Source organism: Akebia trifoliata, chromosome 16 (assembly GCF_017979445.1).
Source record: "Akebia trifoliata isolate Shusen 1 chromosome 16, ASM1797944v1, whole genome shotgun sequence".
Taxonomy (NCBI): Eukaryota; Viridiplantae; Streptophyta; class Magnoliopsida; order Ranunculales; family Lardizabalaceae; genus Akebia; species Akebia trifoliata.
This window is the reverse complement of record NC_141390.1, coordinates 28,502,764-28,624,659: the sequence shown is the minus strand read 5'-3', so window position 1 is coordinate 28,624,659 and position 121,896 is coordinate 28,502,764. Positions and strand designations below refer to the sequence as shown.

Below are 121,896 nucleotides of genomic sequence, written 5' to 3'. Positions count from 1 at the left end.
AATTTGAAAGTTGAATTACCATTCAATTTAAAATCCTTCGATTTAGTTAAATTTTTTTCCTTTATTTACAAATTTGATCTAGATCATAAATAATGGAGTCTTGATTTGATTTTTTTTTTTTTTTAAAGTTATGCCATCTCAACCATATGAGAAGTATTACAGAGGATATGCATCCAAACCCCCAAAAGATTTGGTAAGTTGGTCAAGAGCTTAAGACTAGGCTTCAAAAAAAAGTCCCGAGTTCAAACTTCAAATCCTCTTTTAAGAGTCATCCTCAAGGATTTATCCCAAAACTACTCAGAATGGGGGAAGGGGATTACACTTGCCCGAGATTAATTAGGGGGTGTCAAGACTAGTTGAGAAGTCTAAGCTCAAAGACCAAACAAATTCCTAATAAAAAATAAAAATAAAAAAATTGAGTTTGATGTGAAGGCCTTGCATTTATGAGAATATTTAAAATACACTAACAAAATAGTTTTAAAGTGATTGATTTTGAGAAGAAAAATAAAAGATTTTTTTTTGCTAAAGATTGGATATTATGGCATTATATTCCTGTAACGTAAGTTACTAATGTGGCATAGATGTATGGCTTTGCATCAAACTTGCCTGTTCGAATTTGTTTTGTATTTCTGGCATTGATGTGTCAGGTGGGCCATATATCTTCTGCCTTACAAATCTAATAATGATTGTCGTTGCATTAATATCTATCCTAGTGCATGCTTCAATGCTTGAATATTCTAAATGGTCCATTTTTTTTTTCAACTCACTAACGTGCCATCTATGCAACTATTTGAACCATTCAAATTTGTAGAATTTGAAGTGCCTTTTCAAGTCTCACCGATACAAGTGGATCATTTTAAAGTGAATGTAAATTTATATTGAATAATTGAGTGAGGTTGTTGTGGCAATGTCTTGTATTCTATTGTGTTACGTAGAGTTGCAGGGGTGCAAGAGTAGTGTCTCTGTGCGAAGTTCCAAATTTTTTTTTGGAACACAAAAAAGATAATCATGTAATATTTTCTTAAGGATTTTATATTTTGGGGAGATTTGCATATTTTGATAAAATCCAATTTATAAATAAAGATCTTTAGGACCGTAAGATTTAACTAAAAATAATGATTGTTCTTGATCTGATTTGTAGACGTAGACACACGATATAAAATCTTGTGTTTTGTGTGATTATATTATTTTTGTTGTTTCGTATTTTGACAGAGATGACTCCAATTTTTATTGATATCGAGTTAATGACGTTTAATCACAATTGTGTCGACGTGTGTGAATTCCATCCCTACGAAGTGATGGCAAATAATGAATTGGAATGAAATTTAATAAGTACCATATGAATATTGATACATAGAGGTTTTGAATCTAGATCTTGATAGTTGGACACACTAATCTCAACTTTCATGTATTATTTATAGATAGTCAATTCTAACCATTGGTAACTTCTAGAATATCGACTTGACATCAAATGATTTTTATAAAAGTTTCTCTAGGATTCTTAGATTGACTTCCACCGACAAATAATACCGACACTAACTTTTATAACTTTTAAAGCAAAAAAAAAAAAAAGTTGGGCAAATGTTTCTTTCGACAAAAATATCTTCACTTCCAATCTTTCCAAAAATCTCCCTTTATGGTTTTGGATAATTTTGAGTCCCTCCCTGTTTGGCAAAGATTAAAGAAAGACTAGTTATGATCAGTGACCGTGGTCTTCACTTATAGACTAATGAAAAATAACTTGAAAATCAACATCTTAGAGATGTTGAGGAATTGATGATGATAACAATAGTGATATTGTAAATGTTGATGACAATGATGATAATAAAGACAACGATGATGATGGTAATGATGACAAGAAGGGGAGGGCATTGATGCCATTTTATATATAAGGTACTTATTCCAGTAGTGATGATGATGAGGAGGAAGGGGAGGAGAGATGCATGATATCCTTGACTTTGGTAATCCATTAGAGATTAATATAAAATGACCGAAATGCACTTATCTCCAATTTCATGGAGAAAGTGATAAAAAAAAAATTTAACTAACACAACCATTTAAAAGAAATACTTTTCCCCAAAGAACATCCACCCTCAACTTCAGTAAGAAAGTATCACTTCTTGTTTTCTAGACATTAGAGACAAGAACATTTATATAATTTTTTTAAGTAGTCTCTCAAAGAGGGTTGAGATCATTAGAATCAAAACATGGGGGTTGCTCAAATATTTGCCAAAATCCGAAGGTTCACGCATAAATCTTGCTACCATTATTTTTTCAATTATTTACTATTTTATATATATATATATATATATATATATTCACCATATGGGTTTCTCAAATTTTAGGTAAATCTCTTATGTTCTACGATCTTTTTGAATTTCTAAAGCGAATCTTTTAAACTACTTTATAGTATTTTAGACCTACCCCTCCACATTTTCATAAATATTTGAGAAACCCATTTTTCCATTCCGATGATATTCACCTTCGTCTCGAGTTAACTTCCAATGCTATTTCAAATCACTTTAGGATTTATCTAACAAAACTTATCTAAATACCTTTATTTCAATATTAAAAGATACTTTTTACTCTAATTTTCTTACTTAAGATTCTCTTCTCCCCCACCTTCACTTTTTGCCTCCTCCCCAATTTTTTTGGGTGATCAGACATCCCTCTAAACTTGGGTGAATATTTGAACTACCCACACATTTGACCTTTTTCTTCTACTCTAGACTATTGAAAAATAAAATACTCTCATTTTCAACTTGTAACCCAAAAAATGTTTTCTTTTTTTTTTCTTCATAAAATCAGTGGTCTTAAAGTATTTCAAGTTCTATAAAAATTTAATATCTTTAATTATATTGCCCTTTGACTTGGCTCTTCTCTCAAAGACTAATGACAAATCACTTAAATGCCCTTTTCATCAACTTCTACCTAAATATTCTTCAGAAAAATCTCTTCAACCTTATCATCAACTGTGGCTGTCCCTCGGTAAGAAAATCTTGATTTCACCCTGTAGACACCCAAATTTGACCGAGCCCTCGACACAAAGTGCCCCAAAAATAGCAAAAATTGGAATGGACTCCGAGGCCCAAACCTATAAAAAATACAACGTATTTTGTCATCTTATTTTCAATAAATGGCCCAAGGCCTCTTACGTGGCCCACGGACCAAATCTCTTACCATCCTTCTAAACCCAACTCAACCCAAGTCTAAGCCCAGTCAACCCAAACCCAATTCTCTACCCAAGCCCAAATCATTCAACCTAAACCCAATTCTCTACCCAAGCCCAACATCACAACCAATCACTTAATATGACACATGTCATTACCCCCTTCCACCTCCCTCATCCAATCAACCAACCAACTCCATTACTTCCCTCAAAAAATTAATTCTACCCATAACCTATCCTATCCATTCTCTTAAATCAAACACTTATAACCTATCACCCTCCCCTAATCTACTCCCATCATTCCCTACAAAACATATCTCTACAATCTACACTTATACCCATCCTCTCAAATCAAACACCCATCATTTCATATCAATTCATCTCAACCTTTCATTTCCACCCACTTTGACACATGTCATCATCTCCCTCACCCTCCCAAAATATCATCAACCACCTCATTAAATCACTCATTCTCTTAAATCAAACATCATTTAAATCACAACTACTACCTTAAACTCACCTCACCAAACACTCAACCCAAATGGGTTGGGTTGGATCCAAACCATTTGGGTCAAAACTCACCCATTTAACCTTCTTACATAAATACCCCTCAAACCCCATCAATTTACACATACCCTTCTCTTAAACCCCACACCATTCTACCACTTCTCATTATTTCACCCAACTCTACCCCTCAAAATAACTCACAACCTCTATAAAAATCCCATCACTCTCAACTCTCAATCCCTAATGAAAAATCCCACATCCAACCCTCCAAAAGATAAAAAAGAAATCACTCTCTCAACCTTTCTCTCTTAACCCTCAACTCACCTTACATCTCATAACTCTCAACTCTCCAACTTCTCTCAAACAAATCAAGCAAGGAAAAAGAAGTCAAGGAAGGTCAAAGGAAGTCAAGGAAGGGTCAAGGTGGGTTGACAAAAGGAACACCCCCCTCAACTCCCCTCTTCTACTCTCCCTTTCTCTACACATTTACACACACACCACTATGGTCTAAATCACCGAAGGGCCCCTTTTTTATAAGGGTGCCCTTAATGATTTGAACCGATATCGAAAGCCCCTCACACTTGAGGGCACACATCGATTTTCATTCTTTTCATTTTCTTTTTATTAAAAAAAAAAAAATCAAATTCGAGGTTACCACATTACGTGGATGGAGTAGAGTGCCTAACACCTTCCCTACTCTATAAATGGACCCCCTTACCTTGAATCAAAGGTTGGACCATGCACCTTATCCTACGAGAGTCATCAAAAAGGATGTCAAAATGACATATTTTTCAGAAATACAATTTCGGGTGACCATTCACACCCATTTCCAAAAATGAATGGTGGCGACTCCAAAACACCCCAAAGTGGAGGGATGTTTTCAAAACATTGAAAATCCCCGTGTCCACACACCCCTAGTTGGGTGTAACGGTCAAGGCATCCCTCTAAAAAAAGGACAGATCTTAAGTTCAAGCCCCTCATTAGCCACCCACATAAGAATTTTGATGTGCTTACCTCATATTTTTGATAGAAAAATCAAATATTTTACCTATGAAGTTGAAGAATTTGGAATAGAAACTAAATACAAGATAATTAAATCATATAAATGAAAATGAGTCGTGCTAGAGTAACTAAACAGAACACTGCGCTTACGTGGAGGTGTGCACGGAACCATAGATACTTTTCCTCAAAATAACATTTTTTTAATTGAAATACATCAAGTATTGCATGTGAACTACATTACATATTGACGTGGCAAAATCTTAAACTATCTAGATTTTCCATATCACCATCAACCATATCTTAAAATAGTTGAGATATCCAGACAAAATTTTTTCAAGATAACCCATAAAACTTTTAGTATATGTTTGATTGCACATGAAAAATAAGATGGAAAATGACATTTTTTTTGTGCTTGATTGCATTATTTCATAAAAATTGATTTTTCACCCCAATAAAAAAGTTCACCACCACCACCACCACCATCACATTAATCTCATCGTCGTCACCATCGCTGTCATCACCTTCTCTGAAAATCTTCTCTCTCTCTCTTTCTCTCTTTTCGTCTTCTTCTTCTTCTCCTTCCCTCACCTTCACCGCCACCATCATCACATTATCCCCTCTTTTTCCTCACTTACTTCCGTCGTTATCACCACCACGTCCTCCCCTATCTTTCTTATCATTTCCCAAGTCTCTCCCTCTCCTCTCATCTTCTTTCTCCTCCTCCTTCTCTCCTTCTTTTTCTTCATCTTTCTCAGACATTTTTTTCAAGTAAAATCAAATAATGAAATTTAATTTTTCTATCCAACCTTATTTTTCATTATTATTTTCCTATGGATTTCAAATTCCATAGAAAATCACTTTCCATACGATCAAATGTGTCTTTATTTTTATTTTTCAGCCACATAAAATAGAGAGAAAATGGAAAACAACTTACCGGTAAATGGGTTAGAGGGACCCGCCAATCTCTCATTTTATCATTCCAGCTCATCCATCGGTGGATCTTAGTTCCATCTGTCATGCTGGCAATTTCCACACCACACTCCAAACCTGAGATTCGGTTCCTCCAAACCTCCCCCTGTTTCCCCCTATCTTCTCCTTGAGGATATTATTAATTTACCCCCTTTTTTTTTTCTTTTTTTCTTTTTAAATTTATTTCTTCCTTTATATATATTTCCATCGCTCCAACCCCAACAGAGACCAAGAAAGAAAAGAGAAGATAAGGCCCTCAAAATGTTTAGTTTTTGCAAGAAGACCCTTCAAACTTTTCAAACTTCCTCTCACTCCAAATCCGAATCTTCTCGTCCCTGCCGGAATGTTCCTTCTCCGACAGATGGATTAAGTTTGATTGTAGCCGCAGATTGTCGGAAACCAGCAAATGTTTTGGATTCCGCTGCTGTAAAACCACCACCTCCATTAACGAACTCTGTGAAGAAAGATCCAAGTGGATTGTTAGGTTGTTTGGAAGATTTCAGTGGTGTTGGACCTTTCGATGGACTTAGCTCTTGTACAGAGAGTCTAGGGTTTGAAAGTTGTGATCAGATGGAGGAGATGATCATGATGGATGAGATTTCAAGATCTAGATCGACTGATCGATCGAGTTTGCAGAGGAGATCGAGAGAGAGATCCAGAACGAAGAGAAGAGAAGATTTGAAGAAATTACCGCCGCCTCTATCTTCTTTGAATCGAAACGGACAATCGAGTTTCTTGCTCAAGCCTTTGAGGAAGGATGGGAGGTTACAGTTGGTCGAGGTGAGGATCGATCGTCCTGAGATTTTTCAAGTTTCCCGCCAAGATGGACGGCTCAGATTACAGTTAATCGAATCCGAATCCGAATCCGAATCTGAATCTGAACCCGAATTACAGGAGGAGGAAGAGAGAGTTGAAGTATGGAAGATTCCAGTAACAAGTGGGCGGTGCCAAGAGATGAGAAACCACTACAACCACCACAACTTGCCACTCTGGAACCACCAATGCGTGACTTGAGGTGACGTGTTCAACTTATTTTCTCTCATCTCTTCTAAATTTAGTAGACTTTCTGCTAAATTTAGTGGAATTCGGCTAAATCTGGCTATCTGGGGAGCAGTGCAGGCAAACTAGCAGCACCTTGTAAAGTGTGGAGAATTGAGATCGTGTACTACCGGATGTTAGTTTGCAAAACGACTTCTCAATCTGTTTTGACTGTGTGTATATATACGTATGGTCCACGATTAATAGCATCTTGATTGTTGATTTTTAGTGTTTTGAACTAATGTGTTTGATGAGTTATGGAAAGTTGGTTTTAAGTCATTGAGTTAAAATCACCAATCAGAGAATAGATGAGAAAATAAATAAAACTTTTTAATTACCGATATTGTCAAAAATTAATGTCGGACCTACTTTTTTAATGTGTCTATTTTTCCCCTTTTAGAGAATATTTATTAACTTCAAACGGATTCAATTGTGTTGTATAAAAGTGATGATGATGATGATGATATCATCCAACGGTCCAAATCAATTAGTATCAGCCGTCACTATAGTAAAATAGTTTCTCCAATTGTTCCCTTTTCACAGTTAGTCAAACATTGCTTCCCATTCTCTCCAGTCTAATTATGTTTGACTTTGGTCTGACTTTGGGTAAATTTAGAATTGATTTGGCCTTTAGAATTGACTAGGGTTCGCAAAGAAAACTTAGGACGTAATCGACGGTTTCAATAATGAGTAAATAAGAAATCTTCTTGTTCTTCTCTTTTTTCTCATTGTGATACGATGTACCATTACTTACTAGGGATTAGTTGAGACGACAAGATTGATTGGATTTACTCTTTAGGTCATGACTTCGAATCTCTATATACCCCTCTACGAAAAAGATGATTATTTAATTGTTATACATGTGCTAGATGAGGATAATACGTGCGATCTATCAAAGCAAAAAAAAAAAAAAAATGCTACATTATTGTTCCTCGTTGAAGTCATATGTCTAATTCATTAGTTGTTTATCGGAATTGTGATTTTTGAGGATGGATAGCTACTTAAAATTTTTATCTCAATAAGTATTGTAGTAATTTTACTTTTATTGATTGTTTGATTTTTTTATTCTTCGATATTATTAAATAATGTAGCTAAGAGAGGACCGATACTTTTCATTTATTTTTACACTTAGGTTAAAATATCATCTTGCCCAAAATCATTATTTGCCTTCATATATATATTTGCTAACCGAGTGTTCGGGCCAACTTGCACGCAGCACAACTAATCTCGGGGAGGACTACCACAGCAACCCATCGTCATGGTCCCCCAGTTAAATCATGAGAAAAATCCAAGAGGAGAATCGAACCCATGATGTGCGCCTAACCCACACTTCACGTGCCCGCCATGGTGCCTTCATATTTACTATCACATTTAACTCATGATACCTTAATTTTATGTAATTATGTATTTTCGAGACTGTTACATGTTTTTTTTTATTATCCTCATAATAGACTCGACTAGCAGGGGTGAAACAACTAACCAATTAGAGTACCATATCTCGCCCAAATCCCTTAAGTACATGCAATACTCCACAAACCGCATATATCAAGTAAGGAGGGAAAAATCTTCGTGGGTGACCAACTAGTGATTTGTACTCAAGACCTCTCCCTTTATAGGCAAATGCCTTAGCCATTGTTCCATCCCACATGTCTTCTTTTTTCTTTTTTCCTAGGTTCATGCACAATGTTCATTTTAAAAATATTTAATCTCTTAAAAAAGTCTCTCATTTTTACCTTTATATGGATATATGTATAAGATGTGATTTATAAATGTAGCTTTCTTTCCTGATTTATATTAATTTGTAAATATTTTTCTCAGTGTTTCCAGTTCTCAAATTGTTTTATAGATATATGCATTATGTTTAAGAAAATGGATTGACTAGTTGCACATCACTAATTGTTGGTTGTACACAGACCTACAAAAAATTACCTTAATTTTTTTTATAACCTCAATTTAAACTTACTAATTGCACTTCATCATGAAAAACCTTAGGGTATAGGACTTATCTACCTTCCTGTGGTTTCAATTTATTTGCTTTTGTAAATTGTAAACATGTTCTATTTCTTAGAAAAATTATTGAACCAACAATAATTTCTCTAGGCATGGTTGAAGGAAGAAAAAAAATGGAGTGCAACATTATTATTATTGGAGTGCAATAATCCAACTGAAGTGCAAAAGAAAATTTTAAGTGATGGAGTGGAATTGTTAGTGGATGATGTGTAACTAGTCAATCCAAATATATATATATATAAACCTTTTGAATGGGCCATAAAAAAGACTAGAACCTTCAAGGACTTTGAAAAAGTATGATTTCGTCGACAGCAGGGTTCGAACCTGCGCGGGCGAAGCCCAACAGATTTCAAGTCTGTCTCCTTAACCACTCGGACATATCGACTGTTTGTTGTTCAATTAAGTATAAAATTATAGTTTAACTATGTTATGACTCGGTTTTGTTGCGGATAAGAAACAGAGACCTCGTGTTGGATTATTGTATAAAATATGAAACCATCCCACCACTGATGAAAGTGCTAAGCTGGATTTAGGTCCACACACTAAGCTTACACCCAACACCATAAATGGCTACGTGGCAGATATTGGGACCAAGTATGGCTAACATATGTTGAATGTAGACCCAACCCTAATCATATTCTCAAAAGAGTTGTAATAATCTGACAACCCCCCACCCCTCTGACATACACCCCCATCACAGAACCGTAGATCATTTGCCTTGGGATACACAAGAAAAATATTTACAATTTTGGGTTTCTCAAGGCAAATGATCTATGGTTCTGTGACGTAGGTGTATGTCAGAGTGGGTGTTAGGAAATCATTAGTTGTCGGAAAAATTTCACTCATTTTTTTAGGGCATATTTCCATACCAAAATCTTTCTCTATTTTTTCCAAAATTTTACCAAATTTATCATAATTAACCAAATTGATCCCATTTGAATAAGAATCCGAACTTTGTTAGTATAACCTTGGTTATAAGTTTTTTTTTTTTCTAATTTTTTTTACTAACTTACAACTTTTAATACATTAGGGGCAAGACCTCAACTTTAACTTAGAATCTCTCAATTTGAAATTTTTTTTCAAGCTCATGAAAATGTTTTTCTTCTTTGAATTTGTGTAGATAAAAAATTTAAAAATTAAAGATGAGTCAAATTTCACTAGAAGCTAAACCTTTGACAATGGAGATTTTGGGCCTTATTGGGCTGGGTTTTGAAAGTCTGAGCATCTCACTCACCCTTGGACATTGGTAGTCATCTGGTTTCGAATCTCAACCGTCCAAATGTAGGGCCGACATTGTCTCACTGGTGATCACTATTTTTTAGCTCGCGTGTTCGAACTCCGAACACTGACGAGTGAAAATGAAGTTGGAAAACCCTAGAAACCAGGAGGTATGGTTCTTCTCTTGTTCTTTCTCTCTTGACCACCATTAAAGGATCACTTTTGTGTAATTTCTTCTTCTAGATTTGAATTTGATCTTGTTTTCATTACAAACTCTAGAAATCTGAGTTGGGTTCTCACTTTTTTCATATAAATTTGAGTTGGGTTTTCTTAAATCCTTGTTTCTCCAATTTTATTTTATTTTATTTTTTAGTCTCCTCATATCAAATTTGGTCTTTCCCCCATATTTCTGGTGGTTTTAGTAGGAACTTGAGTTAGATTTTAATCTGAGTAGAAAATTCTGCAATACTGAAACATGGGGTTATGTAATATTTTGTTCTAGACATGAACTCAAGCTTGGTTTCATCATAAAATTGGAAATCTTGAGATGGGTTTTCTTAAATTTCTTGTTTCTCCACTTTATTTATATTTTGATCTTTCAAGTTTTAGTTTCCCCATATCAAATTTGGTCTTATATTCTGGCGATTTTTGTTGCAACTAGAGTTGGGTTTTAATCTGAGTTTTATGTTCTTCTCTTCTTGTTTTAACAGAGACCTTGATTTGTTCATATTTGTTTCTTTGAGATGGATACCAAAATACACAGTTTTTTTTTTGATAAATATAAATTTTATTAATGAAGAGCTTTTTCCTTATTTCTTTGATGACTTATATATAGAACTTGGGAAATAGAATTTTAAGCATCATCGCTGCCACGCTATATATATATATATATATATATATATATATATATATATATATATATATATATATATATAATATATATATATATATGGGTCGGGTTCCGTAGACTCACATTACGACTCACATTGCGACACACCATTTTGTCTTATATGGGCAAACATGTTTGGAATGGGCTGATTTTTTGTGAGGATGATCTCTAAGGTGAGGAGATCATCCTTGCCAAAAATCAGCTCATTATGAAACTTCTAGCCCCATGTTTACAAGTTGAAAAATTTTAGACCTACCAATTTTTGTAAATCAATTTTGATGGGGTTAGAAGTTTTGGAATTGGATGATTTTTTGCCAGGATGATCCCCTCATCACAGAGATCATCCTCACAAAAAATCAGCCCATTCCAAACATTTTTGCCCATATAAGACAAACGGTGTGTCGCAATGTGAGTCGTAATAGGGGTCGTAATAACGCTATCCTATATATATATATCCTAAAAAATTTCTTGTATCACATCTGTCATGCCTTGTATCTTATTTCCCAACTAAACTTCAAAACCATATCAATTGAATTTGAGAATCCCAACCCTGTAAGTACTAGCAACATCTTTGCTATCCCACATCACGTTTCCGCACCTTAATTGTAGTTCATCTCAAAATAAACCTATTATTTCTTTCTCTCTAGAGGCTTATTCATCTTCATAGGCCTTCTATCACCTCAATGTCCAAACTTCTTGGGAGCACTTATTTATTTATTTATTTTGCTAAGTAGGGCACTTATTCATTATCCATCAATGATGTGCTTTTGCTTTACTTCTCTTGCATTTAATAAGAAATCTCCTTCAAACTTTCATTATCTTTGTTACTGATGCCAGTATTGGGGTAGGAATCTCTTATGAGGCCAAGAGTGGTAGAGAAGAGAGCTTCGACTCCATATGGTTAACTTCTGTTCAAATCCACTTTCTTGTAGATCCTTTCATGATTATCATCAAGTTTTATTTTCACTCAGAGAACTCAGGAATGAAAAATAATAATCAATTGTTTTGTGTTCTATATACGTGATACCACATCTTTTTTTTTTCTTCCTTCATGTTGAGGGTTGAGTTCGATCTTTGACAAGAAACCCGTTTTTTTTTTTTGGAGGTATTTATCAGTTTATCTATGTTCCCTTTCCATTTCCTTTAGCTGAATTTGAATTTTTAGTGATGAAACCAAGTACCCTTGCAATTTTTGCTTGGTTGTTTATTTTATCTTAAAACCAAAACCTCACCTCTGCTCTTGCGATTCTCTCCAACATAATCATGTTTTATATATGGATGTGTATTTTATTTCATTTGAGTCCGATTTTGTTGTTTTCCTAAAAGTGGCTCATTGTTGGAGGTGGAGACTGATCTAGGCTTCTCGGGTGAAAGGGCTCTTCTGGAGTCAAAGTGGCAACGGCCCCGAAGGGGCTCTTTTGATGTTATGTTTGGTATTGTGCTCTTAAGAGCAGGAGAGGGTTTGAGAGAGGAGAGAACTCTTGTATCTTGGCGATTTTTGCCTTTCATATAGTGGAATAGGTGTGCATCCATGGACATATCTCAATCTAAAGGGAATCATGTAAATCTGTATTATTTGCATTTTTTTTTTTCCAATTCGTTTCTTGGTTTGATTGCCCATGTTTTCTTAATACTCATATGTTTCATGCTTGACAATTCTACCATTCAAATATTTTATCAGAATTTTTTCTCTTGATTATCTGTTGTATGATATTCTTCTTGATTATCCAACTTCACGTTCTTAATGACAGAAATCCGGACCATACTCAGTTGGTTTGTTCACCGTACAATGTGCTAAATGCTTCAAATGGAGGATAATTCCAACACAAGAAGAGTACGAGAATATCAGACATAAGTTCATAGAAGATCCATGGGTTTGCACTAAGAAATTCAATGTTTCTTGTGAGGATCCTGCTGATATAGAATACGATAGCACTAGGACATGGCTTGTCGACAGGCCAAACATACCAAAAACCCCAGCTGGTTTCAAGAGAGGGTTAACAGTTAGAAAGTGTTTCTCTAAGTCGGATTCCTATTACGTTGTGCCTACAGGGAAGAAAGTGAGAGCTCCCGCCGATGTTGAAAAGTTTCTAGAAGAAAATCCCAAATACAGAGATGTTGTGGAAGTTTCTGACTTCAATTTTGCAACCCCAAAGATAATGGAGGACACAATTCCTAGAAATTTGAAGGCTGCAGGTAGCAGTAAGAAAATCAAGATGTTAGTGACGGATGATTGAGAATTTTTGGGGAAAATAATCTCATGTAATCAAGATTCGTCGGCGGAAGCCTATCAAATGTGTTTAATTAGATTAAGTGAGACAGTTTATGTGAAACTGGCATGGCTAACAAATATACTAGGAGTAATATATGTACTAGTAATGTTTTGTTGTATGTCTTCTTTATGTTGTGTTAATTGGATTTGCCATTTTCTCCTATTTTTGTTGTCTGTTATCGTAATCTTCATGTCGGACCATCATCTTTTGATTGCAAACAATTCTTTTACTTCAATTTGTTCCTAAAAATTCGTACTTTAGATACCCCAAACACCTCAAACCAGCGAGGGATCTGTTGTCACTAGGTGAAGCAATGTAGTTGAAACTTTGCCTAGAATAATGTCTTGTTTTGGACTTAATCAATTTGATTTTAATAAATGTATATAGAGTATGATATACTTCCTAATGTCTAAGTAAAATATATAATACAAAGAATTCATCATTAAAATATTTTCAAACACATTATCGGATCAGAACACGAGTCCTCATCCTCGTACGAAGCTTAGAACTTTATTTATATGATGACAAGCTTCTGAAATGGCAACCTGTGAATTGTGGATCTCGAGCTCAACCATTGTTCTGGTGGCGTTGATGTCCTCACAGATTTTATCTACTTACCTAAGATCAACTCTTTGATCAATTATTAGACACTTTGGAAGAATAAATGTATAATAGTATCGGGTTAGGTTCTGTTGACTTAAAATACGATACAAAATCTTGACCGTGTAAACACAAAATCCAATGGTTGATAATTATTCTTCAGATAAGTATTATTGAGATATGCATAAAATCTCAATTGTTGGATTTTGTGTTTACACAGTCAAGATCTTGTGTCATAACTTGAGTCATATTTCTTTGAGTCAACGGAACCCCACATGAAGAATTAATGTGGGGATCAAGCCGTAAATCAAATAACAAAAGCAATTAAGGATAAAAAAGAAGAACACAACAAGATTTACATGGCTCAGCACGGCCTACATCCATGGATGAGATGATAGTGAGTCACTGATTCTAGAAAGAACTTACAGATCAGATTTCTGCAAAAGTATCTGTAACGACAAGATATAAAAATCCCTTCAGAAGCCAAAGGACCATGCAAAATGTAGAAAATAAAAATCGTAAAATTAAACATCCATGTGTACCACATAGTATAGAAAGGAGATCGGCCAGAAGTGGAAACGTAATTATGTAAATATTATAAATGACTTGCAAACGCTAGAAACAGGAAGCTGGTCTAAGCAACTTCTTACTTTAGACTATTATGTATTTCTACGTTTGGTGGGAAGCAGAATCAAGTGTTCTCAATTTGTAATATCAATGTAAGAAGCGCTTTTCATTTTTTAACTCCACAAAGTGCTAAAAAGGCTCTCCAAACGCAAACTTAATAAAACCAAGAAAAGTAAGGTTATTTTAGTAATTTCACGCATACTCATGCTAAACCAGACACCCCTATCTCATCCTCTTCTCTCTTTTGGCCAAGTTTTTTTCTTCCAAAAATAAAAAAAATGTATCCGTTAATTCCAACGGTCTCCTGCAACTGCAACTCTTTGATTTCAAAATTTCCCGCCACGTTATCGAATTTCAGAAACAATTACTACTGTTCTAAACTAATTAGGAGAAAATTCAAAATCTTGGCGAGCTCAGAGGGTGGGTTCGATACATCGACGGTTGAGGAAGGCCAAGGAGAGGGAGAACCCAAACAAGAGATCAAGACTCCTCTTTCATCCACTACTCCTGTAATTGAAAAAGACATAAAAAAGGTGGAATTTTTTTTTTTACGTTCTCTTTTGGGATTATTTATTTATTTTAAGAACACAGTAGATATGTTTGTGTGCTTGTGGTGTTCGATTAAATTTCAAATACAGCACCAATAGAAAATTTTGATTGATTAATGGCTATTTTTAAAATGATGTTGGTATGGGTATGGCAGTAAAGATGATGAAATGTTTTTGATAGTAATTCTGGTACCTAAGAAGAGTTGAAATTGGAGATTGGGTTCATCTCGAGTCGACGGTGTTTTATTCGTAAATAAGTTAGAATCATATCATGATTAATGAATAACATCCACTTTCTTATTTCAAAATTTTATCTTTTATGGTTGCAATACTGAAAATAGTAAATTTTGAACTGTTTTCATGATTCAATCAAAATAATTAAGAAAGGGAAAAAAAGAAACTTCAATTTTTTTCAATTTTATGTAATGGGATTTGGGGAAAGAAGTATAGAGATATTATGTTCTCACAAATGGTGTCTTAGGTACCATGGTTTAATGATTTGTAACCCAACCTTTTTTTTCCTAGTTGAACATGGGTTCATATTATAATTGTCTTTATCCATTTAGTCAGACAAACTTATTATGAAGGGAGAATAACAACAAAACTTTCAATATGTCATGCCTAAGATTTTGATAAAGTTGTAATGAAGCCCTCAGAAATTGGGTATCTGAGGTGCCACTTGTGAAAAAACGAAATAGCAAAGATAACACAATTGCACACAACACAAGGATTTATGTGGTTCGGCAGTGTGCCTACGTCCATGGAATAGAACAAGGACAATCACTACTTTCTCATAAGTTTTACAACCCTAGAGATCTCTATTTATATAACCAAGAGTTGCCAAAACATGTAAAACTCCCCAAAACAGAAACCCACAAAAAATTAGAAAATCCGAACAGAATACAAGACATTTACACAACACCATGGATGAATTATGCCCAGTTAGTTTTGTAATTGAATATGAATCAAAACAAAAATGCCAAATTTACGTCCTCTACCATTGAAAATCCATTTTTGGTTTTGAGTCAAGCATTGAAAGTGCATCCTATAATCTTTATATGATTCTATTGATATTCCCTTCATCCACTTCAATCCCGTTTTCTTCGAATTTCCTTACATTTAAAAGGCCCCCCTCCCCCCCAAAAAAATAAAAAAAATTATATTGTTAGACATCTATATGGACAATGAAGAACATTGCTCAAGCGGTTGCAATTGATATTTTCCACTTTTGAAATTGGAATCGCCCATGACCATCCTAGCTGTTAATAAATGTGTTAAAAACCATTATTCCAATTAGTTTATGACTGTTGTAATGGTAAAAATACTAGAAAAAGTATCAACTGCTATAGTGATGAATAATGGTCGAGGTTCATCATCGATGCCCCCTTATTTCATTGGTTTAAAGCCTTGCATGATCCAAAGGAACCTATTTTAAAAATGATTGTATTTGTCAAAAATTAAAAATTACTTTGTATCCTACAAAAGGTTTTAAGTTTCCCCGGTGTCTTTAGTGACTTAAAACAAATTAAACTTGGATCTAAATTTATTACTCATATGCCAAGAGTATGGAAGCCTCCTTGCTTTACTTTATCCATAATATTTCTGATTCGTGAAATTTTCTTTTAGTGAGTTTTTTTTTTCTTTATTCTTTTGTCGTCATTGCAGATATGTGTGTATCTACATGCATATATACATCAGTCTAAGCTTCAAGTCTTCAACAGGTTGTCCAGAAGACTGCTGCAACCTTTGCCCCAAGGGCATCCACCGCCACGAAAAACCCTGCTGTACCTGGTTCAACCTTGTACACTGTTTTTGAAGTTCAAGGTTATGCTTCAATGTTGGTAGGAGGGGCCCTCTCCTTCAATCTTTTATTCCCATCAAATGAACCTGACATATGGAGACTAATGGGCATGTGGTCCATTTGGATGTTCAGTAAGTTAATTCTCCATTTATGCATCAGATAACCGTTGACTGTATATTTTCCTCCACTCTCGGGTGTGTCATACCCCAGTTAAAGCCCCATGACCCTCTTATATTCATAGTTCTTCCCCCTCTTCAACACATCGGTCTTTTGGAGAAGTTGGTTGGTTAACATGGTTTCAGAGTGCTAGGTTCATATAGGTTACAGGTTCAATTCTTTCTAGGTGAGGGGGAGTGTTAAGTGTATATTTTCCTCCACTCTTGGGTGTGTCAAACCCAAGTTAAGCCCTGTGACCCTCTTATATTCATAGTTCTCTGCCTCTCCAACAGATCAGTCTTTTGGAGTAGTTGGTTAGTTAACATGGTATCAGAGCACGAGGTTTGTATAAGTCATGGGTTTGATTCTTTCCACCTTTATGGGTGAGGGGGAGTGTTGAGCATACATTTTCCTCCATTCTTTGGTGTGCCATACCCCAGTTAAGCCTCATGACCCTCTTATATTCATAGTTCTCTCCCTCTCCAACAGATAGGTCTTTTGGAGTAGTTGGTTGGTTAACATGGTTTCCAAGCGCTAGGTTCGTATAGGTCACCCTTATGGGTGAGGGGGAGTGTTGAGTGTAGATTTTCCTCCACTCCAAGGTGTGTCATACCCCAGCCCCAGTTAAGCCCCGCAACCCTCTTATATTCATAGTTCTCCCCCACTCTAACAGATCGGTCTTTTGGAGTAGTTGGTTGGTTAGCACAAATTTCATTTTGTATATAGAGAATGCTAGCAAAATAAAGTTATGTTCTACACTCTATTATGATTTTGAGTTTATGTGGTTTTGCAGCAATTCCTTCCCTTCGGGCCCGAGACTGCTCAAAGAATGAGAAGGAAGCTCTCAACTATCTATTTCTTCTCATTCCACTACTCAATGTTTTAATCCCGTTCTTCTTGAAATCCTTCTCAGTTGTCTGGTCAGCAGATACCATTGCTTTCTTTGCGATGTATGCATGGAAGGTATGTACGCTCTATTTCTTCAGTACCGAATCCATTTGATTTTCTATTCCTTAACATAATTTGTATTGAAAAAAAAACTTTTCTTGTCTACAGCTTGGGTGGCTGCAAAAAACTGATTAATTTGGTCCAGTGTTTCGGATTCATTCCTCAAGATGAGTTTGATCTTGTATATTTTTTTTGTGTTTGGAGTAGCAAGCATTTATATATTTTTCTAGTTCTGTTGGGATGTATGATGTTGATATGGATATTAGCAATAATATTAAATCACATTGATGACATTTCACTTGGATCATTTTGTTGCAGTGATCTTGGGGAATAAGTTAGGCATTTGGTTTATGAAAAAAGGAAAATTTATTTTCTTGTATATTTAGAGAATGTGGCACACGATGTCATCAAGGTGATACGCGTGATGACATGATAGTGGTGCATGTGGTGTTCTAAGGCATAGGACTGGTATCGTGTCTTGCGTGCAATGTCATTTAGTAATCCACATGGTGCCACAAATAGGCTGCAACTTGGGAGGGCCAAACCTGATGGGTTCAACCTGACCTTGGGTCAAGTTTGGGCACAATTAGCTAGGGTTCAGGCAAAAAAAATTTAGACCGAAATAAACCAGGTTGGGTTCAGGCATAAATATTGGGTTGACCGATTTGCCCAAACCCAAACTTAATACAATTATAATTTATAAATATTTTTTTAATAACTTTGTTTCTTTAGTATTCATTATTCTCATTTCAAACTTTAGTTGATCATTATGACCTTTTTCTTAATTATTTGCTTTTAATTTCATGTATGTGAACTTGAAAATATATTTTTTTTGACAAATAATTGTATATTTTATATATCACCTATCCCCTCTCAAAGCTGTAATATCACGAATCTGAGTCACATCCACCATGCAAAAAGCACAAACAAATTGAAGCATATCTAGAACATGCCTACAAATTTGACCCACTACGCCACCCGTTCACAATAGAAAACCTTTTGACTTTGGTCATGCGTGCGATATTAAAATGATCTTTTGAAAGTTATTATTGTTTTTTTTTTTTTTAAAGAAAAAAAATCCCAAAAATAATAGTGTATGATGGTTTGGAAACCTACTTCGCTCTAAATGCATTTTCCATTGGAAAGTGCTTGCAATAGTTTTTAAATCTATTGCCCCTTTTTGTATCTTACCAATTCAAAATCATATAGAATAATGATAATCTGACACTCTTTTTTCAAACGCTCCTCATGCATTTCCTGACTTGGCAGTTATAGAATTATAAATCTTTTTCTTGTGTATCCCGAAAGAAAAGATCTACAATTCTGTGATGAGATGTACAAGGGACATCTGAAAAAAAGAGTGTCAGATTATCACAACTCATATATATATATAACTTCCAAAACTTTTATCTTACTCATTTTAAAAGTATGAACTATTTTCCTAAGAATATTAGATCACGGGGGTGGTATTTCACTAAAGTTCGTAATAAGGATAATTCAAATTGTCATTAAAAACCAGATATTATAATTAATAACGGAGAGATTTTTTGCTTACACAAAAATCAATCTAAATTTTTATAAAATCCCAAATTAACCAATTACATGAGCAAAAATTATTTCTTTGTAAACCCAAAAATTTTAAGAGTCGTGTTGGAGTAACCTCAAGCTGGAACCTCATATCGCACTTCTTGACGTGAAAGATCAATGGGTGAAAAAGCATTTATTTTTCCTACCCACTTTCACGTCAAGAAGTGCAATATGAGGTTTCATCCTGAGATCACTTCAGCATTATTCAAAGAGTAGTACTGGGGTGACAAGATTTATTGTGATTCTCACAATTCTAACGTGGAGATGCATACATAACCGTAGATGGTTTTTTACTCGTACTGTGAGAAAACACATCTATGGTTATGTGCACATCCCACGTCAGACTAGTGTCATTCCAGCATTTTCCTTATTCAAATTTTAAAGACGGGGAGGGTACATTTGTCATTTCAAATGTTCAAACCCAATGTTGAAATTGATTAGCTTCCATATGATCTACCCAATAAATGGTGAGAGTTAGAGAATTTTCTCCCTTACACACACACACAATTCCCAAATCACAACTAGAAAAATTTGACCTTTTTAGAGATTACTTAAGAGAGAGAAACCCAATCATCTCAAACAGAACCCCAAAGATCAAAGATCTCAAATAAGAACCCAAAACCAGAAGAGAGAAGAAGAAGAACAGCAACAACAATATGGTTCATCCACAACACAGATCTCTCCCCAAAAGAATCATACTTGTCAGACATGGCGAATCTCAAGGAAATCTCGACGGCTCTGCTTTCACCACAACCCCTGATCACAAGATCCCCTTAACCCCATTAGGCATCAACCAAGCTCTTCTCACAGGAGAACAGATTCTTCATGTTGTTTCTGACGATAATCAATCTCAGAATTGGAAGGTTTATTTCTATGTTTCTCCTTATCAAAGAACAAGATCGACTCTTCGTGAGATTGGGAGATCTTTCCCCAAAAAGAGAGTTATTGGAGTTCGAGAAGAATGTAGGGTTAGGGAACAAGATTTTGGCAATTTTCAGGTGGAGGAGAGGATGAAAGTCATTAAGGAGACTAGAGAGAGATTTGGGAGATTCTTTTTTCGATTCCCAGAAGGCGAATCTGCTGCTGATGTCTTCGATCGCGTTTCCAGTAAGATTCAATTTTTCGCACTTATTTCGAGCTTTTTTTCTCAAATTGTTTCAACGCTTCAAAGAAAATTTTCGATTCCCCTACATATAAATTTTGGATTTGAAAAAAAAAAAGAGTAATTCTCCGGATTTTGGTGAAGATTTGAGATACCCAGAATGTCAACTTGACCACATATATATTTTCATTTTTTCTTCAAATTGACCGAAATTTTTTCATATTTAACCTCTTGCTTAAAAGATCATAATTTTTTTTTTTCAAAAACCCATTGATACAGTTTGATTATTTGAAGCTACTTATGATTTTGAGTTTCATGGTTTTTGTTCTCTAGGATTTTCATTTTTGTTATTTATGATTTTTGGTTGATTATTTTTGTCAGATTTGGTTTATGCGATAAGGCAAAAAGTAGTTTGCTTGATTTTATTATATAATTAGGATTTGTTTCTTTTGTTTATGAGTTAATTTGTTGTCATATTAAGATTTCTATATATTAGGTTCTTTTCCATTTTTAATGTTGTAGGGCTCTAGGGTTTGAGTTTTGAGTTGAGTTTTATTTATTTTTTATTCAAGATGGCTTCTAACAAAGGTTGAACCTAATAATTTAAAAATAAATAAATAAATTAAGGATTTATGGCAAGAGTTTGAAAATGAAGATATATTTCCATCAAGAAATCAGTCATTTGAGTTTTATTTTTAAAAACCCTAAAATTTTCTATTATAGATTATCCAAGATCTCAGGGTTTCTGTTAAAAATAAATACATAACTAGAGACTATATTGAATCTACAGGTTTCCTAGAGTCCCTATGGAGGGACATAGACATGAACAGGCTTCAACAGGAAGCCTCGGATGAGATAAACCTGATCATCATCTCGCATGGATTAGCGATACGGGTCTTCCTAATGAAGTGGTTTAAGTGGACGGTTGACCAATTCGAGTACCTAAACAATCCCCAAAACTGTGAATTTCGAGTTATGCAACTGGGACCAGGTGGAGAATACAGTCTAGCAATCCATCATAATGAGGAAGAGCTTGAACAATGGGGACTATCTCCAGATATGATAGCTGACCAAAAATGGAGAGCCAATGCCAACAAAGGAGACTGGAATGAAAAGTGCCCATGGTACCTCGATACTTTCTTTGATCGATTTGCAGACTCGGATGATATTGTTGAAGGAGATGACATTACTAACCATCACAATTCTTGATTCCATTTGTATAAAACTATATTAATGCCTAACCATTTGGCTGCTTTGTTTTATTTGTTTCTTCTTTCCTCTTAAAAAAATATGGTATTTCAGTATCAGGTGCCCATGGTTCAAAGTATTTTTCTTCTTTGGAACATTTCTAATTTAATTAGATCTGTAAATATCGAATATTTCAAATTGTCTAAGATTATTTGGTTGAGATTGTTTCTAATTAAAATATTGTCTCGAGATGTGATTTTAAACTTTGGCTGTTACTGGCAGTTATCGTGTGCACGTTAAGACTAAAATCATGCTTTAATATCATTATTATTATTATTTTTTCTCTAATGATGAAACATCAAGTTTAATAATCAACAATAGACAATATCAGATTGAAAAGTTTATTTCGATATGAAGAGATCACAACAAACAATTCAATAGAGATTAAAGTCTCAATTCCTGTTCTTTTAAACCACACCATTTATATGAAAACAATTCATAATGATGCAAGCATAGCACACAGCACAACACAACACGACAAAATAAGAGGCAGACACACAAAAAGCTATTTCTTTTGACATAGCAATCCAAATTGTACACACATGTTGTTGGGCCCAAAGAAGCAGGAGAAACTAAACAAGTAGTGCTCCAGAATTATTTTATATCAACTAATGATGTCTTTCTCCATAGTGCCAGACAAACATAACATGCTCAAGTCTCAAGAGAAATCATTATGGCCACCACGATATTTAAAACACCACTAAACCAATATCCTTTATTATGATTCAAATCACAAAGTACCCTAACGGGTCTTTATCTAAGAAATCACTACGAAGAACTAGACATAACTTTTCTTGTTCGTGCACCGAAACAACTCCAACAATAAGCTTTCACTAAGAAGAAGAGGACGCAGGAACAAACTTGATCGAAACACTATTGACACAGTGGCGTTCATCAGTTGGTGTAGGGAATCCCTCACCTTTAAATACATGGCCCAGATGCCCACCACAAGCAGCACACGTAATTTCAATTCTCCTTCCATCTGGGTCAGGCTGAAAATGCGGAGTGTCAATCTTGTTAAATAATCTAGATGAACATAAACATAAAATAAATAAAAAAGGATAGTAGAGAGGAGAAAATCAAAAGTACGAAAGAAGATAAGACGCTCACAGTGCGGTTTATGGCTCCAGGAAAACCCTCAAAGAAAGCTGGCCATCCACATCCAGAATTAAATTTGGTACTAGATTTATAGAGTGGTGTCCCACAACCTGCACAGTTATAGATCCCATCACCATAGAACTTGTCATATTCTCCAGTGCCTGGACGCCTGAACATTGTCACCATAGTTAAAACGTGTGAAAAAACCAATGTAACTCAAATCATAAATGATATTAATTAAATTATAAAATGTCAATATATTACAGTAAATGTAGGCAGGCAGCTATAATCACAATATACCAGTATTAACTTAAATAAAACACGAGCATAATACTTAAGAAGAAATATACAATCCTAGGTGATCAGTTTATAGTTTAGGTTTCCATCCATTTTCTAAATTCCACTTCAACGGCTCATCACATATTATTATTTAGTTAACATTATGCTGTAGCCTTTTTTTCCCCCTTAAAAGTATATCAAATAAAAGTTATTACAGGCATATGTTCTTTAGAAAAAACACCGCATTGAATGCTCCCCATATAGATAGGGAAGCAGGGACATAAGTAAAAACATAAGTAAAAACATATGTAAAAACAATCATTTTTCAAAATATGGGTTAGAAGTTTTGGATTGATCTCTATGATGAGAAGATCATCGTCACAAAAAATCAGCTCAATCTGAACCTTCTAACCCCATCAAAAGTGATTTAGCGTTGCTTTTTTACCAACAATTTGTAAACCAATTATGATGGATTTAGAAGTTTCAGATTGGGCTGATTTTTTGCGAGGATGATCTTCTCATCATAAAGACCATCCTCACAAAAAACCAGCTCAATCCGGACCTTCTAACCCATATTTTGAAAATTGATTGTTTACACACACACACACACACACATATATATATATGGGTGGTGTTCTCTTGACATAATCCTAGACAACATTCTAGCCAAAGCATTTGTCTTTATATGGGCTAAAAATTTCAGAATGGGCTGATGTTTTGTGAGGATGATCTCTATGATGAGAAAATCATCCTCACAAAAAATCAGCAAATTCTGAAATTTCTAACCCTAGTTTATAAGATGAAGAATCGTGAACCGTTAATTTTTACCGTTAGTTTGTAACCACTTTTCATGGGGTCAGAAGTTGGCTGATTTTTTGTGAGGATGATCTACTGACTATAGAGATCATCCTCACAAAAAATCATTCCATTCCGAAACTTTTTAACCATTTAAGACAATTTTGTCTAGAATGTTGGCTAGGATTTTGTCAAAAGATCGCTACCCTATATATATACATATATATACACACACACAAACGGTTCTTACTGAACAAATTAATCTGATCAGCACACACAGGAATGTAGCATTTCAGTGAAGAAGAAGGATAGAGAAGTTTTTCAGAATTGTTTTTGCATAAAGAATAAAAAATGCTTCCAACTTCCCATTATAAGAAGAAAGACCATTTTTCTTGTAAATTCCTTCAAAAAAACCTGTAAGCCCTCAATTGTACTAAGCCAGAGCATATTCAAGAAAGAGAGTGGGAAACAATTGTTCGAACAAATCTAATATTAGAAGTGAATTTGAAGTGTATGCAACTAAGATGCTCAAATATGTGTGGCAGCACACAATTGAATTCGACCCAAAGAGAATTGAAGCAAGGCGGTTGGATAGAAGACTTGCAGTAAGAATAGTCTTTATCCTACTGAAAGAAATCTTAACTATTCGGTTCCATATCTTGCTTAATGGATTTAAGAAAATCCAAAAATTAGTAATAGTTTTTTGGATAAATCTATAATTGCTTAAAACATGTGGAGTGTTGTTCCCATGTCCAAGGTTCAAACCCCCTTGAACCCAACTTCATTTGCCAACCACTAATCCTCTACCTATCAACAAACCAAAAAAAAAAAAAAACATCGTGAATACAGTTTTCTGTCCTATTTTTTGATAATGACCTTTGTTCTTATTTAACAAAGATCACATCCAATCATGAAATAAGTAAATCAAAATAAGTCAAATCAAATATCATATATAATAATACAACACAAGCTTAGATAAGTGTGAAAAATCGGTAAATCATCCAAAAGCACATAAGTTCAGTTACTGAATGCATCAAAATCTAAAGCAAACAAAATAACAGACTCATCAAATGGTTATAAAAAACTCAACCAGAGAAAAACCAAAGAAACTAAAAATCCAAATATTTCAGCATATGGGAATAGTAAAATTTAATCAAAAATAAAATTAAGAACCTAAAAAAAAGAAGAAAAGAGATTTCAGGTATTGAATGGATGCTAATATAGCTGGCAACTTCCAATAAATATAGATCACAGTTCTTCAACAGGGTTATCTTTGTCAACTCTACAGAGTCCCAAATATTGGGCTCGGCAACACAAATCCTATTTCACCATTCAATTCTATATAGAGCTATAATGCTATATCTTACGTCAATGCATGTGCCTAAAGTCTCCATTCCCCAACATGAGTACATCAAAATCCAATCACAATAACAAGAACTCTCAAATGCACATTTACCACGATGGGAGTTGGTGGAGGTTTCAGAGTTGATGGGTTACTTAGCTAGTGTGTCGGGAGGCATACAAGAGGAAGATGTGAGATTGTGGGCCCAAAGGTTTGCTTTTGGTTAGGGACTTCTATAAAGACCTAAACAGGAGAGGGGACCCCACTTTCCCTCATGTTGCGGTTTAGGGCCCAAGGATGCCATCCAAGGTACCTTCTTTTTTTTGCTTGAACAACAGTGTTGGAAAGGATTCAAACACAAAAACTTCTAAGGAAAAGGGGTTTTTGTGGGAGGGTGTTGCATGCGTTTGTCAAATGAGGAATCTACCAATCATTTGCTCGTTCATTGTGAGGTAGAAAAGGAGGTGTGGGCTCATTTTTTTTTTATCCTTGTTTGGGGTGGCTTGTTGTGCTCCATGTTCAATTAGAGGCACCTCAGGGAATGATTTCATTTGGGTTTGGGTTGTCAACATGTGAGGAAGTTGATTTGGAGCTTAACCCCGTTTGCGATCTTTTGGGACTTTTGGAAAAAAAGAAATGCAAGAACTTTCCAAGGAAAGGTGCAATCGACACAAGAGTTGATTCTCTCGATTCTTGGGCTCTTATTTTTTGGGTGCAAAATCTTCAAAGAGTTTAGAGGGATTTTTTTCAAGAACTCTTTGGCCTGGTATTGGGTTTACTTAGTTGTCTGTTTTTCTTTTTTTTCCACTTTCAGTTTTTTCTCGGGGTGGGTCATCTTGACCTTCCTGTCGCTGTATCTTTTTTCTCCCTTATCTATACAAAAAAGGTAAAAACTCAACCCGTTGCTTATCCAAAATTTAAGAAAGAAAGAACCCATATGGTATAGACTAACCCACGAAACAACAAAACAATACAAAATTCACAGAGATTTTCCAAAGAGTACCGCAAAAGTCCATTAAACAAACATTGAAAGAAAAAGAACAACAAAAACACCACAGATAGTTATCAAAATGTTCTGCAATTAAACAACAAGAACCGACATAAACTAACCAATCAGATACGTATATCAAATCCAACCAACTATCATTCAAACAACAATAACCCCACAAACTAACCAACCAAAACCACAAATCAACATAAATCCACAAAGATTCTTAAATGGGTGCCTCAAAATCCAACAAAAACAAACATTCAACAAATGGGTTCATTAAAATCTAACACACAAACAACCCAAACACACACAACAAAGCTCAATTTTTTATGAACTTACTCAGTTCCTTTCTGCCTCAGAATCCGAAACTGTTCTGGAGAGAGAACCGCTTGCCACTCTTCCTCTGATTTCTGAACCGAACCAGTTGCAGCCATTGCTACTACTCCACTGCTCAAGCTCCTCTCCCTTCTCCTCTGCTTAAATAACCCACCAAACTCTCTTGCAGAAATGGAAGGACAAGGTCTGGGTTTTAGTGAAGAAATTAATCGGGTTTTATGGGAAAATCCAGAAATAGATTTGCTGGGAGAATGAATTTGGTCTAAGAATTGGGTCAGATTAATTTTAGGATTGAAAATTAAGGGTTTTGGAGAAGATAAAGATGAGATTCTGAAAAGTTGGAAACCCATCTCAATTCTCATCATCAACTACAAGCTAATCTTGCCAAAGTTCCCACATATATGGATCTGTGATTCATCATCCTTGGTTCACCTCAATGGAATCTGCACCACACAATGCTTTGGCCCACTGATTTGGCTGTTGATATTGATGATTTGTTTTTTTTTTTTTTAATTTGATTGGGTCACATCTCTGATGCTAATAAGCCTTAGCTACACCATGTACTTTCTAGTTTTCTCAATTTCTCTGGAACTTATCATCTCGTACGAGATTGGTTTTATATCCGCTTATAAAAGAATTAATGATTTCGGACGCCCCCTCTACATACGCTCTCTGAGAGGCATGTGGTAGAATCGTAGATTTTTCCTCGGGATACACAAATGTACATATTTAACATGTGATCGAAAGAGGCAGGGGTGCTTAAATATAAGAGTTGTGATAGATAGACGCCCCCCTTTGAGTTACGCCCCCAACCACAGAACCTTAAATCATTTGCCTTGAGATACACAAGAAAAAGATTTATGATTTTGCATATTCTGAGACAAATGGGGGCGTCAGAAAATCATTACTCTAAATATTAATATATCTTGAAAATTTATTTTCCTAAAAAAAAAAATACTTAAGATAAAAAATTTCTTATAAAAAATGCCTTCAAATGCTTATCTCCAACATGTTAACAAAAGAGAGATTGCCCCCATCAACTTTTGCTAATGCCACCCAAATTCATGGGTAAATCACCAAAGATTTATTACACATCTCGGGGGTGGTGTTAACAAAATTTGGTGTGATAATAGAAGCTATCAAACAAAGCCTTCTCCTTACCCTAATTGTCACGGTCAAGCCTGTTCGGTTGTTGTCATTCGACCCTTTGATAAAATCATAGATTTTTAGGGTGAATTTAGATATTACCCCTTTAGATTTTGGTAAATATTTGAGATACCCTTGTATTTTCAAATTGATTACATATGCTTTGACCTTGGTCTTCTAACAAAGATTAATGAAAATGACTTAAAAGATATACCTCTAAATATTTGAGATACCCTTGTGTTTTCAAACTGATTACATATTCTTTGACCTTGGTCTTCTAATAAAGATGAATGAAAATGAGTCAAATTCCGTCGTCTTCAACCTTTGGTCAAATACCCTTAATTTTTCTCTCAAAATCCATCATTTTTTATAGTTGCATCTTTTTTAAAATATAGTATATTGTTTTGTAAATAATATATTTTACTCTTTTTAAATATCTATTAAATCCCCTCTCACTTTTTCTGAGCATCAAACGATGTTTGGTCTCTATATAGCATTTGTGATTAGTAGCTGGGTCATGGAGAAATTATAATGGATATCTATAATTATTCATGGTTATTGATGACTTAATCATCACTGAAGCCATATCCCAAAGATTTGGGTCCGTTAAAGAATCTTGTTCCTCTATTCAATTATGTTCAAAGTCACATCTTATGCTATTTAAAGTATGTTCATATCTACTTTCATTATCTCACTCAAGGCACTTTCGGATTTTCCTCGCTCGCTCTTTAAATGCTTTCAACTAGCATATTTCTTCTAATTGGGGGTGTAATCGTCCTTCTTGAAAGTGCCCAAATCATCTTAATCGACTTTCTCGTAGTTTAATACCTATTAGATCTACTCCTACATTTCTTTTGATGGGTACTGGACTTGAACCCATGACCTCAAAGTTGCTTTGCGATGTGTCCAACCAAATGAGCTTTGGGTCTAAGCCCTACTCCTACATTGTATTGATTGCGTTCATTTCTTTCTTCATTTTTTGGGTCTAGTGTCTGTTTTGCCAAACCTTTTCTTTTTGTTTATTGATGGGTAAGTTGGATTTGCACCACGACCTCAAAGTTGCTTTGCTATGTGTCAAACAAACCGAGTAATGGGTCTAAGCCCAAAATTGCCTCCTTTTTTTTTCCCTTCCCTTTTTAAGGCTAAGCTGGACTTGAACACACTGCCGTTGCTTTGTGATGTGTCAAACCAACCGAGCCCAAAATTGCCTTTTGTTTAAGGGTAAGTAGGACTTGAACCCACGACCATTGCTTTGCAATGTATCAAACCAACTGAGCTATGGGTCTAAGCTGCCTTACTCCTACATTTTATCAATTGTGTTCGTTTCTAATTTTATGGATAGCTTAAATATGCAAAATTGTAGTTTATAATAGACAGCTCATTGTTGAGAAGGTAAATAGAAATTATAATCGAAGGTTTCAGTAGGTAAACTTGTGTGGTAAGAACAATTATTAAAACATGTCAAGTTGAGTGGCATGTGAATTTGATCTTAGTCACTAATTTTCGGGTTTGGAGATGATAATGTACCCATTTTGAAGTTGGAAAGAGCTGCACCAAATTGGTGATGCTTGACCAATGGTCATTGTGAGAGTTCATCCAAAAAAGACAGAAAGAAGAAACAGATTCCAATTCTCTCTTATAAACTTTATAGTGAAGTATGTAGGAAGGTAGAATCACTTTGGAGTTACAAAAGGAAAAGGTTGTACTCCAAGAATTACATTTCTTACTTAGAGGATACTCCATCTCCCTAAGAAAAGAATCATATTAGACACCATTCCTTCACATTAATAACAATCTAATTCAAAGTTTCCCATCAAACCTTCAACAATCTTGTTCTTCGTCTCCTTTTTAGTTGAAGAAATGGGGAGAGAGGAGAGCCGACCTGAGGTGTACGGGATTTGTAATCGGCTTTTCAACTTCCTTATGGACATCCTCATGGTTAAAGGGCTCGAGCGCGTCACTTTGGGGCACCCATCGGACCATGGTTCGACTCAAGGACTTGTTTCTAGTTCCCCACGAAATGGAGCGAGTTCTATAGGAGATGATTATGTCGACTTGGTCAAGAACACTGAAGAAAAGGAAGGGATGCACACTATGGTTCATAGAAAAGCAAAGAATGATGCGGATTTAGCTCATTGTGCAACGTCCGGCTCTTCTATCCGTGCTTTGAAGGAAGGTAGTGCAACCCTAGGTGGTGGACAAACCCAAGTGCAAAATGGCCTCAACGCTCAATTAATTCGACGTCGGATGGTCCCAGTGGAAGGATTGGAATACAAAATTGATGGTTCCAAGAGTGCCATGATCGACCAAGTTGGCGAAGTTAAGGTTGGTAACTCTCTCTCCAAAATTCAAGAGAAAAATGATCAACAAGTGCCTCAGAAAGATATGGTAGTCCACAACGCAACATTTCAATCCGAAGGCCTAAAGAAGACTATTAGTGCAAAAGGTGCAAAAAAGAAAGAAAAACAGGAGAAAGGGAAGAGTATATCGTGGAAAGAAAACTTGACACTGGTCATCGAACCAGAGAAAGATGTGAATGTGGCTCCAAGACCTGTAAGGCCTAGTATAAGGGTTGGCTTCAATATAGATGAACAATCAGATGAGCTCATCCGTCGCACAAGAGAAGCTCTAAGGAATAGTTCCGAAATCGAACCAATGACACCTTAGTTTAGATCCATGTGGTTGAACCAATGGTTCTAGTAGTGTGGCTCTGCGGGGACCCTTTTATGTCCCAACTTGCTTATTAAAAATGGGTCTTAGTCTGTGGTTCTAAGTTCCTAAAATAAGAGTTAGTTTCAATTTCGAATGTAATCAGTGCATCACTGAATGTAAATCCAGTACCTGAATGCTACTTGTGATCTCCTAAGTGATTAGTGAACTTAATCTGAAAATAACTGAAGTAATTACATATTATACAATCTTTTTTCTTTCTTCTTTCGACATATTTGTCCTATAATGGCTACATGCTTGTTTAGCTTGGAGGGATATAGTTGTGTGGGCGATGTGTCCTCTGCTGGCACATATTTGTGTATTAGGGGTTGAAATTCCATTGCAAAACCCAAGCCCTGATAAAGGAAGACGAATCCTATAACCGATAAAGAGGGATGACTCAAAGACAATAAGCAATGTTCATTTATTTTATTTATTTATATTAAATAACAGGGTGTCTGGACTAACTTCCGACTAGGGGGACCTGATGAACCAGGCTCGGAGCCAAGACACATGGGTCCCTCCCTTGGGCACTTACAATGCCCACATATCACAAGCACCAGGTAAGTGAGGAGCACCCTCACAGGTGACCCCGAGAAAATATTGCTCATATTGGGCATCAAACACAACCTATGGACACTCACCACTTATTAGATCTGAAATTGCTATTGAGCCATAGCTTAGTACATAAGTTTATATAAATCACACACAAATTTGGAACTCTAATATCATGTTAAACACATTTGAATTAACAGAAGATGTGACTTTCATGGACATAATTGACTAGATTAGAATACATGACAGAATTCTTTCAGTCAACCCAAAAATTTTGGGATAAGATTTTGATCATGATCATGATGTCCATTTTGGTAGACCTATAAAACCTATAATTGGTCTCAATGGGTTATCTGTTGATCTATACATATGCGTGGTTCACCGAGTTGACCCCGCCTCGCTTTTGTGTAGCCACTCATGTATATTTTTGTTTCGGGTGATTTAGACATATTGTTCTACATTTTGATAAATAATTGTCATACCCCCATGTTTTCAAACTGACGGCATGCCCCTTAACATTGGTCTTCCCCGGAAACCAAATAAAATGACCTAAATGCCTTCATCACCAACAAATGGTCTAAATTCTTGATTTTCTCTCGAGAAATATGTCATCTTAAAGCTCTTTAACCTTTATAGCAAGGGTCATGGATTATGTGGACTGTCATGTTGGCTAATTAATACCTCAACCCTTTAGAGTTCACAATGTAGATCAAATTAAAAAAAAAAAAAAACTTAATAGTGGTTTTTTTTGTTTGATTGAAGACTTTGAAAATAGATAGCCACTAAACTCCAAATTTAAAATTAAAATCTAAGGATAAAAAATAACTTATTTTTATTTTCTAAGTTCTTAAGATTTTGTGCTTTACATTTTCATGACATCTAATCATGTTTTTAGATACCTCATGGATGGGTGGTCAAGAAACTTTCCTTACTACTTTAATGGGGAAAATATCTTTCTATGACGAATTACCGTTGATCCCTTGATCATGAATTCTTCAATCCATCTTCAACCTTGTCCCATCTCATTTATTTTTTATTTTTAGAATACCCATAAATATTTTTTTACCAAAAATCCTATCTTATTCTTAAGATTTGAAAGTTAAAGATAAAATATTCAGGTTCAACAATGGGTTTAAATTTTTTTACAAGTTCAAAATTACGAAATTTGGGGATAAAAAGTCTAGGGTTTGTTGCTAAGATGAGGGTATTTAAGTTATTTCAAAGAAGACAAAGGTCAAGGGGTATGTCATTGGTTTGAAAACTCATGAGAATTCTCAATTATTCAGAGGTACGTTTAAATCACCCTTTTTTACATTTCTAAGGGTATTTTAGAAACACTCCCCTGTAAAATTGGTGATATCAAGAATTTGGAAAATATCAAAATTTCACTGTTAAATCGTCAAAGAAAAAACAAGATTGACTCATGGTCAAAGGGTAAACCTAATCTTGCATATTACAAGGGGATAAACCTAATATCACCAATTTTACAAGGAGGTATTTCTGAAATACCCTATTTATTATTCAGGAGAGGTTTCTCACTTTCTCTTCGTAAACCGTAGTTCGTTTAAACCCTTACTCAGAGAGAGAGAGAGAGTTGCAGGTATCATAGAATCAAACACAGAGAGAAAGAGATGAGAGAGTTGCAGGTTTCGTTGAATCAAACACAGAAGATCCGACTACAGAGAGCTTTGCAACAACTTCAAGACTTGTCCTTCAAAGCCAACTCCTCTACTGCTTCTGTCACCATCGCAGATACCATTCCTGTTAACCACGAAGATGGAGTCCTCAAGTAAAACTACCAACCTCTCAAAAAACCCAATCTTTTTTTATTATTATTTAATTTCAAATTGTATCTGTGAATTCTTTGATTTCAGTACAGTAATCTCATTTTCTTATTGTTTGTTATTTGTTATTTTTTTTTTTTTTGGTATTTAATAAAGGGGGCATGGAACTTGTGAGGTTGATGGGGAAGTGGTGGCAACTTTGTGTGGAGTTGTCGAACGCGTTAACAAGCTTGTTTATGTTCGAACTTTGAGAGCTAGGTTGGTAACCCAAAACCCAGATTTTCTTTTTTGTAGTTTTGTATCTATGTTGCAGGATTCGTACGCTTGTGTGCCCATTTGAACTTGTAGAACCAAAATTTATTACTAATGTGATTGATTGTAGGTACAAGCCAGAGATTGGGGATATAGTCGTGGGGCGTGTCATTGAGGTAATCGCAAAATGATTAACCGATTCTTGAAATGCTTGTCTTCTAATGTTACTTCTCCGAAATGTATTATTTGTTTTGTTTAAGTGTTCAAGTAATTGGGGAAGTAGAATTTGTAGCCTTTTTTTGTATGGTGGTTGGGTGCTTGGAGAACATTTTTACTCTAGATAACATTATCTTATGGGCGCCACTTCTATGAATTGTTGTGCCCTTTATAAAGTTAGTGGTGAGTTTGTCAATCACTTGTTTATGAACTGTTGAAGTTTGAGCTCATTTGCTCTCCTCTTTCACATGTTTTGGTGTTTTCTGACCTCAAACGCCTTTCTTTTTTAAAGTTGGCATTCTTTGGTTTTAAACTATAGAGCAAGGATTTTATGGAGTTTGACCCATTTTGTTGTATTGGGGTATTTGGAATGAGAGGAATAGCCATGTTTTTCATGGGAAGGATCATTCCCTTCTAGATGTTATGAATAGAACTCTTGGTTTCCTTTTCTTTTGGAGCTTTTTTTTTAGGGATAACGATGTTTTCATTGAATATTTTTCTGTTTAAATGGGATATGATTTCTAAAGAGAGAACATATAATAATTTAAGTAATTAAAACTTAATTCTCCACGACGTTTCTGTTATCTCATTCTACTAGCTTACCAAGTTGCTGATGAGATTTTACACATTTCTTCTCAAATGAGTTGTCTTAAACTGGATGGAATACCTCAACCTATTACTTTTTTCCTTATATCCAAGTTGTGAGGATATGCTTTGGGGTGAGGAAAAATTCAATCCTAGATTGGTTCTTTTATGAGTTTGAGTCTGTGCTTTTTATTTACTTGTCTGCCTTTATCTAACTTTTTTGAGCTGTGATTCACTACATTTCTTTTGAGGTCCCATTTGTTTCATTGGCCATTATAGGATTTTATTTTTTGATATGTTTTGCTTGATAATGACAAAAAAGTTCATGTGTTCATGAGTTAAGATTGTCCATTTACATGCGGAATGTTTTCTTGGAAAAGGGTATTTGATGCTGTTTTAACATGATTTAGTACAAAATGAATTTGAGTAATCTGCGAACTAACCTGATGGCTAACTTGATCTAAATAGCTTTATTGGAGGTTTTTGATGTTTGTTTACTTCTATTTTTTTAATTGACTCATGTCTCAACTTATCTTATAGATTGCCCCAAAGCGTTGGAGAATAGAGATAAACTTTAGTCAAGATGCAGTATTGATGCTTTCCTCAATGAATTTGCCTGATGGTATCCAGGTATGAAAATCTTTATTATTTTTAAAATGCATAAATAGTGATACCGTTATGTTGTATAGTGCATGGATTTTTGTTGATAACATTGTTGTATGGTGCATGGCTTTTTTTCCTTTTTGTTGAAACTGGAAACTATAACTAGTGGATACAATATTTTGTATTGTTTTAATTGTAACAAGTTGATATTTTATTGCTAAAGAGATTTGCTATTTATATATAGAATCCCCAATATACATGGAATGATGATCATATGGTTGCACTTTCATTTTTGTGTACTCTGATTGGTTGAGACCAGATTTGACAATATAGTGGCAAAGGAGCAGGTTATAAGTTACCAACTTTTCAATCTTCATGTGTTTCTCAACTATTTAAGGAGTAATGTGTGAAGCAAGTTTACCGGAAGCCAACTGTGACAATTCTACAAGCTTTTGATGAGCTTCACAAGCCAGCAAACTGATGTTTGAGGATCTTCTAGGGAGATGATGTCGTAGAATCTTTGATTCTTAGAGATAGTGTTTGTGGGGCCTAGTAGAATGCTCCCTCTTTGTTGTTTTCTGTTTCTGTAGTTTATAGTGGGTCATCTCAGCTCCTTTTAATAAAATTTATTCTATACTTGTCAGAAGGAAAAAAAGAATTCAATGTTTTGTAGCCAATGGTTAAAGCTTTAGTCCAGCTTTGACAATCCAAACAAAAAGATTTTGAGTTTGGACAGTTCAAGGAGCATGCTATGAGTGAGAAATCTTACAAGTTAAGGACACTTCAATGCGTTCCCGGTCTCTCATTAATGTTGCCTTAAGTGACTTAACCGGAAGATAATGTGTCAAACTAGAGTACACTCGAGAACTAATTTCAATTAAAGTGAAAAATGGGTGTGCATGTGTGCCTGCCTGCCTGTGTACGTGCCTGCGTGCGTGCCTACTATGTCTTTCTTAAATAGATGCCATCTCTTCGGCAGCTTTGTGAATGATCCTGCTTCAGGTAACAATGGTTATGCACAATTTGCTTTTGAGAAATCTGTTGTTATTCAGTTGGATTTGTTCATAATTTCTTGTTGCTTAACTTAAACTAAATTCTACTTTTTTTCATTGTGTTTTATTATAATAAGAAGAAAAAAAATTCATAAAAATCTATTTCATTCGGTCCCCGATAAGATTTTTATTTCATTTGGTTAGTACATGAATATTTGTTGATCTCTCTTGGAAAATTGGGTTTGAGTGGTGTTGATTTTTTCTCCTGATTAACTTGCAATATATCAGATAACTCTTACCTGATTTACGTATTAAATTTTTTTGAATTGCTAGAGACGACGAACAGCTGTTGATGAACTCAACATGCGCAGCATTTTTGAAGAAAATGACGTCGTATGTGTAAGTTCATTAACCATTTGTGATTATTTCCTATGCAGAAAGAGTATGAGGGTGTTTCTTATGCTTCAGGTCAGAGCCTTTATTCAATAGACCTATTACTGAAAGAAAAAGTTTTGATGTCCAAAACCTTTCATACAAGAAATTTTTTGAAATCTTCTGATGAGTTTTATCTGGCCACTAGTCAGGACTGGTTGTAATAGTTCTGAATCTGGTTTGGGTTCCAACGCCCCCTTGTACTATTGAATATGGTTTCGGATTTGGTGGTGGTTCTGCTTTTTTTAAGAAAGATCCTTTAATTTTTTTCTGACACATCTTTAGGATGATTGTGCTTGCCGACTTTTTATTATTGGCTAATGTTTGATTTTATGACAGTTATGTGTGGCAAATAATCAATTCATTTCTTCTATCGATCTTTTTTTTTTTTCAGGCTGAAGTCCGTGGTTTCCAGCATGATGGGAGTCTACACCTTCAAGCAAGAAGTCAGAAATATGGAAAGGTATCTTATTTAATATTTTACAAAATTTCTTACATGTATGCAAACATTATTCTGATTTGAGTATAAATACATTTTCTTCAAACATTAGTTCCATTCTGATTTTGAATAATAGAAACGACCTAGTAGTCAATGCCTCCATCCCTACATCCAAGTTTAAACCATGCAAGAGCACTTCTACGCTTCTGCTTATGCTTTATTGGTATTGTCCGAGACCGATATGAAACATTGAATATTTCAGGAATGTATCGGCCGATACCGTATCAGTTTTTCATTAATTGAAACATTCAATCAATACGATATTTAAAACCTTTTGGAGGAACACGATTCGTTTAGCTGATCACTTATCTTTGGGACAAGACTTTTTTCTTCAAATAGAACATTACATTAATAATATAGTAAAAATAGAAAGAACCTAGGAAAAATAGAGAGAACCCCTTGTTTAGTTTCAATAACTAGATTTTTTTGTGTTTCATAGTTTGGTATTCAGGTCATGAACCATACTAGCAATTATTATTATGATTTATGATAACGTGTTCTTATTGGTCGATGCAGCTCGAGAGAGGTCAATTGCTTACAATTCCTCCTTATTTAGTGAAGCGACGGAAACAACATTTCCACCACCTCGAACAGTATGGCGTCGACTTGATTCTCGGATGTAATGGATTCGTGTGGGTTGGTGAACACGTTGAAGTTAGAGATGATATGGTAGAAGATCAAGAGAAATCAGAACAACAGAACAGCAAATCGAATAGACGGTCTATGAGTCTTGGAGAACAAGAAAAGAGTTACACTCCACTAGATACAAGGCAGAACATATGTAGGATTGCAAATGCAGTCAGGGTCTTATCTAGTTTGGGTTTCAATCTGGCTGTTGAAGTTATCATGGAAACAGTTGACGTTAGCGCCTATCTGAATCTTGACATACATGAAATGCTTGGAGCCGAGTTTTACGTTCAAACTGCAGAGAGAGAGGTTGAAAGACAAAGGTCGGCTGTTAAGAAGAAAGGGTGATTTCTAGCAGGATTGTTGCTTTTTGGCTTGCTAACCTAGATGATGTTTTAATTAATTTTTTTTACTTTGGTTACTGTTGAAGAAATTTTGAGGAAACTGAGCACAATTTGGAGTTGTTTTTGTTGTTTACTGGAAAAGATAATTTTGTAAACTTGTGAAGGCATTTTCTTCAGATGATCTTATGGGTTGGACTATTTGCACCCATGTTACTTTTATTTTTTTTAACTCATCTCACCCACCCAAATGCTATCTATGTAATAAAATATAACTGTAGGTTCCACCAATGTTCGCGTTAAACTTCAATTTTTGTGGATCCATTTTATTGCTCTATTTCACCCCTCTAATATTACTATATTTTATTTTTAACTCTTTTTCATCTTTTACCCCTTTAATTTAAAAATAATAATAATAATAATAATACCCTCAACTCTTTTTTCACTTCTACCCCCCTCAATCCCAAAAGAGGATTTTCGTGCCTACAACATGGGGCGAACTCTAATTTTCTAATATATAGTTAAATTACTCATCACATCGACTTAAGAAAAAATTGATTTTTTGTTCGATAGGAACCTACCAATTGGAACAATGTAGCAATCTATTGAATCATTTTAGGTAGATTTAATAGGTTCTTATTAAATCTATCTTGGCAAATTTTGTATTGGCCTACTGAATGAAGTTTCGTTTGAATATATATATATATATATTTCCGTTCCTGAGATTTTCTAACAACTATTAGATTAGGTGTTGAGGTTTTTACAATCATTGCAAACCTATTTTGCAAGTTCTAAAGGGTATAGCTTCTTGTACCTCGAAACCTTAGTTGAAACCTTAGTTAAAACTTACTAGGTTCAAAGAAAAATAAGAATGAGAAAGAGGGAAAGACAAATGAGGGAAGGAGGAGACCGAATCAGATTCGGTAGGGGATAGTGGGTGAAACGAGCAATTAGGTGGGTGCAAACACGCCTCTAATCTTATTGTTAAGAGGTTAACAACTAAAAATAACCGTGGACTGAATGGGAGAAGTTGGCCTATTAAAGTGGCTAAAACAAGTTCAATTGATGAATGCATTTCATTCCTCAAAGAAATAAAAAGTAAAATTATGATGCTTCATATACAGAGAGAAGTAGATTACTAGGCCTTGACATGCACACTGCAGCCTTCAAGAATAGTCGAAAATTAAAGCAGAAACTAACAACTCCTTGCTCACGAATAGGTTCTTCTGCGATCCTCCCATCCATGTTCACGAGCCCGTTTTTCCCATATTACTGACAGCTTACGCTCGGCTATGAGTGCTGCTTCAGCTTTCTCTCTTGCTTCTTCACACGTTTCCACTCCTGCATTGCATTTTTCTGCTTCTTTTTGGTACTGAGAAGAGGTCTTCCTTGCTTCTAGTATAGATGCCTTTGTGTGCTCCATGTTATCGTTGGTTACATTTCTTTGTAAATTTAGTTCCTCCGAAAGTAAATTTATAATGCCCTTTTCCATTTCTTCATTCATGTCAGGATCATGTTTGCCACAATCTACACAAAGAAAAATGATGCAAGATTACACTGCATGAAGAAAAGAAAAAAATATTCCTTATTGTATAAAACCAACTGAAAATGAAAATCACACTTATCAGGTTTTTATTTACATCTTTGCATTCTATTTCAATCTCAATAGTGTCCCGGCCATTAAATTCGCGTTTCACAGTTTACTTTCTTTATTAGAGAACTCACAATCTGATCTGAGTTTGAGTATAATCCAAACCATATTTTTAAATCCATATCTTCATTTGAAAAGACAATAAGAACCCCCTCAGAAAACAGGACTCTAAAGATGGTTCAGGTGAAACCTTAAATGCGGTAAAAGGTGTCTCAAAGTCGTATCATTGTTTAAAAACAAAGGAAAAAACTACAAGTCGAAGCAAGTCTGAAAATAATGACGTGAAGAGGCTAAACTCAGGAATTGAATCTCGGCCTACGGTTAGTGATTTTTCATATTTTCTTCCTCATTGAAACAAAAGTTTCAGATGATGAATTTCATCATCTGAAATAGACGTACTTTTCGAAGGCAGAGGATGGGACTCTAAAGATACGATCCTTTCCACTTTGGGTTTTGTATTTTTCTGATCAAAAGTCTTTAGAGAATTCAGGGGTGTTTTCTTTGAAGATTTTGTAGGTAACTGGGAGAGGGTCTGTTGCATTACAAGTGAATAGCCCCCTTTGTACTTGTTTTCGTCTGGACGGTCACCTCGACCTCGCTCTTTATTAATGAATCTTTACTTATCAAAAAAAAAAAAAAGTTTCAGGATTGCAAATTCAACCTTGTGAATACTAATGTATCCAATTTTTTCTTTGATACCACAAACATATTACATTTTTTAAACTAAAATACACTTATCATCCCAATCATGACACTTCATTTTACATTATTTAATTTTCTTCAACCTTAACATATATTATTCTTTTTCTTTTAATGTAACATTTTTGAACAATTCTAATGTTTTACAATTTTGTAGCAAACAAATTGCGTGGATACCACAGTTTTCTTTCCACAATCCACTTAACAGTAGAATATGTACACATGTCAGGGAAGTGATCGTCTCGGTCAACTGAGATCACATTACATGATTGAGAAAGAAGTAGAAGAACTAACCTGATAGTGAGCTGTTGACCAAACCTACAATAAATATACACATTAATCTAATATTAGCACTAAAGGAAAGAAAATTAAAAATGCATCTAACAAACAAAGCTGAAATACAAAGGACAAATAAACAGTGGTAACCATGAAATATACAAGACAATCACAAAGCTTGACAGTGGATGGTACAAGGGCCACCACGGTACTACTAAATTGCGAACAATACTACAATGCTGTTATTAAGGGTGCACTTAGTGGAAGATAAACATTAGTGATTCTATAAACATGAAAGTATAGTGATTCTAAACTTTACTCTCTAATACTAGCAGAATATTTCCAGTAGAAAAATAGGTGAAACAGGAATAAGATCCATGAGGCAGCAAAAAATCCCTTTGGATCATAAGTCTAACTGATCATTGGATCGCTAGAAAATACATCAACGAAGAATGCTCTTTGGCCCATTTTCTTAGAAGATTCCTCTGAATCTTTATCTTTCTAGCCTATTATTCATGGCTGTCAAAATGCAAGTGTAGTTTCAGGAAAACAGTATGGGGTTCAAACATGGTTAGTGTTGACGTTAGATGGAGTCTGGTTTGACTCTTGACCTGGGTATCACAGACTTTGCCATGTCATACTTGTTAATTGGGACTTGACAAGCCATGTTTCAAGACCATAAGTTGGGGGTTTTCTGAAAGCAACGAGAACACTCCTGAAAGACCATTTTTCGATGCCTCCCAAGTTGACAATTTAACTTATCTATGAAAGATTTTTTAGTCGATATTTCACATGGCAAGAAAGTTACAATTTGTTTGCCCAAATGAATTCAAACAGAAACAACAAAATGCAACCACTTCATCCAACAATCCCAATATGCAAGCATGCACTAGATTATACACCACAATTGCATTTACAAAACGTCTAGAAAAAAATTAAAACCTTGCTGATGTACCTATCGGGCCTCACTTCAAAACGAAGAACATGATAAAAGAATATTGAAAATGTATAAACAAACGAGGAAACTTTTAGAAGATGAGTATTAATCAACTCTAACACCACATTGTGTAATTGTTGTTGTACGCATCTTGTGGTTCAAATTTCACACTAGAACATCATAATCATCCATATCCATTTAAGAAACAAACTAAAAACACCAAAATATCCTCAAAGGCTCAAAGGGATCTATCAAGTCCATTCGGAAAGTCTTCCACAGAAGCATCCTATTCATTTAAGCTGTAATATATTTTTTAAAAAAACGGGGAAAAAGAAAAAGAAAAAAAAAACACTGATTAGATGAGCAAAATTCATCTTTTAATGCCATTATTCTTTTTTTTCTATCTTAAAGTTGAAAATACAAGTCATTGATTATAACAATGGCACCACATATAGGTGCATAAACCAACACTCAACCTACAAAAAGAGAAACAAACAATTAAACCAGCAAACCCACTCCAATACTCAAGAATTTCATAAAAATAAGAGATACCCAGATACTAAATCATCGCTATGTTCATATTTATGAAGTACTAAACATGTTAGAAAGGTCAAATTATACCTAATGGTATGGAGAAGATGGTCTCTGAAGAGCAGTCACAAATACATGGAGGACATGAAGCTTGAGCAGCTAAATTCCCTGTTAAACGCCAGTACAATGGAGGTCCCACAATATAACAAACCAACCAAACACTCACCAAAAACAGAATCAATCTCAGAACACCGGGAGTGCAAAATCCTTGGTTGTGTGAATGATGAGCCATCTAACCCACAACAAATCAATCCCCACTAATCTAAACTCAAGAAAAAACAAAACCCTACTTTTCTTTTATGGAGATATCAAGAAAAACAAGAAACTAGGCATAATCAAGGACATGAAAACCCAATTTGGTGAGAATCCATATAAAGATCTGAACCATACTGTTAACACATACAACCAAAATATGACTTCAAATCAAACATGACATCACTTATTCTTTCCATATACAGGTGTATCAGACAAAAAAGTAAAAGACTGGTTATCAATCATTAAAGCAAGTTAAGCTCAAAATTCAAGAAAAACAAATAAATGTGCCCTTTGTTTTTCTAGAAATTAGAGAAACCCATATCCCAAAAAGCTGAAATTTGTGAAATTTCTGAGATTGGGACTTGTTGAACTGTTGAAGAGACTAGTGATCAATCATTAAAGCAAGTGAAGCTCAAAATCCAACAAAAACAAATCAATTTGTCCTTCGTTTTTCTAGAAATTAGAGAAACCCAGATCCCAAAAACTGAAATTTGTGAAATTTCTGAGATTCGGACTTGTTGAACAGTTGCTGAGAAGTAGTTGAAGGGGCGAAATATTCGTCTTTTATGACTTTTGATCATTAAAGAAGCTTTTTCAGATCTATATGTCTGTTTATATAGTTTAAGACTATTTGAAGTCCCTACTCCCGGGAGTTGGGTGCAACGTTACTCCTGACCTCCTTTGCAACCACGTGGCAAAATTTCAGTTTTTATTGGTGTTTTCTGGCCATTTATTTGAAAATTTTAATGATAGGTCCACAATAGAAAAGCTCAATCTGATTTAATCAATGATCCAACCTTTGAGTCAATGTAGCTTGTGTTGGACATCTTGAAGTTACTTAATTGATGGGATTGTTAGCACTGTCTATCACGATAAATTATCCATTAATCTGAAGGTTTAGATCGATGATTATCGACTTTGATGCTTATTGCATGGCAAACAAGACTATTTCAGAGAGAACATTTTGTGGGCCAAATCAATTTCTATAAAAATAAAAAAAAATGGATTTTCTCTAAAGGAATTTTTGTCGGTGGGAATGAGAAAAGGAGTAAAACATTTTCCGAACCAAGTTAGAGAATATTTCCATGGTTTTTAAACTCGTCTGAGACCGAGACATATCGCGCCCGACTTAACTCGATATTGGAGTTGAACGAGATCAACTCACCATATCATTTTTTGACCGAGATTTAGGACTCACATTCAATTTTAAGATTTGTCTCACAAGATGTTTCAAACGTATCGAAAAACTCATCCAAGACAACTCATAATCGGGCTTGGACGAGACGAGATGCGAAACCAAGTTTTAAAACCATGAATATTTCCCGCCAAATTTTAGTACAATTATGACTATTAGTGGTACCTAAAAATTAAGGCCTCGGAATTGTAACACTTTCCCCTTCGTGGCATCTAAGAATGAATGATTTCTCAAAAAGACAAATCATTTTACTCGATTTATTATAGTTTTACATATATGTTAGTTAAAAATATTATAAATTTTTTTTATAAAATAAGATAGGTTAGAAGATGTTTAGTCATAAAATCATGTTTTATTTATATAATAAATATTTAAATTCTAAAATAAATTAATTAGTTAAATCAAAATCTATCAAATCCCAATTGACTCGGCCAACTTTTACTAACTCAGCCAAGATTTTCAAAATATCGTCCAAGACATCTCGTTTAGACACCGTGCATATCCATATAGTTGTTGAATGATACTAAGAAAAACATGGTTTATACAATAAAAAAAAATGATTTATTCATAATAATCTTAAATAAATAAGTAAAAAATTCTATCATACACACCAGCAAGAATTTCAAGATGAAAAATTTTATATGCACCCTTTGCATTTGTACATTGTTTTTTTAGTACAAAACCCCATTTCTCAATTATGTAAATTGTGATCCAAAAGTTCTTTTTGTATTTCTTTCTCATTGTAACATTGGTTTATCCCAAATCTAAAGAGGCCCAAATGGGTGATTGGACAACTACAGCCATCAGGTGATGCAGAATAGAAATCACAACTCATCTTTGGGTGAATTAAAGCCCTCTTCATCCCAATAGTAGGGGAACTTCAATTTGGCTGCAGTGTGTGGCATGGACCAGTCCTCGTATACAAACCTGAAGATCGAGACGTTATCAACTTTTTTATCAGTAACGCAATAAAAGTGATTCTTTATTCTCCAAACACCGGAGATGTAAGGCTATGCAACATGAGGAATTTTAATATCATCAAGCACCACAAATAGGTACCAACCCACTAAAGAGAGAAGTGCCCGTGTCGGATTCTACAAATTCAGGACTCTATGTTATGTAAACTGGACACACTAGTAAAAAAAATGACAAATAGAAAAAGAAACAGGTCTTAAATTTGAGAGGTTTATAAGTTGTGATGAAAAGTGTCGGGAATCAAATGATGAAGATCATAATCAATACCCTACTAAATTTAATGCACCACAGAAATTTACTGTAAAAATAGAACATGTAAGGTAATGGAAGTATGGAGATTACTAACACTTTGACTGGTGGACGAGATATTACAACTAGAACCTGCAAGTCCTCGTCTTCATTTGTATTCCAGACCTGCAATGATTGAAGTTAACAACCAAGAAATATAAATCTGGGTAATCTTCAAAAAATAAAAATAAAAACGAAGAAGAAGAAAAATCTCCGGTTAACCTAATAGACTAAAGATCTAGGGAAAAAATAACAAATGGCTCATCAAATATTTTTAGAAGAAAGTTTCAAAAAATCATGAAAGTTTCAGGTATACCCATTCAACATGAACTCCCGTTCAATTAAACTATGATTGCAAATCGAGAAAAAAAAAAATCATTTTCTTAGGTGGAAAAAAAAAGGAAAGAGAAAGAAAGAAAATAAAAAGAGTGTTGTAAATATGGAAAACAGTGGTTGAGCTGTTAGGGCGTTAGCTTGCAGAAGATGATTCCACTGGCAGCCTAAATCATCGATAAAAGGACATACGGAATATGAAGGACTCAAGAGTCAAAACCCACACTTATGTTATCCTAAATTGTGATTTGTCCAACCCTTTCTAAGGCAGGCGTGTGCAAGGGGGGAAGGGTTTTAACTTATAAGGCCCCAAAAGTTGAGAGGATGTCCCAAAGAGTGGCATGGAAGTGGGAAGGTCGGATTTCTTCTCTATGAATGGCCTTGGACTTGAAACTTCTTTTGAGAGTTCACCTCCTAGGGTGCATACTTTTTGTTGTGCTTCTATCTCTAATAATATTCCTACAAGAAACCATCTTCAACGTATGTTTATCAGATGCCACTCCTTCCATGACATGGGCTGTAGCAGTTTCTCAAGGTACAAACTGGCTAAACAGTTAAAGATGTTTGATGGTACACCCTAGAAAAGCATTAAGAGATGTACCATTCCCTGGCCTTCATTTCTTAAGTATTTCATTCATATGGCTTAGAATTTGCAAAGAAAGGATGGCTTCTTGTGCAATCATTGAGGCTGACAGAACATTGAAAACCCTTGCCATTGGGATTCACTAGTTGAGGTTTGATGGTAACTCATTTGGTAATCCACGTCCGGCTGGTCTACGAGGTATTGTGAACATCAATGGTGGAGAGGTGAATCATATTTCTAGATCATAACAATGTCAAACCTAATTAGAATATTCATGTATTTACAACTTTCTGGCATGTGCCTTTGAGTGAATTGACTAAGGTTGTTGATTCTCCTAAAACAATCCGTTGTGAAGGAGGTAACAATCATTTAATCATGTAGAAACTCCTCTCTCTTTGGTAAAGGTATGTGGCCATACATTGTTGTTGGTGATCTCTCTTTCTATAATATCCATTATCCATGGAAACACAAATATGTAAAGGACTCACTTGCTAAAGATGATATAATAAAATGGGAATTTTTTTGTATTGAGAATTTTTTTTTTCTCCTTCCTCAATGTGTTCCTTTAAGTTTCTTGTAGTAGTGTATGTTCTTTCTCAATTGTAAAAATTTTTGTTAATAATCAAAAGATGATAGAGGACACTATAACGACGATTCAAAACCCAACTTCACCTACTAATTACTAACCACTAACCCACTTAGTTTTCAACCAAAAAAAAAGTGTGTAGATCTTTCTATAAAAATTTTACCTGATGAACATCATTCACAGGGATATGAAATGTGCTATTAGAAAAGATAGGATATTCAAGTGGCTTTCCGGGGGATTTCACATGCGAACTTGAGGCAAGAAAAAGGGTACCACTCCCCTTTAGAACGATAAACACCTCTTCACAAGAGTGCCTATGGATTGGTGTATGTGATCCTGGAGCAAACGTCTGAAGCCATATCTCAACCTGAAATGCAAATAAAGGAACTATTCTAAGAAGGTAATAACTTAACAGACATCCCAAATGGAAAAAAAAAACACTTAAACCATGCATAAATGAAATTGCAACAAATAAAATAGTTCATTGTGGCTATTTGCTAACATAATTGCTCTCTATCTTGGTTCAGACAGCATGGCTTTTAGCAGGGAAAATGACTCCATTAGTAAATGAATTTCGCCTTTTCACCTTTCTAAAGTGAGCCTCAATTTACTAAAATGTAGTTATTTTCACAAAGGGATTATACCCAGATAATGAGATAAAATAATTTTCTTTAAAAAAAAAAAAAAACATCTAGAACTTGGTCAAACATATAAATTCTAATCAACTTCCAGAGTCATCTAACTTCAAATAACACTATACTTGAAAAGGCAAAGGTGGATAAAGAATAATACAAGAAAAGAAGAGAATCCTTGATAGTTGGCACATTTAAGATGTTATTGATAAGTGACATCATAAATATTACCACTCATTTGCTCCTAATATGTTTTAATGTTCAAAGGAGCAAGTAAAATATGAACCTAATCATCCCAAAGATTTGGTGTCGGCTTTAAAATATGAACCTAATGATCTAGATAAACAATACAAATTAACAAGGGCTTAAGAGTATACCTCTTTCATCCCATGCAAAACTGAACCAGCAACAGTAATATGAGACAGTCCTCCTCTCCCAAAGTTACTCTGTGGAAGCTCACCAATATTCCTCACTAACGGTATTCCTATAACATAGAAAAATTGAAATCATGTTCTTTTACCACATAGAAAGTGTAATTGATTAACAAATGCATGGTCTACTTTCAAAATTGCTTAGCAAAAGCATAATGAACATGTAGAAAATTGGGGCGAGAAACAAAGATAACAATAAAAACCTGAAATCAAGATAAAAAAGAACCCAACATAAAATATACATGGTTCAGCCAGATTGCTTATGTCCACGGGCAATGATGACATCCTGTCACTATTTCTATGAAAAACTGGGTTACAATCTCTCAATAAAAATGAAAATCTCTTTCAAAAACCATAAAATAAGTTTACTATGAATTTATAGTACGTACAAAGATGAAATTTCCCATGGGAAAAGAGTTAAGAAATTGTGAAAAAGTCATGCCACTCCTGGTGTACAATCCATTCTACCCATACAATACCACCAGCAGCACCAACCATGGTTTCAAATCTTGTCCGAGATAGAGATGACTTGGTATCATCCATGAACTAGACGAATAGACATGGCATCTCAACTGAGATAAACAAAATACACACTATATAAATAAAATACGACTTTATTACAAAATATCTTCTAATCTACCTTATTTTATAAAGAATTATATAATTATTTTCATATATATATGACTAAATAATTGTAAACCAAGTTAAATGATTTATCTCGTCTGAGACCACTCGATCTTGTCCATCAACAAGATGAGACTTGAAACCATGACACCAACAGAATACAAGGTACCAACATAACAGAACAAAATTGATAATTGTTTTTCACATTAGTTTCTTTTCATTACCATTTTTTTTATTTGGTAAGAATACGTCACAGCATACAGCCATACACCCAATTTAAAAAGAAAAAAAAAACCATTAAAATACCAAAAAATTGTCGATCCGCATGGAATTGTATTTCTTAAACAAATAAACAAAATTAACCCATTTATGAAACTCGATAGGATTAGGAGAAACCATAAAGAAGAACAGATCAAATCCTATTAGTTATAACAATTAATTCTTCCTAAGCCTAACAACAATTCAATATATGCAAAATTTACACAAAACCCATTATCATAAAACTGAAATTTAAGAGACAATTCAACTCAAATACTAAAAATAAATAAAAATAATAGACTAAATTCATGTGTAGAGAAAATTTCCAAGTTTTTCAGAGATACCCAGTAAATAAAAATGACAACCCAAACGGAAGATTATGTCAAAAGGAAAAAAATATATATAAAAAAAATGGAGTGAATGTGAATCGAACCATTGGTTGAGAAGATTGAAGCCTCGACTGCAACAGTAAAGAGGAGAGGAAAGATAAAGAACATGAAAGAAGGTCCTCCCATCCCACTCTATTACCTTACTTTGAGAGTCTCCGAGGTATGATGGCGTCTTCAAACTGAAGGGAAAATAAACTCTGAAAAATGAGTATGGGGTTTCATTTTCTACTCCAAAGAAATTTTTTTTGTCTTGTCTTGGAAAAACTTTTCCTACAACATTTCTCACCGAATAACGATTTACTGACGCCCCTCTGACATACGCTCCCTGACATGAAATGTGTTAAAAGATCTCTTCCTCGGGATGCATAATTGCTCATATTTATGGAATTATAATTGTGTATCCCGAGAAAAAAAGATATGTGATTCTAACCCATGCCACATCAGGGAGCATATGGGTACGTTTGTTAGAGGGAAGTCAAAAAATCACAACCCTTTCCTAAAATATGATTGTCCTACTTTTTAAATTATGACCCAATTTTCTTTTGAATTGTGATTTTCTGACACCCCCTCTAACACATGCTCCTTTGATGTGGTATGGGCTAGAATCATAGATTTTTCCTCGGGATACACAATTATACATCCTCATGAATATGTGCAATTGTGTATTCCAAGGAAAAGAATTTATGATAGTAGCGTATGCCACGTCAGGAACGTGTGTCAAAGGGGGACGTTAGAAAATCATTATTCTTCTCTTTTGTTTTGTGTTTTTCTTTTTAATTACACTAGTTTTTTTTTTTTTTTTTTAAACATGTGCCCTAAGGGCACATGTTAAAGATGCATCAAACACACCTTGAAAATAAACTATAAAGGGTATTTTTGGTAGGAACTTTTTGTTTTGTAGCCATTTCAGGTGGTGAAAAAAATTGGAGATATATTTAATGGATCTTCTTAACGTGTGCCCTTAGGGCACATGTTAACAACACCCTTCTTTAAAATAATTTCTTAATTTTTTTTTGTTATTTTTATGATTGGTGTGTGAATCCGTACTCCCGACCAAGGGTGAGGCAATTGGTCTATGAGAACTTCATATCTTATCCAAATCTCCTATCTACATGCAATACTACACAAAATCACACATACCAGATAAGTAAGGATAGATCCTTTTGAGCGGCCAATAAGGGGGTTTGAACTTGAGACCTCTCCCCTTTTGAAAGGAGGCCCTGGACACTACGTATTTCTATGATAGCAAACATCTTGTATCCCTATGCCATCATGTCAAATATTTTTGTGACTTTTTCATTAATGTATGATGCTTACTCCTATTGTAACACGTTTGCATTTGATTATTATTCGCTTGATTTCAATTCAGTTAATCTAAGGAAAGTAAATGGGAATTTTTTTGGAAAATACACAAATGATGTTTCAGTTGGATTAGCCTAACTAACTTAGTAAGGAAAAAGAGGCCTTACTAAGACTCATACACCTTCAAAAAAAACCTCAAGATTTGTCAGTTAGTCAAGAAAATGTTTGTCATATTTATTTGGGTTTCTTCGCAAAATCGATCATTTAACATCGTAAAAAATCTTATATTATTCTTGAAACTTGAATGTTGAAAAAAATAAAATTAACAAAATGTTAAGGGCAAACAACAAACATCACATTCCATATTTATTCAATGAATTTAATTGGCTAGTCCTTGGCTCAGAGAATATCAGGGAATTTTGTGACTATGCTTACACCATGTTGAGAAAATCTGCATAATTTGTCATATGAGTCTTGATAATATGACTCGCCAGATGGCATACTCAAATAACTTCATGACGTAGACAAGTACAAGTACCATAGATTTGTACAGCTTGAGATATGTGGTTCCCTCAGGATACACTGTTTTTGGGGAAATGCAATCGTATATCCCAAGGTGTACACATCTACGATACCCAAACTTATCATGTCATGGAGTTATTTGAGTATACCACCTAGCAAGTCATATTATCACGACTCTTTATCATATATATAGAAGGGCATGAGAATGACTTATTAACCACTATAATACTAGATCAAGTCAGAAGGCATCCTACAAGATTGTGTTATCTAACTTACAATGCACTCCCAATATTTCACCCTCTACCCAAAATTCTTGTTATTTTATTTTATTTTATTTTAGACTAATGATAAAATGACTCGAAAAAACATATGCGATTTGTACTCAGTTGACATGATTGGTGCGTGCACAGAACTATAGACTTTTTCCTTTTGTATCCCGAAGAAGATCTATAATTTTGTGCACTTACCACATCAACCGAGTACAGACCAAGTATGATTTTTTGAGTTAGATTATCACGACTCTTTATTTTATGGGTAAGCTGAACTTGAACCCATGATTGTGTATTCCTCCTTTGACATGTAATTGTGTATCCCGAGAAAAAATCTATGATTCTATGCACATGCCACATTAGGAGAGTATATTATAGGGAGAGTCCATTTATCATTATTCTCTCTTTATATCTATTAAGACTCGTGATGGGGTGTCATGCACATTATTGTAGATGCTTTTTCATGAAATATGAGTAAAAATCATTTACGATTATGTGCAAGTCACCACATCATTTTTGTCACCTTTGTGTCATTCCAGCATTTTCCATCTATTAAGCCTCGATGTCAAACCATCCTTTCTCAATCTTTCTTTAATCCTGTGTAGAAAATCCCAGATTTTTCAATATTATCTTAACTTGAATATTAATCGAAGATAAGGGCATTCAGGTAATTTCATTTAGTCTATAAGAAAAGACCGATTTCAAGGGGTACAACATCAATTTGAAAATGTATGGGGGTGTCTCAAACATTCACAAAAACATAGAGAGGCATGTCTAAATTTTCTTTCTCACAGTCCCAATCCCAGAGTTTAAGCAAAGAAGATAGAGCAAAGTGAGCTTCTTGAAGCTCTCTCTCTCTCTTGCAACACTTCTTCGCCTCTCATTTAAATTTGAGTTGCAGAAGTCCATCCTACAGTGAACCCTATACTCATGGCGCATTTTAGCAACTGTTAGATGCAGGGATGCTCCTCCATATTTGATATTTTATCTATCTAGCCTTTCAGACAGGAGAAATTGCTTCTCTTCCTGTTAGCAGCAAAGCAGATATAAACAACAAAGATAGAACATTAAGGTACTGACAACTGCTACTAAAACCTTTTTCTTGAATATTGGAAATTAGGGTTTTTATTACCATTGTTTAGCGGCAAAGTTATTTTTTTTATTTTTTTTTAAAATGAAAATTTGGATTGTGATATCTGAGAAATAGGGTTTTTGGTGTTTACTTTCTGCAAATCATGAGCTAGGAATCTAGGATTGATGAAATTTTGAGAACCTGGTTCAAAAAATTATTGTTTAAAAAAAAAAAAAAAATTTAATTAATTAGTTCTTTCGATTCTGTTTTTCAGCACTTAACTTGATGAGATAGAAGCACAGATTCTCAGGTTGAAAAAGGTTTAATTTGTTGAATAGGTTTGATGCTAGTGTCAACTATTTCATTGCTACTGTTGACTCCCAGATTCCAAGGTTCCTGAAAATGTACATCATTTGTTGTCTTTTAGGGTTTGCTATACATAAATTCAGTGGAAAAACCCTAATTCAGATATCCATGTCTCTAAATTTGGGGGTTTTTTTTTTTCTTTTACTTATAAAAAAAAATTGGGTTTTTTTGTACTGATTCTTAAAAAAAAAAGTAATTAGGACATACTGCTTTATTAATTGAGCTCTTCTCAAAGTGAGAAGACAAATTTTCCCTTGCAAAAGGTAATATTGAACATTTTCTGTAAATGCAAAGAGGAAAACTTTGTATTTAATAAGGGCAAATTTGTATTCTCACTAGGAGCCATGTCCTAATTTTATCAAAACTAGGCTTTGGCCCTATCTTGTTTTCCTTTTGAAACTTGCATACTGCCATTGATAAGTCTAATCTAATTCTTCTATGGAAAAGTTAAAAAAAAATCCTAAGCACAATATTGTTAATTCCATGTGCTACTTATGCAGATCCTCCGATATTACAAACCCGTAAAAAGATGAAGGTTCTTGGTCATACGGGCATTCCAAAACCCCGATTGTTGTTGTCCCATGCGGAGTTACCCGCTCTTACCTTTCGTATCCCCCAGTTAAATACACCATTGACTCCTCAAATATCAAATTCAAGAGAGAAGAAAAATGGGCCGATAACAAGAATTCGTTATTCGATTGCTGAGAGAACATTTGCTTCTAGTTCTGTGGATTATTCATCTTTGTCAAGATCTAGTACCCATTTGGATCGGAAACAAGGAAGATCTCCATCCCTTTATAGTAGGCCTAGTTTACTAGAAATGAAGAATGAGAGAACAGCTAACCGTGCCCGGGTTTACGAGTTCTTGACAAGTCTTGGTATTGTCCCTGATGAGTTGGATGGTTTAGAGCTTCCCGTCACGGTTGATGTCATGAGGGAACGTGTGGACTTCCTTCATAAACTTGGTCTCACCATTGAGGACATTAACAACTACCCATTAGTCCTTGGCTGTAGTGTGAAAAAGAACATGATCCCTGTGCTTGACTATCTTGGGAAATTGGGTGTCCGCAAATCTACTTTTACAGACTTTTTGCGAAGATACCCGCAAGTTCTCCATGCTAGTGTCGTAGTTGACCTTGCACCTGTTGTTAAATACCTTCAAGGGATGGATATTAAGCCGAATGTTGTCCCTCGGGTTCTTGAGCGGTATCCAGAGGTTCTGGGGTTCAAGCTTGAGGGGACCATGAGCACGTCTGTGGCTTTTTTGGTTGGAATCGGTGTGGCAAGAAGAGAAATCGGAGGGGTTCTAACGAGATACCCTGAAATATTGGGAATGCGAGTTGGCAGGGTTATCAAGCCTTTCGTGGAGTACCTTGAGAGCCTTGGGATTCCAAGACTAGCTGTGGCGAGGTTGATTGAGAAGCGACCTTACATCCTTGGATTTGGATTGGAGGATCTAGTGAAACCAAATGTGGAAGCCCTTTTGGATATTGGTGTGAGAAAAGAATCACTTGCTTCGGTTGTAGCACAGTATCCCGAGATTTTAGGAATTGAACTGAAGTCAAAGCTTACATCCCAACATAACTTGCTCAAATCAAGTACAGATGTGGATGTCGAGGATTTTGGCAGAATGATCGAGAAGATGCCTCAGGTTGTTAGCCTCAGTCGGTCTCCTTTACTAAGGCATGTAGATTTCCTAAAAGATTGTGGTTTCTCTTTACAACAACTGAGAAAGATGGTTGTGGGGTGTCCCCAATTGCTTGCTTTGAATCTCGACATTATGAAGCTTAACTTTGAGTATTTCCAAAGAGAGATGGGTGGGGATTTGGATGACTTGGTTGCCTTCCCAGCATTCTTCACTTATGCTCTAGAATCAACAATAAAGCCTAGACATCAGATAATCGTCAGCAAGGGTTTGAAATGTTCTCTTGGGTGGCTTCTTAATTGCTCTGATGAAAAGTTTGCGGAACGGATGGACTATGATTTAATCGACATGGAGGAGATGGAAATGGAGCCATCTTTCAGCATGAATACACTGTTGGAACCAAGGAGAGATGAATCATCTTCTGAAGATGATGAGGACAGTGATGATGAATACATATAGATCAATGTGGAGGATATCAGTTCTTTCAGATTCTTCTTGTTGAGAATAAGGGTTAAGTGCAGTGCTTTAAAAAGTTGAACTTGTAATATTGAATCACTTAAAAACTTTCATTCTCTTGTAAATTCTCATTTCCATGGATCAGAATCAAGTAGTGGAAGTATTTCAGATTTAATTTTGCTTATTACAATAATGTGAGCGTTGTTTGTTTCTGCCTTAAGCTCACTTTGTCCATACTCCATGGAGTCGTGCTGGGGTGACATTGAATTTACTGTGGTTTTTACATTTCTGATATGGAGGTGTGCACATAACTGTAGATGCTGTTTCCTCGTGATATGAGTAAACACATCTATGGTTATGTGTACACCTCCACGTAAATGTAAAAATTGTAGTACCGATAAAAAAAAAATGTAAAAATCGTAGTAAATCCAATGTCACTCCAGCATTAGTGTACTCTGTAATGATTGGCAGGTGATTTGTTGATTTTGTTAAGTAACTTGTTTTTTTTATTTTTTTACTAGCATTTGAAGGTGTTATTGCTTCTCACAACAGAATTTTTGTACGACAACTTAATAAATTAGTTTGTTCTTGATCAATAACCAACAAATTTTAATATCCCAGCACTCTTGAATACCCAATTAGTGGAAATCCAGATTCAGTGAGACAAGAGGCTCGGTCAGCCCTAGCTCCCCACGACCACAATGTAATTTGTTTTTGTATTTTTTTTTTCCTTTAAAATTTATCATTTTTTTTTTTTATAATTGTACATTAAACCCAAAAAATTTCCTAAATTCTAAAATTACCAAACCCAGATTCTTACTTCTTTGGTCTTGAAACGTTATTCCTTCCTTGGGGAGTTTGGCTTCTTATACTTTGTTTTCTTGGAAGTTGGAATATGGTCTTTATGCAGAGATCCCTCCAACCGCATTTAAAACCCAAGGTGACTCTCTTCTCAGGAGAAGGATTACTTGATTCTCATCATCATACCTTCTTAGACCACTTGCTCCTGGAGAGTCTTGTTTTGTTGAATTTGGTCTCAAAAGGCTCTTTTTCTAAACCTGCATCTTCTCTGCAAAAAGGAAACTTTCCAAGCTCAAGAAAACCCATTGCTGGACCAGGGAAAATTCTCTGTTCTTTTTGGCTTTTTTCTTCTTCTTCTTTTTTCCAATTTTTTTTTCTTTGCTTTGTATTAGTTTAATATTTGTTTGAAGTTGGTTCTGTGTCTGCTTAGCATCATTATCATAAATTGAAATTCTTGCAAAGAGTAGCTCTAAGGTTATTTATATTATTCTGGGTATGAAGTATTCCTAGAGAAAACCGTATTTCTGAGAGAACCCATATTACATCTCTCTAGAATCAAACTTAGGTTCTGTATTTTTCCAAAGTATGTTGCATAGCATGCTGTTTTGGTTCTTAAATTCTTCTTCCAAGACATGGTCTCTGCATAAAAAACCTTCTTTTAATACCACAAAAAACTTTTAGGAAAACCCATTTCTCCTGTGGATTCAAGTCCTCCTGGGGTTTAGTTCAGTTCCTTCAATGTTGCTTCTTGGCGTTTCTTGAACTACACTATTAAGATTGTTTCAAATTTTGGTCTTCACTTTCTCCAACCATGGGTTGCATTCATGGGTGGTGCTGTGGTCATCACTCAAATTTGTCCAATGTGGATACCCAAGATTTTCATGAGATCGGTCCACATCGTAGCAACAACACCCATCCCCATGGGAACCATCGGCACATACTTACAGGGAATCCATTGGAGTTTGTCCACGCCCCATCCCACAACTTCCACTTAGAGTATTCAGTCCTCACACAGCGGGGCTACTACCCCAACTCCCCTGATAGAAAAAACCAAGACAGTTTCTGCCACACAACCCAACTCCAAAGTAACCCAAACCTCCATTTCTTTGGGGTCTATGATGGGCACGGAGAATTTGGCGCCGATTGTTCAAATTTTGTGAAGGATGGGTTGGTTGAGATCCTTTCCAATGAACCCACTTTGTCTGAGGATCCCATTAGAGCATTTGAGTCTGCATTTCTATCCATAAATTCCAGACTTAGCCAAAGCACAATAAATGATACTGGGAGTGGAACAACTGGAATTACTGTTCTTGTTAACGGGAACACGCTTTTCGTTGCAAATGTGGGTGATTCGAGGGCTGTAATTGGTGTTAATAATGGGAATCGTGTTATTGCACAGAACCTCTCATCTGATCAGACACCATTTAGAAAGGACGAATACGAGAGGGTGAAGCTTTGTGGTGCCAGGATTTTGAGTGTTAGTCAGTTACTAGAGTTTGAGGATCCAAGTATCCAGAGCTGGGGGGATGAAGAAACTTGGGGTGGTGATCCACCAAGGCTGTGGGACCAGGATGGGACGGGCCCCGGGGCTGCATTTTCAAGGAGTGTAGGAGATAGTCTCGCTGAGAAGATCGGTGTGATTGCTGTTCCCGAGGTGTCAACATTTCAGCTGATGCATAATAATCCGTTCTTTGTGATTGCAAGTGATGGAGTTTTCGATGTCCTCTCAAGCCAAGAAGTTGTCGAAATGGTTAGACCAAGTATACTTACTTGCTAATAGAGTTTTTTATTTTAATATAGGAGTTCACCCTTTTATAGAGTTTAGCATCATTAATGGAGCAAACTCTTGTTCATGGTCTTTAATTTGCTGCAAAAATCTGTTTTCTCCACTTTTCAATAATCACATTGGGTTTCTAATATTGAAGGTGGCGAGTTATAAAGATCCTCGGGATGCATGTGCGGCCATTGTTGGAGAATCTTACAAGCTATGGTTAGAGCATGAAAACCAAACTGACGACATAACGATCATCGTCGTATATATCAAAGGCCTAGGAGCTGTATGAGTGAAACAAATCTCTAGCTGCGCAAATATTTCCATTCTTTGTTTACTAGAAATGTGTGAAATAGGATACAAAGCACAAATATTTGTAATTGTTTTATAAAAAATAGGATATTTCATATGCTGGTTATTACTAAAGCACAACCCATCTTTGTTTAACTTTCTAACAGTTTGAGCTTTCATCTTTATTATTCTAATGTGTGTGATTCTGTCTCTAGCCATGTTACTGGTGCTTTTCCTTGAGGGTGAATGCCATTCGGATTTAGTAATTATTCGGTGGCACTTCGATTCGGATAAATTGAGGAAAGTTTCATAAAAAGATGAAGAAATATACAAATAATGGTTTTAGATTTCTTGTCAAAACCCACCATCTTCAAAATCCTATCTTGTTATTGAGATTTAAATGTTAAAGAAAATAAGATTTTGAGGGTGAAAGGTAAAAAAATGTTACCTTCTATTATTTCAAATTTCAAAATTCCTTCTATTATTATTTTACGTTAGCATCGAAGGAATTCAAATAACATAGTCCTTCATATTTGCATATGATGTAATATTATTGTCCAATGAACTAAAGGGTTTAAATTCAAAAAATTAAAACTATGGAGGAATAAATTTATTCTGAAAGGGCAAACATACTTGGTTTCACTCCTCTCACAAGTTCTATTTCGAGCAAGCAAGCATACAGTCCCACTTCATATCCCCCAGCCATGGCGGAGCCAATGCACTAAGAATCAATCAAAATCATTAAGGGTTTTAAGATAAGAAATACCTAAGCCCGTCACTGGATAGTCAAAAATTTGATTCGAATTTGTATTATTTTTGCATATATGATTTATAGAACCAAAACATTTGATGAATAAAATTGAAGGCGACCAGGTGAATGATGTTGTCATGGATGAAAAAGTAAGACTAGAAAAGGCAATATAATAGTATATATATACAAATACAAGATTAGATTTCAAATTTAATCCAATAACAAATGGATTAGATTTCATGAGATCGAATCCGATTTCATCATATATAATCTACATTTTTAATCATAATATCAGGATTGGCTCTCTATATTGGATCGGTAAATGGTTGATCAAACAAGAACATAATAATCAAATGGTGCCCCAATTGTCCATTACAAAGATGGTGGGTCCTATATCATGTAAGTGAACTGTTTAGCATCCACTGCTGAAGTATTGTAAACGAGACATCTTAACTTGCCCTCTTGTGCTTTGCTTAGCAATGATTTGGATAGATAGGATTGGGAAACAAGAAAAGAAGGTAAAACCAAAAAGCTAAAGCTAAGGGAATATTTGCTGATGTGAGAAATGCTTTTCTTGTACCCTTTTAACCTAGAAATAAGTTATCCTTTCCAAGCTTTTCCAAAAAAAGAGTTTTGGATTTTGCCTAGATTCATCTCTCTCTCTAAATCTAACAAATTACCCATCCTTTGGATATGAAATAAATAGGGAAAGGGATTTTGGACCTGTTTGGTCATAATAAAAAAGAAGAGTAATGATTTTCTAACCCCGTCCCTTTGACACACGGCCCTATCTTAGAATCGTAGATCATTTGCCTCGGGATACATGTAACCCTAAATCTTTTCCTTGTGTATCTCAAGGCAAATGATCTACGATTTTGTGATGGGAGTGTAGGGGGGCATCATATTATCACGACTCTAAAAGGATCAATGATTTTCTGACTCTCCCCAATACTCTCTTGAAGTGGCATGTGTTAGAATCATGGATTTTTTTTCCTTAGGATACACAACTGTATATATTTATGGGGATGTGTAGTTGTGTATCCTGATGAAAAAAATCTATGATTCTAGCACATGCCACATCAAGCGAGTATGGGGGAGTATGTCAGAGGGGGGAGTCAGAAAATCACGACTCTGATAAAAATCATCTTACATGTTTTGGATTAATTTTTTTCTTGATCTAGTAATGGTAAATCTTGACCCGGATCATTTTCATGATTATTTGTTTGATACTTGTACAAATCTACTCGAGAGAAATAATTCAAAGTCAAATTCTATATATATTTTGATTATAAAATAATAATAAAATATATAATCTTAATAAATAAACTTTTAAAAAAGTGAGAAAATTGAGTTTGTTGGGACTTAGGTGTACCACTTGAAATTCTCATACTAGAGAGTAACATGTGGAAAAATTTGGAAAATATGTCAATGGTCTTAGGGATACAACCAAACAACCTTTTTGACTTGTAAATCAGTCGAGATAGGCACTACTCCACCAACCAAGGAGAAATACAAGCCATTTATTCTTTGTTTTTTTTTTTTTTTTTTTTGATATTGTGTCAACTGTTCTTAATTAGAAAATTAATTTTTCAGAATAATTTTTACCTCATTCAGAGATATTTTTTTTACCTGTTTTCTCCCCCTTTTACTCCACTATATGAGTGCAGTAAATGACACAAAGGGACACTTGGAAGTGGTACAAAGAGCTGCTGTTGGCACCCCAACTTTTACTTATTACACCACATCCCAATTAAAGATTAAAACACACCCTTCAAACATTACAACTCCAATCATATAAACTCCTACACCCAAAAAAACAAAGAGAGGGAGAGAGCTTCTATTGGCACCCCAATTTTTACTTATTCTAATCATTCACTTATTTTCTTTATTTTTAATTGGGGTGTAATAAGTAAAAGTTGGGGTGCCAATAGCAGCTCAATTTTCTTTTGATTTAGATTTTATTTGAGAAAATCTAAAACCAATGATAACTGCCAACAAGACAGCTTTGGAAATCCACCCAACTTCACATAACTGTCTAAACAGAAGAAATGAGTGGGTGTTCTGCTCATTCAAAGTTCTAGGAACCTTCCCTAAAAGAAGAAGATTCTCAATCAAACTCAAAACTTTGCACAAGTTCAAGAAAGACCAACCAACCTCATATTCTTCATTCTTGCCTTCTAATTAGGTCTAGAAACCTTGTTCCTTTCTTAGGTCTTAGGAGAAGTTGGGATATGGTCTTTATACAAAGACCCATCAAACCCCATCTAAAACTCAATCTCACTCTCTTCTTAGGAGAAAGAAGACTTGAGGGTCTAGTGTTAATTTGGTCTCTAAAGGCTCTCTGCCATCTTCTCTGCAAAGAGGAGACTTTCCAAGCTTGGACCAGGGAAATTCTCTTTTATTTTCTTTCTGTTAATTTAATATTTGTTTAAAGCTGATTTTGTGTCTGATTGGCATCATTATTAGAAATTGAAATTCTTACAAGGATATCTCTATGCTGTTTATCTTATTTGGGTATGAAGTATTTCTCTAGAAAACCATATTTGTGAGAGAAACCATGATTTATTGCTGTTTAGGTTCTTGAATTCTGCTTCCAATACATGATTATGTATATAAAAACCCTCTTTTAATACCACAATGTGCTTTTTGGAAAACCCATTTCTCCTTTGAATTCAAGCCTTCCTTTGATGTTGCTTCTAGGTGTTCTCTCAAAGTTAGCCTATTAAGACTGTTTTAAATTCTAGTCTTCTCTATCTCCAAATATGGGTTGTGTTCAAGGGGGGTGTTGTGGTCGTTACCCCACGTTGTCTGATGCCAATACCCGAGACCTTCATGAGGTTGGTGGTCCAGATCATAGCAACAACATCCATCCCCAAAAGAATTATCGACACCTACTTACGGGGTATATGGTTGAATCCATTCCTGTCCCTTCCCACAATTACCACTTAGAGTATTCGGCACTCACACAGCGAGGCTACTACCCCGACTCCCCCGATAAAGAAAACCAAGACAGCTTTTGCATCAAAACCCAACTCAAAGATAACCCAAATCTCCATTTCTTTGGGGTCTTTGATGGGCATGGAGAATTTGGCACCGAATGTTCAAATTTTGTCAAGGATAGGCTGGTTGAGATCCTCTCCAATGACCCCACATTGTTAGAGGATCCCATAAAAGCATATAATTCTGCATTTGAAGCCACAAATACCGAACTTCACCAAAGTAAAATAAACGATGCGTTGAGTGGTACAACGGCAATTACCGTTCTTGTTAATGGGGACACCCTTTTCGTCGCAAATGTGGGTGATTCTCGGGCTGTGATTGGTGTCAAGAGTGGGAATCGTGTTATTGCAGAGGACCTCTCATCCGATCAGAATCCATTTAGAAAGGATGAATATGAGAGAGTGAAGCTTTGTGGCGCTAGGATTTTGACTTCCGAACAGATACAAGGGCTTTTGGATCCAAGTATTCAGAATTGGGGTGATGAAGAGAGTTGGCCTGGTGATCCACCGCGGTTGTGGGTACAGGATGGGATGTACCCCGGGGCTGCATTTTCAAGGAGTGTTGGAGATAGTATAGCTGAGACAATTGGTTCAATTGCTGTTCCTGAGGTGTCAAACTTTCAGCTGACGAATGAGCACCCATTCTTTGTGATTGCAAGTGATGGAGTTTTCGATTTCCTTTCCAGCCAAGAAGTTGTCAATATGGTAAGACCAATTATGTCTTTATAAGGTTTCTTGCTCAATTCAACATCCATGTAGTTTTTGGTTAGTGTGATATGTTCTTTAATTTTCCTAAGGTGGCATTGGCATTTCTCATTGTCAATAAGGAAGGATGCATGAAATATCGCCATGTTGGAACTATATATAATCATGTTTATGCAATTAGATTGGAAAAAAAATTTCACTTATATAAAAGCTAGATAGAAAAATTGAGACCTTCTATGATGTAAATCACAATTCGTAAAAAGAAAAATGTCGCAATAATAGAAATACAATCCGACCATGTAAAGTAGAGTAAAAAAATGGAACAAAAGAAATAATTGAGGGGCAAATTTGCAGTTTCCTTAAGACTTTTTTGGGTGAATTACCATTTATTGAGCTGAAAATGAGTTATTTACAATTCCCGCTCACTATTCATTTTAATTACCAAAACGTGAACAATCACATTTTCGTTAAAAAATTCAGAACGAAGTGACTATTTCGTAGGTTTAAAATGAAATTGTCACTTTAAAATGCAAAATGGTCACTTTAAAAACCTCAGAATTCGTTATCGTTCATGTTTTGGTAATTACAATGAACAGTGAGCCAGAATCGTAAATTAGTCAAAAGTTGATCACTTTTTCGTAAATATCTCCTGTTTTTATTTGTAACCCTGAATAACATTATTATAGAACTGGACTCAAGATTATCGAAATGTTATAAATCTTGTTTAATTTTTTATTTATTCGACTCCTTGTTGAACATCTTTTGACTTGCTGCATCGGAGGTTTTATTGTCGTTTAATTTGGATTTCATGTTCATGAACCTTGTCTTCCATTGGATTTCTTGTCTTGGTGGTATTGAACTCTTCTCATATCTACCATCGAGAAATAATAGTTCCTACTGTCTTTGAATTTTTTAGGTGGCGAGTTATAAAGATCCTCGAGATGCGTGTGCCGCGATTGCAGCAGAATCTTACAGGCTATGGTTAGATAATGGAAGCCGAACAGACGATATAACGATCATCATTGTACACATCAAAGATCTAGTATGAATGAAACAAATCTCCCTCTCCACAAATGTGCCTCTATTTACACTAAGTGTATGAAAAAAGAACATATTTCATTAGCTGACTATCACTATGGCACAACGTATCTTTGTTTAATTGAACAATTGTAATCTTTCCATCTTTGATATTGTAACGTGTGTGATTCATTATAATTTGTACTTCGAAGTTCATCTTTTCCTCTGAAGCCATGTTACTCATCTTTTTCATTGACGTATAGAAAATATATCAAAGAAATGATGAAGGAATGAAAGACGATGGTTGATTTGAGGTAGCTAGGCCTCCTAGACCGATTCGAGATTACCCATCTCATAAAACCAAAAGGATCGTGATAGAATAATGCTGAAGTGACCTCAAGATTGGACCTCACATCGCACACCCTGATGTGAAATTGTATGGGAACCATAGACGTTTTTCCTTGAGATACAAGTGAAAAGCATCTATGGTTCCTATGCACTTTCACGTCAAGATGTGTGATATGAGGTCCAATCTCAAGGTCACTCCAGCACGACTCATCGTGATAATATTTTTTGTTGATTTTGGAAGGAGATTACTACTCTTATTTATAGAGCAAATTCAAAATCAACACAAGGGGGAAAAAAATCATGACATGAGTATACTTACACATGGTTTAAAATTATTGTTATAATGTGTGATTCACCATTATTTGTGCTTGAACCTTCATTTTTTTCTATCCTTAGCCATGTTGCTCATTGACTTGTAAAAAATATGACAGCATTCCTTCGTGGCGAATTTGGGGAGCTTTTGCATTCAGATTCTGTCTGAATCATAGTACCACGACAGATTACTGTTACCACAACTTTAAAAGTATACCTTTAGCGATAAACTAGTTAATTTGACGTGCAAGAAATATCTCCAAGAGACCATTTTCATTATTTTAGATCTTATTATTTAAAAAATGAACGAATTTTTTGTGAAGATGTGAACCATAAAATCAAATATAACGCCAATAATCCTGATTTCAGTCCAAGGATCTCTTTCTTTGATTCATTCATTTATATCAGATTTAGTTTTCTGGGCAATTGATGCAGACAACAATGGAATATTTAAAAAAAAAAATCATCCAATACAGGGAGAGTACTAGGTAATCAAAAATAGATACTTAGCTTTTCATCTATCAAGTCCTGCAAAATGTTACACTGCTCCAATAATTTGCTCAACTTATTTGACTCTTTCTTCCCCTCAGTAGTTAACAGTACTTGTCTACTAGAATGATAATTAGCGGATAAAAAACCATTACTTGGCTCCGTAAACTCACCTTCCTGTCGAAGGTTCTCATCATAATTATCACGGGTAGTTGTAGCGTCCAAACCTTCATTACCTTTGTGATGCATCCCTGATTGAGGTTGAACGGCCTCAGGCTCCATCTCAGAATGATGCAAACTACAGCAAACTTCAATCATTTCGTCTAGAGACGGTTGTGTCAAAGCATATGGTGGTGACATGTCTCCTTCTAGAGTGGGAGAAGTTGCATTCCTAGGGAAGTCTCTTACGCCAAACTTCAAAGGTGTAAAGCGGTCCAAAACATAAGCTATAGAGTGGATCCCATTAGACAAAAACATTAATCGCCAATTGAAAACCCGTTTGAAGATCGACACCCATCTCGGAACTATACGGTACTTCAAACCTTGTAGTTCAAGTCGAGCATTCTTCTGTAACATTGCATTTGCCTCAGTTGTTGCTAGTGCCCAATCCATCATCTTAGTCGAATGAGCCAAGTACCCGATCAAGCATTTTTCAAGTTGTGATTTCTGGATCTTTATCTCATTGCCCATATCCGAACCATGATTCAACCAAGACAAATCATCTGGGAATAATGGAAGTTTGCTACCCCGAATTGTGTTCAGAATTGGTTCGATCATTGCAGTTGTGCTCCACCCTACAATTGGCAAAAATGACTCCATGGCTCTATGCTCATCACTGGACTCCTCCAACAAATCAATCTCCGTACAAGGCCAACCGGCAGGATTTGCATCTGCTGCATTGGCAACTTCCTGTGCCGATTGATCTAACGCTTTATTGAATTCTGAGATGCAATGATTGGGATCGACGACATTAATGTTCATCTTGTCAAGCATCTCTAATGAAGAATTCAAGTGGTCCATAACCACTTCACGTGTCTTCACACAATGAAGAATAGGTTGTAGGGGCGACTCACTAGCCAGCCATTGTAGTCCCTCTCTTAAACGATCGTTACTGAAAAACCCGTCCAAGTTTTCCGGTGGTCGGTTTTCGACAAGGAAGACAACTGAGAAACTACTTATCCTTGTTTTATCCATATTATGGAGGCCCAGTCCATTAACAATCGTCGAGGAAAGATCGTGAATCTCTTCTTTGTACGTGCCACTTAAGACCAAAAGAGGCAAGCGGGAACCTAAAGGCAAGGACATTGAAAGGTTGTGGAGTCGAGTTTTTTGAAACTCCCATGGAATGATTTCCGATACGAGAAATAGAATAGCACTTGCACCACCTACTGAATCATCTAAGTTACTAAATCCTGTCTCTCTAACGACAGACAAACAGCACGTTGGAGGGCTACCATGTCGCCTAGTAACCCATTTCTTCCATATAGACAGGCCTGGAGACGTAACCGCCAAATCGTCGTCATTTTCCATTGCATCACCCATGAGTTTAGAGAGCAACCATTGGCCAGCCCAATGAATAGTATGGTTTCTCTGTCCCAAGCCATCTTCGCCCATGCCGCTTGTCGGAGAACAGACAAGAAGTTTCCAGCAAAGGCATTTAGCATCTGTGTTCCTTTCGCTTAGTATATTGGCAATAACTTCAGAAACATTCAGCCTTGACCAAGATCTCCCATGCATTTCCCGTCTCTCCCTCACAACGCGGTCGATGTTAAGCTCACTAACATGGCTCGGTTGCTTCACAAAATTAAAAAGACAATGAGAAGCTCAAACTGAATAAAGCAAAAGTTTGAAATTTCATGACTGAAATAGGCTCACCCAGATAAAACTAAGATGAGTCAACTAGGTGATTTGGACAAATCATCAAGAATTCTAGGGAATGTATTTGACCAAAAATATAAAAATAAAAGGGAGCCTGTTAAGTCTAGTTGGGTCTTGATTTTCTGGTAGGCCTTGATAAATAGCATGACTCGGCCAAACAGCAAGTCTACTTCACCAAGTTTTCCAATGAAGGATAATTTTTTATAAGTAAACTTGACTTGAACCCACGAGCTCAAAGTTGAGTTGAGGTATGTCAGCTAACAGAGCTATGGATCCAAACCAGAAAGATAAAAATTATAAAAGGTGGAAGCGCTCAAACGGTACTGAGAAGATGAAACTGGAGGACTACTTACTGCTTTAATTTGTCGAATTGGTGGGCCCAATGATAATGAACTTAATGCAACATTAGCTGCCAATTGCCGTTGCTCCCGTAACTCTCTCTGCTTTGAAGAACGCCGCTTCCATATCCTGATCAGAGAGAAAAACATGCACAATGATGATACAGAACACCTCAATTTACAGTCAAAATAGATCAAACAAGCTATTAACCTTATGATAAGCTTAAGTTTTGCTGTGGCAGCTTCATTTTCCTGATGAACCACAAAATCTTCTTCATTTTCAATTACATTTTCTTGATGCATGAATGTAGCTTCTTCATCTTCTACATCTTGACAAGCCATCCTAGCTTCATCATTATCTTGGGTTTTAATTCCTACTCTCTTGGATGGATTCTCCACCAAAGGTCCAAAATAAGACCCATCACATTTCTCAATATGCAGTGCACTTCCTGTCACAGTTTGCATGGGCATTCCCTTTACATTAGAACGTAGATTCCTCTCAAGAGAGTCATTTCGGAGGATCTCGAATGGTTTGCACACTCTTCCAACTTTAGCCAATGTAGATTGCAGAGGATTATGAATTGATGGGACATCCCAGGGCACAAAACCCAAGTTAGTCTCTTGATGGTCATTTCCAACCCTCTGACCTGCTGCTGATGGTATTTCAAGTATCGGTTGTACTTGTGAGTTATATATAGGAGTAGAGTCTTGAAAATCGATCATTTCTTCATCAACAGCATTAGCTGAAGTTTTTGTTTTAGAAAATCGTAGGGATTGGGGTTCGAGTTTTTCTATCTTATTTACAACCTTTTTGGCTTCTTGAGTGGGCCATACAACCTGATCAGTAGAAGAAACATCCTCAATAATTGTTTTGGACTTCTTCAGGTGAACAAGTTGGGAGCACTTGGTGGGGTAATCCTTGTCACTGTTAAGAAATGGGCCTTCCTTCACCATATACAATTCTTCAAATTCCTTTATAACGAACCCATGATATTCTAAAAGACTCTCTATATCTTCTTCCTGTTTTGAGCAAACAGAACCATAATAGAGTAAATTCTCTTTGGAAAAGATGAAGCACAAGTAACCCGCATTATGAAACCAAAAAATACCTCCATTCCTATCCATTTTGTAACATGAGAAACAGGAATTCCTTGATTGTTCTGTAGACCGCTGTGCAGAGAAGCAAGCGCTTGGGTTCGTAACTGGTCAAAAGAATATACCATCACTTACACTTCATTTATTGATATATAAACATTAAAGCACCAATCTAACATAGAATGATGAAACACACATATGCATACTACCATAAATATAGCATCCATACACACAAGCACACACATAGAGAGTGAATCTACAGAACAGAAACGGTATGAGGATGTGAATTTTATGATTGAGACTTAAGACAACTATAATAAGTGAGTGGGACAACTAAAAACAGTTCAAAATTTTTAAAACCAGCACATATATTGTTTGATGTTGTATCTGTAATAAAAAAGAAAAAAAAAACTCATGACACGTGCTCACCTGACTTATACAATGAGTGAAAGTAGTGGTAAGATCACAAGGATTATATGCTTTCCTTTTTGACTTACTTGTAGTTTTCTTTAAATTCATATAGTTCCTGAAGTTTTCCGAATTTGACAAGTGACTTAAATTTTTCACAATATCCAGTAACCTCATAAATTCTTTCTTGTTTTTAACAGGTAAGCTGGGCTTCAATAATAAGTTCTAACTAAGAACATTATATTTAGATATGCTTATGTATGCAATAATATGACACATAAATGATAGCTAAAAGCAAGAGGAAAGACAACTATGAATTTGTGTCAGCTCCTGCATGGCAATTGGAGTTTCCTTTTACATAATCCACGAGCGTTACAAAAGTACATGCTCCAATGCATGATGTTGAAGGCAATAAAATTATTGGAATGTGACAAAGTATCAGAACTGGAATGACATGTCATCAATACCTTAGCAAAATGGGCATGCATCAAGCATGCCTGAAGATAAGTCGCTTTCCTTGCCAGCCGAAAGAAGGCATTAAAATTACCCGTCCTGCAAGCTCTGAAAGGGAATGATAGCCTCAGAAATCAGATCATAAAAAAATCTTCTGCAGCAAAATAAGACCGAACAATAAAAAGGGATGAGAATACCTTGCAACTTCACGAGCAAATAGAATTTCTGGGGTTTGCCTTATTTCTGAAGTCATCTTTGCAAGATCAAGTGATAGTTCTGCGGGTTCAACCTAATGCAATTTCTTACTCTCACAAACACATAAAATGGGAAGTAGCCCACGATAGTAGATCAAAACTACAGATGGCTTACTTTATAACCAGGATGCTTGTCAAGCTTGAGAAGTGCATAATATCCCCGAAACTCTTTCTCTGATAGCACACTAGTTCCTTTCTTCCTGTGGTCGTCGTACATTTCGAATAATTCAACAGATGTCTTGTTCATCTGCTCAATGTTGAGGTGTGCATCAAAACCCTCAGAGAAGCCCTCTCCTTTTGTGTATTCACACAATTCATGCATGGCTATGATGTGAAGTCTTATCTGGCAACAAGCGGAAGTGAAAAGACCCATTTAGTTTTAAAGAAGGCTCCAAATTTCATATATTGGATAAGTATAAAATGGCATCAACAGACTTTACCAGATGAAAATAAAATTTAAAAAGAGGCATGAAAAAATGGCAGCAAATGAAAATCAAAATAATGATAAATAGCTCCTATAAAACAAGGAATAAATTCCTAGGTGGAAATAGGGGAAGAAAGCCTATATTTCTTCAGTTGGTATACATGTGGAATGCATGCAACAGGGATCTGGGCCCTCGATTCAGTGGGTCCCCCATGGAGAGACTCCTAGAAAAAAATTTGATCTGATAGGATGGTCATAATCCTCAGACCATCGAATTTTTTCTGTAGCGATTGTTTCTTTATAGTCTATTCAAAAGAATGTGAAATGGATCAAATGGCATTCAAGTGGAACCCATCAAAGGGTGGATTACATCCCAATTATATGTCTCCATGTGTACAATACAGGTAAGAAGGACAGCGTGTTTCCACCCATCCTGTCACAAGTTTTTTTTTGTAACATATAAATGTTACATATGATCATTATCCACCGAAAAGCATTAGGGTTACATTGAAAAGACATGGTTTTTCCAAGCCACTTGTCCCAAAATCCAAAATCTATCATCCAATATGAATATGTATTGTAGGCCATGTTTATTGATGACATCAAATCCAATGAGTACCTTGTGTACATGTGTGCGGGTATGTGCACATGTGTGTGTGTGTGTTACGGACATTTTGTAGAGGAAAATACCATTTGTTCCAACATGGTTATGGCATCTTGATTAAAAATGTGTTGCATCCGCAGGTCCATCCGGATTGCTCGCATCCTATCCCACAAGAAGTTGTACATGCCCAGAAACCTGTCATCATAAGGTTGATCTAGCAAAGCCAGAAGATGATCAACTGTCTTCTGCAAAACCTCCATGGGCCTGATCAAGTCAGCTTCCCTCTCGGCCGTCCTATTGTACTGTATAAATCATATAAGACTTTCCATCATGTTTCCTGTTATATTTGAGGGAAAAAAAAAAGATAATTCCTGAAAAAATCAAATTCTACTTGACAGATAGTTCCCGTGAAAGAATTGCGGACTACCTTTTTAACAGCAAGGGCTTTGCTAGTTTGATTTCTATCTCCATTCAAGCGTTCATACTTGTCTAGATCTCCTTTCCTTTCACGTTCCTCCCTTTCCAATTCTGAAACATGAAAGAAGAATTCAATACCATCTTAAGAGATCAAACTAATCTTCACATACTCTTTAAGAACTTTCCATGAAGAATTAAGGGAAGAGGGTAACAACTTCTAAATACTAACAACTAAGAGGGAGTTCAAACTACACGAATTCAAAATTGCAAATCAAAACTACCATCAAATTGTATTCAGGATCAAACCAATTTAGAAGATGAACATACCTGGACACATATCAGGGCATAACCCAATTATAACACTTGATGATTCCAAGCTTTCATAATCCGATAACATAGTATCCCCTGTTGCTTCAAGGGCTTGTTCAGCAACAATTTTCCGTCTCTCCACCAAAGCTTGATCAGGCCTATTCCCTGAAAGTTTGTGCTTTGCAAGGTCTTGATTACTTTCCACTGGTTGACTTAGTTCAACATTGAAGCGTGCCAATCTCTTTGCCTTTGCTTGCATCTCTCTGCATTTAGAATTGGTGTAAAGTACAAGGAATTAGAATTTTTTTTATTTTTTTATAAGGTATCGAAAGTAACAGTTCATTGAATAATGAACCAAGAATTTACCGTTCATTCTCGTCTTGGGTGAAATGGGAATTTCCTGGGAAGACTTCATCAACAAAAGGTAAAGGAGGTGACATTGTCCGATTCGGAAGTTGAGAGTTGATGGACTTGGCTCTAGCAACTTTAACATCCGTATAAAGTGAAAATTGGGAGGACCTTTGTTGAGTTTGGGAATTAGCATTATTGCCCAACAAATTTGACCTATTACCCAAACTTGGAGGAGATACGGCAGGCCTGGATGAGAGAATTACCAGATCAAATTCACAGAGATATAAAGAACATAAGGAAAAAACCTAATAATGATTTAGAGAAGCAGCTAGTATGTTCTTAATTTCACCTGTCGAGATCATCTCGAGGTGAGTGAGAATTTCTCCAGAGAACTTCATTTGTAGATGTTAAAGACGGAGACCTGGACCTTTTTGGGGCTTGAAAGTTGGAAAGCGTGGTTGGCAACCTGACTCTGCCATCAAGAAAACTATTGTAAGATGCAATCACAGAGGACCTTTGACGAATCAAGGAACCACTATATTTGAATGGCAACCTTTGCAGGTTACCCCATCTGGGGGGATAGAACACACACAGAAAGAGAGTTTTGCATGCTTAAGCATAAAAAGTCCTAAAAATGCATCTTTGGTCGCAAATCAGCACACAAACCATTCAAAATAGATCATTTAGGCCCGCCACTAGAACAAGCAACTAAAATAATTTATTGCAGCCAAATGTAACCGGTGGTCATCTTTGGATGATAAGTACGGTGATAGACTAGGATCCATAGAACAATACCTGATACGTTTGGCCTTCGCACAAGCATGCACTCAGACAAACAGAAAAAGAAGATGAAACTAAAATGGGTATTTTAGAAATACCCCCTGTTAAATTGGTGATATTAAGATTACCCCTTAAAAATTCAAGATTGTTTACCCCCCTTGTCTATAAGTCAACATTGTGTGTTCTTGATGATTTAACGGTGAAATTTTGACTTTTTTCAAAATGCTCTTCAAATACTTTACTAAATCAAAATTTCACTGTTAATCATCAAGAAAAAACCATGCTGACTTACGGTCAGGGGGGCTATACCTAATCTTGCATTTTACAAGGGGGTAACCCTAATATCACTAATTTAACAGGGGGCATTTCCTAAATACCCACTAAAATATGGTTTAAAACCTTGGTCTCAAGGTATGCCTCAGTCAGTTGAAAAAAACTGAGATGTCTCAACAGAGAAAATCTGAACTGAACCAAAACAAACCTCCAATGTCACATTTTAGACACCTCCAAGAATGAGATGTCTCAGTTGAGACATTCTGAGACAAAACAAGATTTTGAACCAAGGTTTGTGATGTTACCTACCTCTGAGCTCCTTCAAAAGGGTCATGAAAATCCTCAATAGAATGATAACGTTCAAAATCCAAAGGAGGTGAATGCATCCTCTGTGGAGATCCAGGAGCCCTGTTTCCAAGTAGTAAATCTGTGTGAAGTCCCAATATAGCAAAAACAAAAATAAAAAAAGAATATGAAGAAGAGCTAACAGAAACCAAAAATGGGAAAATAACCAAATTGACATGAGAAACAGCAGCTTCAGAATATCCAAAACCAAGACATGCTTTGGGACAGTTTAACAAAGTTACAATACATCATAAATGCTCAATTAATCTTGTAATGAAATCAACGGAATGATGTTGTTAAATATTCCCAATGGTTAGCCCTTAATTTGACTTTTTAACATTGATTTCAAAGCCTGAACCATCTCACCCAGAAAAATAAAAGGTAACCCTGTTAAATTTTTCTGCCAATAGTGTGAACCATAAACATATAAAATTGTCCTAAACTACTCCAAAAAAAAAAATGCATCTACCGCGTCTAGATCCATATATTGAAACTAAAAGCACAAGATTATATTATTTAGAATCCAAATATGGGTATAAGAATATGATTGTTCACCTGAAACTATATCAGATTGGTTAAAGAACTTCAATACCGATCATGATTCCAACCTCCAAAACCCAAACTGGGTATGATAGTAATAACTAATTACACATAATGATACCATGATTTGGAGATCCATATACTACTTAAAATAACAAAAACGGCTAAAACAGCAATGCTCAATGATGAGATAAAGTTCATTAATAAGACTAAATCTTTTGAATGAGTACCAATGGGTCAAACCTTCACGACATTGGAGGGAATCCAAGAATCCAACCACTAGTAAAGGTATTGGTAATGAGACTAACACTACCTATTATCACCAACATCAAGACCCTACATTCAGGGGTCCTCAAAAAGGGCAATGTTTGGTAGGATTTTTGTAGCTCCAAAAATCTAAACAGGAAAAGAGAAAAGGGGGGGGGGGGGGGGATTCAAAAAATTTCAACAATTTATCAAATTTACAGAAATCTCCAAGCATGTCAAACAGAAAGGGAAAACCATTGTATAGGAATAACAGCATCTAAAAAGCAAAAGGAAATCCATAATGGTCGAAAACAGAGGGAAATCCATGATGAAAGACCACTTCTTGTTCCATTGTATATGTTTGTCTCAAAGTGAATGTCACTACAGATCATAAGTAATTGAATCTAAAGCAAGTTTCAATAATCTTATACATGCACAACATCTTCTGGTGGAATGAAAAAAGAAAAGAAAAAAATCCCATACAAAAAAAATATGTGAAATGAATGTACCTTCCAACAACATCTTGAGTGGAATTATCCAAAAGAACTTCATTAGCAGATGGAGGAGATCTAGTCCTCTTTAGTCCTTGATAGTTGGAAGGCTTGGGTGGACTTCTTGTTCCAGCATTGCGTGAAGCAATAAATGGTGCAACTGAGGGCCTTTGATGAGTTTGAAAATTAGATTCATTGATGAGTGAATTTGGGAGGTCAGTCCAGCTAGGAGGAGAAACAGAGGGCCTGGACAATAGAAATAGCATAAGGGACTTATTCAGATATGATAAAACATTTAATAAAGAATAGAAATTCATATATCGAATAAGCATTATAGCCTAAAGAGACAAGGCTCCTTGATAAACAAAAAACATAGAAATTAGAGAAGATTTTCTCCAATATCCCAAAAGGACAATGTGGTTGAAAGTTCTAGATCAATGCATAGGTGAGCCTTGGTAAAGGACAAATTATGTTTTCATCATGGATGCAAATGTCTTTATTAATGTGTATTGAGGTATGATACCATTAACCCAATAGCATCTTCAAATAAAAGTTAAAACCACCTCAAAAAGTCACAAATTTAAAATAAGCAGGTCATCCTCATATGGGGAAAAAGTCCATTGACTCGGTGAACATCCCCCATATTTATATCAACTAACATGATCAACCCAGCCTAGCCCAAATTGAGCTCAGGCTTAGTGATGATCAACTTGGTTTGGGCTTGGGATGAACAGAATGGTCTGAGCTTGAGTTGGGTTGGCCAGAGTCAAGCTTGAGTTGGGTTGTTTGAACTTTGAAGCTGAGGTGGCCTCAGCTTAACCCCCAACTCCATCCAGCCCGCCCAAGCGACGCCCCCAACCCCATGCACATGAACATGTGCGTGTGCGCTCATGTGTCTAAGTTCATGTGTGCATGTGTGTGCATGTGGGTGTGTGTGTGTGTGTGTGTAAGTTCATTTTCGAATGTATACTAACATATAATGAACTTTGAGAACTACTAGATTAGCATGTGTAAGTCCTCATCCTTTTACTAGTCACATACATTTGGGTTCAGAATCAAGCAGATCTCAAGTTGATAAATGAAACTCAGAATGATTTTGGGAACAAAAGAAAGATAACAAATAAGAAAAAGATAAGCACAGGTTTTCACTGAAACTCACCTCCAAGCTTCTACAAAAGGGCGGTAAGAAAGACCACTTTCAATAGAAGGCTTTCTTCCGAAATCCAAAGGAGGTGAAGCCACTCTCTGTGGAGCTTCAGAACCACTATAATCCATAATAATAAAATAAAGAAAAAGTGAGTATAAACATGCTCTATAAGAGATTTCTTGGCCAAAAAAAATGTCTCTTTTCGCACAAAACTTGCTATCTAGATATGCCCCAAGTATTGCAGGTTCTCTTAAGACACATTGATCAGTATAGATTCTTGCAGAAAATACAACCAAATTCAACAAGATTAGGTTTTGGGGGATTTATATAATTGAAAACCCCTTTCAAATAATTAAAAATACCGCCAAAAACCCAGAAAAGATTACTAGTAAAAGAAACAAAAGGAGGAGAAATAAAGTGAGATAGATGAAGAAAGGTAAGAAAGAAGTGAACCGAAGAGTAGTACCTGGGAGATCGTCGTTGAGATGCGTTGTTGTTAAAAGGGATCGGTGGGGAAGGAGAAGGAGGAAAATTTCCAAATAGGGGCTGTGTTTTAGGAGGAAGAGATGGCCCCGAATTTTTGCCAAAGCCCCCGAACGCCATTAACGCATCTCAGAAACGTTCCTCTGCAACTGCAACTGTCCAGCTGTGTGTGTGTGTGTGTCTCTCTCTAAAAATGGGGAATTAAGAATGGTTTCAAATCTCGTCTCGCTCATAGACGAGATCGAGTTGTCTCGAACGAGTCATCTCGTCTCAGGTGCGATTTACAAATAATTATGTAAATAACTATAATATATAATTTTTTTAATAAATTAAGAAAGATTACAAATTGTTTATAGAGTATCAATGGTTCCGTTAGGTTTCGTTCTGAAGGCACTTGGAACCATAACTATTATATTTTTTTTTCGATTCCAATTTCAAAACAAATGAAATCGGAATCGTTTAAAAGCTCGAGTATCCATCGGTTCAATTTTCAATAATTGAATGAGAAAAAAGTATTTCAAATCATTATAAAATAAAATTCTTTCAAAAAATTAATTTATTATTAGTTATAATTTATTATACTAAAAATATAAATTAATTATTTTTTCTCTAAATAAAAATTTCTTCTTTAAAAGTGATAAAGTTTTAGAAGAGAGAACTCATTTTAAACTCCAATTCATTTTTAGACCCGCCTCTAATCAATTCCAATAAAAAGGGAATCAGAGCGAGGGTTTTCAATTTCAGCTCAATTTCAATTAAATAGTAGCTCTTGACAACCCTAGGTTTTTAGTCAATAGATAATAATTATTCAAATAATAAATATTTAAATTAGAAAACATATTTATTTTAATAAAATTACAAAATTCCAATTGATTTGTCCAAGATTTTCAGATTTTCAAATTATCGCTTAAATCATCGCAATTGTCAAAGCAGACATGGTGCGAGATGATTTATGTTGAAAATCCGATTTGTTCTTGAATGATACTCAGATGACTCAAATGAATCATCTTGATCCCGGATGAAATTTAAAATCATGGATAATTAAAATCTTCTATGTCTAGGTTTTTTTATAAGATATTCTATGTCTAGTTCAAGAATGACCACTTAGCTAAGTGGTAAGCCCTTGTAGAGATTGTTTCCAAAGTCTTGGGTTCATCAAATCCTTGAACCCCTTTATATACTAATGTTAACCGTTAACCATTAATCCCATCAAGCAAAAAGAAAATGTCAAGTAAAATGGTTTTAAAAAGAATAATGATTTTCTAGCTAGAAAGTCGATCTCTCTCATCGGGATACACAACTCCACTTTTTTTTTTGTGATTGAGCAAGCATTATGAATCCATCTTATAATAAAAAAAGACATAATGAATTAAATAAAATATATATTAATACATAATTTGCTAATTTAACTCATGCCCTTATTAAAAGCACCCTTACTCTTAATAAGGACAACCATCTTAGTAAGTGCACACACACAAACTTATTTCTATGATTTGAGCACCCCAGTATATATCAACACCCGTTTTTTTTTTCGTCAACATATTCAAGTCATCATTGATCAAATAATGTCAATATAAGTTAAAAAATCTTTTGGAGGCATGTCGACATGCTCCTTTAACATCTACATAAACATGTCAACATAGGTGAGGTGTTCTAATCATGATAAAACTTTAGTTTTCTATAATCCGTGGTGGGTGATCCTAACCATTGCCTTAACTCTTTCCAATTAAAATTACACGAACAAATCAACAAACCAACTCGGTATTGTTGGTCGAGCCTAGACAAAATACCAAGTTTTAAAACCATGGAAACTGGGTCAATTAGATAACATATACGGGGGCAATTCTATTGGGTTAGTGATAAGTCGAGAAGACTTTATATTTTCATTCAAGGAGAATCTAAATTAACTTTTGAGTCGTGCTAGAGTAACATCGTGGGGGACATCCGGGGCCGAGGGAAGGAGGGGGCATCGGCTAACTTGGATGTGTGCTAGAATCATAGATGTCTTTGATAAAAATACGAGTGAGATCTTCAATGAAAGCATCTATGATTCTGGTCACATTAATGTCCCCCACGATGCTACTTCAGCGTTATTATTCTCAACTTTTATATCAATATAACTTAGCTCTTGTACAAAATTATCATTTATATTGATAAAATAGATGAGTTATTAAAATCTTCTCACATTAGTGGCTTCTCCATGACATTTGGCTTGCCTGACATGGCTAGCCATACCATCTATATCCACTAGACTACCTCTTGGATTAGTAATTTACGACCATTGGATTTGGGCTCTTTTCATCAGATAATTCAATAATTTTTGCCAAAAGGTTATTTGAGTGGGAGATCATGACTTCGATTTATAGCATTTTTTTTCTTTTTAGGCCAGCAAATATTCACAGATTTAGTTGTATTCGACCATGATATTGCAGTAGATAACCCATTGAAAATTGGAATCCATGGAACAAATACATCATAGAATCGTATAATGCGATTCACATCATAATGTTAGTACCTCTTCACAAACATAAACACGATAAATCGTTAATCAAACCATTTAGATCAAACATTGTATATTTTGAGCAGTTTTAAATAGTTGACATCCAACCTTGGAAAACTGGATAATTTACACGAAAACAAAAATAAACTCCAGACATCCTATTTCAGGGGAACAATCATGAGCCTTCAACTTAGTATCTTTTACCCTTGTTTCGCCTAGAGGGAACTACAGACCATCCATCTTCTGTTTCCGGTGGCTTTTGCTCGTCCACTGAAACATTTTTTGGCTGCAAACTCAACCTTGGGCTTGGATCTGGCTCATCCATCGCCATGTCTGATGCCTCATCATCTGAGCTCTCTTCGTCATCTTCATCTTCATTTATCACCTGTAGAACCATTTAAGATAATTACACATTTTATTATGCTTTCAATATGAAAGTTGAGTAATTTAGCAAAAGGAAAGAAATATGAAGAAAATTTATTGAAAAAAAAATTATGGTACAAACTACGACCAAATGAGAGACTTTTTGGGACAAGGTCCAGCAGATCTGTCAAGAACAAGACCCCTGTAGGAGGGTCTAGAATTTGAGACATTAATGCACCAAAGAATGCTTTCCACAACTGTGATCCCAACTGTTAGAAAAACTATTGAACAAAGGAAGGTCTTTTTATTATTTTTACCTGTAGGCTGCAAGAAAGGATGGGGGACTACAGTAACATCTTCCTGCTCTACATCCAATATCTTTGTGACAATACGAAGACATGATCATACCCTTTCAATGCAAGTTCAATTTTTTGCAACCGAGCCATGCCATAAAAACTGTAATAATTGTTTTATATATTCAACCTTCCATGTCCATGGACCACCAAGTAAAAAAACCTCTCTCCCCCCGATTCAGATGCTAAAACTTTGTTTCTAGAGCACCTGAGAAGTTCAAATACCAAGAAACAGAGTCCTTTCTTTCCCTATCTCTTCTTGGGAGGCTTCTAGAGATCCTGTAGAAGAGAACCAGGCAACCCAATCGAGAACAAATGGTGACTTATGATGGATCATTCTCATCAATCCCTTCACCCAAGGGTTGATTCTCAAAGAAGGTAGCTGAAGCTTGGACATTTTGCTTTGTGGGGTATATTAAACAAGAATCACCACCCGCATCAAAGGCATCAAGATAGGGAGTAGTAAGCCGAGGGAGATGTCCTTTTAAGCACTGGTACAACTCAAAATTGTAGAGAAAGTGTTGGGGACTCACGCATCTTGCTTGCAGGTTTACAATGCTTATAGATGAGAAGTACGAGAAAAAAAAGTGTTGTTGAGAGGAGAAAAAGGGTTGAAATGGAGATTTTGGTGAGTTCTGATAGAGGATGGTGGCAATGTTAATGGGTTGTCCAACAGTGGCAAGAATAGAGGAAAAGCAATTTACATTTCCTTTTTCTTTAGTCAGGAAGTTATATGGTGCTCTTGGTTAAGATTGTATTTCAGATTCACCTACATGTTGTAAGATGAAGTGTGACAAGTGTCTGACAAACAACCTACAGGTTGAACCCATGACAAGTGCAATGTTAGACATAAAACATCCAGACTAACCTTATCCAAGATTTGCTACCACTAGGAAAAGAGAAAATCAATCCAGCTCATCTAAAACAATCTTTGATGCGGGTCAACAATACCTTAGAGATTGTAACTAAAGAAGCATGAGTAAAGTTGGTGCAATAAGCCTAGTAAACAGAGTGTAACTAAAGATGCTTGCAGCATGTTTCGCAACACCACCAATAACCAAACACAAGGAACACTTTTACAAATTACGACCTCAATGCAGCATTTCTACAAAAAGTGGTTACCAATCTGTCAACCATCCACCTGAAATAAGCGCAAATTTGTTCACAGAATCTTAAAATTTGTAACATGTGAGATAATAATAAAAAGAATTTAGCAAAAACGCATAAGTCCTCCACTGTATACACTACATACCAATAACTCCCTTTCCATGTATGCTGATATATTGTTCAAGAGAACAGTAGAAAAAAATCAACAGGACACCAATTCCACTAAATATGGTGGAAAAAAAATCCGCTATAAACCTAACTTAAAAAATTTCATGTTCCTTCAAATAAGTATCCTGGATTTTATGACAACTACCTCTCAAAATCTTGCAAAACAAATAAAGTGAAAATTTCATAAATCTATATGGTATAACACACCAGTTCACTTCCTAATGTTTATCACCCCATAAGTAGGGGTTGGGATTCAATCCTCTGGCGAATCTTGAGATCAACTCTCCATTTATTTCATTTTCTCCATTTCAAACCCTTTCAACTTTATTGCCTTTTCTCTTTTACCCCTTTCCAATAATACCCTCAAACCTTATTCTCTTTCCTCTTCTACCTCCTTTCTAATAATACCCACTTTATTGCCTATACCCTTCTACCCTTTTCCAATAATACCTCTACAACTTTATTGATTCTCTCTTTTACCTCCTTAACCCCAAAGAGGATGATCATGATGTAGGCACGGATAAACTCTAGTTTTCTTCCATTTCACCAATTTCCTTGAAATTGATCACTCTTTTTAGCATTCACAAGCTTTTGCCAACTATAATCACAATAATTTCTCTTATCATAAGGGAAAAACGCAATCCCAATCATGAGACATTGCTTTACAAGAAAACTTTTGCAACTGATACTCACTAGATATTGCTCAAAAAGAATCCGGACTAACTGACCAATTTTCTAATATACAGAACAAAAAAGAACCTTTTTAATGCTAAGGGATGTAACTATGGTTACCTGTCTGCTTTGAGAGACCGCTTCAGCCCCTGAGCTGGATTTCCTTAGTTTTTCAATTGACTCGTAATTGCCTTGCAGAAATTCTTCTTGCAAAATCATCAACTGCTCTGCTACCTGTTTGGAATCATTGAAAAAGGACGCACAAGCAGCAAACAATCAACAATATTTTTTTTTTTAATATATTCTTCTAAAGATTAACCAGTTTCCTAATTGGGAAAAGTACATTCTAGTCTTTTTGAGGAAAAAGAACAAATCATACCTCCTCGACACTTCCATCCTCGATCTCCGTATTAAAGGAAAGCATCATGCTTTCCTCAATCATATTTTCTAAATCATCAATATAAAGTGGCTCTGTGAAAGAAAAGCAAATTAAAATGTCAATAAAATCAAGGAGCAGTTTTGATCACAATGTTTGAGCAAGATTTTTTAACTTAGATAACAAAATCTCCAAACTCAATGAGAAGTTTTCGATCAAGCATAAACCAAATATTATTTCATTTTATAAGAACAGTATACACATACAAAATACAAGAACTTCTCATTAAAAATTCAATTTTAATCGAAATTTAAAACTTATAAGTTCTTGAATTTTATTGACCTCGAATCACAAAACCCTAATTATACCTTTGGATTGAGAGAACCAAGTGAAGATATCTGCTGCGAGCTGCTCAGATTTACGACGAGAATCTCTTCCACCCCACTCATTTTCAACAGCCATTTGAAGTGCAGTCCACCGAGAAAGAATAAGCGATATTCCTTCAGAGAAGAGAGGCAGACATTCCTGCTTCAATTGCTGAGGCGGCGCATGACTTCCACTATCTGGATCCATGAAAGCTTCTCTGCAAATCCTAACTTTAACTCTTAACTTCTCTCGGAAATCCAAAGCAATTTATCACTAAAAGTCACCTACACAGCCAAACTCATTGATCATCCGAAAGTTGAAATAACACAAGACCCTAAAATTTTCACAAAATCCTCTATTCGAGGTTCAGATGGCCGTACGGTAAATTGGCTTGGAGGGAATTTAGGATACGTGAAGCCATGACTGAGCCTTTTGTTGTCAAAGACCACCCTTGTGATTGAAAGAGTTGAAGTGAATGAAAAATAAAGGAATGATGAACATACTCTGTGCAAGTGTCTACAGAATCAGGCATTATTTCATAGTTTATAACGAAATTTTACCTTGGATCTTCGCGAGGAGCTGCTGCTGTTGCTGCTGCGTGGTCGATCTTCACGAGGAACTGATCAGAGGTTTTCTTCAGGTAAAATTACCCACAACCGTCTATCCTAACGAAGAAGATGGTTTTAGGTTAGGTTTTTTTTTTGTTTGTTTTGTTTTGGGGAAGTAAGTCATGAACTTGTGGTCGGATTTTACAGAGAGGCGAGAGAGAGAAAGAGAGAGAATGTGTACCTGGATGTCGCCGGCCGGAGAAGACGATGGGTATGGAACACACAGTCAAAACCCTCCTCACCGATCGTTAATGGCTACTGGTTCTTGTGTGTTGAGACGTGAGAGAAGATAATAGGTTAAAAAGTTATATTTTGTTCTATAACATGAATACACGACACTTATATATACATATATAAAAGTTTTGTTGTAAATCATGAATACATAATGTATATATTACATCGAAGTGGATATTATCGGATCGGATTTCGCAATATCAGAATCTGTATCCAAAACTCGTTTGGATTTTTAAATAACTTTCGAATCCGAATCCGATATTCAAAATTTTTGGATAATATTCGATTTTTCGAATTCAAATTCGGATTTCGGCTATCCATTCACCCTTAATTGAATTACCCATTTACCTTACAAAATCTTAAGAAAAAATAATTTTTTTTTATTTTTATATTTTAACATAAATTTGTATTTGTAGTTGAAAGAAAATAAATAACCAACCTGTGGAAGGCTTCTACCAAGGTATAGAAGTATTTTTTGCATTGTAAGGATTCAAAGTCATGAAGATTGTTTAGCTTATAATATCTTAGAAGACATTTTGATCTTCTTTTTTTTTTTCTTTATTTATATAAATGACATTATTTCAACAAACGTTATTTTAGTTTATAATATAAGTAGGTGGACAAAAAATATTATGAAGTTACATCATATACATTGAAAATAAATATTATTAATTCAGGTTATGTTTGGTTAATTGATTCATGATTTTGACCTTTATGTGAAGGGCAACTAACATATTGAAATGATATCCTTAACCACTACTTAATTCCGAGTCTTGGTGTTTTGACAATGATATCCTTAACTACAAGGAAATTATATGAATGTGTTTATATTAGGTTTCAGTCCTAACTGTTTTTGTACAATGATCGAAATTCAAATGGAATTGATAGCACCTCAAAAGGGATGTATACTAAGGTAATATCAAGTGATGTTCAAGTATTAATGGTGTTCCTTTAATAGGAGAAACCAAGTGTCCTTGGGCTCACCTTGTGGCTTCCAAAATCATGATTTGATTTTTTTTTTTTTTGTTGTAGAGGACAAAATTCTATGAACTTCAAAAAAAAAAATTATAAAATAAAAAATCATTTTTCACCTTTGAATTTCAATTTTAAGTTTGAGAGTTGTAAGGAATTTTGATACCTGTCTATTTTCAAAACCTTAGATCAAGCTCAAAACAATTTTGTTTTACCCCTGAATCGAGAACCAAATCAATTGAGTTTTTTAACAACCCATAATTAAGCCAAAATATGTTAAAATCAAACCAATCCAATCTGAAATGCTTTGATTCGACTCTTGATTTAATTCGATTTAACATGCACCTCTAGTTTTAAGGGGTATAAATATCCCACTACAATTACAATAGAATAGGATCCTTAATATTTAGTTTATTTTCTTTTCTCTCCTCTCCCCCTCAATATTTTTAATAATATCCTTCCAATTTTACTATTTTTTATTTTTTACCCTTTTAACCCCAAAAAGAATGCTCGTGCTGGGACAAGCAAACTCTAGTTCAAGTTCTTCTTTCACTTTATGTTGTTATTTCCCCCAAAACCCTATTTTTTATTAGGAATAAAATTAGAAGTTGCCCAGGACTCTATTTAACTAATTATTTCTAAGTCATTCTGTATAGACAATAAATTCATCAATAAAATTAAGAATAATAATTATTGATTCATGTCTTTTCCGTCTTTACTCGAGATAATCATCAAATCAATGATCTTTTAAGGGTTTGTGAGATGGCCATCACATCTTAAGAAGTAGACGTCTTGAGTTCAAATCCCTCTCTTAGGGGTCACGAGAGAGCAGGGGTGGGTAATGCACATGCCCCTTGGGTGTTTTAAGAAGCCTGGATACCTCGATCGGAAAATAATTGGATAAGTAGGATTTAAAAAAAATTCTCAAATCGGTAAATTTACCTTTTGGTAAAATAAATTTGGAAACTCCAAACTCTTCAATAGAAATTTATTGAAAATTAGATTTAGAATAATGATTATCTAACGCCCCCTTTGACACACCCCTATACGCCCTTGACATGGCATGTGCTAGAACCATGGATTCATTTCCTCGGGATACACAACACAATATATATATATATATATATATAGGGATGTGCAGTTGTGTATCTGACTGGAAAAATCTATGGTTCTAGACCATGCCACGTCGTTAGAGGGGGCATCAGAAAATTACGACTCTTAGATTTATATCCTTCCGTATTCATAGTGATGAAATGCCCCCTTGCCTTTAGTCTTGTTAAATTGAAAAAAACCTAGTTCCTTCTCCAAACCAGGCAACTTGGAACTCTTCAACTTTGATGTATATTATTTTTGATCTATTCAATCGTATCTTGAATTCGTCTTTTTCAATCAAACCTTAACTTATGTAAAATAAAAATAAAATAAAAAACTCCAGATTTTTTTTATACAAAATTTCATTATTTTCTACTTCCCTACAAAATTCTATTTGATTTTTCTTTCCAAAATCAATTGTCTTCAAGCTCTCCAATCTCTATGATAAATTATTTTTCTTCTATTCAATCTGATCTTCACCCATGGTTTTAAACATAACCTAATAAGAAAATTGCTAATTTTTCTACCCAAAATTTCATCATTCCTATTTATCCAAAATTCTTTCTTGTCAGGTTTGAAGGTTGAAGAAATATAATCTTAAGATTGAATATGAAAATAATAAAATTTACCTGTAAGTTGAAAATATCTGGTTCTGAGAAGAAAAATCTAGGGTTTTTTTACTTGAAAACAAGAGCATTTGGGTCACTCTTTTTAAGTCTATTAAAGAAGCTTGAGGTCAAGAGAGGCATATCGAGTGAAAACACGAGGTATCTCAAAATTCCACCAAAAACATGGAGTGATTGTGAGTGGTGACCAAACTTTATCACAATGAAACATTGAGAACACTTAATGGAGGATCACATTCTCTCCAAGTTTAACTCTTTGGGCAAACAAATACTTCTTTTATGATTTACAATGATACAATTAACTTTGATAATTGGTTTATATGACAAAGGCATGTCCTATCTTCTCAGTGAACATGATAGGTGAATGATAATGTGAAGCACCAAATCACCTGAAACAAAGACAAGAAATGGAACCAAAGATGATGCACAAAGGATTTTCCATACAAAGCTAATGAAAACCAAATGAAAAAATGCCCCGAGACATAATGTCCTCCACAGTCAGGATTTTACACAAGGCAGTAGACCAAATAAAAGAAAGATACCTTGGACATGAAGCTCTTGTTCCCCCCAAATTGCAAATCAATTTCCCAGGCAATTAGGCTTCCCATATACACATGGCACAAATTTGTTCACAATAAAATGAGGTTGGCCACTAATTATCCTTTTAAGATATATAAAATAAAATGGTAAAAGAAACATGTGGCCTTTCATTGTCCTCAGAATTTTAAATAGCTCTACATGCTCATTTTGCTGTTTCTATCTCAACTGCAACTAACAAAAATCTCAAAAAGACAAGAAGAACCCTTCAAAGGGTAACCCACCAAGTGCCCAGGTGAGGATCATTGTTTTGTCCGCTGAGGTGTTTTCGTAACAAAAAAAATATTGGATTGCATTCTTGTCTGTCAATGAAGATAAAAAATAAGAAATCCTGAAATAAATTCTATAACTTAATCTGGGTCATGGCTGCAATCTGTCACTATCTCGCACAGTTGGGCTACAATGGATTATAACTTAATCCGCCCGCAAAGGCGCCAATATGCTCCTTCGTGAAAGAGAGATTTCTCAAATACCCATATATCACGTACAAGTACCTACATAAAGATGGGAAATGGGGATCGCATGGATCAACAGATACTCTTAAGAGTAGATAGAATCTACAGGAAAACAAACTGCAATGGTTAAAGTAATAAACAACAAACAGTAACAGATTTATAATCAACACTTTTTCTAATTTTTTTATTATTTTATTACCGACTCTGATTTACACATTTTGAAGAAAAAATGATATCTAACACTACATTAGTCTTAAAATGGCAGGATATTGGTTATTATAAGTTATAACAGAGATATAACTGTTAATAATGGCTGTCACATTAGGAATGCTATTTACGTTGGGAATACCATTACAACAATAAATTACTATCAAGAACTTCAATATTGGGACTGAATTGGCATAAAAACTTCAGTATAATCAAGCCTACCTCTTTTGTTTTATCTCCAGCTACAACAGTACCATTTGAATTGTATGCCTCAAACTTCTGCAAAAATGAGGCATGCTTGTCATTAAGCTTTCTAAGATGAATTTTATCACAAATGAAAGTAAAAATGACATAAACTAAATCACACCTTCAGGTCTACATATTCAGTCCCACAGGAATCGGTCATTTACTTTCCAAACAAGAATTTGTTACGAAAATCATGACAGAGTCACTAATTCAACAGCAACCAAACATGCATAGTACAACTCTCTGAGATACGGTTCACATTCAAGAAGCACAATTTAGTTGTACTATTACTACATTTTCATGAATCTGCTAATTCACAATTTTATCCTTCTTGGTCTTTCCATTCACTCATCTCAGCATCCTCATATTTGCAATGCACAATCTATGAACATGTTCCTCGATTCCCGACATTTAGCTCCATAGAATGTAGCCAGTCATACAGTCATCTTATAAACTTTTCTTTTTAATTTGATTACGATGCATCAATCATAATACCCCAGAAAAGCACACTTACACTCTAACCATCCAGTTCGCATTCTAATAGTGTCCCAATGCAAAGGTCATCGTCTTATTTCTTTGGGATCATTATAATGTTTTATTATTATTATTTCACTTTCCTTCAAAATAGAAAATATTATATGTCATATTTAAAAATAAAATATTGATCATAACAGGAAAAAACAAAGTGCCTAGCATTATAACTATTACAATGGTGAAAGTGGTCAAGGTCCAGCACCATTACCCAAATTACTTTTGCTCTTACACATTGCTTGCAAATACCGGAGACACTGAGATAGAAAAAGTTTGCTTGCCCTTGATCAAGAATTCCAAGGACTATGGAGACAACAGATTAAGCTTCGGTTTCGTTTCTATCTGGCTGATCATGCCATCGGATGGATTGGAAAGTAGTCCGGTCACTTCCTCACATGACACATGACTCGAGAGCGTGGGATAAGAAATCTTCAAAGAGAAATGAACACCCGTAGATGATGGCCATTGGATGATCCCTTCTCAAGTGGAACAACCAGGTATAGAATAATGAAAGAGGCATTGGGGAACTTGCCACTTCAAAAGTTAAATAAAGGAGAAAGGGGACCCTTGTTGAGCCTCCGCAGGTCCCACAGAAAGCCCTAAAATGTTATTAGTCAGGTATCTACAAGATTCAAGCTTAGACTCCGCCTGCAGAGTTTCAACATACTACTTTTATATTCTATTTTGAGAAGCCATAAACACAAACAAAGCCTTCATATATTCATTTACAATTCACTATGTCAAGAAATAAACAGACAAGACCCCGTGGGACATCAATGATACGGCATCTTTACTTGATAGACTTGGAAGTGCAAGTTTGGTTGCATTGGAATCTTATACTAGAGAATGTAGATGGAGCTCCAATTGCTTATTTTCAGTTAAATCTATAGCAAGCTCACTAGGGTTGAGCATTTTTTTTTTCTGTTTCCTTTCAAAATCCCTTGGGGGTTTCCTATTTCGTCCGAAGTGGCTTTCTTATGTGGACAACCAGTCCAGATAAAATTTTGACTGTCAATTATTTAATTAGCAGCATTTCCAGATTCCAAACAGGTGTCTAATGTGTAAAAGGGAGGAAGAAACAGTGGAAAATCTCTTATCCTGAAGATATTGACTACTTATTTCGAGTATTTCAGGATATATCAGACGCTGTCTAGAAGTATCTCAGATCGGTTGTAGGCTTAGACATAAAGGTAATCTCTAGGAGAGGACATCTTATGGAAGATCCCTGCTACTGTGGCATGGACAATTTGGAGGGAAAGGAACCCTAGAGCATTTGAAAATAAGGTGTCCTCCTTGGATGCTTCATTGTTGAAAACCAAACCATAGTTTTAAAATAAGTTGTATATTATTTTACCGATTAAAAAAACAGACAAGACCAAAAACTGCAAAAGACATCCCATCTAAATCCAGTCTGCAAGCGGTATTGAACAACTATGCTGGGGAGGCAAAACTATAATTCAAATGCGAATTTACTCTAAACATCAATTTTGATAATAGATATTTAATTTAACATAAAAAAATAAAAAATAAAAACGAAGAATTAGAAGTTCTTATGCAGTTCTCTAACCTGCTTAGCAAGGAACTCAAGTGTAAGCTGAACAAATACTTTGCTGAGGTCATTTCTATCAACGCCAATCTGAAAAGGACAGCAGATATCTTGTTTAACCCTGTAAAAGGTGGGGCAAGTGCAACGCAATTTTGAGGTCGCGCAATCAGGTCTAGCTTACCTATCTAAAAAAGTTCTAAAAAAACAGTCCGAATACCAAATACTATTTACCATGTCCACAGAACCCAACAATCCACAGGTTCCATCTAGGAGATCTCATGGACTGAAAATTGACCTGGTCATCTGATCAAATGATGAGGTGGGCAGACCTAATTCTATGCTCTGTTGATTATTTTGTTGCTAAGTATTGATATTTTATCGAAAGAGAAACAATAAAAAGATGCAAAGATTTTGATTTTGATTTTAATTTGAAGTACTTCCCATATTAATCAATGGATGCTTGGTTTGGAAGGGCCGAAGGGGATTTGTCCAATGCAATTATTTAGGCCACTAAAGAATAGAAAGCCTGGCATGGCTGGATACACATAAGTGGGCACATTAAGGAAATGGTATGAGGGTGGTTCCTATTGTTTCCCAAAGCCTAGTAGGTGTCACAATTTGGTCAAAGAGTTGGCAGAAGACGGTGTCCACAGAGATTTTGAGTATATAGGTAACATGTTTCTCAACCTGATAGGATACTTTTAACATCTGATCTATGTAACTCTTTGGAAGGCTTACGCTAGGTCACCACCCATCACCACCATCCTACCTCCACACCATGTCTGCACATATCCAACGGGCAGGCAGAACAGCTTCACATCCTCCCATCTGATTTGAATATTCATCTTTTATAAGGTTTTGGGATCATGCTATTCAGTGTGTGTGAACGCGTGCGTGGGTGCGTGTGTGGGTGTGTGGGTGTGTGTGAGCATGTGGATTACCCAAACAAATGGTGCTTACCAGTCTAGCTCGCAAAGTTCGTATTTTTTGGATTGGTTCAACCAATTCCCAGTAAACGCTACTCCACATTGTTTCTCTCTGTTTAATCTCATTCTTGAGGGCCTATCATTTTCAAACCAAACAATAATGGCAGAAATATTGGAAATGACAATAAAATGCTGATGCGTTATTGGAAGTTGGTCAGTAGAAAACTGTTAAATTGTCAATTGGGTGCAGTGGACAATAATGTGGGGGGAAAAAAGTTTGCTTACAGAGTACATATTTTCTGTAACTGCTTTCCTTAAAGCCTTTTTGTCGCCACTTGCCATTATAGAGTTTATCTGGGCAAAAATAAATTGATGGACTCAGAGAATAGAAACCAACATCTTCACAAAAAAAACTTGTGAAAGATACCAAAGCACATTTTTAAAGGAAAATAGGTCCTCAATACACGCATCAAATGAAGACTCTTGATCTGGACATCGGGTATGTAGTGAACGATTCCCATCCCTGAAATTGGGTCAATCACCAAAATCTCACAGCCAATTGTGATTGGAAAAAAGGGATAGAATTAACCATTAAAGATGGAAAGAAATCAAGGGGATATCTCGAATATCCTGGAAAATAAAAGGAAATCTGAAGACAGCTAGCAAGAGAATTGACATTAGAAGTCTTAAAATACTTTTTAAAAAAAATAAAATAAAGGTGAGGTCTTTAAATACTAAAGTAAGAACAAGGTATGCATGGCCAGAAGAAGCATTCACTAAAATCTGTTAGCATCTTTGGCTGGAATCATATGTTCTATTTTTGTTTACAAATCTAATAAAATATTAAGTGCCAAGTGTAGGAAGTCAAATAATTCTGAAATTTTAATCCAAATTTATACAATCTTGCTGATATCTAATAGAAAAAATAAAATAAAAAAAGAAGGAAAGAAAGAAAAATGCAGTCACTAAGGATTTGACCATGAAAAAGTACTACTATGATCCACACACTTAATATTAAAAATAAAATTGAAGAATATAACAAAGGTGCACCTCCTTGTATAGTTGAACGGCCTCTTGATAGAATTGTTTTTTTGAATATCCTGATTTCCTTAACTTTGCAATAGCATACGCATTCTTGAGCTGCAAAGACATGCACATTTGATGTCACTGACTATATATGTTTTAGCGTATAAAAAAGGCTGACTTAAATACACAATGGTAAAATTAACAATCAATACCTCTAGAATTATATCCTCCTTTGTTCTCCTCCAACCACTTCTTGTGAACCATCTGAATCACAGATGATTTTTTCTTTTATAAGTAAAATCACAGGTAATCAAATCTCGATAAGATAAATCCGTGCGCCATAAGCTCAAAGAGTATGTGCAATACCAGCATTTGAAGATGCATCTAGGTCAAGCAATTCCAGAGTAAATGAAGAGAACACAACACAAATTAAGCACCTTTTTTTTTTTATAAGTACAAATTAAGCACATCTATTCAAAGGATTTTTTTTTGCGGTGGCTCATTTTGGGCATAATCACCATATTCAACAGAAGTTTGGGTACTTATCAGACCGAGCTCTTTTGCATCTTAATAACCTTTGAACACAAATTAAGCACATCTATTCAAAGGTTATTAAGATGCAAAAGAGCTCCATAGGACAGGGTCTGATAAGTACCCGAACTTCTGTTGAATATGATGATTATGCCCAAAATGAGCCACTGCAACTAACATCTTCTCAACCAAATATCTAAGTAAGAAGTTATGCTTCTTAATCATTAATGATACGTAGGCTCAATAGGATCTGAAAACCTGGACCTCTTCTCCTCGCATCTATTTGTTGTGGCTTGAAACAACTATTGATCTTTGATCTTTGACCATGTGGTTTAGAAGACCTACCACTTTGACTTGCATTAATTGTGATGATGATTTCTCACTAGTTTTTCAAAGAAATGTAAGCATGAGAGGTAGCCTTATTTTTCAGAGATTGGAGATCGGTACCTTATTTCTCTTCCTCTACCGATATTATTCATGTGCAGTGGTTCACTCTTGAAGATGCAAGATTAAGCTTAATTCCAATTGTTGCTCTTATGGAAATCTACCCCTTCAGGTATTGATGACTTGTTTCAAAATTTCATGAGGAAGTCATTTATGTATGATTAGAGTTGGTGATTTCAGCAAGGTTGGTGCCTTGGTACTTTTTACATCTAAGAATAGTGATAAGGCCAAACTTTGCAAACATCAAGGTTGAATACAACTCAATTAGTTGTATCTTGGATTTAAAGTACGATTTCAAAAAGAGAAACATCCAATGCAAAGACAAGGTGAAATGTTTCACTAGTTACCAACATTCAATTCCAAATAGATTGTGTATTGAATGTTCATTTTGACAGCATGCATAATTAGCAAAAGATCTCAAAACTATATAAGAGATTAAGTAAAAAATTAATCTTCATAAATAGCCATGAAATCAAGTTTAATGGCTTCCATGTTTCACTCATCTTAAAATAAACGCTAAACAGTGAAATCTTCAAGTATCAAATAAGATAATTAAAATAAAATTGCTGAAAGTGACCAACCTTCTCAAAAAGGAAATGGATTCACGAGGACCATATGGCTCATAGATAATCCCAGGACTCAACATGAACACTTTCAAAGCCCCCTACATAGATAAATTCATGAGGTACATCATCATGTTTTACCAAAATAAAGATAAAAAAGTATATGATTACCTTTTTAGGATGCTAGCAAGAAATACGAGTAAGGCAAGAACATTTACAAGATGGGCAATTATGCTTTTCAAGTAGAAGTTGTTACTAATACGTAAAAATTCTTCCTCATAAAAGCTTACACTTCTTTGCACTTGTATATGCCCATATATGGTTGCAAAAACAAACCATTACCCTTTTATAGAAAAAGAACACGAGGTAGAGCTGTACTTGACGTGCATATCTCTTGATGAGCAAATAATGAAGCTTCTCCTAGTATGAGGGCTCTTTTGGAAGGTAAGGAATAATAGGATTTACTAAGGAAAGGAGTAGACTTTCAAGACATTATCACATCAATCAAAGTTCACATGTTCCATTGGGCATAGATGCAAAAAAGATTTTAAGGGGGTATTTTTGAAGACTTAAGTGTCCAAATGGGAGACACTTATTCAAGTGGAGATGTAGATTTTTATTTTTCATTGTATATTTGTTAGTTTCTTCGTCGAAAGGGACAAACCAAATGAAAAATGCCACTCTAGATGCTTTGAACCCCAAATAATCAAAGCATGATAGTTAACGCCCAACTAGGTATCAAGGGTGGAAAAGAAAGATCTAATAGTGAACAAATTATTGTGATTCCTTGACCAATTCCACTTATCTTTCACATAAAGGGAGAGAAAACAAGAATATTATTAAGAAGGCAAAGCAAACCAGTAACTGCATATATTTCCCAATGGTCGAGAGATCTTTTAAAGCCAAAATCCAAAAAAAAAAAAAAAAAACTCAATTTCCAATCACTCTTAAAGTCTTGGACCAAATGGGTTTTTTGTTAGTTAGCACATAAAGACCCAGGAACAAATCAACATTTCTAGACCCATATTTTTCTTCATTAGCTCTACTCCAAAAATTTGATTTGTAAACGCCAATCCTCCAATTGTTTCCCCAATAAAACTTGATCCATGGCATTGACTTTCTTGACTCCTCTTATTTTTCGGGGAACACATGATTTTTCAGTCTACAAGGTGATATTATGGTGTCCCATTGTTCCACCAGATATTTCTAATAATATGTTTTAGATGTTTTGCTATGGACATAGAAATGGAAAATAAGGACAAGGAATAGAAACGCAAACTAGATTGGGTGCTTTTTTAATCAGTAAAATATTCTGCCTTTGTGAAAGATATATAAGTTTCTGACAAGTCAGCTTAAGCCCAAATCTCTCTATGACCATGCCCCACATCATCTTGGACCTATAGCTTGCTCCATGCGGCATAACCATATAGGAGAAACGGTAGACAACTAAAGAAATGCAAGGGTCATTATGTTTTAGGATTCTGTATTTAGGGAAGTCTGTTAGAGCTAATAAACAATTGTACAAAATTTATAGAATAAAATTTGTATCAAACAGTAGTAAAAGAGAAACCACAAAATGATAGAGCTGAATTGATATATGCATACCATGGGCCGTGCTTGAGGAGGTGCTTTTGCTTGTGTGCTTAAAAACCTTGTGTCATTCGAGAAGATTGGTAATTCGGCAGCCTATCAAAAACAATAGCACTTATACACCATTGAGAAGATTGGAAAAACTTAAGAAAATCAAGATGCATGCTTATAGATTCAAAAGCAAAGCTGCATAACAAATCAGACATAAAAGTCACCCATAAGATATTGCAAAGTAATACAAATATAAGCAGAGCGTTCACCAATGCAATACTTTGGTGAAAGAGATAGAATCTCTTAAATGATACCCTTTGGCCGGAATTCAAAGTTTTGGGAGTTTACCATCATAGAACGAAGCGGCTTTGCACTTCCTATAATCCAAGGACAAGTACCATGGCTCTTATATGACGAGCAAGTCGAAATGCTCTGATCATAAGGTCCTGAAACTATTTATCATATATGGAAAACCAAATCAAACAAAGAAAAATATATTTTTGAAACCTTTTTCTCACAAAAAGAATCCAAAATTTTGAATTAAAAGAAGATAACAACAAAACTAATGCAAATTCGGATAGGCACTTTGGCCTTCCGGGAAAAAAAAAATTCTTTTTTGGCCCAAAAAATGGGAAAGATTCTGTGCTTCGTATAGTAATTAGTAATTTACCCTTTGCAACCAAACTTGAGTAGATTGTTGAGCTTCCAAACCTAAGAAAGAAAAAATATAAATAAAAAATCAGCTCGGACAAATCCATGAAGTGAGGAGGGATCGAAGAGGATTGAAACGTTTGCGAGTAACAATGATGAAAACATCTCAGAAGAGGAGATTCAAACTTACAAAGATGAGATTTCTCGAACTTCAAGTGATCGATAGAGAAATCGAATCTTCTGTGATCGAACAAATGCCATATTTGACTTCAGTTACTCGATCTGAACCTGAAAATTTTAGTGGAACTTGTGATCTGAATTTTGTCTTCTATCGCGTTAAAAAGAGGGATCTTTGGGGAGTAAATTAGGGTTTAAGATTGACAGTGATGTGGGGCATTTGCATTAATTTTCGCTTTCTGGCAAAAACATTGGTGGCTGAACACACAGTAGCAAGAACCCTCTCGAGTGACGAAGGGAGGTGATTTTTTTTATTAAGGTTCAAGCTTGAGGTTTAAGGAGGAATTATTTGGTGCAGCAACGCTATGTGCATAAGCTACATAATGTGATGGAAATATGTGGACCCACATTAACCCAATGTTGAGATTGAGAGAAGTGGAGAGAAGAGAAACTTGTTACGAGAAGAGAAGAGAAGAGAAACTCAGTTTCTCTCCATCATGTTTGAATTGACAGAAGAGAAGTTGGGATGGCTTTAGAATTTTAAAAGAGTCTTGGTGGAGTGACCTCAAGATTGTATCTCATATCACAAACCGTGACGTGAAAGTGGATAGGAATCATAGATGCTTTTTCAATCATATCTTGATTAAAAGCATCTATGGTTCCCATACACTTTCACGTCAAGATGTGTGATGTGAGGTCATTTTAGCATTATTCATTTAAAAAATATCTTATAAGAGATTTTGGGTCTGAATTGAAATTATAAAATATTTTAAAAGGATTTCTCTTTAAATCTCTCTATTTTTTTAGATAAAGAAAACTCACATTTTTTTTTTCCTCTTTTCTCCCCTACTTAACAATCAAACAAGAACAATGTAAAGAAACTCATTTATTTTCTCTTCTCTACATTTCTCGCAACCCAAACACAATGTAAAAATATACACAATAAGACTACGTATTGTATGAAGATATAAGTTTTTGTAGAAAAAAATGTTTTACTTGCAAAAAAGTCAATTCTAGACCAATTATATGAATTCCCCCTGCACCCACTTGTATTGACCATCCCCAATTTACAAAACTATAATTTGATGTCGTTAGTCACTTGAGACTTTGTGAAATCTTAAATTGACTTTTTTATATTAAAAAAATCTCATTTAATTGAAGGATAATTAGTCATAACTGGTTTTTCATAAGGATGGAAGGCCAAGTTTTTTTTTTTGGACTTGGCTTGCAAGGTGGTTAGTGGTCGAAAGCAGGTTCAACTAAATTTAAACCTAGATCATGGGATCAACACTCCACGTGCTTTTATCAACTTGGCCAAGTTGATATCTTCAAGTTGGAAGGCAAACTATGTTAGTGGTTGTACAACCATTTGATTTTGACACACAAAAAATTTAAATAAAAAAGAAAAGACCCCAAAGTTCAATTCTAAATAAACATCAATTGTCTTGTACTACCTATGTAGATCTACCGAGAGGGGTTGGGCCAAGATTCATGATCTTATACTGGAGATTTTGTTTCTTAATTTAACTTTGTTTAAAGTCATGCTTTTTATTATTGAAAACTGAAAGGTGGCATGTGTAAACGCTCATGTATTAAAATGGTTAATTTGTAATTTAAATTATTGATTACGAGATTTTTGAAGATTACATAGTAAAAGAAGAAATTGTGAATTTAGAAACCAAGTATGATTATATAGCCATGAGTTGCAATTTTCTTGGTTTTAACGAAAATGAACTTGATTATATTAAATTTAAATATGAAAGTGAGGGCATCTAAGGCCACTCAAATTTTGTGTCAAACCACTTCTACTTCACCTTCTTTCATTATAATAGGAAAGATCTGTTCAGGTCTAGTTTTGCTATATTCATAAAAATAATTAAGATTAAATGTAAATATTTTTTGTCTTTCAAATTTTGGTGTCAACCAAGTCTTACTCCTCACATTATAATAGTATGTGTCGTGATGAATGCACACAGTAAATCATAGAAAGTTGACGTGGGAAGGGCACAGAACCATAGATCTTTTTCTTTGAGATACACAAGGAAAAATATCTGTGGTTCTGTGCCTTTGCCACATCAACCTCGTACAGATCGCATATAATTTACTGTGTTCATTCATCATTATTCTAATAGTACTTAAAGATGTTATGAGGTGATGTATTTTTATATTGATTGTTAACTCAACCTCATGGGGTTGATCTAGTGGCAAGGCAAGCCGAGCCTTGATAAGCCTCTTAGGAAGAGTAGTTCGAGTGTTCAAAACCCTACGAAGCAATGAATTCCTTGGGGCCATCCTCCAAGGTTTAGTTAACCTTCGACTCAACCAATTGTGCATAGGATTTTCGAGGGGGCAATGTGTGCTACCGTGGGATTAGACTCAACCAAAGTGATTGGTGAATATTTGAGGTTTTGTGTTTTCAAACTCATGACAACCTTGACCCTAATCTTGTATACAAGACTGACCAAAAACTAGCTTCAAAGCCCTCATCATCAAACACAAACAAAAAACAATTGAATTTTCTCCACAAAATCCTTCATGTTCAACCTAGAGGATAAATATTGCTACCTTCATCTTCAGCATCAAAATTCCATCATCTTTGAATCTTCAAACCTCAAGAACAAAATAAGATTTTTGAGATGTCAAAGTCGATAAATTTTAGATTAAAAAAAAATAAAAAAAGGATTTTTGGCAAAAGGTTGGAGATCGGAAAAAAAGAATTTCCCCTAAGATTAAAGGGATTGAAATTGAAACAGACATTGGGAGAAAAATAAGGCATTTTGATAAGGATATTTTGATAATTGTGTCCTTCTAGTCTTACTATGATAGTGAGGAATAAAATGCCTTAGTAAGCCTCATCCACCATAAAAGACCTTGAGATGCGCAAACCAAATATCTGAGATTAATAACAAAACTCGAGGTCTTTTTGATGGTGGATAAGGCTTATTAATGTCTTTTTCCCACTATACATAGTAAGGAATTAAAGGAAAGGGTTTCTCTTAATAATTTTCTTTACTCTCTCATAAAAGACCAAGGTCAAGGGGTATGTTAGTGCTTGGCAATCTCAAGTATTCACCAAAACCCATTTACATCTCCTAAAATCACCTCAAAATTCTCTTTGACCAGCAAAATTTTTTAGTGATTCTTGAAACAAGATGGCCTTAAATGTAATTTAACTGATTTTTGAAGGGCAAATATTAAACGAACCCAAACATTTAAACTTCTAAGCGCCAACTAACAGCCATACCACCAACCACCATTCTCCCTTTCCCATACAAAGCAAAAAAAAAAAAAAATCAAATTTTTGATAAACAGAGAAGTAGAACCATTCAATCTCTTCTTCTTCAAATGATCTTATTCTGATCTCATCTCTCAGACCCACATTTGCAAATTTGGATTCACAGAACAAAGTATGTTGGTTTCCATCCCATTATCCGTTTTATCGTCGAATCTCAATTCATTCAGCACCAGAACTGTTGTCCCCATAACCTTGTTCTCAACTCTTCTCTGTGCCTGTATTGTGATCGGTCATCTACTCGAAGAGCACCGATGGGCTAACGAATCCATCACGGCTCTTATCCTGGTTAATCCCTTTGGTTTCCATCCATCAATTCAAATTAAGTACCTTTTTTAGATAATTTTCATTGTTTGATAGACTAATTTGAGAATTAGAATACTATTTGCATTGTTTTAGGGTTTATGCTCTGGAGTGGTGGTTTTGGTGGTGAGTAAAGGCCATAATTCACACATTCTTGTTTTCAACGAGGACTTGTTCTTCACTTATATGCTCCCTCCAATCATTTTCAATGCTGGGTAAGTCGTTATTTTGCAAAATTGAGATCCATTTCTGGTTTTGAGATTTATAGGGTTCTAGTCTATGAGGTTGCATGCTTAATTGGCGTTTCTAAGGGGCGAAACAGATCAGGAAGATGGTTTTTTGAAACTATTTGTAAGATTGTACTGGCATTGAAGTCTAAATTATGTATTTTCATCACTTTTGTCTTCTATTTGTTGAATTATGTTGCAGTTATGGAGGTGAGATCATCTTGAGATACTACTTTTATGTCATTTCTAATATAAATTTGTTCTTAAATGCATCATCCAACATTTTTGGATACTTGAAATTTTGAAACTTGTTTTTATAGTTTTCAGGTCAAGAAAAAGCAATTTTTTCACAACTTCTCAATGATATTGTTATTTGGAGTTGTTGGCACACTGATATCTTTTATCATCATTTCTCTAGGTGAGTGCCGTCATATCCTCATGTATTTTTCACGAGTTGTGATAATCTGACTCCCCCACATGGCATACTCAAAACACTCTCCTGATGTGGCATGTGCTAGAACCATAGACTTTATGCCTCGGGATGCAACTGCACATCCCCATAAATCTGTGCATTTGTGTATCCCGATGAAAGAAAATATATGGTTCTGGCACATCCCATGTTATGTGGGGGAGTTAGAAAATCATTACTCATTTTTCATTTCTATTTTTAATTCATTAGGTAGTTTGAGATCAAAACTCTAAGCAAATTTGTTCTCTTTTGCAATATAAAAGTATGAAATTGAATTCTAGGGTTAAACTAGATTTAAGGTCATCTCTGTGGAGTCTAACATTTTCAATGGCTTCCTTGGAATTTCTATAGGTGCATTTTTTCTATTTAAGAGGATTGGCATAAAATCCTTGAAGGTTCAAGATTATTTGGGTGACTATTAATCAAGTTTTGTTCAATTTTCAACTTTGCTTGTATTTTTGCAACTCTAAATATTGAGAATTTGAACTAGTATATTTGCAGCTATTGGGGCCATATTTTCAGCCACGGATTCGGTTTGCACATTGCAGGTTCTTCTAACAAGATATAAATCTGAAACATAAATTGACTTCCTATGAAATTATTGATCCATGTCATTAATGTCTATATCTTCTTTGTGTTAAAGGTCCTCAATCAAGATCAAACACCCTTACTTTATAGTCTTGTATTCGGAGAGGGAGTAGTGAATGATGCTACCTCTATTGTACTTTTCAATGCTGTCCAATCACTTGACTTAAGCAATATCAACGCCGTCACAGCCTTAAAACTATTCGGGATCTTTCTTTACCTCTTCTGCACGAGTACTCTACTTGGTATAGCGGTAAGTTTGAAGTTCTCTGGCGTTTTAAGTACACGATAGGTTTCAAAACTTTATATCAATGATGTCTTCGATTTGTTTTTTAATCATTCGAGGCCTTAAGTGTTTTTTTTTTTTTTTTGGGCACATTTCAGGTAGGACTTATTAGTGCCTATGTCATAAAGACACTACACTTTGGAAGGTATTTTGGATTTGTTAGCATTTTGTTTCAAGTTATCATGTTGGTTCTTCTCCTTTTACACGTGCTTGTCGATTTTTGTTTCTTTACTCTTAAGCACCATGTTAAGTGCAGAATTTTTTTTTTTAATTATAATTGTTTCTATAGAAATAAACTAATTAGCTTGTACTCTAATTGAATATGTGGACATGAACTCATAGCAAGGTGTCTAAACCCATGATTGCAAGGGACTTCAAGGATTCAAAACATGGCTTCGATGATTCTTACTTGGTTAAATTATTAATCTTGTTGGGATGGCTTAAAAATGAAAACGAAAACTGATGCGGGCAAATCAATTAGAACATTTAAGAGGAAAACTGGTTCAAGAACTCTGATACTCAAAAAGGAATGCATACAAACTAAAGAACACTTGATTGAAAGTATCAAAAAAATAAATAAATGAACTGGTTTGTTTTTTTCTTCAAAATAGCCAAAGTGTAATGATTTTCTAACGCTCCCCCTACACCCATCCCAGAACCATAGATCATTTTCCTCGTGATATGCATAACCATAAATGTTTTTCTTGTGTATCCCGATGCAAATGATCTACGGTTCTGTGATGGGGGCGTGTGTCAGAGGGGGGCGTCATATTAGCACGACTCATAACCAAATGTACTTTAATTCCTCTCACTTCAAGGATGAAGTAAAAGGAAGTGAAAGGACATTTATAATTTGGAAGATGTACAAATTTTCATTGGAAGTCAATCCCCTAGAAGTATGATGATAAGTGAACACAGAATTGCAAAAAGATTCACTAAATCTCATAAAGCTAATATCAATAAGATTGGATTTACTTGATCCCAAAACCAATTAGTTGCAAACTTTGAAAATCAATGCTAAGTTATTACGAAGTGCTTTGAATGTTCAATTTTTATTCCCATGATGGCTATGTATTACAAAACTTACATTTTTGGTTTGATCTAATTCACACATGTCTATGTCAGTCTTGGTTTAATCTAACATAATTGTTCCTCTCTATCTTCAGGCATTCCACAGATCGTGAAATTGCAATCATGATGCTTTTGGCTTATTTGTCATACATGGTGGCCGAGGTACCAAAGACTTGCAATAGTAATGAAAAGAAAAATTAAAAATTAAAAATTAAAAAATCTTTGCCGTAGGTTTCCTGTGTGGGAATTATTTATGGCCTCTGTGAATCTAAAACCACAATTTACTTTCTTTATGCAACCATCGTGACATAGTGTCTCTATAGTAAATTATTGCATCAGTTTGTTTACTACATGTTCATGTAATGATCCACGGTACTAGATTAATGGTTTTTGTTTTTCCCTTGTAGCTCTTATCTCTCAGTGGGATTTTAACAGTTTTCTTTTGTGGCATTGTTATGTCACACTATACATGGCACAATGTTACTGAAAGCTCACGGATAACAACCAAGTAAGATCAAATTCCTCAACGTGTTGTTTCTCATCATTTCTCTGTTGAGGATAATTTGTACTTATAGCATCAATCATTGCTAGAATATTACCTATTTTTTTTTCCTTTAACTTGTTGCTTTGTTTTGCTTGTAGTTTATCCCGAGGTACAGTTTAGAATCTTTGATCTAGTTCTGAAAAATATATATAGGTCCTTTTTAGTTCATTAATTCAAAACTAAGTTCACTTGAAAACCTTATAGTCACACAAATGCAGTTGAATTGTGGTGATAAGCTTTTAGTTCTTCAATGGTTGTGATGCTTGCAGGCATGCATTTGCAACAATATCATTTATTGCAGAAACTTTTATATTCCTCTATGTTGGTATGGATGCCTTAGACATTGGCAAATGGAAAGCAAACAACACAAGGTATGGATGCACCAAGTTTTCTGTTTTCTATTTGTAAGCGAATAGTTGGTTTTAAAAGAATTTACAGTTTTCTGTTTTCGATTTGTGCCTTAAGAGTCAAGGCCTAAGCCTCTTCTACCTTCATGCCTCGAGGATTAAGCCTCAATTGGGTGTGACATAAGCCTTTTATAGACCAATCTAAGCTTTACCCATGAGGCCAGGATACCATCCCTTGCTTCAAGGCATAAGCCTCACGCATCTCAAAGAGAGATGTCTTGAACAATGATCCAGAAAGTCTATCTGATAATTGCACACTACTACTTATTGTAAATTGTAGAGAGCTATTAGGTTGAGACCTTCAACATGGGAGAATGTTGAGGTGACAAGAACGTGGGATTTTTGGGCCTGCAAATGTTTTGTGTGTGTGCGTGTGTGCGTGCGCGCACATATGGGTGTGTGTATCCATGTCGGTAATATATACAGACATAAATATATTTGTTTCTATTTATTGGATTCCTCAACAAGCACACAAATACACACACAAAATTGGCATTTTTGTGTCAAAAGGGTTGGATAACATTATCATACTTCCAATGCATAAGTAAGTAGAAGATAATAAGGCATAACTTTCTAACTTATGTGCCATCCTTCTATACCAGTCTACGAACTTCGGTTGCTTTTAGTTCGACATTATTTGCTCTGGTTTTGGTGGGAAGGGCTGCATTTGTGTTCCCTCTCGCACATATTGGAAATTGGTTTAGAAACAGAACCAGTACAAAGATCGAGTTTCGTCAACAGGTAATATATGTGGTCACCCTAGAATAAACCATAGTCGAGCATTTACAGTCTCAACCCTTCTTACTATTTTAAATTTCAGTTTATAATTTGGTGGGCAGGTCTAATGAGGGGTGCAGTTACTATTGCTTTATCTTATAATCAGGTAAATCTTAAGACATCCAAAACCTTAAAGAATTTGAGATGATTGGGTTGTTGGGAAATTCTAAGAATCTACTATTTCAGTTTACGATATCCCGCTCCACTTCATCGCAAGATTGTGCAATTACAATCACAAGTGTCATAATCGTTGTGCTCTTCAGTACTGTGGTATGTTTGCACATGTGTTTTGTTTATAGTATTAAGTGAAGTTTCTCTTTAAGCATATATGTCTAAACCATTAATAGACTAACTAAAATGTTTACGTAAGACTATATTTCACGGAGTTTCTAATAAGATTCTCGGGACAAAAAAATTAATGATCAAAGTATTCTATAATGCAGGTTTTTGGGTCAATAACAAAGCCTCTTATTGGAGCTTTGCTTTTTCGAAACTCCGACGCAGCAAATTCTGATGCATCTGAATCCCAAACCTTAGAAGACATACGATTCTTGTTTCTTGAAAATGGAGGACCTAGTGAAGAAGGCAATTCTCGGTCACAACCCAAGAGAAGTAACTTAAGTTTGCTCATAAAATATCCCACATCAACTGTTCACTACTTCTGGAGGAAGTTCGATGATAGATACATGAGACCAGTATTTGGTGGGCAAGGTTTCGTACCATTTATTCCAGGTTCACCAACTGGTGCTGAAGATGAACCTTCTTGAATTAAAAAAATTCAAAACTATCCATGTCATTGTATACTTATTTGTTGCATCAGATTAAACATATTTTATTCTGATTCTTCTAAGGGTTGGTAAAAATTCAAAACTACTCTTCAATTAGTTTTCAATATTTCTATTTATGTTGGGTGCAACAACATTATCTTGGAGGGTAAACCCAGGCTCAACCCAAGTAGCATAACCCTCAACCTGACCATCGGGCCTAAGCTCAGTAAACCAAGCTCAACCCGAGCTTGATATTATAAAATTGGGTTAGCCCAAGTTTAGATAATTTTGGTTGGTTTGGTCGGGTTGGACTTGTTGAATAACCATAATTTCATTTTGATTAGCAAATAAATTTAATTTAAAAAAAGATATAAAAAAAACAGAACTACTAGTAAATAAAATCACATATGACCTTCAAATCCATCATTGAGAGAACATTTAGACAAACCATATTAAATCAAAGTTCAACACACACCAATTGAGCCCAGTTGCTATACTCAAGCCGCTGAAGATCCTAAGAGACTTGATGCTATGACTGATGAATTCAATGCACTCATAAAAAATCAGACTTGGTCCCTTGTTCACCCTCAATCCCATATGAACATCATTGGGTGTAGATGGGTTTATAAAATTAAGCAATGTGTAGGTGGAACCATTGAATGATATAGCTAAGGGCTACACCTAATAAGCCGATCTTGATTATTATAAACGTTTAGTCCGGAAATCAAGCCAGTGACTATAAAAAACAGTTCTCTCTGTTGTTGTTGTTGTTGTTGTTGTTGTTAAGAATTGGTTCATTCAACAGTTGGACATCAAGAATGTGTTCCTTCATAGACTTCTTCAAGAAGAAGTCTATATGGTACAACCGAAAGGGTTTGTTTGTCGTTTACACAACCTCTTTATGGCTTGAAACAAGCATCTCGTGCATGGTTTCAACGTTTTAGTTCTTATCTTTTGGACTATAACTTTCAATGTAGTCGAGTGATTCATCTATGTTTGTGTATCAAAATCATGGTAACTTGATGATCCTTCTTCTTAATGTCGATGACATTGTGTTGACAGACAACAACTTGGCTCTTGCCACAATGCCACTGATATCTTGTGGTTATGTATCTTTTATTCGATATTGGAATTTCTATTACGTACGTCCCTCGAATTGTATGTGATAATGTTAGTGCTACTTACATGGCAGCTAATCCCATTCTCCATCACCACACAAAACATATTCAAAATGATTATCATTTTGTTCGTGAACGTGTTGGCAGTGGTGATTTACGTATATATTTTCTTACTACGGAACATCAAACTGCCGATCTCTTCACCAAAGGACTCACATCTGCCCGATTTCACAGCTTGAAGGACAAGTTGATGCCACCAGCAGCATCAACTTGTGGGGCATATTAAAGGAAAGAAATCTTTCAAATTCTTTCCATTCATCTTCTCAATCAAGTTGCCAATCTAATTCTTGGGAATCTGGCTAAGATGATCAGAATGGCTCTGATACCATGAAAAGAAAGTAAAAATATGGTATTTGATGGGTGAATCATTGTGATCATCCCAATCATTTATTTATAAAAAATATTGCAAAACTATTTTTGGTATCTTACATTATTACATAGTAAAAAATAGAAAAATTACAACCAATTAATTAGAAAAATAGAATATATTGATCTCCAATTAAGGGATTGATTGACATCTTGATTCACAAGAAGAATGGAAAGAATTTGATTAGAAAAGGGCCCACTGCCCAGTTTATATTTCAAACTTTTTAACAAATAGAACTGATTAAATACTCCAAAATTATTTAAGGGGCCTTTCGATGAATCATATATATATATATTTATATTTATATACATGGATCAAGGGACATATGAAAAAACATATGTAAAAACAATGTAACATTAACAAATTTTCAAAATATGCGTTAGAAGTCTCGGATTGAACTGATTTTTTGTGAGGATAATCTCTATGATGGCAAGATCATTCGGAAAAAAAAAAATCAGTCCTTTCTGAAACTTCTAACCCCATTAAAAGTGACTTAGAATGTGGACCATTGATTTTTTATCAATTTTTATCAATAATTTGTAAATCAGTTTTGATGGATTTAGAAGTTTCAGATTGAGCTGATTTTTTGTGAGCATGGTCTTCTCATCATAATGACCATCTTCGCAAAAAATCAGCTCAATCCAAAACCTCTAACCCATATTTTGAAAAACCATTGTTTTTACATACGTCCCTTGAACCGCCCCCTATATATATATATATATATATATATATATATATATATTTATAACCTTTTGATTGGTTCCATGGTTTTTAAACTTGGTTTCGCATCTCATCTCGTCCAGGCTTGATACCGAGTCGTCTCGGACGAGTTTTCCGATACGTTTGAGACGTCTCATTCAACAAATCAAAAAATTGAAAGTGAGTCCAAAATCTCGGTCAAAAAATGACTTTGTGAGTCGGTTTTGTTCAGCTTCGATACCGAGTTAACTCTGGCTATACGTCTCGGTCTCAGACGAGTTTAAAAACCATGATTGGTTCAACTTTGGGCAACCTATCCTTGCTTATATCTGAAGGTGGTTGTTCAGATCTGTACGTCAATACATATAAAGTATTTGTATAAGAAAGCATTGAAGTAATCACACATGTGCATTGACCTGACGTCTTCATAGTCTTGTTGTTGTGGGGTCAGTATCATGCCCTTAATAAAAATTTAGAGCCACACTTATGCGAAGTAACTTTCAAGGTCATTTTAGTAATTTCAAATACCCACCTCAAAACGAGTGGAAAATCAAAATTTTTTTTTTTTTCCATTTGCGTTTTAAATCGAGAGCTGCTATTAGCACCCAAAATTTTACTTATTACATCTCAATTTCTTAATTATTTATCACACCTCAATTAAAGATTAAAACACACGCTTTAAACAATCCAAAGGTGTGACTCAAAGTATAATCTCAACATAACAAAACATTATAACACTCTTACAATTATGATTAAGGTCATATAAAATCCTAAACTCAAAAAATAATAATTTAGTAAAAAATGAAAGAGAATTTCTATTGATATTCCAACTTTTATTTATTCTCAAGCATTCACTTATTTTCTTTATTTTTAATTGGAGTGTAATAAGTAAAAATTGGATTTTTAAATTTCATTATCATCACCTCGCTGAAAATGCTAGGAAAACTAGTTCCCAAATCCCAATTGCTTTGTCAACTTCCTCTTCTCCTCCCAAGAAACAATGGGAACACAATTACATAATTGCACCCCTTAGACTTGTAATTTGGCACATAAATAAAATATGCATAAATCTGTTGAATTATTTTAAAATTTAACCAGGAATTTAGTGATTTATTTGAGTGCGAGTTGGTAGAATCCTGAAGATATAGATCTCATCGGATCAAGGCGTGGTTGATCCAAATCATATTTGTAGAAGATAAATTTGTACCGATTGGTAACATTCAAATGATCCAATTCAAAATCATACAACCCGGATCCTGATGCCACGAAGATACCTAGGGTGGCACTTAGGCTTGAGATTAGACAACGTATCTCTTCTAACCTTTCAAATATCGACTAGACAAAGGCATATAAACAAAGTGAACACATATAAAAATTGTACTTAAAAAGTACTTGATCTGACGAACTACCAATAATCCAAGACATGTTGCAATATGCATATAAATCATCATGAGCCATGATGTCACAATCCACAATTAGACTCTAAGACAGTACGATCGTAACGCCAAGTGACTTGAATTGAAACCATTAAACAATTGTTCATCAATAAAAGTGTCAATATAACGATGAAATGAAGTAATTAAATTAGATACATAAAAGAAAATTATAAATAAAAAATATCATTGAGAAATATGTATAAAACCTCTATTATCTTTAATTAAAATTCTATTAAATTTATAATGTAACATTTTCAATTGACGAAGTTCATAAGATCGTTAGGAAAGAAAGTTTGCTTGATTCGTTAGGCCCATTTTGACCACACCATCAAAACGTGTAGACCAAAAGTCAACCCCAAGAAGTCAAATAACAAAGAGCATTTCTTCAGTATGAAGTAATCTCAGGAATATACTCAAATAATGGTGGACCCACAATCAATTACAAAAACAATTGGGTCGGATCTAATGTCTTGTCGTATCAAACCTTTATTAGATTCCAAAACATGAGTTTGGTAAAATGGGTTGGATTGAATTTAGGATCAAATCTGGTCCATTGACAGCCCTATCGTCAATGTAGCATAAGTCATTAACAGAAATTTTGTCTAGGTCATAAAATGGGTTGGATCCAAATCAGATCATGGTAGATCTAGATTCAAATTTAAAAGTTTCTTTTTGTAAACCAGATCCAGATCTTACTTCGACCCAAAATACCTAAAACCATACTCGAACCTTATTATTTTTTAACGCAATTCAATTCTACACGGTTGATGGTGTTGGAATTACAGACGACAATCCACTAAAGTTTAATTTGACCAAAATACCCCTGACCCTTTCTCCATCTGCAATGGTCATTTTGGTAATTTAATCAATCTTTTACAAATATTCTCTCCCATCTATCTTTCTTCAACTACCGCTGTTTTCCTGAGACGCAGAGAGAGAGAGAGGAGAGAGAAGATGTACGGATTCACGAGCGTAAGCAAAGGAGACTTAGAGGAGGGGACTCTGTATCCAGGCCTGAGTTATGGAGAGAACGAGCTTCGATGGGGTTTCATTAGGAAGGTGTACGGTATCCTCTCTGCCCAGATCCTTCTCACGACGGTCGTCTCCTCTGCGACGGTCTTGTACTCTCCTCTCAACAATCTTCTCAGGGGAAACTCTGGACTCTTGTTGCTCTTTGCGATCTTGCCCTTGATTTGTACGTCTTCGATTTCTTCATCCCTTATTTCGATGTTTTTCCGATCTTTTTTATTTGATTTGAATTTGGGGTTTTGGTGTTCTTGTTGGGTTGAATTTGACCTGGAATTTATGGGGTTGCTTTATTTTGTGTTTAATTACAATTTGTGTTGATGGGTTGTTTTTAGGACAAAATCTAACCTAGGGTTTCATGAATTAATGGTTTATTTCTTTACTTATATATTTTTATTTATTTGTTTGATGTTGATTCGATTGAATTCTGATCCGGGTTTTCTTCTTCTTCTTTTTTTATGAGTACTTTGGGCTTTATTGTTTTTATTTTAAATATTTATTTTTCTGGTTGAATTTTTATTTAGTTATTTTTGTTTTGGACTTTGATTGGGTAGGTGAATTGTTGCTGCCAATTGCAACAAATGGGCTATTTTTTTTTCTTGAGCTGTTGATGGATTACTTCTGTTTTATTGTCTCAATTTTATGTTCATTTGTTGTTGAATTGTGGATATTAAGATTTTCACAAATAATTTTTGAATCCCATATCAATGAAGATCAGTAGGCTCTACTCGTTTTCTTATTTAATCTGCTGAAGTAATTTTTTATATTATGTGTTATGATATTTTTTTGTTGAATTTCGTTTATTTATATTATAGTTTACCACTTTTGACCATTCTTTTTTTCACACAATGTGATATTGTGCCGTAATCAATATTTCTTTGTGTCTTCAGTGAGGGCGTGTGCGGTGGGGGGGCTTATATGTTTTGAATCATTTTTTGAATTTGGTAGGAGTGTAGGACTCCCATGAATGACCATGCTTTACAATATCAGAATGTATCGGCCGATACGTATCAATATCGGTTGAGAACAAAACATTGACCCCAAAACATTGAATGTTTGGGGAATCTATCAGCTAATACTGTATTAATTTTTTTACATTAACCAAAATATTCAACCGATTCAATATTTGAAACCTTGCGAATGACAATGGGATAATCAATGAATCCTTCCTGTGGCGTCCTATCAACAATTCAACATACCACACACTTTCCCCAACAATTCAATATTTCAATTCCCACCAATCTAGTGGCTGGACATTAAATTTATGAATTTTCCATGGTATGATTATATTACATAGTAATTTACAGTGATTGCTTGGTTTTGTCAATATTTGCTTCCTGAGTTTTTTGTTCCAACTTGGTAGGAAATGTTGTTCTTTCAAGATCTGCTCGGTTCTGGCTCATGAATGAACCTGAATTTTTTGGACCTCCATGTCAACCGTATGATTGTAAGATACCTAAGTAATTAACAGTAAGGCATCCTTGGGTTGACGTGGTTTCAGAGAAGCCCACTCCACACGTAGGAACCAGTCAGGCCTCTGTAGCATTAAGCTGTAAACTTGTAGAAGTGGTATTGAGTTGCCATCCTCATTTGTTTTGTGGGGAATTAGTAGTCCTCTGGTTGTTCCTTGCCTAACAATGATTAGTTTGGTCGTGTACAATTGTGTAGGTTTTTTTAATTGAATCTTCATTAATCCCATTTGACATGACGTATATTTGTTGTGCCCTTGCAGAGAAAACAATTGCCACGATCTTGTTACATAAATTCATTAATTTGTCATTTTGAATATCTAATTGGCAGTTGCATGTTACTGACAAACCTTAAAACTTCATGCAGTGATGTGGCCATTGTATATTTATCATCAAAAGCATCCATTGAACTTCATATTCCTTGGACTCTTCACTGCATGCTTGAGCGTTACCGTCGGCGTCGCTTGTGCAAACACCGAAGGTCAGTAAATATTCTCTCCTTCTTATACCAATTGATGATGTTTTTTTAGGTGTTACATTATTCCCACCATTGTAATTGTTTATTTTAAATTGGAAAATTATGTTTTGATTCTTTTGTATTATTGGGTGTACTCGCAGGAAGAATAGTACTTGAAGCATTGATTCTAACATCAGCCGTGGTCTTTTCCCTGACTGGATACACTTTCTGGGCTTCAAAGAAGGGCAAGGACTTTAGCTATCTTGGACCTATCTTGTTTACCAGTCTCATTATCCTCATCCTTACTAGTTTTATTCAGGTAAATTTTCTCATTTCTTTAGTTTGAATTAAAAGCCCTTGTGTTCTCTCCATGCGTACACACGTATGAGACACTATTATGTGCATTATCTTGTTAAATTAAATTTTCAACTTATTTGGCTGGCATTGGATGTGTACAGCATATTACACATCATCAGACCCACAAGTCTAACCTGTATTAATTTTTTGATATATATATATATATATATAAATGAAACAGATGTTTTTCCCACTTGGGCCCACGTCAGTTGCCATCTTTGGTGGTCTTGGTGCCTTGATTTTCTCAGCATATCTTGTTTACGACACAGACAACCTGATTAAGCGCTTCACATATGACGAGTACATATGGGCATCTGTCGTTCTCTATCTAGACATTCTCAACTTGTTCCTCTCCATCTTGCGGGTGTTGAGGGGTATGCAGTCCGAAGGGTAGGTCATCATCATATGGTTGTCTTACCAACCTCGCATGGGGTTCCCTGATGAGAGCAGTTGGTATTCTGTCTCATTTATCATTATTGTGTAACTAAGAAGCACTATCTTTTACTTTGGCTTATAAATTCTTATCAAGTCAATAGCACTGACTCAGGCCCCACCTTCCTGTTGCTTAGAGCCTTCAATTTGTGCATGTCCTTACTTCTCTGTTTATTTGAATCTGATTTGGCAAAAATCTTTATTGAAGAGTTTCTTATTTGGCTTATGGTAGTGGTGGTTGTGTTACTTAAATGTTCTTTGAAGAACTTCTGGTACTTTATTTTTGTAGTTCTAGAAGACAGGCACAAAAGGTGAAACAAAGTGTTTCAAGCATGGAAGTACAACACTATAGTTTGTCTGAAACTTTAGTTTAGCATATTGATATGGCTGGAACCATTAATAGACTATTGGAATGGGGCCATTAATAGTATTCATATTCATTTCTAAAATAAAAATGAAAAATGGGACCATTGCTATGGTGTTGAAAGAGAGGAAGCTTACATCTTGCTAAACAATGGTGACTGATTGGCTTTAATTCCAAATGTTAAGAACCTAAACCAATACGCCGATACACCTATTGGAACGAGTCAAATGTAAGGTGGTTCTTGCTCGGGAAGGTAGAAGTTGAACCAACCCATTGACACCCATACATGAGTAACGGTGTTTGGCAAAAGTCCCTCTCCCATTACCTGTCACATGCTCACTTTCTCTAACGTATATATGAGAATTATTAAGGGATGTCAACGACATTAGCGAAGTGACATAGGAAATTATCATAAATTATTTGTTATAATAAGTCTAACAATTTAGTTTAATGGAAATGAAATCCAGTACCGCTTGTGATTATAGTAATAATCTCAAATCTTTATAAAAATGAATTTCCATTTTAGCTAGTTTGGCATCTGAACTAAATAATTGATTGGACATGAATTAAAATCAATATTAGTTCATAGAGGAAGACTAGGGTGTTGTTTGTTAAACTGAAAAAAATAAGTGCTGAATAGCATTAAGCGCTGAAACTTATAAGCGCTGAATTTAAGTGCTGAAAAAGTTGTTTGTTTAGATGCTGAATCATGTTTGTTATACATTGCTGAAACTGATAAATTGTCTTTGTTACCCTTACAATCATATTATACATTGTTTGCATGTTTTAAATGTTTATTTTTATCAAACACAATAAAATATATTATTTCTTATAAAATTAAAATACAATTTATTTTTAAATAATAAATAATACTCAAATCTTCAATTTATAAATAATAATTTCTATTTATAAAAGCCCACAAATTTCAAATTAAAAATAATAATGTCATACAAGTCACCAAAATTTGAAATCAACTTTAAAAAGAACTTAATTTTTGATGAATAATTTTCGATGGAAATGAAGGATGTGTAATTAAAAAAGCACCCTATGAATTAATAAGGGCAACCCACACTATAGCCATTTTTTGTTTTGTTTTATATGGATTAAAATTTTTGGAATGACCAAATTTTTAGTGAGGATAGTTATATGGTCTAGAGATCATCCTCACCAAAATCAGTTTATTTTGAAACTTCTAACTTGTTAAAAATAGTTTTCAAAAAAAAAAAAAAATGGACAATTTACGGTTCTTGAACTTGTTTTGATAGGGTTAAAAGTTTCAAGATGTGCTGATTTTTGTAAGAATGATCTCCTCATTGTAGAGATCATTATCACCAAAAATCAACTCATTCCAAAATTTTTAACCCATATAAGACAAAATAATTTAGCTATGGTGTCGGTTTATTAATTTGTGGGGTGTTTATATACTTATCCATGGGATATAAGAGGTAATATCCTTTTAAGAATAAGGGCATACTTGTCCATGCTCAAAAAAACAAAGGGCATACTTGTCCGTGTTGAAAAAAGCGAAGTGCTTACCGCTTCAGCACTTTTTTTCAGCGTCAAAATAGTGCTGAATTTTTTTCACTTATTTTCAGCAATAAGCACGAGTAAACAAACGTGCTATTTTGACAAAAGTGTTGAATTTAATTTTTTTCAGCAATAAGCACTGAAAAATAGCACAAACAAACACCACCTAGGTCAATGTGACAGTCAATAGGATTTCTTAGATCGACCATTCCATTGTTGCTCCCAATCTTGATTATCCCCCCATGTGTTCCAATGGAAGATTTTGCCTCAAAAGTCATTATCAAAATATTTGGGGTGGTCGTGCACTTTCATTCCATTTTGGCCTGAGGCCACTTCTTTTATTATTTGGAGTGGGTTTTATATTTGGTTTTGTCACATTTTTAAGGAATAAATTAGAAAATTCTATTTTTGTAAATAAAATCTAAAATTACTATTTCCAATTTTAGTAATTTCTATTTTCTAGCCTAGAGATTTGTTGATTTGATTTGATTCGTTTTGCTGTTTTTTGTGGTTTTCTTGATTTGGTAGCTTTTCTCTACTATTTATCTTATAATAATATCTTTTGAAATTCAATAAGAATAATAATTCTTCTTTTAAAAAAATCTTCATAGTATCAGAACATTGTGTTCTTTTTCTACTTTCTTCTTCTGATAATATCGTATAAGTCGGCAATGACCGGCGCCCAAAGAAATACTGTCGTCTCTTCCAATACTTCTGAAACCATTTCGTCTAATCCCACTATTCCTCCCATGCCTGTATCTGCTGATTATTATTCCTAGAATTCAGCATTTTATCTCACAGTTATAAAATTCAATGGGCACAACTATTTTGAGTGGGCTCAGTCCGTAAAATTGGTGATCGATGACAGAGGAAAAATTGGGCATTTGACTGGCGAAATATCGAAACCTGTTGCTGCTGACCCCAATCTAAAAAAATGGCAGTCCAAGAACTCTCTTGTTATTATTTGGCTCATCAATTCCATAGAACTTGCCATTGAAAAACCTCACCTATTTCTTCCCACTGCTCAAGATATTTGAGAGGCCGTTCGAGATTTTTATTCGGACCTAGAGAATTCTTCTCAAATTTTTGAGTTGAAAATTTGACTCTGGAGATCCAAGCAGAATGATCGTGATGTTACTACTTATTACAACAAATTGGTAACGTTATAGCAGGAACTTGATTGATGTTATGACGATGTTTGAGAGAATTCGAACAACTACACTTGCCACAAGAAGAGAAAGGAAAATGACAGAGTTTATATGGTTTTAGCCGGCCTTAATCGGAGTTTGGACAAGGTCCGAGGTTGCATTCTCGGTAGGAAGCCATTGCCTTATATTCAGGAAGTTTTCTCTTAAGTTAGACGTGATGAGTAAAGGAGAAAAATCATGTTGCACAACTCCGAACCTGGTTTCAACTTGAAACGTGACAACTTTACTCTTGTATCAAGAGGTGTTGATTCTGACAACGATGGGCATAAGAAACCGTGGCATACGAAGGAGACATGTTGGAAGCTTCATGGTAAACCAGCAAATTGGAAGCCAAAATCTAAATGTAACGGTCATGCCTACCAAACCACCGCTAAAGATACTCATGAGCCTTCTACCAACTTGGATGCAGTCCCTTTTACCAAGGAGTAATTAGAGCACCTATACAAATTGTTTCAATCTCCAAAATAGTCCTTAACTCCGTCTTGTTCTTTAGTACAGAAGGGTAACTCTCTTGCTACTGCGTTTTTAGGTTTTATCCCTAACTCTATTCTTTCTTGGATAATTGATTCTGGTGCAACTAATCGTATTGGTTGCTCCAAATTGTTTTCATCTTACAGTCCTTGTGCAGGCAATAAAAAGGTCAAAATTGTAGATGGTTCACTCTCGGTAATTGTCGGGATAGGAACTATCAAACTTACTCTGCTGTTAACCCTCCATGATGTATTCCACGTTCCAAATTTATTTTGCAATTTGTTGTCGATCAATAAAATTACCTCTAACCATCAGTGTCAAACTAATTTCTACTCTTCTTATTGTGAGTTTTAGGAATTGATCACGGGGAAGATGATTGGTAGTGTTAAGGAAAAAAGATGGAATATATTATTTTGACGATGGACTTAATTTGAGTAGATGATGTCCAATTACTTGCTTAAATTTTGTTTATGTTTTCAAAGATAATGATATTATGTTATGGCATTATAAGTTAGGCCATCCTAGTTTTCAGTATTTAAAATACTTGTTTCCCAATTTATTCAGGAATAAAAGTTCATCTTCTCTTCAATGTGAAGTTTGTCAACTTGCTAAACATCAAGATGTATCATTTTTTACCCAATCCTACAAACCAACTACACCATTTATTGTGCTTCATAGTGATATATGAGGCCCATGTAGAACATCTACGTATTTTGACAAAAAATGGTTTGTGACCTTTATTGATGATCACACGAGATTAAGTTGAGTTTATTTAATGAAGGAAAAAATTTGAAGTGGGAACAATTTTCAAAAATTTTTACACCATAGTACAAACACAATTTAAAAAAAAATGTTCAAATATTACGAAGTGATAATGGTCAGGAATATTTCAAAAATATTTTGGGCCAATTTTTTCTTGGAAAGGGAATTGTTCATCAAAACTCTTGTATCGACACTCCGCAACAAAATGATTTTGCTGAAAGAAAAAACAAACACTTATTGAAAATTGCTCAGGCATTGCTTTTTACCAATCAGGTACCTAAATATCTTTGAGGTGAAATTGTTCATACTGCTATATATCTCATAAATAAAACGCCTAATAAGGTTTTAAGCTTTGAAACACCTTTTGATTTCTTTCATAAGTTTTATCCAACAAATTGACTTTCCTCTTCTTTATCACTAAAGATATTTGATTGTACTGCTTTTGTTCATATTCATAATCATAATTGAAGAAAACTTGAATCCCGAGCCAAAAAGTGTGTGCTTGTTGGTTATGCTTCCCACTCAAAAGGGGTATAAATATTTTGAACCTGTTTCCGAAATTTTTTTTGTTACCATGGATGTTACATTTTTTTAATTACATCCCTATTTCACGCCTCATCTTCAGAGAGAGAGAGAGAGGGGGGGGGGGGGGGGGGGGACCAAAACAAAGACTCGGCTGTTTTGTATATTTTTTTCAAACTGAAAACTCGCAAACTGATCATTCTCCAACTTTAATTATTCAAGCTGAAAACTTAAGCTTTATTATATCAGGAGAAAGTGAGGTGAGTTTTTTAGATATTGAAAAGGTAGGTCTTCCTATAGTGCCATCTCATAATGTTCATGATCTTATAACGACTAACAAAGAAGAAACATGAAAAAAACCTCAAAGTTGGTACCATTTGATATTGTCTACTTGCAATAGAGGACAACTTGAAAGAAAAGGTCTTCCAATCTTTTGTACTGCTCAAAATCCGTAAACCTTCCAGGTAATGTCCTCATCGAGCCGTTACCTCATACTTAGCCCATTTCATCTTCGAATTCTGAGTCCTTTAGTTCTTAACCCAAGTCTGGTTCCAATCCAGCGGTCGATGATTCTAAACTTCCCATTACTATCCGGAAGGGTGTGAAGTCTTTCTCCCATCATCTATTGTCCAATACGCCGATAAACCTGTTGGAACGAGTCAAATTTAAGGTGATTCTTGCTCGGGAAGGAAGTAATCGAACCAACCCATTGACACCCATACATGAGTAACGGTGTTTGGCAAAAGTCAAGCCTCTCCCATTACCTATCACATGTTGCTCACCTTCTCCAACATATATTTGAGAATTATTAATGGATGTCAACGCCATTAGGGAAGTGACATAGGAAATTATCATAAACTATTTGTTATAATAATAACAATTTAGTTTAATGGAAATGAAATCCAGTACCTCTTGTGATTATAGTAATAATCTCAAATCTTTATAAAATTGAATTTCCATTCTAGCTAGTTTGGCATCTGAACTAAATAATTGATTGGACGTGAATTAAAATCAATATTAGCTCATAGAGGAAGACTAGGTCAATGTGACAGTCAATAGGATTTCTTAGATCGGCAATTCCATTGTTGCTCCCAATCTTGATTATCCCATGTGTTCCAATGGAAGATTTTGCCTTAAAAGTCCTTATCAAAATCTTGTCCAAATATTTGGGGTGATCGTGCACTTTCATTCCGTTTTGGCCCGAGGCCATATCTTTTATTATTTGAAGTGGGTTTTATATTGGGTTTTGTCAGATTTCTAGGGAATAAATTAGAAAATTCTATTTTTACAAATAAAATCTAAAATTACTATTTCAGATTTTAGTAATTTTTGTTTTATAACCTAGAGATTTACTGATTTGATTTGATTCGTTTTGCTGTTTTTTGTGGCCTTCTTGATTTGGTAGCTTTCCTCTACTATTTATCTTGTAATCGGGTTCTCTTGAAATTCAATAAGAATAATAATTCTTCTTCTAAAAAAATCTTCATGATATCAAAGCCTCGTGCTCTTTTTCTACTTTCTTCTTCTGATGATGTCATATAAGTCGGTGATGACTAGTGCCTAAAGAAATACTACCATCTTTTCTAGCACTTCTGAAACCATTCCGCCCAATCCCACTATTCCTCCCACGCCTGTATCTGCTGATTACTATTCCCAGAATTCAGCCCTTTATCTCACGGTTACAGAACTCAATGGGCACAACTATCTCGAGTGGGCTCAGTTCGTAAAATTGGCAATCCAGGCAGAGGAAAAATTGGGCATTTGGCTGGCAAAATATCAAAACTTGCTGCTAGTGACCCTAATCTAAAAAAATGGCATCCCAAGAATTCTCTTGTTATTATTTGGCTCATCAATTCCATGGAACCTACCATTGGAAAACCTCACATATTTCTTCCCACTGCTCAAGATGTTTGAGAGGTCGTTCGAAATCTTTATTCAGACCTGGAGAATTTTTCTCAAATTTTTGAGTTAAAAACTCGACTCTGGAGATCCAAGTAGAATGATCGTGATGTTATTACTTATTACAACGAATTGATAACGTTATGGTAGGAACTTGATCAGTGTTATGATGATGTTTAGGAGAATTCGAACGACTACACTCACCACAAGAAGAGAGAGGAAAACGACAGGATTTACATATTTTTAGTCGGCCTTAATTGAAGTTTGGATGAGGTCCGATGTCGCATTTTCGGTAGGAAGCCATTGCCCTCTATTCGGGAAGTTTTCTCTAAAGTTAGACGTGAGGAGTAAAGGAGAAAAATCATGTTGCACAACACCGAACCTGGTTTCAACTTGGAACCTGACAACTCTGCTCTTGTGTCAAGAGGTGTTGATTCTGACAATGTCGGGCGTAAGAAATCGTGGTGCGAATATTGCAAAAAATTGTGGCATACGAAGGAGACGTGTTGGAAGCTTCATGGTAAACCAATAAATTGGAAGCCAAAATTCAAACATGATGGTCGTGCCTACCAAACCACTGCTGAAGATACTCAAGAGCCTTCTACCAACTCGGATGCAGCCCCTTTTACCAAGGAGCAATTAGAGCACCTGTACAAATTGTTTCAATCTCCAAAATTGTCCTTAACTCCGTCTTATTCTTTAGTATAAAAGGGTAACTCTTTTGTTACTGTGTTTTTAGGTGTTATTCCTAACTCTATTCTTTCTTAGATTTTGATTCTGGCACAACTGATTATATGACTAGTTGCAGGGATAGTTCATGAGGCAATTGCAAAGACAATAATGAAGCCCATTTCATGGATTTGATCGATTGGGTTGAGTCTCATAAGTCCAAATTGATGCTAGCAAAGTTTTTGCTAGGTCCGGAAGGGCCATCGGGTCGTCAATTTCCAATGACCAAATTGGACTTCAAATTAGGGCCTTTGGTGCTTGGGATAGTATGGTCGACCATAAAGAAGATTGTTGTGTGTTACATGAACCAACGATCGAGTGGCAATGCCAAAGGGTGATGGTTCGTCGGTTGTGTCTGCCATCATATGGTCCACATTGGCCGATGCCTTGGATACGGACCCCAATTATCTTTTTCAGCCTAGTTGGATCTATCGATCCAATATTCTTCTAAAATAAGCTCACAATCCTGTCGGAAATGCTATCATAGTGAAAGTATATAGATAGGAATGTTCTCATAAAAAATATATTTCAAGATATAATTCGAACTTAAAAAAAAAAAAAAGACATAACGGTCGTTATCTTCAAAATAACAATGTTTCGATTGTTGCGATGAATAAATAAATATAGAATATTGATGGAGTGACATCAAGATTGGACATCATATGGCACATCTTGACATAAAAGTGAATAAGAATCATAAATCCTTTTTCACTTATATCAAATATATAAATATAACTATATAAGTGTTCCCTACCAAAATGTATCAAATATCTTTCTTCATTATATCAGGCAATATTTTTTCTCCTTAATTTTTTAGTTGATGGATTTCATGCACTGTGCCACTAAATAAACCTCTTATCAACAAAGACTTTTGTAATGTTGGAATGGTGTGTTTTAATCTTTAATTAGGATGTGATAAATACGTTAAGAAATTGGGGTGCCAATAGCAACTTTCAAAACTTATAATAACCTGCTCTAATGTTGGCTTTTTCCTAAATAGTTTAGTTGGTTGGTCTGTTAAGTTGTGTGTGAAGCCAGGATTCAAGCTCTGTTCACTTAACAAGAGTTACTTAAAAAAAGGTATTTCAGAAACACCACCTTGTAAAATTGGTGATATTAGAGTTACCCCCTTTCAAAATGTAAGATTAGATTTACTCGCTTGACCGTAAGTCAACGTTGCTTATTCTTGATGATTTAACCGTGAAATTTTGATCTTTTCAAAAATTTGACCAGTAATTTAAATATTTAAAGAGTATTTTGAAAGAAAAAAAAAATTCAAAATTTCACCGATAAATCATCAAGAAAATGCAACTATAGCTTACGTTCAAGGGGATAAGTTTAATCTTGCATTTTGCAAGGAGATAAACCTAGTATTACGAATTTCTCAGTGGGGTATTTCTAAAATACCCAAAAAATGATCATCAAAAGCAAAATGGGGAAAAAAAAAATTTAATCCAATTTTAAAGTAAATTTATCTCAACCATCATGTTTTGTGGTTTCAACAGTTAAAAGTGGCATGTACTAGAATCATAGATTATTTTTCTTGGGATACACAATTTTATATATTTATGGGAAAATACAACTGTGTATCCTAAGGGTAAAAAATCTATGGTGCTAACTCGTGCCATGTGTGAAAGGGAGAGTCAGAAAATCACGCCTCTTTTATTTATGAGTCACTCTTTCTTAATCAAAGGATGCCAAGTTACCAACAAATTTAGAAGAAAAATAAATAAAATAAAATAAAATAAACCTACTTGAAGTCATCTAATAATAAAAAGAGATTGACAAAATAAATAAATGAATAACCACTTACACATAAAACTACAAATTGTTTACGTCACCCTATCAAGCACTTGCCACAAACCCAACCCTAAACCCCTATCAAGCTTGAATTTGTCTAGTCTTATTACGATATCGATGAAGGTCAAAACGAGTTTAGGGTTGGATTGAATAAAATTGATTATAAATTATTTTAACATGATTTAGCGATATCCGTTCATGTTTTATTGTTTATCCAAGTTAGCGAGTGTCAATGGGTTTGTTTCAGTTCGATTCTTGTAGGAATCAGAATCAAAACATTTTCTGGATTCTAATTTTGATTTCGATTTCAAGAGACCTAACTCTAATCGGTTCTAATAAATAAGGACCCAAGACTATCCTATCGATTCTAGTTTCAGTTCGATTCTGATCAGATAAGGTATCCATTGACACCCCAAATCCTAGTCAACTGTCATACTTTTAATGGTCCAATTTTTTTTAATTTTCAAAGAAATCTAGTCCGTTCAAATAATTAGTGGGGAGCACGAGGAACTAAAGCATATTCCAATTCCAACTTTAATCAAATGCGAATTTATCCCTCATCCAAGGGCTGAGATTGAAATGATATGTTACTATAGTACAGCCAGGGCTATTATAACAATGTGTAGGTCACCAATGACAGGTGTTTACGTAAGATTCTCAGTCAGTAACTTAGGATTTGTTTTAAGTGGTTGGGTTGAGACGTGGACTACTCTCCATCCATCCAAGCATGTCTTTTAACGTCAGCCCTTCATGTGCACCCTTGACTTTTTGCTACAAAGAGCAAGAATCTTGCCTATACAAATTGGGCTCCACTTGGCTCAGCTTGGCTGACTTTTAGCCATGAACGCACGAGATGCTTGAGATTTCCTAACGGTTTGATTTATTTAGTTTTAAAGTATTTTATTTAGATGAGAAGGAGTGGAATCGTGTGCGAATCTCAAGGTAACCAACGGTGAAGGCCTAATGACGATCGTACTCCATAGAAGAACTCTATCACAAATTTCAATTAGTGTATTAAATTTAAGATTGATATTTATATCATCTTAAGAGGGCTACTATTGCCACACCAATTCCTATATAAATCCCTAACAAATTGTACACAGTTGGTGTGGCGTTAGTAAAAATTGCCACATGGGTTGAGTTGTGTGAGCTCTGAGGGGTGTCTTGTATTCTTCTCTTCTTTTCTTTTTTTTTTTTATTGTTTTTTCTAGTCCTTGTACTTTTGTTATAGGGTAGCGGTCATTCTGCACTTTTTCTCCTTCTAATAATGTTTTTTACACATTTATTTATTCTTATTCAACAAAGAAAATATCTCATCTCGAGATACACATAAGACCTAGGTTTGACTTGTGATAGGTTAGACATTTGACCCATGGAGGTATGTCTTGGCCACTGCCCCTAACGTTGATTATATTTATATTTTTTGTTAAGGACATTTTAGATTTTTTTAAGAGATGTTTTTCTAAGCTAAAACGATATATGATCTACAACATCCTACACACTATGTAGATGATTTATTTGGTGAATATTACATGTTTATTATTTATCCCTACATTTTGGATCCCATACTCTTCGATCTCAACCGTCAATTTTATAGAGAGCCTCAAATGCATTTTTATTGGCGTGATTTAGACAAATCCCTCCACATTTTGGTGAACATTTGAGATAACTCTTATTTTCAAATAGATGACAAGCCTCGGCCTACTCTAATACATTAGTTGAAAATGACTCAAATATCTCATTTTCAACTATAGTAAAAAAAACCCATTATTTTCTCTTAAGAATATATTCCCAAAATCAATCATTTTATGCCTCCCTCGGATAAACCTTTTATCTTCATCCAATACGTTTTGTAATTAGGGTTAAAATTTTCAGAATGGACTGATTTTTGACGCAGATGATCTCATTACCATAAAGATCATCCTCACAAAAATCAGCCCACTCTGAAACTTATAAACCCATCAAAAGTGTTTTACAAAAAAAATGAATGATCCACAATTCTTCAACTTATAACTTAAGGTTAAAAGTTTCAGAATGAGCTAACTTTTGATGATGATGATCTCCTTACCATAGAGATCATCCTCACAAAAAATCAGCTCATTCCAAAACTTCTAACCCATGTTTGACACAATGTTTGGCAAACTTTAGGGTTGCTGAACCGCACCCATATTTGATATATATATATATATATATATATATATATATGGACTAAGATGAAACTCCAACATATTTTGTAAACTGAGGTTAGAAGTTTCATAATGGGTTCATTTTTTTTTAGGATGATCTCTATGATGAGGAGATCATCCTCACCAAAAATCAGCCTATTCCAAAACTTCTAATCCCATCAAAAGTGATTTACAAAAATTGGACGATCCACGATTCTTCAATTTGTAAATTAGGGTTAGAAATTTTAAAATGAGTTGATTTTTGGAGAGGATGATCTCCTCATCATAGAGATCATCCTCACAAAAATCAGCTCATTCCAAAACTTCTAACTTATGTTTTGAAAAATGTATGACACAATGTTTGGCAAACTTTAGGACTGCTGAACCGCTCCCATCAAATATTCCTCACAATGTGGAGGACTGATCCTTGATCATCATTTTTTTTTTTCTAAATATAATTATATAGTTAAAATGTTTGACAATTTGACTTAATTAAAAACATTCAATGTACCATTATTATTATTTCAAAACAAAAGAAGCGTGCAAATTGGAATGACAACTTCAATTGGTTGAATTGACTGTCTCCTAAGTCTCAAAAAGACGGTTGAACCCTATTTTGACCATTCACAAATATTTTGGAAGAATTTAAGAACGGTTATTAATATCACACTCTTTTTCAAACAACAAATAAACTTAACTACCATTTATACAATACTTGTATAATGTACACTGAAGGTCAATAAAAGAGCACCAATAGTTACTTTTTAAATTTCTAATTTATAGAGAAATCCTTAGTTGTATCCTAATGTCGACAGGTTGGCTTGGACCAAAATCTAATCTTTTAGATTCAAAGCCAATCAACTACAAAGATAGTTTAAAAAAATATTCAAGTTGAACATTTTACAATGGTGAGAGGATATGAACATATTTTCATCCATAGAAGATATGACTCAGAGTGGAATGGAAGAACAAAAAATCTTTTAGCCAACTCTAGTTTTCCGGGATAAGTTTTTAATGATGATGTTTAATTGTTTATCATATGTATAAAATTCATAATTTCGTGTTTAGTTTTTATTGTTCTCATTATCTGAATTGGGATTGATTACTCCTTTCTTTGCAGGTGGGGACCTATGATTGTACTTCGATGATCAAATTATTAAAAAATTCAATAGAATACGAATTTAGGATTTTGAAAATTGCACAAATTTTGCCTTCAAATGATCAATTAATATTAAAAGAGTTTAGAGTACTTTAGTGCAACACAAATTATTCAATCGATAAGAGACTCAGGAATGTTGACACATGTTAGATTGGACATTGTGGGGCCCGTTTCTGCTACACCTTGAGATGGTGACACGTGTCCATTACGATTCAGTAGGCCTAGTCTAAATGATAAGCATTATCCATGTTAAATCCGAAAATTGTCATATGTTGAGAGTTAATACATCGACAT

At 35.1% G+C, this 121,896-nt stretch overlaps 15 protein-coding genes and 1 non-coding gene across 28 annotated transcripts; 9 read left to right on the top strand and 7 right to left on the bottom strand.

Annotated features, from left to right (window-relative positions):
• Window positions 1–8,998: 8,998 nt before the first annotated feature.
• TRNAS-UGA (transfer RNA serine (anticodon UGA)) lies at window positions 8,999–9,080 on the bottom strand. The gene has a single exon. It is a non-coding gene; the product is annotated as a tRNA-Ser (tRNA).
• Window positions 9,081–9,930: 850 nt separating this feature from the next.
• On the top strand, window positions 9,931–13,193 carry LOC147383290 (methyl-CpG-binding domain-containing protein 4-like). 2 transcript variants are annotated; one of them, XM_086428493.1, is made up of 3 exons: window positions 10,053–10,083; window positions 11,640–11,702; window positions 12,554–13,193. In XM_086428493.1, the coding sequence occupies exons 2-3, from the start codon at window positions 11,700–11,702 to the stop codon at window positions 13,037–13,039; spliced, it is 489 nt and encodes a 162-aa protein (XP_086284619.1). In that variant the 5' UTR covers window positions 10,053–10,083; window positions 11,640–11,699; the 3' UTR covers window positions 13,040–13,193. The 2 variants fall into 2 exon arrangements, with proteins under 2 accessions (XP_086284618.1, XP_086284619.1); XM_086428492.1 differs by lacking the exon at window positions 11,640–11,702 and having other exon boundaries at window positions 9,931–10,083.
• A 1,318-nt stretch (window positions 13,194–14,511) lies between these two features.
• On the top strand, window positions 14,512–18,048 carry RPH1 (resistance to phytophthora 1). The gene is made up of 4 exons (XM_086429380.1): window positions 14,512–14,835; window positions 16,572–16,782; window positions 17,601–17,770; window positions 17,864–18,048. Exons 1-4 carry the CDS (start codon window positions 14,581–14,583, stop codon window positions 17,888–17,890), a joined length of 663 nt encoding a protein of 220 aa, XP_086285506.1. The 5' UTR covers window positions 14,512–14,580; the 3' UTR covers window positions 17,891–18,048.
• A 1,758-nt stretch (window positions 18,049–19,806) lies between these two features.
• LOC147383288 (Phosphoglycerate mutase family protein) lies at window positions 19,807–21,751 on the top strand. The gene is made up of 2 exons (XM_086427821.1): window positions 19,807–20,449; window positions 21,235–21,751. The coding sequence occupies exons 1-2, from the start codon at window positions 19,999–20,001 to the stop codon at window positions 21,651–21,653; spliced, it is 870 nt and encodes a 289-aa protein (XP_086283947.1). The 5' UTR covers window positions 19,807–19,998; the 3' UTR covers window positions 21,654–21,751.
• A 433-nt stretch (window positions 21,752–22,184) lies between these two features.
• On the bottom strand, window positions 22,185–26,907 carry LOC147383287 (peptide methionine sulfoxide reductase B5-like). Of its 2 annotated transcripts, XM_086427823.1 has the most exons (4): window positions 26,537–26,907; window positions 22,803–22,959; window positions 22,488–22,684; window positions 22,185–22,443 (listed from the first exon to the last, which is right to left on the bottom strand). In XM_086427823.1, the coding sequence occupies exons 1-3, from the start codon at window positions 26,896–26,898 to the stop codon at window positions 22,526–22,528; spliced, it is 678 nt and encodes a 225-aa protein (XP_086283949.1). In that variant the 5' UTR covers window positions 26,899–26,907; the 3' UTR covers window positions 22,185–22,443; window positions 22,488–22,525. The 2 variants fall into 2 exon arrangements, with proteins under 2 accessions (XP_086283949.1, XP_086283948.1); XM_086427822.1 differs by having other exon boundaries at window positions 22,185–22,684; window positions 26,537–26,906.
• A 5,590-nt stretch (window positions 26,908–32,497) lies between these two features.
• RRP4 (ribosomal RNA processing 4) lies at window positions 32,498–37,578 on the top strand. 2 transcript variants are annotated; one of them, XM_086427371.1, is made up of 7 exons: window positions 32,498–32,732; window positions 32,884–32,985; window positions 33,110–33,155; window positions 34,321–34,410; window positions 35,709–35,774; window positions 36,202–36,270; window positions 36,823–37,578. In XM_086427371.1, the coding sequence occupies exons 1-7, from the start codon at window positions 32,575–32,577 to the stop codon at window positions 37,279–37,281; spliced, it is 990 nt and encodes a 329-aa protein (XP_086283497.1). In that variant the 5' UTR covers window positions 32,498–32,574; the 3' UTR covers window positions 37,282–37,578. The 2 variants fall into 2 exon arrangements, with proteins under 2 accessions (XP_086283497.1, XP_086283498.1); XM_086427372.1 differs by lacking the exon at window positions 35,709–35,774.
• Window positions 37,579–37,984: 406 nt separating this feature from the next.
• ABP1 (endoplasmic reticulum auxin binding protein 1) lies at window positions 37,985–48,204 on the bottom strand. Of its 2 annotated transcripts, none has more exons than XM_086427375.1 (7): window positions 48,022–48,204; window positions 46,653–46,759; window positions 45,807–46,010; window positions 44,200–44,267; window positions 41,459–43,805; window positions 39,919–39,965; window positions 37,985–38,801 (listed from the first exon to the last, which is right to left on the bottom strand). In XM_086427375.1, the coding sequence occupies exons 1-5, from the start codon at window positions 48,101–48,103 to the stop codon at window positions 43,703–43,705; spliced, it is 564 nt and encodes a 187-aa protein (XP_086283501.1). In that variant the 5' UTR covers window positions 48,104–48,204; the 3' UTR covers window positions 37,985–38,801; window positions 39,919–39,965; window positions 41,459–43,702. The 2 variants fall into 2 exon arrangements, with proteins under 2 accessions (XP_086283501.1, XP_086283499.1); XM_086427373.1 differs by having other exon boundaries at window positions 39,919–39,942.
• Window positions 38,485–41,660, bottom strand: LOC147383285 (uncharacterized). Its single transcript, XM_086427291.1, has 3 exons — window positions 41,459–41,660; window positions 39,919–39,942; window positions 38,485–38,801 (listed from the first exon to the last, which is right to left on the bottom strand). Exons 1-3 carry the CDS (start codon window positions 41,658–41,660, stop codon window positions 38,485–38,487), a joined length of 543 nt encoding a protein of 180 aa, XP_086283417.1.
• A 2,653-nt stretch (window positions 48,205–50,857) lies between the features above and the next one.
• On the top strand, window positions 50,858–53,784 carry BSM (Mitochondrial transcription termination factor family protein). The gene is made up of 2 exons (XM_086428619.1): window positions 50,858–51,142; window positions 52,009–53,784. The coding sequence occupies exon 2, from the start codon at window positions 52,038–52,040 to the stop codon at window positions 53,610–53,612; it is 1,575 nt and encodes a 524-aa protein (XP_086284745.1). The 5' UTR covers window positions 50,858–51,142; window positions 52,009–52,037; the 3' UTR covers window positions 53,613–53,784.
• A 90-nt stretch (window positions 53,785–53,874) lies between these two features.
• On the top strand, window positions 53,875–56,674 carry LOC147383282 (putative protein phosphatase 2C 35). The gene is made up of 2 exons (XM_086428620.1): window positions 53,875–56,160; window positions 56,336–56,674. The coding sequence occupies exons 1-2, from the start codon at window positions 55,222–55,224 to the stop codon at window positions 56,471–56,473; spliced, it is 1,077 nt and encodes a 358-aa protein (XP_086284746.1). The 5' UTR covers window positions 53,875–55,221; the 3' UTR covers window positions 56,474–56,674.
• A 2,548-nt stretch (window positions 56,675–59,222) lies between these two features.
• Window positions 59,223–62,142, top strand: LOC147383281 (putative protein phosphatase 2C 35). The gene is made up of 2 exons (XM_086427443.1): window positions 59,223–60,927; window positions 61,844–62,142. The coding sequence occupies exons 1-2, from the start codon at window positions 59,986–59,988 to the stop codon at window positions 61,973–61,975; spliced, it is 1,074 nt and encodes a 357-aa protein (XP_086283569.1). The 5' UTR covers window positions 59,223–59,985; the 3' UTR covers window positions 61,976–62,142.
• A 917-nt stretch (window positions 62,143–63,059) lies between these two features.
• On the bottom strand, window positions 63,060–74,112 carry SAC3B (SAC3/GANP/Nin1/mts3/eIF-3 p25 family). Its single transcript, XM_086427442.1, has 16 exons — window positions 73,913–74,112; window positions 73,459–73,563; window positions 72,318–72,545; window positions 70,987–71,085; window positions 69,974–70,096; window positions 69,640–69,870; window positions 69,292–69,536; window positions 68,975–69,075; window positions 68,634–68,849; window positions 67,635–67,862; window positions 67,463–67,554; window positions 67,280–67,373; window positions 66,419–66,511; window positions 65,521–66,329; window positions 65,325–65,439; window positions 63,060–64,887 (listed from the first exon to the last, which is right to left on the bottom strand). The coding sequence occupies exons 1-16, from the start codon at window positions 74,047–74,049 to the stop codon at window positions 63,097–63,099; spliced, it is 4,707 nt and encodes a 1,568-aa protein (XP_086283568.1). The 5' UTR covers window positions 74,050–74,112; the 3' UTR covers window positions 63,060–63,096.
• Window positions 74,113–76,372: 2,260 nt separating this feature from the next.
• On the bottom strand, window positions 76,373–80,728 carry LOC147383279 (uncharacterized). 4 transcript variants are annotated; one of them, XM_086428821.1, is made up of 5 exons: window positions 80,624–80,728; window positions 79,837–80,118; window positions 79,472–79,563; window positions 79,213–79,326; window positions 76,373–76,814 (listed from the first exon to the last, which is right to left on the bottom strand). In XM_086428821.1, exons 2-5 carry the CDS (start codon window positions 80,039–80,041, stop codon window positions 76,620–76,622), a joined length of 606 nt encoding a protein of 201 aa, XP_086284947.1. In that variant the 5' UTR covers window positions 80,042–80,118; window positions 80,624–80,728; the 3' UTR covers window positions 76,373–76,619. The 4 variants fall into 4 exon arrangements, with proteins under 4 accessions (XP_086284947.1, XP_086284948.1, XP_086284946.1 ...); XM_086428822.1 differs by lacking the exon at window positions 80,624–80,728 and adding an exon at window positions 80,395–80,580 and having other exon boundaries at window positions 79,837–80,051; XM_086428820.1 differs by lacking the exon at window positions 80,624–80,728 and adding an exon at window positions 80,395–80,579.
• A 3,283-nt stretch (window positions 80,729–84,011) lies between these two features.
• Window positions 84,012–93,210, bottom strand: LOC147383278 (Mitochondrial inner membrane translocase complex, subunit Tim44-related protein). 3 transcript variants are annotated; one of them, XM_086428682.1, is made up of 13 exons: window positions 92,861–93,210; window positions 92,690–92,730; window positions 92,368–92,471; window positions 92,044–92,124; window positions 90,457–90,539; window positions 89,113–89,164; window positions 88,925–89,014; window positions 88,160–88,228; window positions 87,909–88,010; window positions 87,718–87,776; window positions 86,970–87,038; window positions 84,848–84,904; window positions 84,012–84,457 (listed from the first exon to the last, which is right to left on the bottom strand). In XM_086428682.1, the coding sequence occupies exons 1-12, from the start codon at window positions 92,929–92,931 to the stop codon at window positions 84,868–84,870; spliced, it is 858 nt and encodes a 285-aa protein (XP_086284808.1). In that variant the 5' UTR covers window positions 92,932–93,210; the 3' UTR covers window positions 84,012–84,457; window positions 84,848–84,867. The 3 variants fall into 3 exon arrangements, with proteins under 3 accessions (XP_086284808.1, XP_086284807.1, XP_086284806.1); XM_086428681.1 differs by lacking the exon at window positions 87,718–87,776 and having other exon boundaries at window positions 92,368–92,465; window positions 92,861–93,208; XM_086428680.1 differs by lacking the exon at window positions 87,718–87,776 and having other exon boundaries at window positions 92,861–93,204.
• Window positions 93,211–96,147: 2,937 nt separating this feature from the next.
• Window positions 96,148–101,647, top strand: LOC147383277 (sodium/hydrogen exchanger 1-like). 4 transcript variants are annotated; one of them, XM_086428917.1, is made up of 14 exons: window positions 96,150–96,427; window positions 96,539–96,657; window positions 96,990–97,087; window positions 97,490–97,549; window positions 97,640–97,686; window positions 97,782–97,976; window positions 98,108–98,154; window positions 99,176–99,242; window positions 99,488–99,588; window positions 99,894–99,995; window positions 100,634–100,772; window positions 100,852–100,914; window positions 100,995–101,078; window positions 101,252–101,647. In XM_086428917.1, the coding sequence occupies exons 1-14, from the start codon at window positions 96,257–96,259 to the stop codon at window positions 101,573–101,575; spliced, it is 1,617 nt and encodes a 538-aa protein (XP_086285043.1). In that variant the 5' UTR covers window positions 96,150–96,256; the 3' UTR covers window positions 101,576–101,647. The 4 variants fall into 4 exon arrangements, with proteins under 4 accessions (XP_086285046.1, XP_086285043.1, XP_086285044.1 ...); XM_086428920.1 differs by lacking the exon at window positions 101,252–101,647 and having other exon boundaries at window positions 96,148–96,427; window positions 100,871–100,914; window positions 100,995–101,080; XM_086428918.1 differs by lacking the exon at window positions 99,894–99,995.
• A 4,505-nt stretch (window positions 101,648–106,152) lies between these two features.
• Window positions 106,153–109,222, top strand: LOC147383276 (BI1-like protein). The gene is made up of 4 exons (XM_086428737.1): window positions 106,153–106,450; window positions 108,118–108,231; window positions 108,369–108,526; window positions 108,746–109,222. The coding sequence occupies exons 1-4, from the start codon at window positions 106,210–106,212 to the stop codon at window positions 108,956–108,958; spliced, it is 726 nt and encodes a 241-aa protein (XP_086284863.1). The 5' UTR covers window positions 106,153–106,209; the 3' UTR covers window positions 108,959–109,222.
• The last annotated feature ends 12,674 nt before the right edge of the window (window positions 109,223–121,896 follow it).

Bases quoted from the DNA above. Each gene is read 5' to 3' on its own strand.
- RPH1 (XM_086429380.1), top strand. From the start codon at position 14,581: ATGTATCCGTTAATTCCAACGGTCTCCTGCAACTGCAACTCTTTGATT. The intron at 14,836-16,571 runs GTGGAATTTTTT...AGTCTTCAACAG, and splicing joins TTGAAAAAGACATAAAAAAG to GTTGTCCAGAAGACTGCTGC. The intron at 16,783-17,600 runs GTAAGTTAATTC...GTGGTTTTGCAG, and splicing joins GTGGTCCATTTGGATGTTCA to CAATTCCTTCCCTTCGGGCC.
- LOC147383278 (XM_086428680.1), bottom strand. From the start codon at position 92,931: ATGGCATTTGTTCGATCACAGAAGATTCGATTTCTCTATCGATCACTT. The intron at 92,731-92,860 runs GTAAGTTTGAAT...TTTCTTTCTTAG, and splicing joins GTTCGAGAAATCTCATCTTT to GTTTGGAAGCTCAACAATCT. The intron at 92,125-92,367 runs GTAAACTCCCAA...TGTTTTTGATAG, and splicing joins AGCCGCTTCGTTCTATGATG to GCTGCCGAATTACCAATCTT.
- SAC3B (XM_086427442.1), bottom strand. From the start codon at position 74,049: ATGGCGTTCGGGGGCTTTGGCAAAAATTCGGGGCCATCTCTTCCTCCT. The intron at 71,086-72,317 runs GTACATTCATTT...ACTTGGAAACAG, and splicing joins ACTCAAGATGTTGTTGGAAG to GGCTCCTGGATCTCCACAGA. The intron at 69,871-69,973 runs GTGAAATTAAGA...TCTCTCATCCAG, and splicing joins CCTCGAGATGATCTCGACAG to GCCTGCCGTATCTCCTCCAA.
- LOC147383285 (XM_086427291.1), bottom strand. From the start codon at position 41,660: ATGGCTCATCATTCACACAACCAAGGATTTTGCACTCCCGGTGTTCTG. The intron at 39,943-41,458 runs GTATAATTTGAC...TATTTATTGTAG, and splicing joins CATCTTCTCCATACCATTAG to GTTTGGTCAACAGCTCACTA. The intron at 38,802-39,918 runs GTTAGTTCTTCT...TTCTTTGTGTAG, and splicing joins GGTCAACAGCTCACTATCAG to ATTGTGGCAAACATGATCCT.
- LOC147383290 (XM_086428492.1), top strand. From the start codon at position 10,054: ATGAAGTTGGAAAACCCTAGAAACCAGGAG. The intron at 10,084-12,553 runs GTATGGTTCTTC...TCTTAATGACAG, and splicing joins AAAACCCTAGAAACCAGGAG to AAATCCGGACCATACTCAGT.
- LOC147383282 (XM_086428620.1), top strand. From the start codon at position 55,222: ATGGGTTGCATTCATGGGTGGTGCTGTGGTCATCACTCAAATTTGTCC. The intron at 56,161-56,335 runs GTTAGACCAAGT...CTAATATTGAAG, and splicing joins GCCAAGAAGTTGTCGAAATG to GTGGCGAGTTATAAAGATCC.
- LOC147383276 (XM_086428737.1), top strand. From the start codon at position 106,210: ATGTACGGATTCACGAGCGTAAGCAAAGGAGACTTAGAGGAGGGGACT. The intron at 106,451-108,117 runs GTACGTCTTCGA...AACTTCATGCAG, and splicing joins TGCGATCTTGCCCTTGATTT to TGATGTGGCCATTGTATATT. The intron at 108,527-108,745 runs GTAAATTTTCTC...TAAATGAAACAG, and splicing joins TCCTTACTAGTTTTATTCAG to ATGTTTTTCCCACTTGGGCC.
- RRP4 (XM_086427371.1), top strand. From the start codon at position 32,575: ATGAGAGAGTTGCAGGTTTCGTTGAATCAAACACAGAAGATCCGACTA. The intron at 33,156-34,320 runs GTAATCGCAAAA...CTTATCTTATAG, and splicing joins TCGTGGGGCGTGTCATTGAG to ATTGCCCCAAAGCGTTGGAG. The intron at 35,775-36,201 runs GTAAGTTCATTA...TTTTTTTTTCAG, and splicing joins AAGAAAATGACGTCGTATGT to GCTGAAGTCCGTGGTTTCCA.
- ABP1 (XM_086427375.1), bottom strand. From the start codon at position 48,103: ATGGGAGGACCTTCTTTCATGTTCTTTATCTTTCCTCTCCTCTTTACT. The intron at 46,011-46,652 runs GTATACTCTTAA...TTTGCATTTCAG, and splicing joins TTTTGCATGGGATGAAAGAG to GTTGAGATATGGCTTCAGAC. The intron at 44,268-45,806 runs GTAAAATTTTTA...CAATCATTGCAG, and splicing joins CTGTGAATGATGTTCATCAG to GTCTGGAATACAAATGAAGA.
- LOC147383279 (XM_086428821.1), bottom strand. From the start codon at position 80,041: ATGGATCCAGATAGTGGAAGTCATGCGCCGCCTCAGCAATTGAAGCAG. The intron at 79,327-79,471 runs GTATGATTTGTT...GATTCCAAACAG, and splicing joins AGGATGGAAGTGTCGAGGAG to GTAGCAGAGCAGTTGATGAT. The intron at 76,815-79,212 runs GTAACCATAGTT...ATGGTTCTACAG, and splicing joins CGGTCTCTCAAAGCAGACAG to GTGATAAATGAAGATGAAGA.
- BSM (XM_086428619.1), top strand. From the start codon at position 52,038: ATGAAGGTTCTTGGTCATACGGGCATTCCAAAACCCCGATTGTTGTTG.
- LOC147383277 (XM_086428917.1), top strand. From the start codon at position 96,257: ATGTTGGTTTCCATCCCATTATCCGTTTTATCGTCGAATCTCAATTCA. The intron at 97,088-97,489 runs GTGAGTGCCGTC...GAATTTCTATAG, and splicing joins TTTTATCATCATTTCTCTAG to GTGCATTTTTTCTATTTAAG. The intron at 97,977-98,107 runs GTAAGTTTGAAG...GGCACATTTCAG, and splicing joins GTACTCTACTTGGTATAGCG to GTAGGACTTATTAGTGCCTA.
- LOC147383288 (XM_086427821.1), top strand. From the start codon at position 19,999: ATGGTTCATCCACAACACAGATCTCTCCCCAAAAGAATCATACTTGTC. The intron at 20,450-21,234 runs GTAAGATTCAAT...TTGAATCTACAG, and splicing joins TGTCTTCGATCGCGTTTCCA to GTTTCCTAGAGTCCCTATGG.
- LOC147383287 (XM_086427823.1), bottom strand. From the start codon at position 26,898: ATGATGAGAATTGAGATGGGTTTCCAACTTTTCAGAATCTCATCTTTA. The intron at 22,960-26,536 runs GTAAGTTCATAA...GACAATGTTCAG, and splicing joins CTGAGGCAGAAAGGAACTGA to GCGTCCAGGCACTGGAGAAT. The intron at 22,685-22,802 runs GTGAGCGTCTTA...CCGCATTTTCAG, and splicing joins CTGGAGCCATAAACCGCACT to CCTGACCCAGATGGAAGGAG.
- LOC147383281 (XM_086427443.1), top strand. From the start codon at position 59,986: ATGGGTTGTGTTCAAGGGGGGTGTTGTGGTCGTTACCCCACGTTGTCT. The intron at 60,928-61,843 runs GTAAGACCAATT...TGAATTTTTTAG, and splicing joins GCCAAGAAGTTGTCAATATG to GTGGCGAGTTATAAAGATCC.